Genomic DNA, 144,179 nt, shown 5'->3' on the forward strand with positions numbered 1-144,179 from the left:
GCACACTCATTTACTGTGCACCTTCACTAATGTCTTTATTTCACAGCAAAATTAGCTTTGCCTTCATGTAGAACATGTGTGTGTGTGTAGATAGATAGACAGATAGGCAAGAGGTTGTAGCCAGCCAATTAGTTCATTTATCATCCATTTATCATTGTATTATGTGATGTTATGGTCAATTTACATGCTATCTATATATCCTAAATAGATTTAAATTGTAGGATTATAGAAGTATAGAATTAGTAAGTATTTAGGAGTGATGAGTTTATATTAGGTACATAAGTAAACCATGGCTGGAACGCGAAGCCTACAGAGTGAGACCTGTAAGACTTTAGATTAGCCATACCAGGCCACAGACATAAGAACGCTTGACATGAGTGGGTGACCTAGGAATAACCCTGTGCCAGCAAGGTCACAAAGTTACTGAAAAAGTATGCCAATAGGTGATTTTATGGAAAAATGGATTGCAACAGATCACAATATATTGTCCAAGACAGGAGACATCTGATTTTAATAGCTTTGAATGTCTGTCTTGACCACAGGTTACATGTTATGTATATATGCTAATGAAAATAAGAGGAACTACGAACAACCTATGAAAAATGGAGTACCCTGATATTCATAGGGTGTGGAAGTATAGATAATGAAAAGAAGGTTCCCTGGTTGGGTAAAAATGGGACGACCCAAGGAATGACCCCACAAGAAACCCCAACAGGAACCATCCCTCTAATGATGATCATCTATTGAAAGGTCCATTGTACCCTAGAATATCTTTGAGGATGTGATTATGACTACAGTTATAATTATTGCATAGGGGTTTTGTAGGATTTCTGTATACATGGGTAATTGTAATTTTACGTATTGCTTTAATAAAACTTGTAGTGCACATAAGACTTTATACTTGTGATTTGTATCCGTGATCACTAGCCATAGGCTTTGTGTGTTCCTAAAGTCTCCAAATCTGAGAAAAGCATCAGAGGCAATTTCAGTCTCTTGGGCTTGGAAATCCACATTTGTTTATTACAAACTCACTAAATTCACTCTAACAAAAAAAAAGCCTATAAAGTACATTTTTTCCTAAGTATCAGAGGGGTAGCCATGTTAGTCTGGATCTGTAAAAGCAGCAAAGAATCCTGTGGCACCTTATATACTAACAGACGTTTTGGAGCATGAGCTTTCGTGGGATGCAAGATTTTTCCTAAGGTTCATGGGTGAGAGATTCCACATGTACCTTTACAAATTGTATGACACAAGTTTGGGATCCTTCACAGCCTTGAATCATTTGATATACAACTCATAAATCATACTGTACTTGCTCTCACACAATTTAAAAAATAGAATATTCAGCCTTCTTATGTATGCAAAAGGAGATGCAATAGAATATTGAAATCATCTGTTGAATAACATTTCTACTTATTTTACATGTACATGCCTGCAAAGTGCCATTATGACATTGATATTGGACAGCCCTGGACTGAATGTTGTCCATGCTTAACCGCAGGCAGGTGAAAATATTTGGGAGGGGGAAAATTTCATATTTGGGTGCAGGAGAAAACATTTATCTGATTTTTTTTTAAATTGCATCTGTTTGTAGCTGCTCAGAGGAGCAGAATAATAGATTACATCTTGGGAAGGTAGATTAATGGGTAGAAGGCAGGTGATAAATTCAAAGACAAGCATTAAATACATTTATCACCTGTCTTATTCAATGTATCACATATTTTATATATATAGTTGATCTCCATGAGATAAGTTGCACAGAGTATGTATGCATGTGTGTTTACAAACATGTATTACTCCCTATGTGTGTATATGGCTGTATTCCCACAGATAAACACACAAGTTCTATGACAGTAACTAAACATGACCTATAATGGAATTTAAATAAATGATATTTTTATATTTTATAGCCAAATAGCAGTAGTAAAAGCAATGATTATGATTTTCACAATTCATTTCACTTTTTTGCCCTGCAGACCTCGTAAAAGGAAAATGAGATCCAAAATGAAGTCTACAAAGTCACTGACTCTGAAAGACTTGGAGATCCATTGGTGTTTAATGATCCTCATTGGCTGGTATGATAGGAATTGGAATGTTCTTCTAAAGTAGATATGCAGTCCTTTAGAAATATATCCTTTTAAATTATATTCTATATTATTGTGTTAGCCATGTATTCTAATGTACAAGCTACTCTTAAACTGTTAACTTTTTAGAGAAGCAAAAAAATCACCTTGTAACAAAAAATCACTAAGATTTACATATCAAATCCTGAACATTTATTTTAATTTATTACAGTTTACTCAATCTCCTTCTCCACAAAACTCAGGTGCATAAACAATTCAATTATATAAACAAGTTCTTATAAAAGCAACACTGATACAATATCAGAACTAAAGGAGTCTCTGGCAGGCACAAGCTAAATCCTTCCCCATTTGTATAACACCCCCACATCCATACTAAAAACCTGGATAAATAAAACAGAATTTGCAACATGTTTGGAAGGTCAACAAATATGGGGTCTGGTGGACCACTCGGAAATCCATTACCCTACCTATAAGAGAAACACTAACTGGTGTTTTCTGGCTGATTTCAGCTACTTGCATAAAGCAAGAAGAGAAAGACAGTCTCTAATGGTAGGTCTACATGGCAAAAAATAAACATGGCAGTGAGTGTCAGAACTTGGGTCAACAGATTGGGGCTCATGCTACAGTGCTAAAAATAGCTATTGAGCCTACAGGTTCAGGCTGGAGCTCAGGCACAGAGGGCCCAAATCATAAAGGGCTTTTTCTCTTTCTTAGTCAATGATATTATTTCAGGTCCTCTGAGTGCCAAGGAGGTTGCAACTAATTAGTTATTGTGGAGGATTATATATCCTCCACAATAACTAAGTGTGGGATATATAGATTCATATATGGCATTTATCTCTGGAAACAAACTCCTTAGGATAAAACAAGGATTAACACTACATTTTTACCAAAAGCTAGAGTCAAACCCCTGTAGAGATTAGTAAAGTTTGGAGATTATTTCTCATCATTGTTTCGTATTTTTTTGTCAAAATTCTGAAATTTCTGGATTCTGTCTTTGAGTGGAAGCCAGTACAAATACTATGAGATTTTTATGATATTTCTGACTTAACTGGAAACCTTCTGAACACTACTAGAGATTTAGCAAGACCTCTTCTTTTGAGAGTTATAGCTTTAATTTTCAGATCCAAGACTTTTGGAGTAGCTTTGGCTATTAATCCAATCTCTGTCCACCACTTGGACATTTATACTGAATTTATCTGCCTTTCTCCATTGAACAATTTAAAAATCTGTAATCCCAAAAATAGCACTAAGCACAGGAAATATTACATTAAATGTAGATCTTTGTGGACTTTTTATGCATTCAGGACCTTTCCCCCTTGTTTCCAACTCTGCTATTTTTGGGGGGATCCTAGAATCAGAGATGGAAAATTAAATTCCTTGTAGGAAAATGAAATTATGAAATCCATTATCAAATGTAAAGATTATCCTAACAAAAAAGTATAAGTGAAGTTCAGTCAGTTTCATTGTCTAAATATTATGCATAGCTGTCAAAGAATAACCAGAAAAAGCTATCAACTTTTTGTCACTTTCTGCATTGACTGACAGTCACAAAACACTTTGTGTATGATGGCTTTATTTTTCACACTCCAGTGTTTATCCAATTGTGAAGAGATCATCAAGCTTTAAACCCCTTCAGTTTCATAAGCAAAAAAATGCATGCATGTTCAGCCACTTAATATCAAATTCAAGGAATGTTGTAAGACTCTAGGGGAATGTCTTGATGGGCACAAAGGGTGTGTTTCTCAGACATGGTAACTTAATATGATTAAAGGTCTTTGGTTTCATCCTGGACAGCTAACATATCTTCAAATGTGTTAGCATGTATCTTAATGGGGCTTTTCAATCGTGCCACACCCTTCCCCCCCCACACACACCCTCCACAAGACAGGGCCTAGGAGTCATCAAGCAAGTCATTGTGATCATGTTTAGTCAGTTTTGTTTTGAAACATAACACCTGCTTTCAGACTGCTTGTAAACTCATCCCAATACTCATTAAATCCTGGAAAGCTCAAACCACTACTTTGTGGTTTTTAAAGTCATGTTAACTAGATATTACTGATCAATAACCTACCATTTGTTGTTATACCCATGTGCCCTGATACAGACATGGATATTTTCTCCTATCCACTCACCTTGTTTTCAGTATGTGTAGAACAGATAAAATGGGATGAGATCATCCTTTGTTTGCTATTTGTGACTTAATGAAATTGTATTTCAGTTAAACAGATTTGGCATTATTTCTTCGGACAACCATTAGTTATTTTATGCCCAGAAAAAATAGAAACAAACAAACAAACAAAAAGATTTCCAACAGAAATTTCTCTGAAGTGGGGTCAGTAGGAGTTGCTACTATCAAAAATTTGTCAGCAGTTTTTCAACAATTATGATTTTACAAGGCAATTCTTGGAACAAAAAATGCCATAATGAAGGCTAGCTTGCTGCTTTGAGGTGATACTATATACTATTATTATCTACCTGTTCTTTTTGTGAATGAAATAAGTTAATTTGATTTATTTATAAGATTATATATTTTAAGTTTTCTCAAAAAAGATTAGAAATCCTCCTTATTTGTTATTTTATCCATTTCTACATGTAATATTTCTAGAGTCAATTTATCCAAAAGTACAGTACTTCACAAAAGACAGTGTATAGGAATCACTTTCACAAACCACTAAAATACAACCACCTCAAGATGTAAAAATAGCAACAGTGCACCGTAAAAGTTCACAATAATCTCAAAGATTGACTACCTTATCCAAATTTAACCACTTAGAGTTTTTTTTTAGCTAGGAAGAACAACTAATTACCCAAATTAGAATTCAGCCAAGACACTGAAATTACCACTTCTATTGTTAAGAAAAATGTCAAGGAAATTTTCAAAAATGGAGAAGTCAGAACCTGAGTTTTACACCTTATATGAAGGCTGTCACTATTAGCAACAAGATGTCACACCCAACACCATGCTGGGACATTAGTTGAGCATTTTCTTTGACAGAATTGGGTCACCTGTCAAATCATCAAAGCTGTAGTAATTCAAAGCTGTAGTAGCTTCAGCCCAAATTCAAATTTTGAAGATTTGGTAAATTAAGTCTTTGGGTATGTCTACACAGCAATTAAGCACCCATGACTAGTCTGGGTCAGCTGACTCAGGCTTACAGGGCTCAAGGTATGGGGCTGTAAAATTGCAATGTGGACATTCAGGATCTGTCTGGAACCCAAGCTCTGGAACCTCAAGAGATTGCAGGGTTCCAGAGCCCAGGCTCCACTCCAAACCCAAACTGCTACTCCACAATTTTATAGCCCAAGTGCTGCAAGCTCAAGTGAACTGACATGGTTGATTAATTGCTGAAGAGGCATACCCTTTGTTCCTCTTCAGGACCTAATATATTGTTACATTTCTTCAATTACATTTTTAGTGTCTTTGTGTGAAATGGGAGTTTTGAACTAGACCGGGATATTAAGTATGCTAATTTGCAGGCTCATATACAGAATGTTTTCTCTCTCTCCCTATATTATATTACAAACAACAACGTGACATAAAAAGAACATTATTATGGTTGCCAAGTCAAGCACTCAAAAGGTACGAAATGCCAGAATTAAGGTTGCCATCCATCATGTGAATTGAATGAGGCAGAAGTTCTATGGAAAAAATAGTATATATAACCAGCTAATGAAGGACTTTATCCTAATTCATACACACAAGGTGGGGACGAGGAGGAATTAAGATTCACAGGCAACAGTAATTCTGACATTTCCTCATTTTTGAGTGTGTGATTTGGCAACCTTAATAATGTTCTTTTAACATCATTGTGCATGTGTGTAATTTCCTAGGTTGTTTTTTTTTAAAGTAAACTGAAAAAGACAGAAATTCCATAATGTGAAGTATATCAACATTTACATGGGGCATCGGCAGATCTCAAACATTTAAATCCACCACACAGATCTCTGCCACTTCAACTAATTGAGTAACTGATACCAGTAGTAGGTTGTCATACTCTTTATCAGTGATGGGCAACCTGCAGCCCACACGATGTCAGCGTAAACAAACTGTGTTGCAACCCCCTAGTGGATTACCCTAATGGACCACATGTGGCCCATGGGCTGCAGGTTGCCCACAGCTGCTCTATATGATCCAAAACTAGAGGGGAATGAGTAGAACACTTTGACCATGAGGAGTGGTTAGATTCAGGAATCTTGAATTCCATTCCAGGCTCTGGAGGGAAGTGTGCCTTAGTGAGCACAAACTTCTCTCCACACATCCCAAGCTTGAACCTTTCTGGCCTGTCCCTTCCAACCTGTTTCTGTTCCAGTTCTGTCTCTTCCCCACACCTGGCTCCTTGTCCAAATCTCAATTGCCTTATTTAGCCAGTCCTAGTCTCCATAGCTTCTCATCCCATCCCTTAGTCTTCTTGCCTAGCATATCCCAGTCACACCACCCGATTCCCAGTCTATGTCTCTCCACGCTCTCAGTCCCACTGTCCTTGTCTCATTCCACTCTCCTTGCCAAGCCATTCTCATTAATCCACAACTCATTAACTCTTTGCCCATTTATCTTTGTCCAGCCGGTGACAGTTCTACTGCATAATTGTGTTCCTCATCTGATCTCAGTCTCCCCTCCTGCTGGTTCCCAGTCCCCATCATTGCTTCATCAGCTTCCAGTCCCAGTATCCTTGACCATCCAGTCCCATACTCCCCTCCACAGTTCCCAGTCCCAGGACTCTTGTCCAGCCAATTCCACTCTCCCCCAACTCCTAGGAGATTTCTATGTCCATGCTGCCTGAGCCCAGCAAGGGATCCCTGAAACTAAAGGAGATCTCCTCACTCTCATCTGCAGTGTCTGGCCCTGATCTGGCCTGCAGTAGCTCAGAGCTGTAATTTCAGGGATAGTCTGCTCAGCCCTGGACTTCAGGATGACTGGTGAGGACGAAATCTTCAGGGAATTCAGCTGAGAAACTCTACCAAGTCTCCACCGATCACATGTGAACTGCAATTTGTGAAAGATTATAACTTGGCTAAATTTGGATGGATTTTCACAGGGATGATAAAAGGCAGATCTCTGACATAAAGACCAACCCGAATTTGCCAATTTCAAGACTATGCTCCAAAGCAAGGAGGGCACTAGAGCTTGTCAAAGGAAAAGGTTGCCATTTTTCTTTTTTTAATAGTAAAACAGCATATTGTTATGAATTGTGTGAAACCTTGTTATGGGATTGAGGTTGACTGGTGTAACTCACCCTTCAGTTAACATAAATGTACGCATAAGCCCCAGCTAAAACAAAAAGAATATGTGACCCTACCTAGGAGCTTTTGGCTGAATATTATTTTGGGTAGGTGTGTGAATGTGTGGAAGGCAGAACATAAAGAAACTGAGAACAGACAAGAAAGACAGAGAGAGAAAGCACGGAAGAGCAGCTGAAAGCATGGTGACCGAGTGTGGAAGAAACTTGAGTAGTTTTTGGGTCAGTGTGTAGACTGAAACTGCATCTGACGAAGTGGATATTCACCCACGAAAGTGCATACTCCAAAATGTCTGTTAGTCTATAAGGTGCCACAGGACTCTTTGCTGCTCTTACAGATCCAAACTAACATGGCTAGCCTTCTGATACTGAAGAGAGTGTTCTTGGTGCTGTGAGCAAAAGAAGCTGTTCCCTAGTATTTGATTCCTTCCGCATTCAGAAACACAGGGCTTGTAACTAAACAAAATTATTTCAAAGAAATACCTGACTACCACTAGTTTCTACTCCCAATTGCAACATCCACAGGACCCCAAACTTTGACTAGCTATTCATGTCAAAATGGACAACAATAGTTTACCCTAGCCTTAGGGCAGATGCCCCAGTGTGGACAATTTCAGCCCAAACAGCTAAAGTTTTGTAAAATTATAAGCAATTGAAGCCAGAGTCTAATAATGGAAAGTATTCAGCAACCTTAATCATACATGGTGCAACCAGCCCTGCTTTATATATACATACATAGAATCAATTAGTAAGAGTACATTACAGATCTGTGCCCAATCTTCAGAGGATTCATTGTTACAGTCTGTTGTGATAAATGGACATACAAATGTACCCTAATTGTGAACTCAACTGTAGAAAGATTATGAAATATCTCAATAACCTATAATAAAAATGTTGATGGGGAAAGGTATGAAAAGGAGACGATTAATACAAACAAAAAAGTCCAATGATATAATTCAAGGATTGTGTTAAGATCATGCTTGGTAAACAAATGTTGAACCAGAAATCAGTGAACCAAAATTAGTGTGTTAGAAACAAGGTCTAAGTGATGGACAAAATAATGAGGGGATGGGACATTCCACCCACCATCGCTTTGTGGGTCCTAAAAGAAAGAGACGGTGAAGGAGGGGAAAAATTAGGTATTGGAGTGAGCTTCACTATCATGGCTGCTATCCCCCCCCCCCATCTCCTGGGACCCCAGACCTTCTTCACTGAAATCCTGAAAGATGTCCTGACCAGACCAGAGAGAGGACCCAGATGGCAACATCTCTACGGGCTCCATCTGAATCCCAAACCACCTGGGATGAAATGAGCTCAAACTTTAACAGCAACAACAACCGCTCAAGCCCACCTCAGCTATCTTAACTTCTACCAAAAAAGACAGTTATTACTATCTGGAATACCATCTAAGAGATTGTCAAACACAAGGGAGTTTTTCCTTCAAAACTTATCTTCCTCTAAAGGGAAGAGAACAAAGGATAGCGCTAAAATGACAGTCTCATACAATACTTTACATTTCAAATGCTTTAACTGTTTTTCCTTCTTTTCTATATCTTTAATAAAAGGTTAAAATAACATTTAGTGGTGTTTGCCATGGTGCTAAGCAGGCTGAGATCTTTGTATATCAATCCAAGACCTTGTTTAACACTGTTTAATGTTGGACAGTGATGCTTTTAGCTCTGAAAGTTCTCAGTTCAAGACAGCGGCCATCAGATATACACAGACAGATACACACTGTCTGTATAAATCATAAACAACATTTAATATTATTAAACCCACCTTCATTTATTGAGCTTCATAAGTGTCTGTTCCACAGTTATGGAAATCCATTCCATGAGATTACAATGACCAGAAGCCTGTAGGTTAAAAAAATGCAAGCCTGCTGTGGCTGCCCGGTCATGCATGTGTCCCTCCATGCCTGCTCCCAGAGAGTCAGCCGCAGGGGTGATCCCAGCCACTGAGCTATGAGGGACCCTAACTGAGAAGCCCAAGCCACTGGACAAATTTCTGACCTGCACCAGCTCTCCCTTCAGAGATGGAATTTACAGAGCAGCTTCCTGCTCTGGCTGTGAGCTCCAGGTCCAGACATGGCCAGCAGGGGATGGGTAGGTGGGTGCTGTCTGCTGCAGGCAGTCCAGGGCTGGGTGGATACAGGGAGCACGGCAGCCCAGAGCATGCTCATCCCCCCAGACAGGGCGGGGAGTGCTCCAGCAGGGCCCAGTATTGCTGTCTCCCACTCACTTGGCCCCGGCCCTGCCCCTGCCAGGACCCAGGAACGAGGCAATCAGCACAGCAGTCTTTACATTTTTTAGCAAGATGGCACATGGACCGCACCTGTGTGTTGACTGGGCTGCAAGTGGCCTGCAAGCCTTGGGATGGGAACTACTGATATAGATAGATTTACTGTACTTTTATTCAACTAAATATTTAACTGTTTTGAAAACAGAATACTAAGTGTCATATTTTCAGCAGCAATAGTCTCTTTATTTTGGTGTGTGCAATTAGCTGCATGCACATTTTGTTACTCCATTTAATTCCAGGCACATCTTAACAATTAGATCGCTACACTTGAAAATTATTTTGCATTAAGATAGAGTGAGAATTTAAAATATTATGGTTATTCTGGAATACTTCTACATATGGGCATTCTTATTCCAGAATACCATTTTTTAAATCCATTTTCAATGGATTAGGCTAAATCAGAAAAAGGCTGTCCAGATGGGGATCTATTCTGAAATAGCTATTCTGGTTAATTTCCCTGTGTAGACAACCCCTTAAAGTGACTTCTTTACAGGTACACTTGGATACTTAGATACCTAAATAATATGACTGGCCCTTGTCACATAAAAAAAAAAGTTTGTATCAAGGCCTTTTTAAAAATCAAGCTTTGAGTATGAAAGAAAGGATCTATATACATTTTTTACTTACTCAACATAGTACCAGTCCTACTCACAGCTTTTGTATGCCACAATATTGTTCCAACAATGTTTGCTCTGGATACATGTTGATCCCTTCAACAACAATTGGAAACCTCTTTTTGAGACTGTCACCTTCTTTACAAAATGTATCGTCAGAATGTTCAATTAGCTGCTGGCAGCCTGAACAATATCCTTTGTCTGACCAGCTGCTAAAGCATCCAGTTGCTGGGTATACTTCATTCCTAAAGTACAGGACACATGCCAATAGCATCACAGTTTGTCTGCTGATGATGTGTTTCTATCACTGGCCAGCTGTTGCAACTATAGTTAGCAGTTTGCCAAAGCAAAGACTATAGATAACAGCAAATCAGAGTCTCAGCTGGTATAAACCGGGTGACTGAAATCAGTGAAGCTATCCTGGTTTATGCCAGCTGATGATCTGGTCTGACGGCTTGTCATTTTTGAAACACTTTCATCGTTTCTATACTTTATCAGTCATGTCACATGCCTCTGAACCATAGCCAGTCTATTTCAGAGCTCCAGCAAATTCTTCAGTTTTAATTTTACACACACATACATGCACACACACAATGGACTCCCTAATAAGCACATAACTGAAGCAATACATGTGCTTTTAGCTCTCGTCCATCAACTGTGATATTAGGTGAAACATAACTGATGCTTTTTTGTTATTAATTTGGTTTCTGGGTGTTCAGATACAGTCTGAAAAATATTATCATCTCTTTAAGATATCTGTAGGCCCTTTCTCTCCACTACAAACACACTTCACTTTACTTTTCAGTGTTAGACACTTGCACCTAATCTTTGTATTTCATTCTGAAACTCACCTACAGTTATCATCTCAGCAAAGAAGCATCAATGCACTCATAACAAGCTTGCTCTTTCTTATGCCAAAATTTGAAATCACACTAATGACTTGCTATTTTTCTTTTTTGGTTATTGAAGTTTCTGTCTAATTGAATTATATATCAGTCCAAGTCAACATTTCTTCTCATAACACGTAGTCAACCTTTCGATCTCTTTGCCAGACGATATTGTGAAGGCCAAGTCTATAACAGGGTTAAAAAAAGAACTAGATAAATTCATGGAGGATAAGTCCGTCAATGGCTATTAGCCAGGATGGGCTGGGATGGAGTCCTTAGCCTCTGGTTGCCAGAAGCTGGGAATGGGTGACAGGGGATGGATCACATGATGATCACCTGGTTCTGTTCATTCCCTTTGGGGCACCTGGCATTGGCCAATCTTTTAAGGGACTAGAGAAGATTTTTGGCACATCAAACTGTTAGCTAGTGGTGTGGGTGCCTTTCTTAAAGCATATGGGAAATTTGGCTACTAAGGGGGTATTTTGATAGTTATTCGTTGCAACTGTATGGCACCTGTCTAGTGTAGATGTATTTATACAGTGTGGGATTGGGTGGAGGGGGCAGTATTGAGACTGCCGTCCAGACAGCAACTGGCTGTGCCCTTGATGTGCATTACAGGGCAGGAGGAGGATTCTTTGCCTCATGGAGAAAGAAGCGCTCGACCTTTGAATCAACATACTTCACATGGCAAAAGGGTAAAGAGAGAACTATGAGTCCCTGTTTGGATTTCACAGGAGGGGGCTAGAGAGAAATCTCCTCTTCAGGATTGCTATGTTTGTAGTTATTTGCTTGAGAACTTCAGAGGACTTATCCTGCCAGATAGTGTGTGGGGGAGTAGTGTAGCTGGCTATTTTGTTATAGCTATCTGGACATAAAATACAGCTACAGATTAAGGCAGTAACATGAAAGCCTACAGGCCTCAAGCCTATAAAACTATAGCTTAGCCAAACTAACTAAGACATAAAAGATTTGACATAAGCAGCTAACCGGTAATTGACCTTGTAACACAAGATGTCACAAAGCAGACTGCTGTTATAAGCAAGTGCTGCTAAATTGCTGGTAGGTAACCACAAGATGCCAATTTATACCAGCTTTAGACATTTTAAGTTCGAAACATCAGCAGATGCCCAAACACAGAAATGCCATGTGATTAATTAATGTATGTGTTAATAAGCTTGAAGTAAAAGGCCTAGCAACCTTTGGGAGAAGGGCACCCCAAGATTAGTAGGGTGAGAAAAGGGCCAAGGAGCAATCTTGGTCCATCTTGTCTACTACAGGGCTCCCCAGCATAGGCTGATGTGATTATGCACATGTTTAACATTCTGCATTATCTATAGCTACCTTGTTTTATTGTAGTGTTTGTGATATAACTAATTCTGCTAATGAAACTATTAAAAATTCAGAAGATCTTTCCTAAGTGCGAGCGTCTCCCCAGGGGCCCTCACTCACAATAGATGCAATATATTGGCTGATCTAGAGGCAGCTGAACCATGCCAAACCACAGAATGTAAAATTGGGAGATCTAACTAACACCTAACCAATAGCTCAGGCATCAGCAAATGCCTGACTCTTCCTGCTATTACTGTGTTATGCCATAGTTAATAAAAGTTGTGGCCTTCACTTTAACCAAAACTGAGTGTGGTATCGCAGTCACTTTGGTATCTGGGCCAACTGCTGTCCAGCTTGCTCCCTCACTATGGTTTTAATTCTACTTTTCTGAAGCATCCACAATTAATTCACTACTTCCAACAATCTCAATCTCCCTCTCTATTGTATAATTTTCTCACATTCTGCAAAAATCTGCTCTCCAGCCTTCTGTCCCACTGTCATGACTCCTATCCCCAAAAAACTTGTTCTCACATGCACTTGGTCCTCTGTCTCCTCTCATCCAGTGCTGGCCCTGACTTATTGTTTCTGTCTTGTCATGAACTTTAGACAGGAAACAACAACACAGATGCCAGTATGTGTTACCTATTTTTTTTCAATATTTATTTTATGGTTCACTATTTAGAATGGAATATTGGTGTTTACTAGTTATAGAGTTCTCTCTTCAGTGACCAAAAACTTGATTTTTATTAGTTATAATTTTTAGGCCATGGATTAAATACTACAGGATATGAGTTTTTCATCTAAAAGGAGACTCGATATGATAGCTTTCTTAAAAAAAAAACAAAATGACCTAAACTAGAAAATGAATTGTAGGGAAGAATCCTGTCCTGGCAAATAGATCAGATCATAGAACAGCTTTTTCTTAGGTCTACACAGATTTTTATTTTGTCAAGTCTCATATGCCGCCTATTACTCAATGTAAAAGTAAACAAATAAAAATCTATGATACAGTTTACATTTCTCTTCTCTTACCTGCTGCCCACTACTGGTTTCACCAAAGTCGCTCCTGGTTTACACCTGTGTACATAACTGGAAAATACATTGTTTTTTATTAAAATGATGTGATTCCTAAAGATGGGTAAATAGGATTTTAAACTTTTTTATTCAGTTTCTGCTAACATGCATATCAGTGATTTTTTTTTTATCACAAGAATATTAATAGAAATCGGAACTCTCCCAAATACTTATGAGTCTGTGGTTGTGCTGCAAATGTTTATGAAGCCCTTATGAAATCTTGGTTTTCCTTCCTGTTTAGAAAGGTTTTGGTCATCCAAGCAGGAAGCAAGAATAATACCACTGGACTATCAAACAAAACAAATAATGAATAGTCTAAACCGCAGTCAAAATGAACAACTTGCAAGCAATCCAAAGGCTTAACTATGTTAAAATGTACCTCAAGCAAGTGAATAGGGAATAGATTTGTAAAAATCAAAATCTCTTTATAGATAGTTTAAAAAAACAAACCAGTTGTTGAATAATGTAATGTGTTTCAAATAGTTTATCCAGCTTTAATTATCATTAACAACCAAACATATGGCTCACAGCTGGCTGCCAATTGCATAAGTGGTCAGAGCAATAACTTGTACAGCATTTGCATGGTAATTGTAATGCACCTCAAAGTATAAAACTACCAAGTTTATACTAACAGTAGATACATTCCAATCAAGTTTACTGAAAAATTCTTTAAATGCATTTTTAGACATTATGTTCCTCCTAATTATCCTGCAGTTTGAATGGGAGGTAATGACCAATAGAATAGGGAATGCACAAATTAATACTGCAACATTTGTGAATTCCTGTGTTTTTTAGAGTTTGTTGTGTAACCAGTTCCCTAATGATTTCTCTATTCACAAATTGATTGTTTTCTAAATAAACATTTTTATAAAAATTCAAATGGCTTAATATTCCTAAAAGAGGCTCCCAATATACCTCAACTGTAGTTCTTCCATACAAACCACCGTTGTGGGGAAAGCCGAAACAATACTGCATGCCTTAGAGGTCAACAAAGTCAGGTTCTGTTGGGGAGAGTGTGTAATATATTTCAGAAGAGCAGACTCTTCACGGAAAGCAACTCGTCTCTTGTTTAAATGAGAAGGCTGTTTTCTTTAGTATGCATGCAGCTGCCATCACATCGTAGGAAGAGGGCGCACTGTTGAGGCCGTGAATCCTGCTTCTCATACTATTCTTCCCAATGCATTTGCTATTTTCAGGTCTCTAAGTAGGTTTTTCTTCATTCCTGTCATGTCACTGCAAGAAAAGAGATTTTTAGTTAGTTCCTTAACCATGGGGAGAACAGCAGCTAACCAGTTCCACTATTCTAATATCCACGTTTTCTCGGTAGATTACAGTAGTGTATTTTCCTTTCATATTCAGGCACTCCCTCTTCCCCCCTTCCCCCATCGCCAGGTTCATCTTCATTTTATCAGGCTTTTAATCTTCTCTTACGTTTATCTGTGATCTGTAACTTTTTCATATAGTTTCTTTATCCCAGACCTATCACTTCAATATTTATTATTTTCAGACACTATCAGTTACTGCACAGTAGACCCTCATTAGATTTTGTTTTTAATCTGAACAAGCTAATTACAATTCAGAATGCTTGTTAACTTTTTTAATAGTTTTTATTGATTCTTATCAAAGTCAATTTTCATATGCAGATTTAGTCTTCTGCTTGATATTTCACAGTCAGCGACAAAAAAAAATGACCATTAGAAGCTGATATTTCCTACTGAAATTTGCCCCTGGTAAAATGCTTGATTTACTGTAGATGACGATCAGAATGATTAGAATATTTTGAAGAATAAAATCTACCTTAAAGAGTTATGTTTTATAGCTTCACTTATCTTTAAACTTGCACACCCTGCACATTTTAAAGAGAATTGGCAGTTTTGATGCAGATGAGATATCATCAGACCTCTCCTTGCTACTCTGTTTCTTTCAAAGTGAATATTAATTACCAGCTTCAAGCCAAAACAGTTTTCACATTTATATGCCTGGTGTGTTTTGAATCACAAAACTTTTTTGGGGGGGCAGGGGTTAAAAATAGAACTCTTGGCTACAGTAACACACAGAAGAGTTGTAAATGTTCTAAAAAAAAAATCAGGAGCAACCTAAATCTAAAGCAGCCAAGCTTCAGTCTCAGCTCTGCTTTCTACTCTGTTGTATCTTTTGTGACATTTACAATTTCACTGCACAGAGAGAATGATTTATTCTTAATATTTAGTGATAATGATCATTGTGTTTTTCCAGACTTCTGTTAGGAAGGCAAAGTTAACAATATGATTTTTGTATAATACATAAGAAAACTATTTGGCTATTTTGATTCTGAAGAGGGGAGAGGAAAGGATTTTTTAGTATTTTTTAAATATTTTTTACAAGCAAATAAAAACAGAAAATCAGGCTCTAGACTAAAGCTAAATCTCTGATTATAATCTTCTGATTTTTTTTAATTCAATACTTTATTCTCTGGCCTCTTTCTCATTAAACGTAATATTCACTAATACAGCATACTAAAATTAACAGCGTTAGAAGGAAAATAGCTAAGAAAGGCAATTTGATCCACTGATCTTAGGACTGTAATTTACCTTCCAGTAAGAACCATACTAACCTTGTTTTAATTTAATCCCCAGACAGTGGTCCTTTTGAGACAGTGACAATGACAGACAGAAATCACATAGATAGATTAAAAAGAGATAATATTTTGGAAGTTTTCCATTGTTTATCCAGGATTATTATTATACTTTCCAACAAGCTCTTGGGAAGAGAATATCCACTGAAAAATATTCCTATCTATTTAAGTAAGAAGCAGCAGATGATGATGGCTATAATGTAGCTGTGTCATCACATAGCTTGGGCTTGCATCTTAAATGGTCCTTTACAAGTCTTCTTCCTTCGTCAACAGTTGGTATGGGAAGATTTAGTTTTTAAATCCCTCAAAATTGCAGTTTTTAAAATCATTTGTAGCCGACCTCATGCTCCCCTTCCTTCAACCTCAGCTCAGTAAATCTTCTGTAAATATGTTCCAAAAGTTGAGTAGATATCAGGGTGGATCAATTTAAATCAAAGCAATTTAAATCACTGATCTTAACCACGATTTAAAGTGCTTATCTAAGCAGTTTGTGGCTGTTTCTGTTCCTAAAGGAACATTGCAAATAAAAAATGATCATTAAAGCTGAAAGTTTGTCATGATTGTTTTTCCTAAACACCATTCATTTTTACATGCTCCTCCCCCAAGGCTAGAGATGTCTAATTGATGTAAAATATACCTAACATTAACTACTGCACTACAGGTATCCTTGCTGGGAATAAAAATGTTGATGTAAAATTCAGAGGCAGCAGTTGTGGACCTTAGAGTCAATGACTCGCAAGTTGTCAAAGCTGTTGCAATACCTATGATAAATAAACCTGTATATCCCATTAATACATTTCTGACCCTAAAAGGTGCTATCATTGAAGGGTGCACAGCAGTTATACTCTAATGGATACAGGTTTATAGCTATGATTCTTTATGTAAATTTAACTCCAAAACTCTTGGCTTTTAAACAATTCTGTTTTTTTTTAATAATCTTCTAATAATGCTTTAAAGAAATTGATATGTATTTTTTAGGCTTTATTCTATTTAACAATGTTCTTATCATGAAAATGTAATCATAAAGTGATGTTTCTCTATTAATTCCTATTTTTATTGCCTTCAATACAATATATACTTATCCATATTAGCATTCTGGTTGTGAGATTCATCCCATCATGTTGCAGTAATTGCTATTTTTGCATACTTTTCCTCCAGCATTATTAATTCAAATTCATCCTGTTTATTACTCATGCTGTTGGACAATAGCAAACTATAGGCAAAGAAAATCTGCTAAATCGGAGGATTTAGAGCCTACCAATGGACTTCCTGCAGATTTTGCTGTATTCACTAGACTCTAAACTTTCATTTAAAATATAAAAATCCCCAAACTTCATGTTTTAGAAAGAGCTTTCACAATACAAACTGATGTTCTGTCATCTCAGTGTGTGCAGAGTGAAACAATAGCTCTAATAGAAGTCTAAATGATTTGATTGTTAATGAAGAAGCTTAAATATAACAACTTAATTACTTACATTCTTAACCATTTCATTGCTGATTGTCACACCGGAACCAATCAGCTAAGGCATTTATCCACTGTGACTAATTATATCAGCCCCTTCTAATGTCCCATTCATTTGAAAATACATTTCATAGTAACAGAGCTGAAGTTTTGAATATACAAAGGATCCAATATTGTACTTTTGATTTGGAAAAACAAGATGTTTGCTATTTTGTTTACAAAATTACAGCAAGAGAGGAGTTCAGAGCGCAGTCTGATAAAAACTGTTGGTCTAACAGCAGAGACAGTAGTTCAGATTAGTCAGCAAATACACAGCTTGGATGAACCACCTTGTATCTCAATATGATCTGGTCTGGTAAAGAAATACAGGAATGAACTAAGGAAAATGAAATGAAAAATTCTCACAGAAATTCTAACTATTTTGGAGGAAAAGCTCTTCTAATTTTTCCAAAATTCACCCACCAAAGCACCTGGCATTTGTATGGAGGCACCAAAGGACTTTTACCCACTTCCACATTTGATCTCTATGCTCCAGACTTTCTCTACATGCTTCTCTTTTAAATGGTCAGAAATTGCGAGCAAAACTTAAAGCTCAATCTACAGCTGGCATGCAGTGGGGGTTTAGTGAGAGACAATGAAAGGGAGGGAAAGAAGATAATCTAGTCATGGCCCAATATCTAAACAAATACTTTGCCTCAGTCTTTAATGAGGCTAATGAGGAGTTTAGGGATAATGGTAGGATGACAAATAGGAATGAGGATATGGAGGTAGATATTACCATATCCGAGGTAGAAGCCAAACTCAAACAGCTTAATAGGACAAAATCAGAGGGCTCAGACAATCTTCATTCAAGAATATTAAAGGAATTGGCACATGAAATTGAAAGCCCATTAGCAAGAATTTTTAATGAATCAATAAACACAGGAGTTGTACTGTACAACTGCAGAATTGCTAACAAAGTTCCTATTTTTAAGAAAGGGAAAAAAAGGTGATCTGAGTAACTATAGGCCTGTTAGTTTGACATCTGTAGTATGCAAAGTCTTGGAAAAAAATTTGAAGGAGAAAGTAGTTAAGGACATTGAGGTCAATCGTAACTGGGACAAAATACAACATGGTTTTACAAAAGGTAGATCATGCCACACCAACCTGATCTCCTTCTTTGAGAAGGTAACAGATTTTTTTAGACAAAGGCATTTGACATGGTTCCACATGGGGAATTATTAGATAAATTGGAAAAGATGGGGATCAATATGAAAACTGAAAGGTGGATAAGGAACTGGTTAAAGGGGAGACTACAACGGGGTCATACTGAAAGGTGAACTGTCAGGCTGGAAGGAGGTTACTAGTGGAGTTCCTCAGGGATCGGTTTTGGGACCAATCTTATTTAATGTTTTTATTATTGACCTTGGCACAAAAAGCGGGAATGTGCCAATAAAGTTTGTGGATGACACAAAGCTAGGAGGTATTGCAAATACAGAGAAGGACTGGGATATCATACAGGAAGATATGGATGACCTTGTAAACTGGAGTAATAGTAATAGGATGAAATTTAATAGTGAAAAGTGCAAGGTCATGCATTTAGGGATTAATAACAAGAATTTTGGTTGTAAATTGGGGACGCATCAGTTGGAAGTAACAGAGGAGGAGTAGGACCTTGTAGTATTGGTTGATCACAGCATGACTACGAGCCACCAATGTGATATGGCCATTAAAAAAGCTAATGCAGTTTTAGGATGCATCAGGCGAGATATGTCCAGTAAAGATAAGGAGGTGTTAGTACTATTATGTAAGGCACTGGTGAGACCTCATCTGGAATCCTGTATGCAGTTCTGGTCTCCCACGTTTAAGAAGTATGAATTCAAACTGCAACAGGTACAGAGAAGGGCTACTAGGATGATCCGAGGAATGGAAAACCTGTCTTATGAAAGGAGACTCAAAGAGCTTGGCTTGTTTAGCCTAACCAAAAGAAGGCTTAAGGGAGATATGATTGCTCTTTATAAATATATCAGAGGGATAAATATTAGGGAGAGAGAGAAATTATTTAAGCTCAGTACCAATGTGGACACAAGAACAAATGGATATAAAATGGACACTAGGAAGTTTAGACTTGAAATTAGACGAAGGTTTCTAACCATTAGAGGAGTGAAGTTCTGGAACAGCCTTCCAAGGGGAGTAGTGGGGGCAAAAGACATATCTGGCTTCGAGACTAAGCTTGATAAGTTCATGGAGGGGATGGTATAATGGGATAGCCTAATTTTGGCAATTAATTGATCTTTGATTATTAGCAGGTAAATAGGGCCAATGGTCTGTGATGGGATGTTAGATGGGGTGGGAGCTGAGTTACTACAAATAATTTTTTCCTGGGTGCTGGCTGATGAGTCTTACCCACAAGCTCAGGGTTTAACTGATTGCCATATTTGGGGTCGGGAAGGAATTTTCTTCCAGGGCAGATTGGCAGAGGCCCTAGAGGTTTTTTGCCTTCCTCTGCAGCATGGGGCATGGGTCGCTTGCTGGAGGATTCTTTGCAACTTGAGGTCTTTAAACCACAATTTGAAGACTTCAATAACTCAGGCATAGGTTAGGGGTTTGTTACAGGAGTGGGTGGGTGAGATTCTGTAGCCTGCATTGTGCAGGAGGTCAGACTAGATTACCATAATGGTCCCTTCTGATCTTAAGTCTATGAGTCTATAAGTGAAGATTCTGAAGTCTCCCTGAAATGACAAAGGCTCAACCTGCAGAGAGATTAAAGGAAGGAAGAGCTGCACCAAATTATTCTTCTTTCTGAGAAAATCTGTGAGCAGAATCTATTTATTGCCAGCTACAACCCTCCCACTTTACTCTTTCCTCATCTCCACGCCCACCACCACCAAAATCTAGTAGAACATGATTTCAGCATCTCCTCAGTGGAAATAATACACAAACCCAATCTCCCTTCACTACACCTAACACATTATTGTAATAGGATTTATCTAGAACAGGGATCTGCAAACTTTGGCACACAGGTTCAGCCTATCGTGGCTCCCATTGGCTGCAGTTCGCCACCCCAGGCCAATGGGGACTGCAGGAAGCAGCGGTCAGCACATCCCTCGGCCTGTGCCACTTCCCACAGCCCCCATTGGCTGCGATTGGCCGAATCTGTAGATGTAGCAGGTAAACAAACCAGCCCGGCCCGCAAGGGTGCTTTCCCTGGCGGGCCATGGGCCAAAGGTTGCTGATCCCTGATCTAGAAAGGGTGTCTTGTAAGGCAGCAAATGAAAGCTGGTAACACACTGGTCATTAATATAACTGTGAAATGTTTGTATTAACACTATGTGAAAAATTATGGAAACTTACTGATACCATGCTTTTAGTGTGTAATGAAACAAAGGCAGAAACGGGTTTTCTTCTAGATAGGAGGGAAGGTAGTTATCTGCCATTAGTGTAAATTAAACATTGTGAAATCAATACAAAAGGAAGGCAAGTCAACAGGAAAAGCCAGGTCTAGTGAGATATGTGAAATCAGCAACCCTTACTCAGAGACTAAAGCCTAAAGAGGTAGTTTTTTGTCTCCGAGATCAAACCAGTGAGTTTTGGGGCAGTACAAGGTGAGGCAAAAAGACAGTGTGTTATCTGTTTACTGGAGAGACCCCAGGCAGGTTATGGGGGGAAATCATAAATATCTGTTTTTGACTGAAAAATCAGCAAGCTCTATAGAAAATCTTTGAAGATACAATAATTGCTTTAGCCCAGGAGCTGTAGCTTGTTAAAGTTGTGTTTAGTCTCTTAGAAGCATGTTATAGTTTTGTTTAATTTGTAACCATTTCTGTTTCTGAAACCATTACTCAGTATCACTTGAATCTTATTCTTTGTTAATAAACTTCTCTTTGTTTTATCACAAGTAGATCTGGATGCTATAATATTGAGCAAAGTATGAATTCTTAGTTGAATCAAGCAAGCTGATGTATACACTGTCTTTTTGGAGGCAGTGAACTTGGTAATTACTGTGAGAGTGTTCAGTGATAGGTGATGGATACCACATAGGAATGCTCTTCAAGTCAGCTTAGGGACTGGGGTGTACTAAGTGTTACCTGCAAGGTAAAAAAAGGGACAGTTAGGGCATGTCTTGAGACCAGAGTGGCTGAACTAGAGGAGCTAAGGAAAACAGAGAGATATATAGATGAGACTTTCCAGGACACTGTGGAGTGGTCCCACTCCCAGTCTAACAGCCTCTGTCCTGTTGAGGAGAATGAAAGTCTCAGGGAAGGAGAACATCAAACTAGAGTGGAGGGAAACAATCCCACAGTTGGGACTCTCCTTCCAGATGATGTCATGGTATCCATTCATATTGAGGATACTTCCTGGGGAAGGAATCCCTGTCATTAGGGAGAAACTGGTAATAGTAATGGGGGAGTCAATAATTAGAAATATAGATAGTTGAGTTTCTGATGACTGGGAGAACCACATGGTGAATTGCTTGTTGGGTGTGAAGTTTGTAGATCTCGAGACATCTAGACAGCATTATGAGCAGTGCTGGGGAGAAGCCAGTGGTCATGGTACATGTAGGTACTAATGATATAGGAAAAAGTAGGAGAGAGGTTCTGGAGGAAAAGTTTAGGTTGGCAGGTAAGAGATTAAAGTCCAGGACATCCCAAGGTAGCATTTTCTGAAGTGCTTCCACTTCCATATGCAGGGCAAGTTAGACAGGTAGAACTGCAAGGTCTCAATGTGTGAATGAGGTAACGGTGTTTGGAAGAGGGATTTATGTTTATTGGGAACTGGGGAACCTCTTGAGAAAGAAGAATGGGCTGGATCTAAGCCAAAATGGAATAATATTGCTGCATGTAAAATTAAAAAGGTCATAGAGGAGTTTTTAAACTAAAGGCTAGGGGAAAGTTGGCAGGTGTGGAGTAGCATATAGTTTGGACAGACACATCTCTTAGGGGAGGATATATTAATGGAGATTCTCTATGTCCTAGTAAGGAAGAGAGGATGGAAAATGATGAAATACAGGTAGGAACTGTCAAATGAAAAAGAGTCCCTTTTAATTACATCATATGAAGGTGGACAACTAAAAAGGTACAATTTTTTTAAGTGCTTGTATACACATGCTGGAAGTCTAAATACTAAGATGGATGAACTAGAGTGCCTGGTATTAAATAAGGATATAGATATAATAGGCATCACAGAAACTTGGTGGAACAATGATAATCAATGTGACAGAGTAATACCAGGGTACAAAATATATAGGCATGACAGGGAGGTCATGCTAGCGGGATGAGTGGCACTATATGTGGAAGAAAGCATACACTCAAAATATAGTAAAAATCAAACTGTACCACAGAATCTCTATAGATAAAAATTCAGCGCTTGAATATTAATAGTATAGCAGTAGGAATATACTACCGACCATCTGACCAGGATGGCGGTGATGACTGTGAAATGCTCAGGGAAATGAGAGAGGCTATAAAACCAGAAAACACAGTAATAATGGGAGGTTTCAACTATCCCTATATTGATGGGGTACATGTCACTCAGGATGGGCTGTAGAGATAAAAGTTTTGTAGACACGGTTAATGACCGCTTCTTGGAGCAAATAGTCCTGGAGCTCACAAGGGGAGAGGCAATTCTTGATTTAGTCCTAAGTGGAGCACAGTATCTGGTTCAAGAGGTGAATATAACTGAACCATTTTAGTAACAGCAACTATAATATAATTAAATTTAACATCTTTGTGTGTGGGAGGGGGAGAGGGGAGAATACCAATGAAGCCCATTGCATTAATGTATTTCTTCAGAAAGAGGAACTACAGAAAAGTGAATAAACTAATTAAGCAGAAATTAAAAGGAATGGTCAGAAAAGCAAAATACCTGCAAGCTGCATGGGAACTTTAAAAACACTATAATAGAGGCTCACAGTAAATGTATACCCCAAATTTAAAAAAAAAAACAGTAAGAGAACCAAAAAAATGCCACCATCGCTAACCAGCAAAGTAGAAGCAAAAACACATCCTTTAAAAATTGGAAGTCAAATCCCAGTGAGGAGTGGAGAAAGGAACATAAATTCTGACAAGTCAAGTATAAAAAGGAGGACAGCCCAAGAAAGAATCTGAAAAGCAAGGAGCACATCAGAATCAGATACCCTGCCAAAAAGTCAGCTGGGCCACTGGATGATGGAAGTGCTAAATGAGCACTCAAGGAAGACATGGCTATTGCGGAAAAACTAAATGAATTCTTTCCATCAGTCTTCACTCTAGAGGATGTGAGGGAGATTCCCACAACTGAGCCATTCTTTTTTGGTGACAAATCTGAGGCACTGTCCCAGATTGAGGTGTCAACTGAGGAGGTTTGGGAAAAAAAATTGGTAAATTAAGGAGTAATAAGTCACTAGGACCAGATGGTATCAGCCAGTAGTTCTGAAGGAACTCAAGTATGAAATTGCAGAATTATTACCTTTGGTAAGTAGCCTTTCACTTAAATCAGCTTCTGTGCCAGATGACTGGAGAATAGCTAATGTGACACCAGTTTTTCAAAAGGTTCCAGACGTGATGCTCGCAATTACAGGCTGGTAAGCCAAACTTCAGTGCTGGGCAAATTAGTTGAAAGTATAGTAAAAAACAGAATGATCAGACACATGGATAAACATGATTTGTTGGTGACACGTCAAGACAGCTTTTGTAAAAGGACATCATGCCTCACCAATCTATTAGAATTCATTGAGGGGGCCAACAAACATGTGGACAAGGGTGATCCAGCATATACAGTGTAATTTGACTTTCAGCTCCCTCTTAGCTTGTTGTCTTCTGAGAATCCCTGTCTACACACAATTCATGGGGAGTCTGGGTGTCTAACTTGGGGCTGTGAATTCCACTGGAATTCCCAGTTGGGCTGAAGCCTGGGCTCAGAGACCCCTACATTTTCAGGGTTTCAGAGCCCAGGCTCCAGCCCAACTGGGAACATCTATATGGCTATTTTAGTCCCATAGTATGAAACCTCCCATTATTACAGGTTCTGAGTCAGACTGGGGCAGACAAATGGTCCATCTAGCCCATTGTCCTCTGCTCTGAGAGTAGCCAATGCCAGATGCTTCAAAGGAAATGAACAGAACAGCGTGATTATCAAGGGATCCAACTTCTGTCATCCATTCCCAGCATCTTCCTGTCAGAGGCTATGGACACCAAGAGTATGGGATTGCATCCCTGATCATCTTGGCTAATAGCCATTGTTGGACCTATCCTCCATTAACTTATGTAATTCTTTTTTGAATCCACTTATACTTTCGGACTTCACAACATTCCTTGGAAACAAATTCAACAGTTGACTGTGTGTTGTGTGAAAAGTACTTCCTTTTGTTTGTTTTAACTCTGCTGACTATTAATTTCATTGGGTGACCCCTGGTGCTTGTGTTATGTGGAGGGGTAAGTAACACTTCCTTCTTCACTTTCTCTACACCATTCATAATTTTACAGCCCTCTATCATACCCACTCTTTGTTGTCTCTTCTCTAAGATGAACAGTCCCAGTCTTTTAAATCTCTCCTCATATGGAACCTATTCTATAGCCTTAATCACTTTTATTGCCCCTCTATGTAGCTTTTCTATTTCTAATATATCGTTTTTGAGATTGGGTGACCAGAACTGCATGAAGTATTCAAAGTGTGGGAGTACCATGCATTTATTGTCTTATTATCTATTTCTTCCCAATGATTCCTAGCATTGTTAGCCTTTTTGACTGCTGCTGCACATTCAGCAGATGTTTTTAGAGAACAGTCCTCAATGACTCCAAGATCCCTTTCTCGTGTGGTAACAGCTAATTTAGAACCCATTATTTTGTATGTATAGTTGGGGTTATGTTTTCCAATATGCATTACTTTGCAATTATCAACATTGAATTGCATTGGCCATTTTGTTGCCCAGGCACCCAGTTTTTGTAAGATCCCTTTGTAACTCTTAGGCAGTCCTTTTTTTTTGTATTTAACTATCTTCAGTAATTTTGAATCATCTGCAAACTTTGCCACCTCACTGTTTACCTCCTTTTTTCCATATCATTTATAAATATATTGAATAGCACTGGTATCAGTACAGATCCCTGGGGCACCCTACTATTTACCTCTCAACATTTATTTCTACCCTTTGTGTCTTCTCTTTTATGTGAGATTTAAGATGAGACTTTCAGAAAGTCTTTGACAAGGTCCCTCACCAGCAGCTCTTAAGCAGGTGAGCAGGCATGGGATAAGAGGGAAAGTCCTCTCATGGATCAGATGATGTCACCTAGTTTATCATGAGCAAAGCTTTCTCTTGCTGAGATGGGGGGCTACAAGGTAAACAACAGTCCTGCGTACTCCTAGAAGATGTCAAGCGACCTTTATAATTGGAGGTTAGGCAGCTTCCTTCTGTTTGAACTCTCATTGGTTTCACCAGCAGTGCAAAGTCACTCTTAGCAATTATCTGCTGCATAGTCCTTCTCCTGTTCCAAAGAAGTTAATGGGGGGTTGCCATTTGACAGCAGGAACAATCTTTATAGGTTAGATTCACAAGCTGGACGTAGGCATTGCAATATCTAACTTCTAGGCACCCTGCCATCCAGAGGAATTCACAGTCCCAAATTAGGCACCTGGTTTCCCCCTGAACCATAGGGGGAGAGTTAGGGATTCTCAGAAGATCACAAGCTAAAGGAGGCCTATGGTAACCAGGAGTGATATGCAAAGGAAAGAGGTGGGACTTAAGGTCCAGATCACAGAGGTATTTATTCACCAAATCGATGGGCCAGAGGGAGGCATCTAGCTCCACTTGGGGATCTCGCTCCTGAAGTTAGGCACCAAAGCCAGATCCAGCCTGAGGGAAACAAAAATAGAAAGAGACTATATCCCAGTGATTAAGGAACTCATGTGGGAGAGTCAGGTTCAAATGCCTGCTCCAATAATCATTCATACAAAGTGGGACAGCTCCAATAGGATGGATTGGAAGAGACACGCCTCCCCACATACCAAATAGCCTGGTGATTAGGGCATTCATGGGAGACTTGCATCCAAGTTCCTGCTCCAAGTCAGGCAGAGCAGTGATTAGAAAACAGGTCTCCCACATCCAAGGTGAGTACCCTGGCTATTGCATATTGTGGACACATACACAAGTCAGGCAGCCCCCAAAATCCCTGACTTGCTCACGCCTGAGTATTTTTGGTGCGGGGATCTAGAGGCCTACGGGGAAGACATCAGCTCAGTGGTATTATTGTGAGTGGCAATGGTGCCTAAATGTTGGACTTGTGCACCTAAAGAGGTGAGTGGTCTAAATCCCTTTGTGAATCTAGTCCTGTATGTTTAGTTATTTCATCCGGTTAAGCCACCTTAAAATTTGGAGATTTTAAACTGACGTGCATACAACTTTCTGTTTTTACACACAAGCCATCACTCCATTGTTTATGTATTATTAATTGCTGTTATTCAGTGTAACAATGTGGGTAGCTAAGTGGAAAATACAGGCTTCCTGCTGAAACACTGAAATAGCATAAGTCTACTTTCAGCTGACGACATGCAGTTCATACAGGATCTCGTCTACCTGAAGTAATGTAGCAATGCAGAAGGTAGAAAATGGCATAAGTCTGAAAATGTATCCAGTTCACTAGTATATAAATTTTGAGCCCAGCAGTCAAATATCCTCTAGCTACAAATCAAGAAAAAGAGACTCTAAAATTGAATTATTTCAAAACATGAATATAAACATTCACATTTATCTTCTCAGTTTAATATTTATATGCACATTATTTAAAATAAATCAGTGATGTTAATTATTTATATGTGATTGCCCCTGGAGCAATGGTCACCAACTGGTCGATCACAATCGACTGATCAATCCTAGAGGACCTCCCAGTCTATCATGATCTCTGGCGGCTGAGGGTGGCTGCCATTAAGGCAGACTCTCTGCCTTCCCCGGCCCCACACCGCTTCCAGAAGTGGCTAGCACAGCCCCATGGCCGAGGGGACAGGGGTCTCCCTCCTTACGCTGCTCCTGCCTACAAGCACTGCCCCCACAGCTCCCATTGTCCAGGAGAGTTGTGGGGGTGATGCTTGCAGAGAGGGGCAGTTTGTGGAGCCACGTGCTCCCTCATCCCTCCCCATGGGCTGCAGGGCATGTTGGCCCCTTCCGGGAGCAATGTGGGGTCAGGGTATGCAGGGAGCCTGACTTAGCCTCACTGTGCCACTGATGGGGAGCCACCAGAGGTAAGTGCTGCCAGGCAGCAGGCCGCATCCCAACCCACATCCCTGAGCCAACACCCCAACCCCCCTCCTGCACCTCAATCCCCATTCCTGAGCCCCCTCCTGGAGCCAGCACCTCATACCCACTCCTGCTCCCTGAACCCCATCCTGAACCCCAAGCCCTGCCCCAGCTCTCACTGCCTCCCAAAGCCAGCACCCTGTACCCTCTCCTGCACCCCAACACTCTCCCCAGGATCAGCCCAGAGCCTCCTCCCACACTGTGAACCCTTCGGCTCCAGCCCAGAACCCGCACCCCCTCCCGAACCCCAACCCCCTGCCCCAGCCCAGTGAAAGTGAGTGAGGGTGTGGGAGAGTGAGCAACTTGGGGGAGGGACGGTAGGGGGCCAGTCTTTGGGGAAGGGCTTGGGCCTTGGTGAAGGGGCGGGATAGATCCTGGGTTGCCCTTATATTCAAAAAGTGACCTCGGCCAAAAAGGCGGCCAGGCTTAGGGTCCCATTGTGCTAGATGCCGTACAAACACATAAAAAGATGCTCCCTTCACAAAGAGTTTACAATCTAAGCATGAAATGAGATGAAGTAATCAGTGACAGAGACAAGGTACTAACAAAGTTCTATCTTACTGTTTCAAATTACCTAATTCCTGGGTCAGACCAATGGTCCACCTAGCTCATGTAGCATATATCTGACAGTGGCTAGTACCAGATGCTTAAGAGGGAATGAACAGAACAGGGCAATTTCATATGAACTATCCTCAGTCATCTAGTCCCAGCTTCTGGCAGTTGGAGGGTTAGGGACACCCAGAACACATGGGGCATCCCTGACCATGTTTGCTAATAGCCACTGAGGGACCTATCCTCCATGAACTGTTCTTTACTATTGATTTAACCAATTTGCCCAATACTGAGGCTTATCAGGATTGCATCTGGAGCCTTTTTTAAAAAATTGGTGTCAGATTAACTACTCTCCAGTCATCTGGTACAAAGGCTGATTTAAGTGATAGGTTATTTACCACAGTTAGTAGTTCTACAATTTCATAACTGAGTTCCTTCAGAACTCTTGGGTGAATACTATCTGGTCCTGGTGACTTATTACTTTTTAATTTAACAATTTGTTTCAATACCTCCTCTACTGACAGCTTGGTCTGGGACAATTCCTCAGATTTCTCACCTAAAAAAAATGGTTCAGATGTGGGGATCTCCTCCATATTCTCTGCAGTGAAGATCAATGCAAATAATTCATTTAGCTTTTCTTCCTTGAGTGCTCCTTTAGTATCTCAAGCATGCAGTGGCCACACTGACTGGTAGGTTTCCGGTTTCTGATGTACTTTTTTTTTTTTAAATGTTAGTTTTCATGTCTTTGGCTCATTGCTCTTCAAAATTCTTTCTTGACCTGCCGTATTATACTTTTACACTTGACTTGCAGAGTTTATGTTCCTTCCTCTTTTCCTCACGGGGATTTGACTTCCAGTTTTTAAAGGATGTGTTTTTGCAGTTAACTACTTTTACTTTGTTATTTAGCCATGGCGGCATTTTTTAAAATTTTTTCTCTTACTGTGTTTTTAATAGGGGGTATCTATTTAGTTTGAACCTCTACGATTGTGTTTTAAAATAGTCTCCATGCAGTTGGCAGGCTTTTCACCCTGGTGACTGTGCCTTTTAATTTCCATTTAACTAGCTTCCTCATTTTGATGTATTTCCCTTTTTGAAGATAAATGCTACTGTGATGGGTTTCTTTAGCATTTCCCCTCCTACAAGGATGTTAAATGTAATTATATTATGGTTGCTATTACTGAGCGGTTCAGTTATATTCACCTCTTGGACCACATCCTTAGTTCCATTTAGGACTAAATCAAGAGTTGCCTCTCCCCTTGTGGGTTCCACAACAAGCTGCTCCAAAAAACAGTCATTTATGATGTTTAGGAATTTTATTTCTGCATTCCCTCCTGAGGTGACACATATTCAGTCAATATAAGTATTGTTGAAATCCCTCATTATTATTTTTTCTGCCTTTGTATCCTCTCTAATCTCCCTAAGTTTTCACAGTGACCTGATAATTGATACAAAACCCAGTGTCTTAGAAGGTTATGCAGAATGTCGTGTAGTGTTTCACATATTGCTAAACTGTAGCATGTCTGATAAAAGTCTTTTAAGAGACAACAGCTATGTACCGGGGGGCCGGGGTGCTGGTGAGTGTTTGTTGAAGCTCCATCGCTTGAAAAGAATGAAAAGTTGGCATTTAGGTAATCAGAAAACTGTATTGAAGTGAGGCTTATTTCTCCAAGCTTCCTATACTTACAGGAATCTGCTTCGTATATATATCCCGATTTTACAGTGATCAGTATTGAAAAATGTTTATTCTCTTATAAAGTAGCGACATAAACTCTATTATGTTATAATAGTGATAAAACATGAGTCCCAGATTTGGATCTTAGCGTCCAAAATATGGGGGTTAGCATGAAAACCTCCAAGCTTAGTTACCAGCTTGGACCTGGTACTTGCTGCCACCACCCAAAAAATTAGAGTGTTTTGGGGCACTCTGGTCCCCCTGAAAAACCTTCCCTGGGGACCCCAAGACCCAAATCCCTTGAGTCTCACAACAAAGGGAAATAATCCTTTTTCCCTTCCCCCCTCCAGGTGCTCCTGGAGAGATACACAGACACAAGCTCTGTGAATCCAAACAGAGTGACTCCCCCTCTCCGTTCCCAGTCCTGGAAACAAAAGCACTTTCCTCTTCACCCAGAGGGAATGTAAAATCAGGCTAGCAAATCCAACACACACAGATCTCCCCCTGATTTCTTTCTCCCACCAGTTCCCTGGTGAGTGCAGACTCAATTTCCCTGAAGTAAAGAAAAACTCCACCAGGTCTTAAAAGGAAGCTTTATATAAAAAAGAAAGAAAAATACATACAAATGGTCTCTCTGTATTAAGGTGACAAAATACAGGGTTAATTGCTTAAAAGAAATATGAATAAACAGCCTTATTAAAAAAGAATACAAATCAAAGCACTCCAGCACTTATATTCATGCAAATCCCAAAGAAAAGAAACCATATAACTTAGTATCTGATCTCTTTGTCCTTACACTTAGAAACAGAAGATTAGAAAGCAGAAACTACTTCTCCAAAGCTCAGAGAGAGCAGGCAGACAGACAAAAGACCTCAGACACAAAATTCCCTCCACCCAAAGTTGAAAAAATCCGGTTTCCTGATTGGTCCTCTGGTCAGGTGCTTCAGGTGAAAGAGATATTAACCCTTAGCTATCTGTTTATGACACATGCATTCAGTCCTGATCAATAGTATAAGGTTTTACAGAGTATCCAAGTTCCCTCACTCAAATCTGCTTGGTCAAAAAGCAAATGAATTAATAAAACTGTATTTGTAGCTAAGGGCAGATACAGAAGAGCAGGAGGCAGCCTAGGAATTCAGTCATTGTATTCATGTGTTTTGCGTACAAAATTGCAAGCTTTTCATTTTGGACAATAGCAGAAGAGTAATCGTTCTAACATTCAGGAGAATGGAGTTCAATTCCTGACTCTGTGGCAATAAATTGTATAGTCATTTGCTTGACCACACTTTGGTTTGTTATGAAATATATTCAAGAGACCAAATAACCAATAGCAGTCAGGTTTATTTCTCTAAGCCAATAATAATATAGTTTAAGAAAAAGGTTCTGTACACTACCAGTCTCTGGGAAGCCATCCTGTGCAGTGTTACATTCACCTCACATAGAAACTGTGCTCTGAAAGCTACACCCTGAAGCTATCTTTTTACACCCTACCTGTTTACAAATAAAAAAATACTGTGTACATCATCTGAAACTAGATTTTTCTGGTACCATGGTGTTTCCCTTATCTCTTTGTTCTGAAAATCTGAACCCACGCATTCCAGTTACCAAGGCTCGTGATGGAACCTTAGATTTGTACCAGAGTAGAACATTCATATATCTTGTCCTTTTCCTTTGGGACATTGCAGTATTAACCTGAGAGTAACTCCCTACCCATCATAAAACACTCACACATTCTGATCCTGACAGTTTTCCCATGTACTTAAGTCAAAGCTTACTTCAGTTTAATGCAAGGTATTATGGGATACTTAACATGGGTAGTCAGAATTGTGGGGAGACTATAATGCATTCAGTTAATTTAACTTCCCAACACTTATATGTTAGGCATAGCTTTGATATAAGTATTGGCTAACACTCTGCAGTGAACCTGCTATAGACCTTGCATAAGTCACTTCCTCACTCTGTGCATCTATTGCACCTCCCATCTTTGTGGATCTTGTCTATTTAAATTGTACAATTCTTTGGAAAAGGACAGTCTCTTATTATGTGGATATTCACTGCATAGAAAAATGAGGTCCTTATTATGGTTTCAGGTCTCTGGTTGCTGGTGAAATACAAATCTTAATAATAACACCTTTTCTGTCTAAGCAATGAACAGCATGAGTCACATAGCATATGTTTTTACTAGTTTCAGTGAAAAACTCAATGCAACCCTTAACTAGGGAGCTTCTTGAGTGCCTTGTTAAACATACATTAAATCTACATATATATATTATTTTATATTTTTATTTGGTTTGGCATGATGCAATGGTCCTTTGCTTTTATTATGTTGTTTTACTTTTGGATACCTGTAAAAAGAATTTAACTTGCTGTGTATCTTTGTTCACTTTCCACTGCATTCTTCCTTCCGTTTTTGTTCTTCTCACATGATTATTTCTTTAGTGAATGCAATAAGTATTTGGATAATTCCAAATAGCTCGACACATCTTTAGTTTATTCATTATCCTCCTGTTTAGGATTTATGTTTGTTTTTAAGCACAATTAATTACCTTAGCCAGTCCAAAATATATGCACTGTTTAACTGCTCATAAGCACTCCAGTACAGTAAAATCAATAAATCGTGCTCTCATTGTACATTATGCTGGTACATAATATTTCATATTATTTAATAATCTTCACAAAGCCCTTTCACATTAGAAAGAAATGTATAAAACTGTTTAATCAATAATATATTTCTCATTTGATATAATCATAACTCCCCTACTTTTATCAGGTTTTGAAATGTTTATGGTTAAACAAAGTTCCCTGGGTTTTTGTCTCATTGATGAGCTTTGCACAGGTGAAACCGTTGATTTCAGTGGCATTATTCTAGATTGGCTCTGACCCAGCCAAGCACTTAAGCAGATGCTTAACATTAAATACACAAGTAATCCCCTTAAAGTCAGTGGCACTACTCACTTGCTTAACATTAAGCACATATTTTATTACTTGGCTGGATCAGAGCCTTACACCAGTGTATCTGAGGTCAGAGTGCTGCTCTGTCTCCTTCTGCTTTGCCTGTTCTTTACTAAAGAAATTAAAATACTCTTAATTGTCACATAGTATTAAATTCCACCCAGGGGTGCAAAAGTTGGCCAGTTCACAATGGGAACTTCACAGACACCTATAAACTTTATCTTTGGTTCACTACACACCAGCTTGTCACCATTTTTCAATAGCTACTTTACCTTGTAAATGACATGGTAAGCGAGGGCCTAAATCACCATCTCCCTGCTGATGAAGTAATCAACACACACCTGTTTTCTGCTGGGAACGCTGCAGCGGTTGATGGGGTGGCTTTTTAAACCAGCAAGATGGTGATAAACTAGCATGCTGTAATGATTTGAATTTGACAAACTTTCTCTCTTACTGTTTGCAAATTGAACATGAACAGCAGGCATATGTATCTCTTTGTGTGATGACTGATTATAATGCCACTGATAAAAAATTATAATCATGCATGGTAAAGACAGAGAAACCTAACTGTGAGCAAAGATTTCATTTAACTACAGATAATTTTTGAAGCTATCTCAAATGTTAAAGGAAATAATCAAAATATATATTTAACATTATGTTTTCCATTTTAGGAAGAATGAAACGAGGAGGGTAGAACGGACTTGGTAAGAATCTGGAAACAGGCTCCTTCTGTGTGCTCCTGCTTTTTCAACGAGAATTATTTTCAAATTTGAAACTTAAATTCTCTGGAGTGAGGACCCACTATTTTTTTCCAGGAGCACCCATGGAGTTGGCAGTTACGACAAAGGGTCATTTAATAGCTCCATCATTTAGCCTGAATGAAGGCTGTTTAGTACGTCCCTGGACTATACCCAAGTCTTTGACTGATGGTTGCCATTAACGCATTCCAGTATAACAATATTAAATAATTAAATGTTGTATTGCTCACTTGCAGTCTGATGTGGACTCCCTTCTGAAACTCTTACACATATAAGTGACTTGATGTATGAGAGTGGAGTTGCATTTAGTACATGTTTTTCATGTTTAAAGTTAAAGAGGGTACAAATGTTTCTAGATGGGAGCTGTGGAGACGGGCTCCCCCCCTGAGGGCTTGGCTACACTTGCAAGTTAGAGCACTTTAAAGCAGCCACAGGTGCCCTAACTCATGACCAGTCCACACTGGCAAGGCACTTAGAGTGCCTGGACTCTGCAGCTGGAACACTCCTGGAATCCACTTCCAGAAGCATAACATTTGCTGCATCTCGGCTGAAATGCCCCAGTGTCAGTGTGAATGAGATGTTGCATTACTGAACTTTGATTGGCTTCTGGAAATGTCCCATAATCCCCTTAAGTCAAGTGGCTGCTCTTGTCATGGTTTTGAACTCGGCTGTAGGAATGAGGATATGCCCTTTCAAAGCTCCATTTCTGACAGCCAGCACGCTTATCTGCTCCGGGACAAAGCAAGCCATTAGTGTGGAATGCTGCTGTTGTGACTGAGAGAGAGAGAGAAAGGTGAGGGGGAGGAAAGTCTGCTGCTGTCTGAACTTGCAAGACACCATGTTGACATGCTCTCAGCCCCCCAAAAGCCCCCCACATACACACAACACACTCCCTGTCACACTCCACCTCCCTCCCCATTTGAAAAGCACATTGCAGCCACTTGCATGCAAGAATAGCTACCACAATGCACTGATTTCTGTGGCATTGCAACAGCTGCTTATGCTTGAATCTGACAGTGTGAACACAGTGGATCGCTTTCCTTATTGTGCTCTCCGAGAGCTGGTTTAATTCACTGCGCTCTTCATCTGCAAGTGTAGCCATGCCCTGACATAGACTTCATGTACTACAGACGAAAATAAAGAAATCACTTGAAGCAAGTATCTATCATAGGGCTTGTCTTCATGTACGGCACTATAGAAGCTCAGCTGAACAGGTGCAGCTGTGCCACTGTAGCACTTTAGCAAAAATGCTCCTATGTGAACAGTAGAGCTTCTCCTGTTAGCGTAGTTAATCCACCTCCCCAAGAGGCAGCAGCTATGTCAGCAGGAGAAGTTCTCCTCTCAACATAGTGCTGTCTATGTGGGAGGTTAGGTCAGTTTAACTGTGTCACTCAGTGGGGTAGATTTTTCACACCTGTGAGTGATGTAGTTACTGATATAGGTCTGTAGGGTAGACCTGGCCTGTGTGTGTCCAGTCATTCCTGACTTAGGAAATAATATTAAAGTAAATAAAAACCCTGTATTAAAATAACAATATTAAGACTGAAAAATGAAACAATTAAAAGTTAGGAAATGCCAAAATTAAGGTTTCCTATGCAGCTTTACTTTTGCTCCCTGTGTGTATGCATTATGATATAGTCTTTAATTACATGATCACACACTATATTTTCCACAGGATCCTTCCCTCTTTCAGTGCACTGGATGGTGCTCATTTAAATGAGCAGTGGTTCAATAATTTGTTTTATCCTTGCTGTTCAATGTGTGGCCCCAGGTGTTCTCTACTCTACACTATTCAAACCCTGCTTTGAAGGCAGTATTCTTATTTTTTTCCATCGGCTTTTCTAGGATGATCATCCTTACAGCATCTGATTGATTCACAATTATTAATGACCTTATCTTCACAACACCCTTGTGAGATAGGGAGTGTTTATCTTTCTCACCTTACAGATGAGGAACTGAAGCAACATAGATCAAATAACAAAACATTCCCCTGATTCTGAGTGCCTGATGAGAGACACCTTGGACCTGATTTTTCAAAGTACTTAGCATCATAGAAAACTTTCTATGGTCAAAGCACAGCTCCCAATGACTTCAGTTGCAACTGTGAGTGCTCATCACTTCTGAAAATCAGAGCCCAGACACATCAGGCACCCGGAAAAAGAGAAACACACAATTGCTGATCACGTTGAAAAGTTTGGTTTAGTATTCCCACGCCAAAGGCAAGGATAGCATTACATTATCTAGGAAAACCATTCAACTGCTTTAACCATGAGACCATGCTTTTTCTTTCTCCGATCCCTTGCCTCATTCACTACATGCCTTCCAAGATTCCTTAGACACTGCTCAGTGTCTTCCTCTGGATCCCTATTTTTAACCTTTAACCTTCACTCACATCCCTGTATTTTCATGTGTTGTCTTCAGTACTCACTTATGATCTGGGTTCAGTGGCGCTTCACCCGTGGTACACGGGGGTGGGAATTTATCTTTGGGTGGGTCGAGACCTGCCTGTCTCAGTATCCACAGATAGCACTTACCTTCCGACTTCTATGACAAATGTGTGTCAGGAGTTGTACAGACAACAGGATCCTTCACTACACATTGGTGAGTCATCCCAGATCAGGTCCACCTAGACTCTGAAGGGGAGTGTGCTTTAATAAACATAGACTCTTCTGCCCATTCTCTCCAAGAATTACCCTTTCTTTCCCCACTCCCTCCAACTCTCCTTGTGCCAGTCGTATCTCTTCCCCATCCCAAATCCTCATACTAGTCTCATTTCCCTCAACCAGACAGTCCCAGTCTCCACTACTTAGGTTTCTTATCCCAGTCTCCTTGCCCAGTAATCCTAGTTTCATCCCTCTGGACTCCCCATCACAGTCTCCACCACCATTCCAAGTCTCAGTGTCTTTGTCCACCCAGGCTTTCTTCTCCACCTCAACTCTGAGACCTAGCTTCCCTTTTCTTCCCCCCAGCTTTCAGTCCAAATCCTCCCCTTACAGCTCCTTGTCCCAATCGACTCCCCTACCACCAGGTCCAGCTCTTGCCTCTCTGCAATGAAATCAGGCAGCTTCCTCATCCATGCAGCCTGGGTCTAGCAGGCATTCACTGGGAACACAGGCACTCTCATTTACGACTTACCTCTTCAGAGATGTGGTAGTTAAAGCAAACAGACGCAGGCTTTCTAAAGGATTTCTGAGAAAACATATTCTTTACTTAAAACAGCACAAGAAATATACAGGTCTATGCAAAATAAGAAACACCTAAATTCCATTCCCTGCCTCAATTTCCTCACCATTATTGAGCTTTCTTTGGAATTTAGAACAGTGTCTTTTCAGGAGTCTTGGATCCTTCCTCTCCTGAACATGGCTTCTTTTCTTAATCAAGCCGTTTCAGTGACCTCTGAAGTCAACTTTGTCCCCCTCTGGCTAGTCCATTAATTCCTGTCTCCTTCCGCAAGCTTCCTTTGCCAGTCTAACCTCTCCAGTCTCTGGTTTTGTAGGTATGTTCCCACACCTCATCTCTTTGTTCCCACTCCCATGGATATTCTACTCCTTTTCACCCTAGCCGTCTGCAGAGAAGTTGGAGACAACTGGATTTATCTAGGATGCAGTAACTCTAGGTTTGCCTCCTTTATACTTGCTGGTTACCAGAACCATGAGGCACCTCCCCTGATCAGCTTCTTCCCCAAGGCCTGCACCCTTCTCCGCCTCTCCACTGAAGGCTTCAACTCCATTGATCACTCCTTTCCCCCCCCCACATTGCTCACTCGGTCATCTCAAGGAACCTAGCTGCAGGTAGAAGGCAGCTCCGTCTGAGCAGGGCCTGGTGCGGATTAATGACCCGGCACTTCCCCCTGCCCCATGGTAACCACACTTTTGGTTCAGGTGCCATTTAGGGTTGCCAGGTCCCCCAAAACCAGGCAATCCTAAATGGTACCCAGACACAAAAACCAAAAAACAGACTGTCCAGTAAAACCTTTGTTCCATTCAGGCAAGGTCTTGACAGACTTCTGGACACCACTCCCTGCTCTTTAGGACAAGGAGTATGGCATAAAAGTACAGTGAAAGATGGTCACAAGACAAAAGGATACAGACAGTTCATTAGACTCAAACTGGAATTCATAAATCATCAGAGCAAGTAAACTAATTTACAGTGGTTTTTGACTCCCTTGGTCTCTCTATGATCATAAGTCCCAAAGCAGTGAAGGTACTGTTCAGCATTCTGGTACCACAACAGAATCATTGTCAGTGTTGATGCCAACCACTGTCAAAGACAGGACACTGGGTATGATCCAGTATGGCAATTCCTGTATTCCTGACAACTAGTATCAAGATGCTTTAGAGGAAGGTGTAAGAAACCTACAATAAGAGATTGCATGTGTGAATCAGCTTGCAAGATGGTCTAAATTTAAGTGTAACTCTAAAGGGGATAGCAGAAATTGAGGGTTAGAGGGATGGGAGAACAAGAGTTGAGATCATGAAATCATGGAGCGAACAACAGAATCAAGGTCTCCTAGCAGAAAACATTCTGCCATGATTTCTTTCCCATTAAAAGTAGAAGACATTAATTGGTTTGAGTGTCGCTGCCAACTGTTACACCAGTATTATTCAGGCAGAGAAGTGGTCTTTCAGTTAGCCAAGCTTTCATAACTTAAAACCAACCCTTTAAATGTCACCCAGAAACTATATGGAATCCCACACAAAATTCTGAACTACCTTAAGTTTCTGAGTGTCACTAAGGGGTAGAAGTGACAACAGTATAACTGAGCTGATAAAGGCATAGATAAGTAGCAAGGCCTGCAGCTGCAACTGCTACCCACTAGCCAGTAACTGCCAAGAATCTAGCACAATCCCCAAATAGTGAAATTGAGTAAAGAATGATGGGTACACTGGTACACTCCCCATGTCAAATAAGCTAATATTACATGTCGAATTTCTTCTGGTTGCTTTCCCCAACCTAAAAGCATTAGCGTTGTCTTATCCAGATCCATCATTAGCAATCTACTTCTTGTGCAAACCCCAGTCTTAAGAAGACTCTGAATAAACTGCACCAGTCAGAGGAAAGGAATGGAGAAATACTGCTGAGTACCATCAGAATCCTGGAGGATTTGTAGCCCACATGCCCCAATAATCCTCCCAATAACCTCACCCTGAACAGAAGGTTAAGATCTGATAGAACCTCATACATGGAAGAAATGCTTTACAGCTGGCTGGTTAGGGTATTAGCCTATACTGTAGGAGATCCTGGTTGAAGTCTCTACTCTGCTAAGTCTGCTCTGCACAAGACAGAGGAGAAACTTAAATCTGGGTCTCCCTCATTGTAAGCCAGCGTCCTAACCAGACAGACATTCAATCTTCTGTATGCCCTACAAATGTTTTTTCCTACCTACTTTTCCTCTGCTCACCATGAAAGACAATTCTGCAAATACATGTGCATTTAACTTGACTTCAGTGGAACTATTCACATAGTTAAGCATATGATTGGGGCCTTAATTAGTTATTTCCCATTTGCTCATCTTTACTTTGAATTTCACTATTATTATACAAATTTTGGAAATTATTTAGCATTGGCTGCTGCAAAGGATACATAATAAATGTTTCTGGGAAATTCTCAGTACAGATAAACTACCTAATGTAAGTAATCAAAATAATATTAAGTCTAGAGATATTCAAGGCCAAATGCTCTCCTCCACTGTGTGATGCATATGGATGTAAAGAAGAGAAAAAGGAACAAAAAAAATGCTAAAAACAACAGATTCATCAGGAAATAAAGCCTATAAAGTCCAATTACAACCTATCTGGAGCTCTTTTAGGAGACTGTTCCATCACCTGAAGACTAAGACAAAGGATAAAACAGAAGCTACCACTACTTACCAGTGGGCAAAGAATGCAGCCTGCAGTTAGATGCAAAATAGCCACCTGAAGGCTGTGGTTGGTTTTCTCTCCCAGATTTAAAGGGCCAGCTACAAATAATTCATTTGAGAAAGATTCCTGTAAGAGTAAGCCCACAGCGAGGAATTCAGAGTTGACCAGTCAATTGCAAAGGGTTTGATTTCACCACTCTTACGTCAGTTCTACTTTCTCTACTCTACTCCAGTCCCGGTCTCACCAGGTTCATTCCTTTTCCTCCCTTCTGGTCTGCATTTTCTCCCCTCATCATTTGAATCAGATGGTTTTCTCCTTCAGGCTGCCTGGATGCCAGACAGGAGATCACTGGGAGCAAAGAAGAAACAAGCTCTCAGTTTCAGTATCTGGCCCAGAGCACCCATTATAAGTAACTACAGCTATGTATATGTAGACTAGGCTGGAGGGAGCATGCTCAGTTGCTCTTTGGGTATGGTGCATGAATAGTCTTGTCAGCACTAGCTGCTGTGAATTGATGTTGCATACTCAGTAAGGATGTAATCTTTGAAGATTTTATTTGCTAAAATGAATTCTCTACTGAATATGTGTGAACAGGGATTTTTCGCACACTTATAACTTGATCATCTTGTAGCATATTTTCTTGGGGATGGCAAATGGCTCATTCCTGACAGAAAGGCCGCACTCTTCCAAACTCCAAGTCCCTGCTCCAAAGCATGGGGGCACTAGAACTGTGATGGATATATTTTCCTCATTTAAAAAACCCACTAAGACAAATGATGTATCTGATGTTGATTTTTCCCCAAATGATATGGAGAAACCCAGGTGAGAAACAACTGAAAGAGAATGTTCAGTCTTTTCAGTTTCTCTCTTTAGGCAGAGATGGACTGAATTTTTCCCTTTTCCCCCCACCAAATCCATGGAGAACCTACTCTGAAGCCATAGACACATAGACACAGCATTCAGGGGCAAGCGCTAGGAGTTAAGGACATGTTCTACACGTTTGTTCACTTGTGCCTCTTATCCAGCAATGACAACAGTGCACCTCACACAAACACCTTGATCCTGCTACTAGAGCATTGCCCCAGAGTTCATTGCCAGACTGAAAAAAGGCACATCATAAACCTAGTTTTGTTTACTGCCCTTCTCTCAGGTCTCAACTGCCAGCTAGTTTGGGGTGGAATCTCATAATGCTCCCCTCTCACTCAGACCAGGCCTTAGTTTGCAGTCCCTTGGTACTAATCATGATTGTGTCAGCAGGTCTGACTTAAGCTTAGACCCTGTGATTCTGTTCCCTCAAGAGCAATGAGAATGACAATCAGTGAGCAAACAGCCTTCTTAAAGCAAAGTATCATTTATTTAGAACAAAAATGTTTCAGGAAAACAGATCTTAAAAACACCATACCAGCCTCTAAACATGCCTGCTTATCAGGTGTCTAACCATCTGCCACATGGGGACCCTGGAAGGATTAATTCCTCATTGAGGCTTACACAGAGCCTGTCTCCATCTCTGTCCTGGTCTGAGCTCACTGGCAACACCCTGGCAACCCCACCCCCTTTCTTTTCTTCAGGAGGTTTTTTAACTCTTTGTATCATCTTTATTTAAATATTCTCTAATAAACTTCTAATTCTTTTGATTGCTAGCCTCCCAGCCTGCCAAAACAGCAGTGTCACTAGGAATGAGTGCCTGGAAGCATGCCATTGTTTTGTAATTGGACCCAATGTTTGCTGGGAGGTTGCTTATCTGGGACCATTGTGACACCTTCCTGTTTATTCTTTCCACAGCCCCCTATTAAGTTAGATCAGTGCATTCATACAGAAAAGTCTTATAACCCCAGTAACTTTCCCTCGCTGATCACTATACATAAAGTATTAATAAAAGTTACATCCCAGTACTCATTACATTGCTACATATCAGCTCCATGTCTGCCACAATGAGCATACCTGTATTTGCAGGAGGGTAAGGAAGGAATGGAATTTAGCTCAGATGCCTATTGAGTTTGTGGGATTTCCAACTCCTCTGCTTTGTTAATTCATTTGAGGCTGATCTAACCATTTATCTCTAGCTGCCCTAAATTGTCTTTGATTTAATGTGACCAAAAAAGCCCTGGCTCTCAATATGTAAAAAATAATAAATCCCCAAAATTCTCAGTCAGAGGTATCAAATAAAGGTTTAGATCTAGGATAGATGGACAATCAATTGCTGCTTAATTAGGTTTATAATTGCTAGTTGACTGTCTCATTATAAATGGCAGATGGTATTGTTGTGCCACTTGAACTTATCTCTGTAGCATGAGTGTGCAATAGTAAACATCAGCAATACAAGCTCTACAACAGTGTGAATGCTGTTTGCTTAGACCCAGAAAGTGACTCAAAAAGGTATTATTGAACAAACTTTGGATTAACCAAAGCAGCACCATTACACTACCATTCAGGGAGCTAACATCAAACTCCTAGATTTTAAGTCTAGAAGAAACTCTTACATTTCTAGTCTAACCTGAATATCACAGACCATTCAATTTCACCCAGTCACTCTTGCCAAATAACTTGGGTTTTACTAAATCAAAAGTTGTGTTCAGAAAAGCATCTTTCAGAAAGGCATCTGGTCTTTATCTAAAGACATTAATAGATGGAAAATCTACCACTGAATCAATTCTGTTCCCAGCAAGTCACCCACTTAGTGTTCCACATAAAATCTGATCACTCTGACTTTGTACAGGAGAGTGAATTTCCTCCTTAATGATTAATATAAATTAAAAGACTCCTTAAGTGAACTTTAGCATGCTAAATGGTAATGGCTTTACAAAAGACATTAAAGCTATTATGTTATGATTTATATGGCCTGCTATGATCATGTTATCTTGTCTGCAGATAATGCAAAAAAATGTATCAAAAGGATCCCAGAACCTATCCTTGGCTTTAAAACAATTCAGCTTTCAAAATGTCTTCATATATGTTCCCCTATTTTAAAAAAATATTTTTAATGAGAAAGTAGAAATTGATCTAAATTCTCAATTTAATTATGTTAACTTTTAAAATAAAGCACAGTGTGAGTGGTAGCACTGTAAAGCCCAGTGGGCAGTATATAGCTCTAAGAAAGTATCAGAGGGGTAGCCGTGTTAGTCTGGATCTGTAAAAGCAGCAAAGAATCCTGTGGCACCTTATAGACTAACAGACGTTTTGGAGCATGAGCTTTCGTGGGTGAATACCCACTTCCTCAGATGCATCTTCCTCATGCTCCAAAACGTCTGTTAGTCTATAAGGTGCCACAGGATTCTTTGCTGCTTTTACAGCTCTAAGAAAGTCTCTGCATGATTTCATATAACATCTTGCTGCCTTAGTGCACATAAAGAGATTGCAATCATCATCTATTTATAATAAAAAAATTGTCTGGTCAGATCCTGGACTCCAGTGTGGCAGCTTTTCATTGGCGCAAATCTGGTTGAACTGGCTATTGGGTACTCCCTTGTATGGGGAATCCGTAGGTGGATTTGAGCCAGCATAGCAGCTCCTATGTTGCCCATCCTGCGGATGCTCTAAATTGTCTCTCAGGACTGAAACTACATATGGCATTCTGAGGATTGGGGTTGTGTGTTAAGGTTGCTTACAGTCAACTTTGCGTTCTCTGAGTGTTGTTTGGACAGTTTTGATCTACCACATGGGACCTTTCCATTGTGACCCAAAAGAGTTACCAGAAAAGCCTGATTAAAAAATGGGATATAATTTCAAAGCATTTTCACGAATGCAACATAGCACCTTGAAGTCAAACCAGTAACAATACAAACATATCTTCTAAGGCTAAAAACTAGCTTGCTTGCTAACAAAAAAACCCAACAACTTGTGAATAGAGAGAGGGACATTTTTTCCATGTACCTGGTTCATCCACTGGAACAATGGGGAGAGGCTTGCAGGCATTAAATGCAGAGCAACTAAAAACTTTCCAACAAGAGAATCCTCATATCAGGATTGAGTGCAATTGGAAAATAAAGTGGCAAACTTGACCACCCTGAAGCATATTGTCTCTCATAACACCACAGTTAACAGCTTTTTAGTCACAGTGGGAAAACTTGGAGTTTAAAAATGAAATATTGCATAAGAGATGGGAGAAACCAGCTCATTGAACTGAGTGCATTGAAAAAGGAGGTTCTGAGGCTAGGCCATGATCTTAAAATTGCTGGACACTTTGGGGTTACAAAACCTTAGACAAGCTATGGGAGAATTTGAGTAAAATGCAGGCAGGATGTAGGAAATTGATGCAGGAAATGTGTTGTGTTGCAAAGATGGCCCCTCACCCTAAAACTGGGAGAGCCCCTTTGCAGCAGTATCTCATGGGTACGGTTAAGACTGTGTCATGGATATTGTTAGAGGGCTTTCTCTTCACCCCCTCCACTGGTTCTTGTCATGCAGGAAGAAAGCAGAAGATCGGAAGTCTGAAGTGCAGTCAATGCAATGTTTATTGGGGTTAGTTTCAAGTAAGCATATCCATAGCTCTACACACTGGCAGAGTCTGGCTGCCTCAGTGTCCCATTTTCAGCTTTGATGCCTGGGTCCCCGTGTCATAAACAGATAGCTAAGGGTTAATGTCTCTTACACCTGGAAACAAGTACCTGAAACACCTGACCAGAGGACCAATCAGGAAACCAGACTTTTTCAGATCTGGGTGGAGGGAAGTTTGTGTGTGAGTCCTTTGTTCTTGGGTCTTCTGCCTGTCCCTCTCGGCTATGGGAAGGATTTTTCTATTTCCTGCTTTCTAATCTTCTGTTTCCAAGCTGTGAGTACAAAGATAGGTTTGGTTTTTTGTATTTACATGTATGTAGTTGCTGGAGTGTTTTGAATTGTATTCTTTTTGAATAAGGCTGTTTATTCATATTTCTTTTAAGCAATTGACCCTGTATTTGTCACCTTGATACAGAGACCATTTTTATGTCTTTTTCTTTCTTTTTACATAAAGCTTTCTTTTTAAGACCTGTTGGAGTTTTCTTTAGTGGGGAACTCCAGGGAATTGGGTCTGTGCTCACCAGGGAATTGGTGGGAGGAAGTCAGGGGGAAATCTGTGTGTGTTAGATTTACTAGCCTGACTTTGCATTCCCTCTGGGTGAGGAGGGAAGAGAGATTAGCTCTCGGTACTTCTGTTTTCCAAGGCTGGAAACAGGGGAGGGTGGAATCCCTCTGTTTAGATTCACGTGTCTCTCTCCAGGAACACCTGGAGGGGGGAAGGGAAAAGATTTATTTCCCTTTGTTGTGAGACTCAAGGGATTTGGGTCTTGAGGTCCCCAGGGAAGGTTTGGGGGGACCAGAGTGCCCCAAAACACTCTAATTTTTTGGGTGGTGGCAGCTTTACCACGTCCAAGCTGGTAACTAAGCTTGGAGGTTTTCATGCTAACCCCCATATTTTGGACACTAAGGTCCAAATCTGGGACTAGGTTTATGATACCCCGTCTTTGCCTGGGTCCCTGTTCCCCATTCCCACTTCCTCCTTCTTAGCAGGGCCAAATGTACTAGCAGTGCATGCCCCTAGTCCCACCCCTTACAACTTATAGTCATGTTCTGTTTTGGGGGAGTCGTGAGCCTGGGGTCTTGGTCCCACCTCTTTTCTATCTCATGAGAGGGTAGGCAGTAAGGTGGTCTACTGGCAACAGCCAGGCTTTTCTTTGACTTTTAGTGTTTCTTATGCCTTCCTCCCCATCCCTTCTTGCCCCTCCCAACTAGTTGCTTCACTGACCTTGCCTTGAGACAGCCTTCCAGTTTATGCTCATATATTACACTTCCACCATACCCTGTAACACTTAATTCCATCTCTTATCTTTTCTCATTGTACCAAAAGCCCCATCTAGTTGTGGGAAATGCAACACAGAGTCTCTTTGTTCATTGTTCTTCACACATATTAATAAGGATATAAGAGTATCAAAAGTCAAACGCAAAATTCTATCACAGTCTAACAAACAGGCCTATATATTAACAGATATAGTTAGTAAAAGTCATGGACAAGTCATGGCCAACAAAGAAAAATTCGCAGAAGCCGGTGACTTGTCTGACTTTTATTAAAAATATACATGACAAAATGGAAAGCTCAGATGCAGGGTCTTCATACTGCCCCCAGCTGCAGGGCCCACTCTGAGCTCTGGGGACCCCCGCAACCGGTGGGGGCTCGAAGCTTCAGGATTCCATGGTGGCCAGGAGCTCTGGGGTCTCCATGCCGCCCATTGTGGCCAGGAGTTCCAGGGGGTCCATGCTGCCTGCAGTGACTGGGAACTCTGGGATACCCCCTACCGGGTGGTAGGGGTACCCTACAGGTTTCAGACGCCATGGGCAGCGGAGAACCCTGCAGCTCCTGGCCGCTGGGGCTGAAGTCACAAAGGTTGCTGGAAATCACAGATTCTTTGACTTCCGTGACTTGAATAAATCATAGCCATAGTCATGGGGAACCTATGAAATGCATTTCCACTGATGTTCTTGGGCCCTTGCCTGATGCAGAGGCTTGCCATAAATATTTGCTGGTAGCTATGAACTACTTCACAAAATGGCCTGAGGTTTATCCAATAAGAGAGCAAGAGGCTGTGACTGTAGTAGGGGTCGTAGTCAATTAATTCTTCACTAGATCTGTGGTCCTGGATGAGAACACATAGCTCGAGGGAGAAACTTTGCATCCAAAGTGGTTCGATAGGTTTATGAGATTACAGGGATCCACAAAACTTGGATCACCATATCACACCCACCATAGCAATCTGATGGGATAGTGGAAAGGTTCAATGGGACTCTGGGGATTCAGTTCACTGCCTCTGTAGAGCAGGATCAAAGGGTCTGGGACCAGTTCCTTTTGATGGCTTATAGAACAGCAGTCAATGAGAGCACAGAGTGTACCCCAGCACTCATGTTTGGGCATGAGCTAAGGACTCCCAAAAAAACCTCTTGGATAGAGTTCCTGAAGAGGAATAATGGGACATGAACCTTCTGGCCTGTGTAGATAGTCTATAATCCAAAATTGAAAACGTTCACACTTTTGCTAGGGAAAATGTTAGGATAGCCTCTGATCAAATGAAAAAGGGTCTATGATGATGTAATGTCACTTGGGGAAACGTAAAAGAGGTCCCGGTCTGGTTCCATAGTCCTAGAAGAAAGGAAGGCAGGAGCTCTAAGCTGGATAAACCTGGGGAGAAACCCTATAGTGCAGGCCCATATAAATGAAGTAGTGAACAGGTCCCAGAACTAACCCCAGAATTATCCATAAGGACCATTTGAGAAGGTACCGGGAGACAGAATTTCAGCTTGGTTGCCCCGAGTCTGAAAATGTAGTTGTGGAGTTGAGAATGGAAAAGTTGTTACAGAGGTGAATTCCCAATTAAGATAAAATGGGCAGGGTATTCCTCAGCCAGCAAATTCCACAAAAACAACACGCATGTCTCAGGGGCTGATTGAAAGGAAACCCAGGGAGATAAAAATCCCAAAGAGATTTGGATAGGAATAACATGTTGGGGTTGATGATGTGAACACATCTTGACAGAAGGATACTATACATATGTGAATAATTAACCATGTATCATTTTAAATGTTACATTTTTTTTTTCTTTTCTTTGGGGTGGGTTGTTGAGTGTCTGTTTTCGTCCTTATCAGGGCAAGAGGTGAAGCTGAGGTGGAGAGTGCTATGAGCTGGGTGAAACCTTGTTACAAGATCAAGACTGATGGGTGTGAATTCACCCTTTAATTAACATAACTGGAAGCATAAGCCCCACCTAAGACAAAAGAAGTGTGTGAACACACCCAAGAGGTTCTGGCTGAGTTGTTTATGGATGGGGGAATGGGAGAGTGACAGAGAGAGACAGCATGAAGAAGCAGTTGAAAGCATGGTAGCTGACCCTGGGAGAGATCTGGGGAGATCTTTTTGGGTCTGGGTGCAGGCTAAAAAGAGTTTTCTTGGTGCTGTGAGAAAAATAAACAGTTCTCTGCTATTTGATTCCTCCTGAGTTCAGAAACACAGGACTTTTAAAATAAATGTCGCAGACATACCTAACTACCACCAATTTCCACTCCCAACTGGAACACCCACAGACCCAAACTTTGACTAGCCACTGAGGTCAAAAGAGGAAATAATTTAGCTTTTAAAATAGAAGAATGTATTCCCTTTCTCTGGAACAAGTCTGCTTCATCAAATTGTATATAATTTTAAACTATTAAACCCTTTTACTTGCTCTTCCATTTAAAGGTGCAATTTGAATACCCAGGAAATCAATATCTGCTTTGCTATGTGATTACAACCAAATAATTGAAATATCAGAAGGGCAGCGAGCCACAGAGCCTTTGTATTTAAGCAATAAGGCATAACGACAGTGCTTTCAGCACAAAAGTAGTTCTAAATGTAATTGAATGAAACTTTTAAATGTAACTGTTTTTAGCAAATCCACAGAGATCTTTAAAGTAGAAAAAAAATCTTCAAAATATCAAGACTATTTTGTGTCATCAGTTTTTAAGGAGAGTTCCCCATTGAGGTCAGTAGGGAGCTTTGATAAAAAAAGAGTTGGCATTTCATAGCCTTACTGTCGTGATGCTGTACTAATATGGTAAATATAATTCATAGCAACACCACACAGAGAAGAACTTTATGCAAATACTTCATACTTAAGGATAAAGTGACCAGACAGATTATGGACAGGTCTGAATGATGGAAATAAGCTATTTCATCTCACGTGGTCGTACTGGAATACATGCTTTATGGAAATACTAGCTTATATGAAAAAAAAAAAGAAAAGTGTCTGTACAAGGGATATGCTAAATTCATATTACATTTCCAAGGGAAAAAAAAGATCTTCCTTTAAAATATAAAATCAGGAGAATTTGTAGATGAAGAGCAAGTCAAGGTGAATATAAATTAGGCATTGGCTATTTAGGGGCAAAGCAGAGCAAAGAAAAACACAACCCCTTATCAAAGAATGACTGCAATACTATTTCAAAGGTATTCAGCATGATTGTGGGTTAAGAGTTTTAGAACAGAAGTAAACATGAAGGTTGGGTAGCTTACTTAATGAAGAACTAGCCTTTCAGCTCTGGGACTCTAATTTAAATCCATCTTTCACACCCAAGTGAAATGAGAGGCTTCATTCTAGTCCCTGGTGGACAGTAAATAACTACATGTAATTTGACAAATTTTAACACAACCAACAACCTTTTCATTGGTAAAACACCAGACTTTCGCTAGTACAAAGACTGAATTATCTCTCCCTTCCTTTGAGAGGAGTACTTTTCAGAAGTTCTCTTTGTTTTAAGCAAGACTTTTTTGTAGGAGTTCATGCTATAACTAACTGCTCTGTATTATTCCTTTAAACTCCAAACTTTCAATTTTCAGAATTTCACATAATATTCTATATCAAATGTGAGGGAAGAGGAAACTTAAAAATGTTTGGGTTGTTAAAGATGTGATTCTGCACTCTACTTCCTCCCACTTTCTCCATTTTTTTGTTCCTGTACAAATTCCAAAGAGTCATCTCTTCTTCTCAGTGCTTCCATCTCTGTTTGTTTTTTATTTGGTTCCAGAGTCATACTGATTCATAGGGCTCTTTTTCTTTTCTCTCATTGTTTCTAGAAAGTCTTCTATCTCTCTTGTTTCCAAAGACCCACCTTTTTAACCATATACTCCTACACTCCTTCCTCTGCTCCCAGAACATTCTTTTTCTTTCAGGTTCCACAGCATCTCACTCAGGTCCAATACTGCTATATCCAGCCCAGCATTCTGCTCAGAAGGGATGCAGAATTATCTTATCAGACGCCAAGTTCTATCCCTCAGTTACCAACTATAACTTATCTCACTCTTTACTCCATGCCCATGATCACCTATAGCTTAATATAATCACTTGAAATTATAGACCAGACAGTAAACACTACATGGATATGACCATTCTATAGTAATGTATAGGAGTTTTCAGGGGACCACACTACAATTCATATAACAGCACAACTAATTTCCATCACTTATTCACTTTTTTAATGTTTTCTTAGACTGAAATGTCCAAACTGGTTTACAACCCTAAAGTGTAGAGTTATTGCTTTAAATCTGAAAGTTTGGTGAAGTTCTCTCAGCTGTTTTTCAATTACCTCAGCAGAAAAAATACATGCTTGTTGCTGTCTAAAAATGTAAGACGCATTTGTGTAGTAACAATTTAAGTTGCTGAACTTTAAAATCTCAGGCTTTACATGCTGCTAGAGATCAGTGTGACAATAAGAAACATGTTTTCCATATTGTTGTTATATTTTAAATGTGTATCTACTCTAAAATGCAACACTATAAAATTGCATTTTAGGATACCATGACTAAATCTGCTAAGTTTACAAGTTAAAACATGTATTTTATTTACCCTAACAGTCAGCTCTGCAAACTCAGTCTGGACCTTAGAAGTCAACCTGAGTTCTTTTCTCTTGTGCATTGTTGCCAGTAATGAGGGTTCAGAAGGCCGAAGCAGGTTTTCGGATATACCTGTGAAACCAGGTTATTTTCCTTGGAACTAAACAAACATTGTGAATACATATTTAGCAAACAGTTCTACTAGCAGTTTGTAAAATGGAACAAACTCCTGCTTGTTCAGTGTGAACTAATTGGTTCCCCAGTGCTAAGATGCATACAGAGCAGCAAAAACTAGTTTGAGGATAACATTTTCAGTCATCCTTAAGACTATGTATACACAGATTGTGGAAGTGAGCTTCCCAGACTAGGTCAACAGACTTGGGTTGTGCTAGCACTCTAAAATTAGCCATGTAGACTGCGCTTCAAAATTGTGGCTTGGGTTTGAGCTCAGGCTCTGAAGCCCATCCTTTCCTTAAGCTTCAGAGCCCGAGTTCAGACTTCAACACAGTTCTTTATAGAATGCCAACACGAGCCCTGCAAACCCAAGCTTGTCGACCCAGGCTGAGAGGCTCACCTCCAAGGTCTGTGTAGAATAGCTCCTAAATCACTTAGGGTATAAGTCACATTTTCAAAAGTGGTATAGACACCTATCTGGACCTAACTGCCTCTTTAGCTATTTAAGTCACACATTTAGGATACACTTATATCCACAAAACCAGTGCTCAGTTGTCACCTAGCCCTGTAGGCAGCAGCTGCCTAAAATTCTCAGGTTGCCAAAGTTTCTGCCAGAAGACACATGCAAAACCAGCTACATCTTGAGGCTACCCCACAGACAACAAATTACTCAGGGTCCTAGTGCAAGCCAAAGCCCTTGTGGGATTTCCAAACTGGACATTCCCTGGCCTTTCTCGCCTGCAGAGCCAAGTCCTTTAGGTGAGCTCAGAGTATGCCTACAAATGAGGCCCTGCACAAAAGACAGCCAGTCAATTCTGGGGCTGATTGTCTTGCGTGCATTCCCCCAAAATACGAATAGTCAAGTGATTAAGGCACTCACTTGGGACAAGGAAGATCCAAATCTCTGCCTCACTTGACTTGAACCTGGCTCACCAGGGGACACTGGTGCAGTCCTGAATGGGCAACTATTGGAACACCCCTGCCAGCCTGACCGTGCACACATGCTCTGCAGAGGATGCCATTTAGCTCCATGTGATGTGACTAATGCTGCTCAGAGGATGCAATTTTGTTCTCAGAGTGGTTAATTTTAGAATATATGGAAGTTGCCCCAAAGTAGTGCCATATGGCTCCAACTAATGCTTACTTTTTTTTTTACTTTTGTTCTTTTATTCTTCTTTTCCACGTTTGTATTTTTTTAATTAGAATATAAAATTAAATACAAAAGAGAATGAATTGTTAAAGTTACTAATTTAGCCCTGCTCCCATGTGGGATTATGGAATAAATACAAAAAAAGTCAGGAAATGACAAAGTTGGTGTTCTCATAGAAATACTAATTGACCTTCATTGCTGAATACTGAATATAGCATTTTAAATTACTAGTTACTGGATACTCTTAAATGTATACCCTATTACACCCACAGTACACCCTGAATCATGCCAACTGCAACCCTATTGACTTGGATAAGGATGTGCAATATGCATAATATTGCATATGAGAATCTTAACTTCTTAATTTCCAGACTTTTTTTGTGTGGAAGAGCACATTCTGATCCCATTAATGACTTCAATTGGCTCAAGATAGTGGGGTCCCTCAGGGCTTGGTTCTTGGCTCTATATAACATTTTTACCAATGAGCTGGAAGAAAACATAAAAATCATCACTGATACATTTTGCACATGACACAAAAACTGGGGGAGCAGTCTATAATGAAGATGATAGGTCACGGATTCAGAGCAATCTGGATCACTTGATAAACTGGGCACAAGTAAACAAGATTTATTTTAATATGACTAAATGTGCACATCTAGTAACAAAGAATCTAGGCCATATTTACAGGATGAGAGGCCCTATCTTAGGAAGCAGTGATCGTGAAAAATACTTGCGGGTGGATAATCAGCTGAATATGAACTCTCAGTGTGACACTATGGCCAAAAAAGCTGATGCTTTCCTGGGATGCATAAACGCAGGAATCCTAAATAGGAGTAGAGAGATTATTTAATTTTTGTATTTGGTACTGGTACGACCAGTGCTGGAACACTGTCCTGTGCCTACAATTCAAAAAGAATGTTGATGAATTGGAGAGGGTTCAGAAAAGAGCCATGAAAATGATTAAAGGTTAGAAAACATGCCTTATGGCAATTGAGCTCTTTGAGTTTATCTATTTAGCTTACCAAAGAGAAGATTAAGTGGAGACTTGATTACAGTCTCTAAGAATCTATATGGGGAACAAATATCTTCAATCTAGCAGAAAAAAAGAGATAACATGATCCAATGGCTGAACGTCGAAGCTAGACGCATTCAGGCATATATTTTTTAATGGTGAGAGTAATTAACCATTGGAATAATTTACCAAGAGTCATGGTAGATTCTCCATCAGTGGCAATTTTTAAATCAAGACAAGGTGTTTTTCTAAAAGTTCTGCTCTAGGAATTATTTTGAGTAAGTTCTATGGCCTGTGTTATACAGCAGGTCAGATGATCACAGTTGTCCCTTCTGGACTTGGAACATATGAACCTAAAAAGCAACAAAGAGTCCTGTGGCACCTTACAGACTAACAGACGTATTGGAGTATAAGCTTTCATGGGTGAATACCCACTTCGTCAGACGCATGTGGTGGTCTTGTAATGTAATGTAATGACTTTACATTTGCAACTATACAACTAACCGCATCTGTACAGCCCTTTGCATGAAATACAGTATGCGCCACACTTTCAGACATGCTGAACACTTACAGATCTTAACCGTTGATTTCAGTGGGGATTGTGAATGTGCTCAGCAATACCCTAATGAAAATGGCTGCAACACCACTGAAATAAGGACTGCAGGACTGTGCCCTTATATTAGTAACAACTTTATTTATATTTTTTCCCACACATAGCAATATGTAACATTAACCAGATTAGCCAGATCTGAATGTATTTAAAAAAGCCTTTAACCTCTTTAAAGATTTCCATTTATTTTAATTTAAAGAAAAATATTCCAATTTTTGGTTTCATAGAAAGTTCTTTGCAATACTATAATTTTGCTGACTCCTGGATAGGTAACACTGTGTTTGATGTGAAAGCACGACCAAAAGGTAATTTAACCATCTTTGTGAAAATGAGAGGTAGTGGTACGGTACTGAAAACAAGAAAGTACTTTTTTCTCCTGCTCATGCACAGTACAGTGCATTTATTTGATTTATAATTGAAAAATATCACTAAAAGTAAATCATTAAACTGCAAAAGGAGAATATTCTTCTTTTCCTCTCTAGAATTATAGTCTATCCATCTCTTGTGCTCATAAACTGAAGATTTTCCATTAACCAATAGGATGTAAGTCTTTTTGTCTCATGTCAATCTACTTTAGCTGCTGTTATTTTCAAATATCCAATGAGTTTTGAAGGAAAATAAACAAACAAATAAATGAGAGTTGAAACATTACTGCCTGTTTATGGCATGAATGTTTCATAACCCAGATCATCGAAGTAGGGCTTCAAGATTTATCCTTTCCAACTTGATTTATATATATATTTGAAAATCATAGACTCATAGACTCATAGGTCAGAAGGGACCAATCTGATCATCTAGTCTGACCTCCTGCACAAGGCAGGCCACAGAACCCCACCCATCCAATTTTATAACAACCCCTATCCCAGGACCGAGTTATTGAAATCCTCAAAATTGGTTTGAAGACCTCAAGCTGCAGAGAAACCATCACCATGTTATAAATGCAGAGTCATCATTTCTAGCACACAACCCACATCTAATATTTGAAATATTTTTAAGAACTTGGAAATGATTACTTCTGTTAAAATTATTCACATTTATTTAAGCCAACATTTTATAGAATGGCTCTTATTTATTCACATCTGTACACAGAAGTTCTCCATTTAAAATAAATAAATAACACCACACCACTACTGTGTTCTACTTACAGCAAAATTGCAAGGAGTTATTTCTTTAAAAAAATAAAAAATAATAATAAAAAAATTAAAAGCCCAAGAATCAGATTGTGACTTGATATGGCACTTAAATTCACCCTTATAAAAACCTAAAATATCACATCAAGGAAAATTTCAAAGGCATCCCCTTTACCATGTCCGTACAGAAGACTCTTCCTCATTCTTAAAAGCTCTTCAAGGCCACAATATGAACAATATCTTGTCTGCAGAATTCCTTTAAAATCCTGTGCTGAAGAACTCAGCTTACTCTTCCATGTCTCATGAGTGAAATTCAGATATTTACTGGTTTAGGTCACATTTAATTATTAAACATCTTATTTGATCCTGACTATATATCATGGATGAGTTCTGACAGAGAAAAACCTATTTAAATCCACTGATTAGCAGTTTAATATTTGTCTTGTTTGATAAATGGCCGAACTTCACTGTTTATTACCATGGAATCAGGATTTTTTTCTAAAAAGACACACTACTCAGTAAACCTCAAGGAAAATATTCTAGGGCTGCCACTACTTGTTATCTATTTGTCTGGAGTGTACTTATCTGTAACAGTATTACCAAAGGAAAATCAACATGATAGTACCAAATTAAAAATGGCACCTACCTCATCATCATCATGAAGGAAAAACAGAAGAGGCCAAGGAAGCAAGTATCTCATTATCATGTGTGACAAAGCTTTAATTAGAGTAATTTTTCAAGTATGTATGCCTGTTGGGCTGCAGCTATCACATATCACTGCTTCCTCAAATATTTAAGATCAATTTAGCTCCTTTCCTATTGACAAGGCATATCTACTCAAAATGAGTAATAGATTCAGCAAAGTTCTTACTGAACCCTTCAGGGATGCACAACAAAAATGTGGTAAGGAAATAGTGCAAGCTCTCTGAGGGAAAAGGCAGTATTTCATTCTGTTTGTACACTTGCTAGCACAATGGGGCCCTGGACCACAACTGGGGCTTCTAGGCACTAACACAAAACCAAAAAGATGAGCAATGAGAAAGAGAAGTGGTCCTGGAACCTTCACCTGAATATTCTCTTTGGCACATTCCTGGCCATTAGATTTTCAACAATTGCAGTTGTGGTTTCTGTTAAATGCCATATAGGAGAAACCTGACATTAGTACAGGAAATATGACAAATTGATAACACTCTGCTGCTGAAGTTGTCCACTGTAGTACTTGACTGGTTCAGGTGCCACATGCAAGCATATTTTATCAAGCTGCATATTGCCAAATAAAACCTCCAACATCCCCATCCCAGCACACCTCTTTACTGATATAGGTATACAAGGAGTATCAGGGATTCCTGTCACATCCACCAGGACTGATGTTATGAACAGGCCCCAAACCTGCATGGAAATCCACAAGTAAGCATATCCTCACCCACGCGGAATCCCACAGACTGCAGGAAGAGTCCCCATGAGGCCCACGTAATGCTTTTCACTAGCTGCCCCCTTTCAAGAATGGATGTACAATGAAGGGGAATTCTTGACTAGATACAATGCCCTCAATTAAAAACATTTTTTTAAAGTCTTGTTGTTTCTCAGTCTATAAGTACAAGATTAGTTTCCTGGCTTCTGGAAAACAAGCAGGGCCTCTGACACCTGTCACGTAGATTTTACTCAACCCTTTAATAATTGAATCTGCTTTAAGGTAAATTTATTCAACTATTTCTTACCATACTGTTTCTAGAGAAGCAAAAAATCTCGTCTTGATTTAATATCAGTGCTAGAACATTCCATTTTGTCACTTGCAGAAAGCTGTCCAAATCCCTGGTGTCCTTCCTATGTCTAGGAATTTAGAAACTAGTGCAGATAAAATAAGAAACAACTTGAGCTTTTGTCCAAATCTCAAAGACCTGTTCTGACCATTGAACTGTGAGCAAATTAATGAAATTGGTTCAGAGAAGGCCAGAAAGGACCCTTTCTAAAAGTACTTTGTGATGATAGTAGATTTTGTTGTGACAGGGAAATTGGGCCCAGATTTCAGTCATTGAACCAGGATACCCTTAGCATGGAACTGATGGCTTGAATCAAAGGGATGAGTTCTCCACCCAGTTAAGGCCTCCTCTATTACTTTTGCAGCACACCAGTATTAAACTAGAAATTCACAGGAGAAGGATCTCTGCTGGTATAGAGCTGGTGGGATATACTATCTTCTATGTCATTTCTCCACCCCAGTGCAGAAGAGGAGGAGGAAGGTGATTGTCAGGGATTCAAGGGGATGTCTTAGAGCTCAGATCCACAATGCCTGACCCTCAGTTGGCATAAGTACCTTATGTCAGAACAATAAATTCAAGCAGCAACCCTCTTGCTCCAATTTATGGTAGCACTAGACAACGCTGAATCGGGGAGCTCCAATTGAATCCCTGTAGCTGCCCCTCTCCATTACATCCAGGGAGTGCTGGGAAATCAGGGCTAGAAAATACAGGAAATCTTGGAGACAAAGAAACTATTCTTTTGAGATGAAATTTCTAGCCTAAGAGGCCAAAAAAGCCACAGTTGCACAGTCAAAAAAATACATTTGGCTCAGAGCCCATCCTGTTCAGTGGCAAAGGGAGTCACAAATTAGAAATAAAAAAGTAACATATAAATGTAACCCTTCTGCCCCTCTGAGTTGGCAGCAACAAGGGCCGGGTTCAGTATCCAGGGGTTCCATTTCAATAACACAATGCATAACCGGCTCGAGCCCCCACTCAGTGACCTGGTACACTTACATACCACCACCACCCCCCGGGTGCCTCTAGGAGGCAAGACTTCCCCTCTCGCAAGCACAGAGTCTGAGTGTAGCAAAATCCTTTTAATAAAGGAGGGAAACAATGCAGCATCACATTGGAGAAACACCACAATCAGGATTATAACACAAACCATAAGCAAAAACCCACCTCCAAGTACGTTTGGCCATGTCCTTTTCCCCTTAGGGTTTTAAGTCCAATCACCCCAAAGTCCAACAACCCGAAAGTCTCTGGTCAGTGCCACCTCAGAGTTCAAAAGTTTATCTGCAGAGTTTTACCCCCCCAGCCTAGGTGGAAATGGGGGGGGCACACATGGGGGCACACAGGGCCATGGCCAACTGCTCTGCCTCTCCATGGAGTTCTGCTGCAGCCTTCACCATGTCCAGCTCCACTACACCAGCTGTGCCGCTCCTCCAGCTGACCCATGAGCCACACCAGCCATCCCCGCAAATCGCTCCACTCCGCTCACTGTTCTATGGGCTGCTCCAACATGCTGCAAACTGCTCTGCTCTGCCAGCTGCTTAGCGATAGGTCTTCAGGCTCCCCCACTAGTTAACACAGCACTCAGTGATCTCAGTTCAGCTCTTTTAGTGATTTCAGCTCTTAGTGCTTTCAGCTTGTAGGAGGGGAGCCCTGGTGCTGGTGCACCATTGGCCCTATGTGAATTCAGCTTAGCTGCCTCTAGCTGGACTCCTAATGGAATCAAAATTATCTCTACTCTTTAACGGTGGAAGGAGGAGGATGTGCAATTGGTGTTCCAGGCCCTCAAAAGGGACCCATACCATCAGGTACACACTCCAGTCCCCAAACTCTCTCCATTCACTGGGTTTTGGAACCCATGTCCCTTGTCTAGCAAGTACTACTTAATTGAGGTTGAGTAAACTCTGTCATAAAGCAGTCTCGTAGTTCCTCATTCACATAATCAGGATGACAACACTTTATTCATCCTGCCCCAACAACAAAGAAATTGGGGATCCCAGAGCTGTCAAAATAACCATCCCAGGCTGCCGTGGGCTATGCTTGGTGGGGTGGGTGTGCCAATGCAAATACCTGAAATTCCTTTCCACACTCCCTGAAATTCTTTCCACATTCCCCATAATTCACCACCAGATGTCAGAATAGAGCTCATCCTGACTCTGCTTACATAAAAATTGAAAAAGGGGAAATAGCAATCAACATAAATTAGAAGTTATAAAGTGTAGAAAATTGCTAAGGGCAGTTAAATTACTCAAGACTATAACAAGGTTCAAAAAGAGCTACATAAATTCATGGAGGATAGGTCCAACAAAGGCTATTAGCCAGTATGGGCAGGGATGGTGTCCCTAGCCTCTGTTTGCCAGAAGCTGGGAATAGGCAACAGGGGAATTGGCCAATTGATGATTACCTGTTCTGTTCATCCCCTCTGAGGCACCTGTCATTGGACACTGTCAGAAGACAGGATACTGGGCTAGATGGACCTTTTGATTTGACCTAGTATGGCTGTTCTTATGTTCTTAAAGATATAAGGGAAAAATCCATGGCTGAAAAGGCTAAGGAATAAGAAGAATGAGGGTTTTTAAAAACCTGCTAAGAACAAAAGAAACTCTAGCAATGGTATAGGTCCATTTCTAGATGGAGATGGTAAAATTGTTAGTAATTATGCAGAAAAGGCAGAAATGTTCACTAAATAATTATCTTCTGTATTTGGAAAGAAGTACAATGAAGTTTTCATATTATATGAGTGCTGAAGTGTTTTGTAGTCCATTAGCAAATTGGGAAGGTGTTAGACAACATCTGCTAGGTATAAATGTTTTTGAAACAGCAAGTCTGGATAACCTGGAAACAAGAGTCCTAAGAGAGTTGACGGAGGAGATCTCTAGTGCACTGAGGTTAATGATCCCATCTCACATTAAACTCTATTAATCTAATATCTAGACCAAAGAATTTAGAAAATTTCAGTCAAGCACATGGATATCTGGGCTCTTTAAACTGAACTTTTGAGGTTTGTCCATCACTATGACAATGTCATAAGCAATTCTTGCCATACAGTAATGTTTGATGATTAAACACATACAAAAAAACCACTTATAAGAGTGATTTTATTCCTGAATTTTTGCTTCTGCACTCACTATGGATGTGCTGAATGACTGAAAAAGGAGACTAAAACCATATATAATAATATTTACCTAAAAACTAAACCTATTGAAAATGGTGTGTACTGGGAAGAAATACAAAGCTGTTTACTGCAATTATAGTTTTCAGTACACCACAATTATTAATTATGTGTGCTATCTGAGTGAGGAGACATGATATTGGAACAGCAAGAGTACATAAAACATTAAGCGTCTCTTCTTCACACCAGGATCTTTCTCCACAATAACACCCGGAGTGGAAAGCCACTTACCAGAATGCTTGAATGACACATTGTTAAATAGGCCTGCAATCATATCCTGTATATTCTGTGTTCAACATCTTCTTAGAAATGCTGGGTCATCATTCAAGCTATATATTTGAAAATCGTGTTATAAATGGAGAGTCACCATTTCTAGCACACAACCCACATCTAATATTTGAAATATTTTTTAAGAACTTGGAAATGATTCAAGCTATAAGGGTTGTGACCTAGGAACCCCCACTATACTCACATCCTACGTACAGCTGCAATAATATGTGTAGAAAATATGCTTTGTGAGGTATCATATAAAAACGAACAACATGCTGGTCATTAATATCATTGTAAAATGCATGTGTTACCCTTCTATGTGAAGTTATGAATTCCCTTGTTATAACGTTACTAAGACACATTTAAGACAAATTTCAAAGCCTAAGTAAAGGTAATAAAGAGGTTTGTTCTAGATAAAGGAATGCGGGTTTACCTCAATTTACATGTTAGCAATAAACAAAACTATCAGGCAAAACCAGCAGAAGTTCGTTCATTTGCTATGTGTCTTCAGTTGCCTATACAATGATAAGCAGATTAAAATAATGTTTTGAAAAAGATGATAATCAAATGTGTTACAATAAATACTCAATATTAAACTCTCCATAGACAGGACTACACAAAGAAGGCCTAGTTGAAGGAATCCAATGTAGTCTGGCTAGAGCAGTCCTACTTGAGTGGTCAGTAAGGGAGAGTGGGGATAATACGCCATCTTTTGATTGGATGGGATCTAGAAGAGGACCTGGCTCTAGACGACATTGTCTGGAGTTTACTTTGTGTTGCAAAGCAGCTGGATAAAAGGAGAGTTAACCACAGGTCCTCCTTGATTAAGTTTTGTAACACAGGCTCTGTGTGGTCAAAGGCTAATGGGGAAACTTAAGGCATTTCCCAGGTGAAAAGTAAAGGACACAGTCAGCGTGCTAATAAAGCAAAAAGAGAGACTTCAAGAGTGACAGGGAAGGCAGTTATTTATTGGCTGCAATGCTTGACCCAATGGCATCAACTGTGGGATTTCTGCAAATGGAGTTACCCAGGAGTTGTTTTGGTGATCTTTGTTCAAAGTAAACAGAACTTGTGAATGTTTTATGAATAAATTACTCTAGAAAGGACCCTGTGATAAAAAGTTGCTGTCACTATTTCTTTTTTGTTCCCCCACAATGGGAAATTGAGTTAAAGCACCCCCTCACCCCGACCCCCACCCCCGTTGCCAAGCCCCCATATCGCTTGCAGCTCAGCAAAGTGGCAAAAATAACAACAACATGGAGACTGATAGTCCCAATGCTCTGACCTTTAGTATAAATATCAACCATTCTTAATGTGGGAGGAAGAAATTGCCTAATTATGTGTCAAAAGGATACTGCTCTGTGTCAAAGTAATAAATACAAAATAAGATGCAAACCCCATATGATGTAAATACACTTTAATATAACATGCAAACTGATTATTAAGGTATCTCTTTCAATGTGGGTTTTGGAAAGTTTAAAGATCAATAGGTTACTACTATATTCCAGCAGTTAGCTGTGTCAATTACTTCAAATAAATGACATTGCTTAACCCTATGCTTAGTAAATTATGTAACCATATCAGCCAGTTACACACAAAATCAACTAAAATATATCCAGCACGATCTATAAAGAACTAAATAGCTGAAATATTTTTCTCAAAACAGCACAAATCAAGTATATAGCATGATCAATGACTAACTAGCTAGATCAGTAACAGATAGGGATGGCCTCCGCTGCTTCAAACTGATTTAGTTCAGTTCAATCTATATCCAAGCTTTATGATTCAAGGCTATTGTTAGTAGTGCTATTATTTAAAAACTACCTCTCCTTAATGCAAAGTTTCTCTAGGCACTGCATCAGCACATTCAGAATAAATCACACCAGACCAAAAGAGAAGGAAAACTTTCTCAGTGGTTAATAGTTCACAATTATAAGATGCAATGAAACCAGCCTCACCTTTCTTGGTATTGTCCATTGTCAGTAATCAACTGAGATAGTCACAACAGCGCGAAATAGTCTGGGTGAATCACACTGTATACCATCTGATGGTCACTACCATCTGACAGGCCAGATAAATACTATGGCCAAGGAGCAGTATACTCTTTTTGCTTTAGGTCATAAGAACAGCCATACTGGGTCAGCCCAGTGGCCCATCTAACGCACTATCCTATCTCACGACAGTGGCCAATGCCAGATACTTCTGAGGGAATGAACAGAACAGGGATATTATCAAGTGATTCATCCCCTGCCCTGTCCCAGCTTCTGGCAGTCAGAGGCTTAGGGACACCCAGAGCATGGGATTGCATCCCTGACCATCTTGGCTAATAGCTATTGAGGGACTTACCCTCCAGGAATTTATCTAATTCTTTTATGGACCTAGTTATACTTTTGGCCTTCAGAACATCACCTGGCAATGAGTCCCACAGGTTGATTATGAGTTGTATGAAGAAGTACATCTTTACGTTTATTTTAAACCAGCTGCCTATTAATTGCATTGTGCAACTCCTGGTTCTTGTGGCATATCTCTTCAGTGTGCCAACATATATTCCTGGCTCACATGATTGGACTCCAGGCAGCTCACCTGGCAACATATCTGCTAGCTAGTCTAGAATCCAGTTGCTTTGTTAAAGTATGGTACAGTGTATGAAAATGAATAGCTAAAACTCCAGAATGAAAAGTCTTGCAGGTTGATCCATGTGAGTTAAATAGAATCAGCAAAGTATTGTAGGTTGATTGATACATATGCAGTACAGAGCAACGCTATTTGTGTGCCCATTTGAGTGTAATATAACCAGTACTGTCCACAAAGTGCTTGGTAAATGAAAAAAATCAAGGCCCAATTTACCAATATGCTCGAGATGTTGTGTGTTGCTCTGGCAATGCAGAACATCCATAAAACTAGTTTAACTGTCCAAGTGAATCTGGCTTGGGTCACCTGAAAGATTTTTGTTAAGTACTGCAGGTGGCAAACACTTGTTCATTGTACAGGTCATGAGACATAAAACTATTATATGAGTTCAAGTCCTGTCTGTGTCTTGAGTGGCACCATCTCAGCTACAACATGCTCTCCCTCAGTTCTGAAAGCTATATCAATGAAACTACCCATAGCATGTGCTATATTTCTGGTGTGTTCCCTTTTGCATAGCAAGCAGCAACAATAGTGCTTAGTAGCAATGTCCCCAAAGTATTCCGGTGAAATCCTGGCCCTAATAAAGTCAACGGCAGGACTCCCATTAACTTCAGCAGAGACTGATTTTACCCTGTGTGTATAGTCTAATGTGGGAAATAACCCACAAATGTTGATGTGATATATCTTGACTTTAGCAAAGCCTTTGATACAGTCTCCCACCATATTCTTTCCAGCAAGTTAAAAAAGTTTATATTGGATAAATGGATTATAAGGTGCATTGAAAGCTGGCTAGATTGTGGTGCTCAGCCAGTTGTGATCAATGGCCCGATATCGAGTTAGTATTCGGTATCAAACAGAGTCCTCCAGGGACTGGTCCTGGGCCTGGTTTTGTTCAACATCTTTATTAATGACCTGAAGGATGGGATAGATTGCACCCTCAGCAAATTCGCAGATGACACTAGGCTAGGGGGAGAGGTAGCTGTGTGGGAGGGTAGGGTTAGGGTCCAGAGTGACCTAGATAAATTGGAGGATTGGGCCAAAAGAAATCTGATGAGGTTCAACAAAGACAAGTGCAGAGTCCCATGCACTGCTACAGGCTGGGGACCGAATGGCTAAGCAGCAGTTCTGCAGAAAAGGACTTGAGGATTAGGGTGGATGAGAAGCTGGATATGAGTCAATAGTGTGCCCTTGTTGCCAAGAAGGCTAATGGCATATTGGGCTGCATTAGTAGGAGCATTGCCAGCAGATCGAGGAAAGTGATTATACCCCTCTATTCAGCACTGGTGAGCCCTCATCTGGAGTATTGTGTCCAATTTTGCCCCCTGCCCCCCGCATTACAGAAAGGATGTGGACAAATTGGAGACAGTCCAGCAGAGGGCAACAAAAATGATTAGGGGGCAGGTAAGTTGAATATGTGTGGCCTGCAATTGATTTTTTTCAGCGTGTCAATGGCCCCTGACACAAAAAAAAGTTCCCCACCCCTGCATTAGATGATCACAGTCGTCCTTTTGGGCTTTAAGTCCCAGAATCTTTGAAACATCAAATGGAGCACCAGAATTCTGAAGTGATGCACACAGAGTAATACAGAATTTCCATTTGGAAGCTTATTTTGTAAATGACACAATTTTTTTTCCAAAAGATCTAATTGAAAACAATCTAGCTGCGTTCTTTTTAAATTTGATGCACCAGACTATAAACAGCTGGAGCTATGCAAAATGTTTTCCATTTCACATTCAATCCAGCACAGTTTTGCTTTGTGCCAGTAATACAGATGAGGAAAAATTCCCCTCCCCTTCCAAAAATCTTGCAGCATTTGACTGGATACAAATAAAACATTTGCATCGATTAATGCACTGAAGACATTTTTTTCCCCTCAGAATTAGTGCCTAAAGTTAGGTACCTTGACCAACATTTTCAAAAGAAAGAAGAGTCTAAAGTTAGGCACCTAAATAAGAATCTGGGTTGTAATCATGGACCCACTGGAATCAGTGGCAAAACGTATATTGACTTCATTGGGCCAAGAATTTCATCACTGGTTTCTGAGAGATGACCACCTAGCAATGATATAAGTGGGAGCTAACTTGAGGCATGCTCCTCTGATCTTTGAAAATCTTGATCCTAATCCAACAATTGTAGGCACTTACATTTGAAATATTAGCCAACATTTAGAATGTGGGACAGGGGGCATTCTGCAGTATATTTAAGATGCCTCTATTTTTGAAAGCTTTCCTAATGATGCATTCAGATTAAAGTGGAATGAAAAGGAATTAAAATTTCTTTCAAGGTAAAGGTACTTTTCTTTTTCTAGCAACAGCATTTCTCTTGAATAATGTTTTTTTGTGAACTACTTTTTTCTTAGATTCTGGATGCTGTGGTGTCAGGAATTAGTCTGGATTGAATTACCCATCTAGAATCTGTTATGTATAAAACAGTCTCTGCTCTACACATAGTGGATTTTACACATGTACTTCCCATTAGCACTACGGTGGTAAACATATACCTCACCATTGCAGCAAATTGATAATATATTGTTTCCCAGTATCTGACAATTTATCCTGGCACATCCGTTATCCTATAAGATTTTGGCATCTTGTTTTGATAGTAGACTACTAGGGGAGGTTACTTCTTAGAATGGAGGGGAAAACATATTGCTGCAGTACCTGTGAGCAGGCTGATGGTTCCTTATGTTCAGAAATGCCATAGACAAAATTAATTTCTAACAAAGCTCTTGCCATATTTTCAGATTAAATCTAAAGCTTAAATGGAGATTTATCTGTTTGAAAGTGCTCTGTTTGTGTGGCCTTGTAATGCTGATTATATTTTTCTTCTAAGGCTGAAAATGATAAAGGAGAGAAATAACCTCTGTGTGAAAAGACACGCATTCTGCAGAAGGAGGAATCTGTTCTCTGGGTGAGAGCCACCCACATTCTATGCACACAATATTGTTGCCCAACATTTTCAAACCTGACTTTTTAGACTTGAATCAGGAAACAAATAACTATCTCGGTGGAGCCAAATCCTAGTAAAGAATGCTAAGAAAAAGATTCCAGGGAACATTTTAGATATTACTTTAATCTGGAAAAAGATATTTGCTTGATTGAAAATCTCTCTTTAGGGAAAATTACATCTTAATTGCCTATATTCTGATTGCAAGTTTAAGCTGTAACCATATAGAGCAGTGGAGTCACGGTAATCCACTGGTGGACCATGAGACAGATTGTATACACTGACCGTCTTCAGGCACAGCCGCCCGCAGCTCTCAGTGACCAAATATCACCCACTTGTGACGTTGCACCGCATAATGCTTTATGGGAATATGCTTATGAATGTATATATGACATAATTGGAATATGTTTAATGCTGCATATGCCATGTAACATATCTCTGTAAAAGTTAAGTTATGATCTACTGAATATATTCATCATGTTTGCATGCATGTATCATTTTTGTACTTGAAGTACATGTATGCTTGTTTAATTTTAAATAGCCTCAATGAAGCAGTTGGTCAGCTTCCTGAGAAAAGACTATTCTTGGTAAGTTCCCAATCAAGAAGCCCTTAAGCCAACAATTAACTTGGAGATGCCAATCCACATTTGAGCTTTCCCAGGAATGTGGCTTGGCTGGTAAGGAACTCAGTCATGCATGGACATGTCACTTGCCCATGTGACTCCAAAACTCCATCTTGGAGCTGCATTCTACACAGGGGGAGGGAGAGATGTCCACCCACAAGGGAAAGTCTATTTAAACCCCTGGGAGACCCCTCCATTTTGTCTTCAGCTGGTTCAAGAGATAGCAGCTCCACCCCCAAAGGATACCTGAAAGAAACTAGAACAAAGAACAGTAACTTCAGGGGGTGTGAGTGATTATTGGACCCGGACTAGAAGGAGACTAGTCTGTAAAAGGAAGCTTACTGGAACACCTCTGAGGGTGAGATTTTATCTGTATTCAGTTTTCTTACTGTATTAGACATAGACTTGCATGTTCTATTTTATTTTGCTTGGTAATTCACTTTGTTTTGTTGGTTACTATTTGGAACCACTTAAATCCTACTTTCTGTATTTCATAAAATCACTTTTTACTTATTTTCTAACCCAGAGTATGTATTAACACCTGGGAGGGACAAACAGCTGTGCATATCTCTCTATCAGTGTTATAGAGGGTGAACAATTTATGAGTTTACTCTGTATAAACTTTATACTGGGTAAAACGGATTTATTTGGGGTTTGGATCCCATTGGGAGTTGGCCATCTGAGTGTTAGAGACAGGAACATTTCTTAAGCTGCTTTCAGTTAAGCCTGCACTTTGTAGGACACGATTCAGACCTGAGTCTGTATTTGTAGCCAGCAAGTGTGTCTGGCACAACCAGGCAAGGTTTTGGAGTCCCAAACTGGCAGGGAAAGCAGGGGCAGAATTAGACTTGGCACCCAAGGGGGTTTCTGTTATCTAACCCATCACACCATCTTTCCCCCATTGCACTGTTACAAACACACTTGCAAGTGGTAACATAAACCTGCACATGTAAATCTAGATGGAAAAAAAAAGTAGAGAAATTTGTTTAATAACACCTGTCAAAGTTAGACTCAGGACTCAACAGTTTGTCAGACCACTCTGTTTTATTAGCGCAGTGCTCCGCCAATAGCACCGAGATAATGTGAGTGGCCATGCAAGACCCAAATAGTCTTATTTATACAGATAAAAGAGCGGGAATTAGACAAAGGGACAAAGAAAGCAAAACTGTAATATTCACCTGGGGCACAGCATGCATATCCTACTTCCTTACTAACTCTTATCCATCTAAGGCTAATACTTCACCAATTGCCCTTAAACGGTGCAATTGTTCTATGTTAATGTCTGTATTCCTGACACCTGGATTGCAGCATTCCAACAATTTTTCTTAAAGGTACAGACAGCATTTCTTTAATCCTTTCTATTTTCACAATATAATTCATTCTACTTTCACACACCCAGCCTGCCTTATTAGATTACAACTATATCAGAAATTACAAATGTGAGGCCCCAACCCTGCAAACACTTAGAAGTGTGCATAACTTTACACACAAATAAAATTATGGAAAAAAACCTTATGTGTGTGCAGGATTTGGGACTAGGATTGCAATCCAAAACCCATTAAAATCAGTATCTCCATTGAGATTTGGATCATGTGTTAAATGTATGGCAGCACCAATAGTTATTTTATAGCATATTCTGACATGAAAATATATAGAGCAGGGGTTCTCAAACCTTTTATTTTTGCTGCCCCCCCCTTTTAGTACTCATGGGGCACTAAATGAAGAATGTAATCAATATCCCTGCAGTCAAAGGCATTGAAGCCTTTCAAAAAGTGTAAAGTAGGGTGACCATATTTCAGGTTCCTAAATTGAGGACACTGCTTGCGGGAGGAGGCATTGGAGGAGGGGTGAAGTAATACCATACCATGCCACTCTTACTTCTGCACTGCTGTGGAGGTGGTGCTGCCTTCAGGGCTGGGTGCCTGGACAGCAGCCACCACGCTCCGGCTGCCCAGCTCTGAAGGCAGTGCCTCCACCAGCAGCAGCTCAGAAGTAATCATAGCAATACCATACCATCTAGCACCCTTCCCTACGATAGTCTTGAGACCCCTTTTTTGGGTCAGGACCCCCAATCTGAGAAACACTAATATAGAGTATATATAATATTTATAATATATTCAGAGGTGAAATCCCATATCAGAAAAATAATACGAATGTTTCAAAATGATTCCTACCCACTACCAGTATAAGCCAATTACTTTCTTTTTATAGTTTCTCTGATAGGTTTTCTGACATGGCAACAATCCAGTATCTGTTTGTTTTTCATTGTCTCCCTCTATCCCTCCCCTGCCCCCTTCCCCGCCCCCCCCTTCCAAGCCATGGAAATTCAGCATCACATCTAGAATCACCACATTTAAAACTGCAGGAATATGACATTAGCAGTTAAAAAATATAGGAGAATTACCAAAAAAACCCCAATGTGTAAGGTGGGAAGGATATAAAGGTTGGCATCCCCCAGTAACAGTGGAGAAAGTAACAGTGTTACTTGAAATTGCACTCCCATCTCCCATAGGTAGTGGGTTGTGAAGCAATCGGGATGCAGAGCAGAGATGTAATTCACTCCCACAAAGTCAGCATAAAGGCCAGCAAAGGGGACCCGAGAGAAAATCAATCCCCTTCTTGAGAGGCAGAAGGGAGGGGTGCAAGAGCTGTAAATCTTCACTCTTTTTTTTTTAAATGGTCAGGACTTTGGAGCAGAGTGGAAACCAGTGAGATAGTCTCTCTTTTATGCACCCTGTGGTGAAGGGAATGGTGAGAGTCCCTACACAGGAAGAACACTAAGCAGAGGAAAAGGAAAGGGCTACTAGGGGAAGACAGATATTAAATGAGAGAGAAAGAGAGAGATTTGGGATGGGACTGACTAGAGGCATGGGCGGCGGGTAGAGGATGGCCCCTGGCTAGCCCCTTCTGCCCGTGCCCTCCCCATGGCCAGAGCCCCATGACCCCCTGCCATTCCCCACGGCTGGAGTCACAACCCTTCCCTGCCCGAGCCAGACAAAGCCCCAAATCCTCCTTCCGGCTGCCTGGAGGAGCCCCAGGCCCACTGAAGCCCAGAGTAACCCCCCCATTCCTCCGCACTGGAGGAGCCTGGGGCTGGCCACAGCTGCACCATGCCTCCCCTCCCTGGACCCAACCCACTCAGGGAAGCATCTGTTAGAGGATGCGTTTGATGTGCCCCATTCAAGTTCCTGGGTGGCAGAGGAGGCAGTTTGTGCCTCCTCTACCTCCCAGAAACCTGCATGGGGGATAAGAAAGCAAAAACTTCCCTGCCAAACCCCACAACTGGGGGTCCAGTGGCTGCAGCAGCACTGGGGAAGGCAAAGCCTCCCCTGGCCTATTTTACCCACTACCCATGACTAGAGGAATGGGCTGTTGTAGCTGAGTTGGTCCCAGGATATTAGAGAGACAAGGAGGGTGAGATAACATTTTTTATTTGACCATCTTTTGTTGGTGAGAGAGAGAGAAAGAAGCTGTCAAGCTTACACAGAACTCTTTGTCCGTGTCTGGGACCATTACTCAGACTGTCACCGCTAATTACAAGGTGGAACAGATTATTTAGGACAAGTAGTTAACACATATTTCAAGGAACCATTCAAGGTGAAGTGACCTGTTAATACCCCTCCAATAACAGGGAGGAAAGGAAGGTGAGGGGGACATAGATGCTGGAACAAGGCGTGCAGGGGGGTGCTGCCATGCCCCCTGGCTTGAAGTCATTTCCATTATATGCAGGGTTTACAGTTTGGTCAGTGGTTCTCAGCACCCCCACTATAAAATTGTTTCAGCACCCGTGGATGGGGAAGCAACTGGGGAGGGGGGTTGTTAGTGGGTTACAGATTGTTGTAATAAGCCATAAATCCAGTGTATCTATTAAGTCCATGATTTTTAGTGTCCAGCAAAATTGTGAATTTAGTTTCCCAGGCACATCTTTTGAAAATGTTGTGCAGGTTTCCTTTGAGTTTGAATTCTGATAGGTCAGATATAGAGTGATTGCTTTGTGAAAAGTGTTAGTCCACAGAAGATTTATCATTTCCCTGTGTAAGCTCATTCAAAAACAGTGATTATCTGCTTTCACCACATAGTTGCTATTGGGGCATTTAGTGCACTGGATGAGGTACACATTTTGTAGCACAATACATATATTATGGTCTTTCACAGTGAATAATGCACATGGTAAAATCATCTGCACTTTTTACTTAAACCAACCTATACTATACACAAACCCAAACTATAACAGACAGTCTCTTATTCTCTTAGCTGGGCGCTGACATAGCTTAGACATTGTTTCCTTTCACCTGACCAATGGCTTAGTGGAATTTACTCAGTCAATGACAGTGACTCCCAGTTCTATGTAAAACTGTATCCTCCAGTAATCCAATCATTCTACTGACCTTTTTTTAGAATATTCTCTTTAAAAAAGAAGAAGAAAAAGTACATGCTTTGGAGGCAGGAGGAAGGGAAGGTGGAGAAATCCTTGCTATTGATTTAGTCCCTGATCCTGTAAACATTTATGTATATGCCAAGGTTGAGGGCATACATAACTGTTTCCAAGATCGTATCCATATATTACTTCTAGAATTTTTTTTCCAGATTGATGAGTATAATATTCACAAGGGAAATATGCTTATCTGCAACTCTTTGATAGTAAAATTACCCCAACACACATTTTTAATTGTAAAAAAAGTCTGTAATCCATTACACACTAATAAAATATTGATTTTACAAATGCAACAGATTTTAAAAATATGCAACAGCTTTTTTTAAAACAAATTTTGTCATGCTGAATTGCTATTAAAATAAAATGTTCTGCTATGCATCATCATTTTTCAGGAACCAGACAGATATTCAAACAATTATGCTTAATGAACAAATCTGTAAAAATCAAAGTCTGTTCATGAACAATTGGAAAACACAAAAGGGGGGAAATTCAATAAGTAGATGATTTGCAATGAATAGTTCAACCAGATCTGTTCACAGGCATGACAGTCTATTCATAAAGGCCTTTGTGATTTTTTTATCATCTTACCAAAGCAAATAATATAACACTACAAAGACATGTCCAGTACTTCTAATGTTTAGACAATGGCTGCATTACCTGTTTTGACTTCCTAAACTATTAAAGAAATCATATATGGTGCAAGACTGACACGAAGAGGGAGAAAGTGAAAGAAGCAAGTCACCTGCAAACAAACAAACAAACAAACAAAAATAAAATAAGCAGTTCTAGTCCATAACAGTGCTTCAGTGATTGAAGCCTGTTAAATCAAGATCAGTATTGTGAAAAACAGACATACAAATTACACGTGGCAGGCACATTTTGATCAGTTTTTATCAGGAGATATGACATCTTCTTTGGGTGAATCAGCTGAAAGCTCAAGAGTATTAAATCCAGCTCCCTTGTGTCAGAATTGTTACACTCTGGATAAATTTTCCTTATGTCAGCTGATGATACCATGTCAGTTTCGGTAATTAATTATTACATTTTCATGTATACATTAGAACTCCATCAATGCTAAAGCAGATTGAAAATTGGTTGCCAGTCTCTTTGGGCTCAATCGGGCAGTCTTCAGGGAATGCTCATAGTGTCACAGCAGGAGTTCAACTCCCACGGAAGTTAGGAGCAGGCACTAACATTAGCTTTGATTATAGAAGAGCAGTATCTCTGCGGTAGCTACGGCTGAGCATTGCTTACTATATTACTTACAGTGCTCTAAAAACCACAGGCTTGCTCTTGATGACAAAACCATTCCTAGATAGTCTTCCCTACCATGCAGCTTCTCCCTCTCCTTCACAAGTCTTGGGACATCCCTTCTTACCTCATATCTTTTGGGGGTCTGAAAAACTTGTTTGTCAGGTAAGGGGTGGCAACTGAGCTAGTGGGGTCCAGGCTTAAGTTTTGTCCTGGTTTAAGAACCAATATTTTAAAAAGTGCTCGAAGGTAAAATCAGAGAGTGCATATGGTATTGTGAAAGACTTTCACAATAATTAAATAGAGGAAAGATGAAATGGTCAGGATAATATTCCTCAGCCTTCAGTTAAGAGTATCTTAAAACTGTAGCTCCTGGTTTTCAGAAGTGTAAAAGTTTGTGCTACCTTAACTCTTCATTTTCTGATTTTCAGAAGTTTTAGTATAGCTGATCTCTACATTCCAGAGGAGCGCAAGGCACCCTGGCAACCTTAACTCTGCATTAATGACGTTTTGGGTCAGTTAATAGTTAACTAATAATAGTTAATAGTATCAACCAGTAGCTAATGCTGCAGTGATACTATTTCCATAACTATATTGAAAGTTCTACTTGCAATACCAAGAAGCTAGATGTCATTAGTAAATGTTAGAAGACCTCCCTTTGTCTGGTTTTATAGTTATGACTAGCAATGCTGACGCTTTTGGAAGAAATAATCCCTGTGCTAAATTAGAATTTGATGGAGTTGACTAATTTGGTGTTCAACAGTCATGTTAACATACCATTCCAAAAGAGAAGACTATGTTTGCTTAGTTTTGCATAGAATATATAGGCCACTTAAACAGTTGACTTTAAAATATATGGGATGGAATCTGCTAACAAAAATGCTTTGTTATTCACTTGTAACTGGTATTTATTTATGTAAGCCTGGTTTAAGTTTAAGTTTAAGATTCAAATCTGCTAAAGAAATAAATAAGTTATTGTACCAAATTAGTATAGTAAGTGTCTTTCCTCTGAAGTAAATGGAAGTTACTTACAAGTAACTGAAAGTTCTTTGAGATGTGTGGTCCCTATCTGTATTCCACCCATGGGATACGCAAACAGACTATGTGACTGAGTCTAGAATTTCTTGTAAGCAGTGTTCATTGGCCCACAGTGCATTGTTGGGCCATACTCTCAAAAGAAGGGCATAAAGGAGAGTGTAGGCCAACACCTTTCCCATTTTCCATTCTTACCACCACTGTAACCGATATGCAACAGAGGGGCTGGAGGGCGGGTAGTGGAATCCAAATAGGGACAACACAACTCAGAGAACCTCCAGATAAAGATAAGTAACCTCCATTTCTTCTTTGAGTAATGTATTCCACACATGGGAGATTAACAAGCAGTAGTCAAAGAGGTGGTGGGTGCGAGGACTTAGAAGTGATAGCTGATTGTAGTACTGCTGTCCCCACAGCTGTCTTCAGAGCTGACAACTGCACCAGGGCATAATGCCTCGTGAAGTTATGCAAAGAGCTCCAAGTAGATGCCCCACATATCTCTAGTATGGGTATGTCTCTCAGGCCATGTCTACATCTAAAATTTTGCAGCGCTGGTTGTTACAGCTGTATTAGTACAGCTGTATAGGGCCAGCGCTGCAGAGTGGCCACACTTACAGCAACCAGCGCTGCAAGTGGTGTTAGATGTGGCCACACTGCAGCGCTGTTGGGCGGCTTCAAGGGGGGTTCCGGGACGAGAGAGCAAACCGGGAAAGGAAACCAGCTTCGCCGCGGTTTGCTCTCTCGGTCCCGGAGCCACCCAGCAAACCGCAGGGAAGGAGACCTGCTTGCTCGGGGTTCCGGGACCGAGAGAGCAAACCGGGAACGCCGCGGTTTGCTCTCTCGGTCCCGGAGCCACCCAGCAAACCGCAGGGAAGGAGACCTGCTTGCTCGGGGTTCCGGGACCGAGAGAGCAAACCGGGAACGCCGCGGTTTGCTCTCTCGGTCCCGGAGCCAGCCAGCAAACCGCAGGGAAGGAGACCTGCTTGCTCGGGGTTCCGGGACCAAGAGAGCAAACCGGGAAAGGAAACCAGCTTCGCCGCGGTTTGCTCTCTCGGTCCCGGAACCCCGAGCAAGCAGGTCTCCTTCCCTGCGGTTTGCTGGGTGGCTCCGGGACCGAGAGAGCAAACCGCGGCGTTCCCGGTTTGCTCTCTCGGTCCCGGAACCCCGAGCAAGCAGGTCTCCTTCCCTGCGGTTTGCTGGGTGGCTCCGGGAATGCGAGAGCAAACCGCGGCGAAGCTGGTCTCCTTTCCCGGTTTGCTCTCTCGGTCCCGGAACCCCGAGCAAGCAGGTCTCCTTCCCTGCGGTTTGCTGGGTGGCTCCGGGACCGAGAGAGCAAACCGGGAAAGGAAACCAGCTTGATTACCAGAGGCTTCCTCCTTCCACGGAGGTCAAGAAAGGCGCTGGTAACTGTCTACATTGGATTACCAGCGCTGGATCACCAGCGCTGGATCCTCTACACCCGAGACAAAACGGGAGTACGGCCAGCGCTGCAAACAGGGAGTTGCAGCGCTGGTGGTGCCCTGCAGATGTGTACACCTTCAAAGTTGCAGCGCTGTAACTCCCTCACCAGCGCTGCAACTTTCTGATGTAGACAAGCCCTCAGAGATGCAGTTGAAGTAGCTGATCCATTGGTAAAATGAGCCTTTACCCCTTTAGGGGAGGGCGGGGATGCCAATTAGCTGGAAACAAAGGGTAACCTGAGATCTATTTTGGAAGTCTCTGCACCAATATAAAGTTGATGCCTTGATTGCTCTGCTTAGGAAAACAAATAGTTTAGATCTCTTTCTAACTTCCTTTGTTCTTTGCAGATAAAAGGCCAAAGCCCTCCGGATGTCCAGAGAATGCAATCCTCTCTTCTCTTCCAAGGCATGTGGTTTAGGAAAAAATACAGATAAGTGGATGACCTGACAAGACACTCAGAAACTCGCTTGGATGAAGCTGGGGTGGGGGCATATCAACACCTTTTCTTTACAAAAGGTAGCATAGAGTGGGCCCACCATAAATGCTATCAGTACACCAACTCTTCTGGCTGACACTATAGCTATCAGAAAGGCCACTTTCATGGACAGATGCATCATAGAGCATGTGCCAAGCAGCTCAAAGAGAGTCTTAGTGAGAAACAATTGAACAAAATTGAGGTCCCACTGAGGTATGAGCTCTACTGCCAGTGGAAAAGAACCCCCTTCGGAAATCTAGTTGAGACAGGGGATGTAAAGATTGTATGGTTATCCACTGGAGGATGGAAAGCACAGATTGCTGCTAAATACTTCCATAAGCAACTGAATACAAGAACCCAAGACTTAAGGGTAAGTTGATACTCTAAGATATGAGGGATTCCAGCAGAGTCCAAGCTGAAAAATGCTTACATTTAGCTGAGTAATAGCTTCTTGTAGAATCTTTTCTACTTTGGTTAAGGACAGCTTGCTTTCTTCTGGAACAGCAGATAGTACTGGATAGTACAGATAGAGCAGATAGTAGTGGTGAAGAGTAAAGATGTCCTCTGGGGAGATGTATGTCGCAGATTGTCCTGGAGCACAAGGAGAGCCTATTGGCAGAGCCAGAACTTCTTTGGTCACTGTGTGGTCAGCTCCTTCCAGAGTTACATTGCTATCGGTACCACCTCAGTTCCTGAAGTGGATGGAAGTAACCAGGAGCTGTCTATTCCATGTTTTTATCACTGGACCTGGTTTCATAACCATCAGATCCATATCCTTGTACACCTCCTTCTCTTGTTAAGATTTAGTCAGGCCTAAGATCTGAACACCCATGCATGCTGGCTCTCCTGATTTTGATGGGGTCAAGGAGGGATCCTTTCTCTTCAGGACAGTCTTAGACATCGATGACTTGTCCTTATGTCTATGACCATGCCCCTTACTCTCCTGTGAAGCCTTCTCTTTAGGCTTAACAGACATAGCATCCAATCTGGAACATGTGCTCAGATAGGTGTTGCCTGCTTGTTGAGACTGATGTACGAGGGGGTCCCTGGCCCATATCTGATTGGGGCTACATTGCCTTCTCCATGAGGTGTTTTTTGAGACTGAGTTCCCAATCATCGTGAGTTGTGGGGGGGGAAAGAGTGGCAGATGTTGCACTTGGTAAAAATGTGAGCCTCTACCAAGCAATAGAGGCTGTGTTGATGTTTGTCACTCATAAAAAAGGAACAAGGACAGGAAACAAACATTCTGAACCCTGGGCATAATCCCAAACTTATCAGGGGAAAAGTCCCTGGGCAGGGAATAAAAATACTATCTATGCTGTATTATACTATAAAAACTACTAACATAGAACTATAGACAATTCTTACAGGAATAAGTAAAAAGTAGCTGAGGACATCAAAGTTTTTGACTCTGACCATGCAGTGGTAAGAAGGAACTGGAGAGGTTTTGGTCCACAACACCTTTTATGTTCTCAGCTGGGAGCCTGAGGAGATGCACAATGCATGTGTGGGCCAGTAGACACAACTTGCAAGAAATTCCAGACTTAGGAGCGTGGTCCACATGCATATCCAATGTGTGGAATACACATAGGAACCCTCACTCAAAGAAGAATCTACTGCTACAGTAAAAAATAATATACTGAAAGTAATCTGTTTTCTTTTATCCATTATCCTCCTTTCTACTATTTATTTTGTATAGACAGGTTTGCTGCAATGGCTCATTAGTTCATTTCTAAGATGTTTAATTTGTATACTTTTTTCATAATATGTCTGATGAAGGAAATAGTTGAGTTTCCCTTCCCTTTTCCCACTTACTCTTATAGCATAAGCTGAAAGAAATATTGCAAGGTAAATTTAAATAAATCACTGCATTTAATTGCTGTGGAGATGTCTATGCACCTTTCATCTTTTAAGAAATAAATAATGCTTGAAGTTTGGAGTACATCATTGTGTTATATCTAATACAGTCAATGAGAATATTTAGCATGTTAATATTCCATAATGCTGTCAATTATTCAGGATCAGACTAGTAGTTGTCCAGTGAAATAGGCAATATGTTTTGACCAGACAGAATATAAGTAATTTGCATAGGGGAAAGTTAGATCTTTAGGGGAGTCCAGAGGTATCTTGAAAATTGAAATACAAATCGATGCTAATTGGTGCTATCTGTTGCAGTCAGAAAACAAACAACCCCTCTGCTCTTCAAAAGTATGTCTGTTACCCAGGGTTAATAGTCATTCCTGACAGAGAAGATGAGCTACTTACGGAGGAGGACAAACTGCACCAACACAAAGAAATTAAATTATTCATATAGGGTCCTCCACTGCATTAGCCATTCACTTTCCAAAACACTCATTACTTGACTATGGGAGGGTGAGAATGCACTAATGCTCATCCTAAGAAATCATGGGATGGAGGACTATTGAGTGAGAGAGGAAATTTGTGAAGAGGGGGTGGAAAAGAAATATGAGAGAGCAAGCTTGGAATATGAAGGAGAGAAAAAACACAAAGGGTAAAACTGATAAGGGATTGAGACTAAAGCTAAAAACAATTTTGCAAGGTTTGGATAGAAAATGGATAGGTAATAAACATCCATTGTTAACGAGTACTTCCATGTTCAGCAGTACCTGAACTTTTCAGATTGGTTCATCTTCTAGCTAATATAGATTATCACACAGTGAAACAAAAGCATCAATCAAGACTGAAAAAAAAAAACTTTTGTTCATAATTGATTGAAATTTAATCGCTGATAAAAAGGTTTTGTGACTTTTAAAAGTGGTTCCCCTTTACCTCTGAGACAGTCCAATGATAAGCTTATGAACTGTTATTCAGGTTTATTAAGGGCATTGACAAAAGATAGACTTTTCACTTACAACTACAGATTTATCTACAGCGCTTTAAAAAAATATATCTATATGTTGCCCCCACAGAGATAGGATCATCACTATTTAATAAAGGTTGAACTATAATTTGTTTTACTTTCTTTGAAAATACCCTAGGCATGATCAAACAATAAAATAATGCTGCCAACTAGTAACAGATGACATATAACACCTTGGATACACAGTACCTGACAGAATTTACAGGAGGACAGCCCTCCAAGTAAATAAATACTAAATAATACATTAAATAGACATTTATTCTCTGCTTAACAGCTATACTCTTTCTAATCAATTGTAAAATGTTCACTCCTACACAAACTGTGAAGTATTTTTAAGCATAACATTTGTGCATTTGCAGGGTGTAACAGTTTGTGAATTTTAATGAAATGACATTTTAAAATATCAAATATAGTTTTTTTTCCTCCCAGTTTGTGTATCACTTGATGATAAACACAACAAAACAAAGCTAGGCACCGAGGATCATGTTCTTTGACTCAAACAAAAGTGACTCCTCCATAAAACTCATAAAGATCTCTCTCTTACTAAAAATCCCACTGTATTTAATATAGTTGATTGGTAGGTACATGTAGTGGTTTCCCATATACAACACACAAACGTATTTATGATTAATGGAAAACCAACCACCAGGTATCTATGGGAGAGAAAATACAGTGACTCACTCTAACATTCTGCATTGAACTGATCAACAAAATGGCAGGGGTGTCATGGTATCCTTCCCCAATCTGAACCTTAGAGTTCAAAAGTTGGGGTACCAGCATGAATTCCCCTAAGCTTAATTACCAGCTTAGAACTGATAGCTCCCACCAATCAGGACTTGGAGTGCCTGATACACTCTGGTCCCCCCAAAACCTTCCCTGGGGACCCCCAAGACCCAGACCCCCTGGATCTTAACACAAGGAAAGTAAACTCTTTCCCTCACCAGTGCCTCTCCTAGGCTTTCCCTCCCTGGGTTACCCTGGAAGATTACTGTGATTCAAACTCCTTGAATCACAACACAGAGAAATCAGGTTTGTTCCCCCTCCTTCTCTTCCCCTCCAGGTGTTCCCTCCCTGGGCTCCTGGAGAGATAGACAGATTCAAGCTCCATGAATCTAAAACAAAGGGATTCCACCCTTCTCTCCTCCCTTCTCCTTCCCTGTTAAGTACAGACTCAATTCCCTTGAGCCTCAACAAGGGGGGAAAAATCAGACAGATCTTAAAAGCAAAACTTTTAATAAAAAGAAAGAAAAAGTAAAAGGTGTCTCTGTAATTTAGATGGTAAAAGTTACAGGGTCTGTCAGCTTATAGACACTAGAAAGAAAAGCCTCCTCCAGCAAAAATACAATTTAAAATACTTCCAGCCAAATACACATTAGAACTCTACCAGCCAGATACACATTTGCAAATAAAGAAAACCAATTAAAAAGACTAAACCACCTTTCTACTTGCACTTACTACTTGAATAGAAAATTAGAGCCTATAGTACATCCGGTCACTCTCAGATCCCAGAGAGAGCACAGACAAAGAACAAAGAACGCACACACAAGCTTCCCTCCACCCAGAGTTGAAAGTATCTTGTCTGCTGATTGGTCCTCTGGTCAGGTGTTGTTTGTTAACCCTTTACAGGTGAAAGAGACATTAACCCTTAGCTATCTGTTTATGACAAGGGGATATTTTGATATTTAAAGGTGGAGTGCACAGAAAACACAATTAATCTTCATGTAGCACACTAAGCACAAAAATGCTCTTCCCCTCTGAAGGAGTGCTGGAGGAGTGGAGAGATGTACCAAAGCTGACTGAATTGTTCAGGTACACCAGAGCTGTAATACTGTAATACTAATAATCTCTAGTAAATGTAGGTAATGTCATCAAGGGATGTCATACAGAGTAAACTAGTTAATATTGGAAAGCATAATCCCAACTATACATATAAAATGATGGGGTCTAAATTAGCTATTACCACTCCAGAAAGAGATCTTGGAGTCATAATGGATAGGTCTCTGAAAACATCCACTCAATGTGCAGTGGCAGTCAAAAAAGCGAACAGAATGCTGGAAATAATTAAAAAAGAGCTAGCTAATAGGACAGAAAATATCATGTTGCTTCTATATAAATTTATGGTATGCCCACATCTTGAATACTGTGTGCAGATGTGGTCGCCCCATCTCAGAAAAGATATATTGGAATTGGAAACGGTTCAGAAAAGGACAACAAAAATGATTAAGGGTATGGAACGGCTTCCATATGAGAAGAGATTAATAAGACTGGGACTGTTCAGCTTGGAAAAGAGATGGCTAATGGGAGATATGATTGACATCTATAAAATCATAACTGTTGTAGAGAAAGTAGATAAGGAAGAGTTGTTTTCTACTTCTACACAAGAATTAGGGGTCACCAAATGATATTAATAGGCAGCAGGTTTAAAACATATAAAAGGAAGTATTTCTTCACACAACACACAATTAACCTGTGGAACTCCTTGCCAGAGGATGTTGTGAAGGCCAAGACCATAACAGGGTTCAAAAAAGAACTAGATAAATTCTTGGAGGATAGGTCCATCAATGGCTATTAGCCAGGATGAGCAGGAATGGTGTCCCTAGCCTCTGTTTGCCAGTAGCTGGGAATGAGCGACAGGGGATTGATCCCTTGACGATTACCTGTTCTGTTCATCCCCTCTGGGGCACCTGGCACTGGCCACTGTTGGAAGACAGAGTATTGGACTAAATGGACCTTTGATATGACCCAGTGGGCCATTCTTATGTTCTTATGTTGTTATATTGTCCACACTAGACATTGGGTACCAAAACCTGTAACTTTTGCCCGGTCCCTAAGTAAATCTATTTCCATACAGAATTGAATGTTTTGACAGCATATGGCGCTGAACTTAATTACAGGGGAATGGACAAGGCTGTCAATTGTATTGCATATGTTTACTGAGAGACTTGGTTTTAGGGTGTAAAGCTACAATGAATAAAATTTTATATATGCTCCATAAAAGTTTTGGTGGTGTTCAGGACTCATTAATCTCAACTGGCAATGTTGAGGCAATTTTCAATAAAACCTAGTGCTTGGATATTGTTAGGCCCTGAGAATCTCTATGCAGTACTCTTCCCAAGGGACTTTTCATCTTTTTTTTAAATGTTTTTTTCTCAACAATAACTAGAGCTGAGAGAATAATTTGCAGCAAATAATTTAGTAAATTTCAGCTTCTGGGGTTTCTATGAGTAACCAGAGATTGGAAGTGGATACAGCTGCTGCAGAAAGCAGTTCAAGTAGGCACTTCTGCACTGGGGGGCAGGGAAGGGAGTATAATGGGGTCCAGCTGGGACCAACCTTCTCCCTTAGACCTAAAGCTAGGCAGAGTGAGACTTTATCTGGGGACACTAGGACTTATCAGACATTCTTCCTCCCAGCAACCATGTGGCTTTTGAGAAAGAAACTGCAGTGAGGAGCCAGTCAGACACTGAAGCCAGCACAGCAGCTGCAGAAAGCAATTCAAGCAGGGAGCCAATAACACTGATAATGTCAGATTGCTTTTTGCACTTTTCACTCTGTACATTCCCCAATCTCTTGTGCTAATTAGCTGTTTGCTCCACCACCCCCCTTCCACCTTCAACTCTTACAGTCTCCTATCTCCTCCCATGTTTCCTTTGTCTTTTTGTTTTACTAATCCCCTTTTAACAAAACCCCATGCAAAGGATTTAAATAAGATGAAGTCAAAAAAGTGGTAGAACTAACATGATGTTTGTCACCGCCACACTGTTCACTCTGCTTATATGCACTATCCCATTTTCCTACTCAATATTGGTCTTGTCTGTTTAGATTGTAATCTCTTTGGAGCAAGGACTGTCTCTTATTTTAAGTATGTGCAGGGCCTAGCACAATAGGGCCCTTTTCTCAGTTGGGTCTTAGGTACTACTATAAAAAACATGATAAATAAATTAAAAAAAAAAGAGTTAATCAGAATGTCCTGGAATGTGTTCATTATTTTCATTTAGTGGACAATTATATTTGGTGGGTTTTCTTCATTTTATCTCTGTAAATTGAGAGCACGTGGCTTACTGTGATCAGGGCCCAGGGTGGAAGTGATGAATCGCTCACTTCCAGGACTGACCCGTCCACTTCTGGGACTGACCACGCCAACCACTTGTGCCGGCCCACAGTGCCCCCCAAAGCACAGGGCCTGGAGCGGTCGCCCCAATTCCCCATACGCTAGGGAGGGCTCTGACTGTGAGTCTGTGATGGTTGTGATTCAACATTCAAACTGTGTTGGTGGTTGAGATTAGTTCACATGGTATTTTTTCCTCTTCCTTGAATGGATGAATGTGATTTCCATAACCAGGAGGTGGGATAGAAGAAGGAAGACATTGAGGACATGATTTAGCAGCTGCTTAATTATATATTTAATTTTAAGTACATGCTTAAATTTCACTGAGGTCCGCTAAAATTAAACACATACTTAAGTGCTTGCTTAATCAGGGCCTACATCTCTCATGGAGAAGTAGCTGTTTATAAACTTAGTAGAAATGCAGGGTAAGGACTTTTTAGAACATTTTAAACCTTTTCCTTCATGGGCCATCCCTGACTTGCCCCATGCATCTTTCCTAAAGAAGTCATGTAACTGAAATATTTATTATCTAGATGCAGGGTTTATAGATAAAATTTCCCCTGTTGCTTTCACATAAAGTAATGTCACATGCAGTCCTAGTTATGGTCTGCCTGGTTCTTTTAATGACTCTGTGGCAGGACTCTAGTTAGGGGTTCAGACCCTCTTGCTCCTATGCTGTGTTATGATGTCTCCTATGACATGTAACTCAAACATGGAATCTTAAAATTTGCACTTGTGACAATAAATCTCAGTAGCTTGAAAATTCGTAGAAAGTGATACCACAAGCAGCATAAGCACAGCTACAATTAATTCATTTATAAATATGAGCAAATACTTGGGGAATGTATGCACATTATTATATATAATTATATACCCTTGGAGATTTGAATTTAAAACATATTGCCATTTTTGATTTTTTGTCTCCAGTGCACGCACACATTTGGTTTCTTATTGTAGGGTTGCTCATTGACTGCTAGCTTTATGGCTGGTAAACCAGACTGCTGACTTGGATTAGATTTTATTTAGAAAAAAAATAAAAGCATTGGTTGTGAAGATGTTACCTCAGATAAAAATTGCATGCACTTTTAACCTGAGATTTAAAAAAATGGAGCAGGTCAAATTTTAGTCTTCTGTCTACAGACAGAACCAGGGGTGTGAGCAAAGGGAAATGAGATTAAAGTTGGCTTTGCCTTCCCCTTAGTTTGCAACTAGGGTTACTTAAATATACATCTGTCTGCTAAAGATCTAAAATGCCCTTCATGTGAGATGGGGATTGCATCTCCTTTTTCCTGCCAACACTCTACAACAATTGTATGGTACTGAAGGAATCCTCTCATCCATGAAGAATTCTGATGGATTTGCTGATGGAATTCTAGCTGCTTTGCATCATCAGAATGGAGTGAGCCTTGGAATCAGGTTATCTTCAAAAGTACCATTTTTGCAAAAGGAGAACAAAAGTCTGACCATATGTGGAGTTAAAAATGCATGATCTGTCCCTTCTCAGAGACAAAGAAGAAAACTTCAAACATTGCTTCCCTTTCTACAAGATATTGAGAAACCTCTGATACTATTTTCAAATCATGCTCTCATGGCAGTCGGAAGATTAACCTTTTGAGCCCGTCTCCTGCAAAAACTTTACAAGTGAGCAATACTATTGACTAAAATGGGGCTACTCACAGGATGCAAAATTAAGTGGATGTGTCAATCTTTGCCGGATCAGGGCCTTAGTGCTTAATCCAGGAAAACACTGAGCCTTGCATATGAATGCCTTCGGCTCCCATTGACTGATACTCATCACTTTCACAGACTCTAGCTGTACAGATTTTACCTCAGCATTGACTGAGGACTATGGGGCTTAAGCTGCTAGTCACTGTCAAAATTCCCATTGATTTTAAGGCCAGGATTTTCAATTGCTGGATAGGTCACTTGTGAAGTATTACCTGTGAGGGACAAAATTGTCAGTGTGATCAGAAGATGGAAAAACTGAAATTCTAAAAGGTTAAAATTGAAATTTGTATCTATATTCCACATAACCTGATTACAGGCAAAAACATTGTGGATATTAAAATCATCTCTATAAGTCGGCTTTAACTTTGATGGTCTATATATCTTGCGATGTTATAAACAAACACATTCAAATTGCTTGAGGATGCAAATGTATGTGTGTCTAAGAAAGCTGAAGAATGGCATGAATGGCCTTTTAAATAATTACTTGCTTTCTTTTTAGTAACTATATAAAACAGTACACATCCCTGAGCTGAAGTATTGTGTTCAATTTTAGTTGCCACATCTCAAAAAATATCTAATATCTGAGAAATTCTAGAGGAGGGCAATGAAAACAGTTGGTTAGCAATATGTCAGGACTCCGTATGATGAGAAATTGCAAAGCCTAACAATATTTACTGTACAATGGAATTGAGTTATGGAAGTATTGAAAATTCATAACTGAAAAGTCTTTTTTTATCCTGTGGCATAGTACCAATGACATGTTACCTAATGACTTCATTTTACAAGGAGTCATTTAATGTGGTTAAAAGGCAATAGAATGGAACACAATTAAAAGATATACATATTTTAGGGAGTGTATAGTCAGCCACAGAAGTTCACTGCCACAGAAAATCATTAAGACAAATGCTGTGACTGAAGTTTTAAAAGACCGAGGTAATTTTATAATCAGTTATATTTATAGCTAACAAGCTTAAAAGAGAGAGAAAAAGTGCATCTATGCTTCTGTGTGTAAGCTGATTGCCACCCCTACATACAGTAACACAACAAAACATGTAAGCAGATGTTTAAGTGCATTTGTATTCAGCAAAAAAACTTCTGTCAAAATCAAGGGCATCGAAGAACAGAGATGTTTTACTGAAGCAGGGTGTAGATTAACTGGGTAGGAGGAGTTGATTCATCTCTCTGGCCCTCTGTAGTAATTGACTACAGGCCGATGCAGAATACCAGACTAGATGGAAAATTGGGCAATATAACCTGACAAGTCCTATGTTCATAGTCAAACTTGCCCACATTTAATTTTCTACTCTTTCCCCTCACCCAGTTATCTGGTAAAGTGAAGCTTTACTCTGGGAATATTTTCTGAGCTCACTGAAGGGGCATTACTCTCTTTAGCATTAATCCGAGGTACATGCACATATTAAGAGGAGAACAGACTCTGCTATGAGAATAATATGCAGTTTTTATTTGTTTTTCCTTGTTCAGTGAAGGAGTACAATGAATGCTGATGATATATGCTGTTCACAATACTGCATATAAGCCTGTGATGTGCCTTATCACTTTGATAAGAATGTCCTAGTTTTAGTTATAATAAAATGGTAAACATTTTAAATACCAATAAAATGCCAGTCAACAAAAACTGAAAATAAAAACATAAGTCAATTATTTGTGAATAGGCCCCACAGTTTGCAAAACGGAAATCTGAATCTCTCTAAATTCTCATAGCATCCAAAAACACAGATGGACATAAAAAGACAATGACATTGTCTGAAGAATTTCTGGAGCTAGTACAAAAAAGCTAACACAGAAATCTTCATTGAAATGTTACAGTAGACCAGATCTAATCAACTTGAATTAACCAGGATGAATACACTGTTAAATTACCTAAAATATTATCATGGTCCTAAGCAGAGAAGTGTTTCCTTTAGATATGCAAATTTACAAAAATCAATGAAACAAGCTTGCAAAATGTGAATCAATAAAAACACAACAGGGTGAAATTATCATAATCACTGATACACACATGCCACAATGCAATGTCCTCAGACTTAAGGTGCAGTCATGATTGTTATGTTATGATAATCACATGGCTTTGAATTGTATTATAGGTTGTATAAAAGAATGTTTAGTGAAGGGGTGGGGGCAGAATGTAGTATTCTTGTTGGATGAAGATAAAGCTAGTAATTCTGAATATGAAAGAAACTTCCAGAAAAAGATCAGCTACAGTAAGTAGTATCAGCTAGATTAGTTTCCCCCTTTTAGAATGATTAATAAATAGAATGCCACATCAGGCCCAACCATATCAGACTGATGTGAGACTGGCTGAAAGAATACATTTCATAGACCAATATTCCCTAAAAATCCATTTTAGGGGAAATAGCAACCTATTCATTATACTTACAGATAAAATTTAGCTGATACTTCACATCTGGTACCTGAAGGTCTGGAGCATGCGTGGATAGTAGAAGTTGGCTACCCCTATCCTGACTCTTCCAAAACATTGCCGAGGGGCTGTTCTCAGCAGGAACTATAGGGAGCACATGTCCAAAAGGACAAGACTGTACATGTGTCTGCGCATGAATGCTCTTTGACACAGTAATGGCCACAATGCACATCCTCCTGTGTAAATTGCTCCTACTCTTTACTCCTACTGTCTGGAAGGCTTTGCTGGCATTGATCTTGACCATGGTCTTGGCACCCATTAAGACTGGTTTTGTAGTATAAGCATGTATCCATCAGGAATGGGTGGCAGGGCATCATACTCAGGTTCCTGCCAGAATCTGTCCTAGTATTTCCATAGCACTTCACATCCACAGAATATTTGTACAGATGGAGAAACTGAGGTGCAGAAAGGTAACCTTGAGTAAATCACTTAACTTAAAATGTCAGCTGCAGATTTGGGACTAGAAACCATGTCACCTATCAGATCAAGCTACCTAAAGCAAAACCAGAACATTTGAATAAACAGTGTCAATTCAGGTACTGAATACCCCCAAAGTTTGAGAAGTCATGTAAGCAATTCAGATGATCAGCAGGGAAGGGGTTTTTTTCAACAGTATGTGACATGTATGAACCAGATATTTTTCAGCAAAGCCCCAGAATGCCCTCGCTCCCTCTAAACCCAGCTGACCCATTGATAGAACTAAAAGGCAACAACCAGCCAATCAAAGCTTAGTATACACTATTAGGGCACTGAGATGGATTTCAGCAAGGGCAGGAAAATTTGGGGACAACTCGAATCCTTTCTAATCTAAGAACAAGTAGTTTGAGATTTTGCCTAAAATTTGAATTTGATTCCTTACCAATTCCTTGGTTACCAATTAAGCATGATAACTACCAACTCTAATTAGAAAATAGGTGCTATCTTGACATTACAAACTTGTATTAAATGAAATATACTAATAACATAGCTTCTGTTTTTTAAAGATGTGTCAAGGTTTTATTTGTTTTTAAAGTATGTTTTTGTGCCATATGTAAGAAATGTTGGAAATACAGGGGAGAATATTGAGAAATGCACAGCTTAATTCCTTTTCCTGAGGGACAAACTGCTTCTGAATTAGAGTTTATAGTGAACACACTACAGATGTGCAATAATTGGATTTCAGCATATAACGTCTTTCCCAAATTTGTATTCTTCCACATAAACATTTCTAAAAAGGTACATTATTCAAATAGTATGTTACTTAGAAGCTATCATGATGAAGGAAGGGTCTATTTATAGTGTCGGGAAAGGTCACCATGACACCGCTGAGTGGAAAATATGGATGTAGAAACTTGAAGATGGGTTGATTCATTTCACAAAGATAAATAGTCAGTGTTGCATAACAGTCTTCTTTTAATTAGCTTGTCAAAAGATTTTGACAAAGACCTCCAGTGGATTACTGAGTAAACCTGAACTGCAGATTACCTCTATTGAATCATTTATGTCTTTCAGAGCTTTTAATAGAATTGATCTAATCAACCCAGTTCTGTTTTCTCATCAAATTGTATGCTTCTCTTTTGTTTGCATTTGTTACTACAAGGTTTTCCAGAAACAATTTTGTTGCTTTCCTGTTTGTTATAATAGAATTGTAGTTGAACACATACTTTAGATCTTTCCTGATATCTTTATTTGGGCTTCTGTGCCTATCAATTTATCCATGAGCATAATGATTCCAGGTTTGTTATCTCTTTTCTTTTCTGCTTACAAATTTATGTTTCCCAGAGCAGATATCTTGAATTTAAGGTAGCAATGTAAGCCCAAATTACTTTTGGAAAAGGGGTTGTGTATTCAAAGAGGCCTAAGTATTACTAACTGCTTTTCCCACTTCCCTTAACTATTTTGCTTTTTCTTATAATTTCCCTAAACCCAGTTTAAGATTATTAAAGTAAATTGCAAGAATTATACTAATGAAATACAGATTGAAGTTTCTGGCCATGTGTAAGAAACTTACACATTCAGAAAAATAGGGATTATGAAATGTATTACTTAAAAAGAAAAATTAAATTAGGATGGGAAAAAGATAAAATGATGTCACAAACAAGATCTTTCTGCCCTATCCGTTAATAATCTAGCAATTAGTATCTATCTATCTATGATGAAAGATTCAGTTACAAAGGCTCCATCTTCTTTGGTGGTTAATAGACACCACAGGGCTGTTCTTAAACTGCTGGAATTTCCAGTAGCAGCCTATTATGAGCTAATGCCTTACTAATCCTAGGTCTGGTGAGGAAAGAAAAAGAAGACTTTGCCCTTTTCTGACATCCACACTCATAAGCAGGGTTTAAATTAATTAGCGGAGGCATCCAGAGCAGACCCACGGAAGCCCCGGTGCCTCCCCACAGTGCTAAAGCACCAAGCTGCAGCACCCCTGAAGCCCCAAGCTGTGGCACACCCCCCACTCCCACACAGGGCTGAAGCCCCAAGCAACAGTGCCCCCCCCCCAGCTAAAGCCCTGAGACACCCTCTGCCCCACAGCTGAAGCCTAGAGCTGCAAATCATGGCGGACACGGGTGGCTTGGGGAAATAATCTCTGAAAATTTAAGCCCTGTTCATGAATTCAAGAGTGAGAAAAGCATCCTGGCATTTGCTGGTTCTCTAAGCATCTCGAGGCAGAATAGTGCAGTAACTAGGAAAACTACTGGGGATTCCCCTAGTAATTACACGCTAAGGATTATCTTTTCGGCCCTGTTACTGCAATGAGCATTATGGGACTTTACTGCCTTGGATCTATATAGAACACACACCAGTGAGGGTGAGAGTTCTTTTCCCTGGTCATATTGATCTCTTATATATATATATAATTAAGAGGTTTGAAGTCCTTGACCTCTGTGTGCAGGGATGATGTTCTTTGCCTTTTGTGCTGAGCAAACCACCTCAGCCTTTTTTTTGCTGAGTATGGGGCTGCACTTCAAATGCATGGTAACAAACTCCAGACTTTGAGCTCAGTGGGTTGGAAATGTGATATAACTTTATCAGGCAACTTTAGTATTTTCAAGATCAGAATAGTCAGACTTATAAAACAGGATTCATAGATTCCAAAGCCAGAAGGGACCATTGTGAATATTCTAGTCTGACCTCCCATAAAACATTGATACAAGTTATAGAACTTCCCAAGAATAATTCCAGGAGCAGATCTTTTAGAAAAATGTCCAAGCTTGATTGAAAAATTGTGAGTGATGGAAAATACACCACAACCCTTGGTAAATTATTCCAGTGGTTAATTATCCTCAGTGTTAAAAATGTACTCCTTATTTCCAGTCTAAATTTGTCTAGCTTCAACTTCCAGCCATTGGATCATGTTATACGTTCTCTGATAGATTTGTTCCCCCATGTAAATAGTAATAGGCTATAATAAAGTCACCCCTTAACCTTCTCTTTGGTAAGCAAAAAATATTGAGCTCCTTGCATTTATTACTATAGGGCATATTTTTAATCCTTTATTCATTCTTGTGGCTCTTCTATGAACCCTCTCCAATTTATCAACATCTTTCTTAATCTGTGGGCATCAGAACTGGACACACTATTCCACCAGCAGTTGCACCAGTACCAAATACAGAAGTAAAATAACCTCTCTTTTTCTACTGGAGGTTCCCCTGTTTATGTATCCAAGGATCACATTAGCACTTTTGACCACTGCATTGCACTGGGAGCACTCATGTTCAACTGCTTATCTACCTCCTCCCCCCAAATCTCTATTAGAGTCACTGCTTCCCAGGATAGAGATGCCATCCTGTAAGTATGGCCTACATTTTTTGTACTAAGATGTATACATTTACATTTAGCAATATTAAAAAACACACATGGTTTGCTTGCACCCAACTTACAAAGTAATCCACATTGCTCTGTTCAGTGACCTGTCCTCTTCATTATTTGCCACTCTCCTAATTTTTGTGTGATCTGCAAACTCTGTCAGTGATGAATTATGATTTCTTCCAGGTCATGAGGATAAAATTAAATAGCACAGGGCCAAAAACTGATCCCTGTAGACTCATAGACTCATAGGTCAGAAGGGACCAATCCGATCATCCAGTCTGACCTCCTGCACAAGGCAGGCCACAGAACCCCACCCATCCAATTTTATAACAACCCCTAACCCAGGACAGAGTTATTGAGATCCTCAAAATTGGTTTGAAGACCTCAAGCTGCAGAGAAACCACCAGCAAGCGACCCGTGCCCCACGCTGTAGGGGAAGGCGAAAAACCTCCAGGGCCCCTGCCAATCCGCCCTGGAGGAAAATTCCTTCCCGACCCCAAATATGGCGATCAGCTAAACCCTGAGCATGTGGGCAAGAGTCACCAGCCAGCACCCAAGAAGGAATTCTCTGCAGTAACTCAGTTCCCATTCCATCCAACATCTCCCCGCAGACCATTGAGCAGACCTATCCGGTGGTAATCCAAGATCAATTGCCCAAATTAACAATCCTATCATAACATCCCCTCCATATACTTATCAAGCTTTGTCTTAAAGCCAGGAAAGTCTTTTGCCCCCACTACTTCCCTCGGAAGGCTGTTCCAGAACTTCACTCCCCTAATGGTTAGAAACCTTCGTCTAATTTCAAGTCTAAACTTCCTAATATCCAGTTTATACCCATTCGTCCTCGTGCCTACATTAGTACTAAACTTAAATAATTCCTCTCCCTCCCTAACGTTAACCCCCCTGATATATTTATATAGAGCAAGCATATCCCCCCGCAGCCTTCTTTTGGCCAGGCTAAACAAGCCAAGCTCTTTGAGTCTCCTTTCATAAGGCAGTTTTTCCATTCCTCGGATCATCCTTGTAGCCCGTCTCTGAACCTGCTCCAGTTTGAATTCATCCTTCTTGAACATGGGACACCAGAACTGCACACAGTATTCCAGATGGGGTCTCACCAACGCCTTGTATAACGGTACTAACACTTCCTTATCCTTGCAGGAAATACCCCGCCTGATGCATCCCAAAATCGCATTTGCTTTTTTAACAGCTGTATCACATTGGCGACTCATAGTCATCCTGCTATCAACCAGTACCCCAAGGTCCTTCTCCTCCTCCGTCGCTTCCAACTGATGCGCCCCCAACATATATCCAAAATTCTTATTATTAATTCCTAAATGCATAACCTTGCACTTTTCACTATTGTATTTCATCCTATTTCTATTACTCCAGTTTACAAGGTGGTTCAGATCTTCCTGAATAGTATCCCTGTCCTTCTCCGTGTTAGCAATACCCCCCAGCTTCGTATCATCCGCAAACTTTATTAGCACATTCCCGCTCTTTGTGCCAAGGTCAGTAATAAAAAGGTCAAATAAGATCGGTCCCAAAACCGATCCTTGAGGGACTCCACTAGTGACCTCCTTCCAGCCTGACAATTCACCTTTCAATACGACCCTCTGGAGTCTCCCCTTAACCAGTTCCTTATCCAACTTACAACTTTCAAATTCATTCCCATCTTTTCCAATTTGACTAACAGTTCCCTGTGCGGAACCGTGTCGAATGCCTTACTGAAATCTAGGTAAATTATATCTACCGCATTTCCTTTATCTAAGTAATCCGTCACCTTCTCAAAGAAGGAGATCAGATTGGTTTGACACGATCTACCTTTACTAAATCCGTGTTGCAATTCGTCCCAATTACCATTGACCTCTATGTCCTTAACTACTTTCTCCCTTAAAATTTTTTCCAAGACCTTGCATACTACAGACGTCAAGCTAACAGGCCTATAATTACCCGGATCACTTTTATTCCCTTTCTTAAAAATAGGAACTACATTAGCAATCCTCCAGTCATACGGCACAACCCCCGAGTTTATCGATTGCTTAAAAATTCTAGCTAACGGGCTCGCAATTTCACGTGCCAGTTCCTTTAATATCCTCGGATGGAGATTGTCCGGGCCCTCCGACTTTGTCCCATCGAGCTGTTCAAGTACGGCCTCTACCTCAGTTGCGGTAATATCCACTTCCATATCCACATTCCCGTTTATCATCATCGCAAGGTTCCTCACTAGTCTTATTAAAAACTGAAGCAAAGTACTTGTTTAGATGTTGGGCCATGCCTAGGTTATCCTTAACCTCCATTCCATCCTCAGTGTATAGCGGCCCCACTTCTTCTTTCTTTGTTTTCTTCTTATTTATGTGGCTGTAGAACCTTTTACTATTGGTTTTGATTCCCTTTGCAAGGTCCAGTTCAATGCGGCTTTTAGCCTTCCTCACTTTATCCCTACACGTTCTGACCTCACCAAGGTAGCTTTCCTTACTGATCCTGCCTTTCTTCCACTCCCTGTAAGCTTTCTGCTTTTGTCTAATCCCCTCTCTGAGTTGCTTGCTCATCCAGTTTGGCCTACAACTCCTGCCCATGGTTTTTTTCCCCTTTCTCGGGATGCAGGCTTCCGACAGTCTCCGCAGCTGCGACTTAAAGTAATTCCAGGCCTCTTCCGCATTTAAATCCACTAATTCCTCCATCCAATCCACTTCCCTAACTAATTTCCTTAACTCTTTAAAATTAGCCCTCGAGAAGTCAAAAACCCTAATCCCAGATCTACATTTGTTTATCCTTCCGTCTAGTTTGAACTGAATCAGCTCATGATCACTCGAACCAAGGTTGTCCCCTACCACCATTTCTTCTGTAGTACCTCATCAGAAACACATCTACTCTATGATTACTTCCCATTTACAATTACATTTTGAGATCTATCACATAGCCATCTGTTAATGCATTAAATGTGTGACATGTTAATTTTTATATCATTCTATTTTTTAATGAAAAGTGTATGGTGGTGACAAGGCAAATGCCTCACAAGTCCAAGAATATCACATCAACAATATTACCTTTATCAACCAAACTTGTAATCTCAACAAATAAAGAGATCAGGTTAGTCTGACAGGATCTGTTTTGCATAAACTAATGTTGATTGACATTAGTTATATTACCCTCTCTTAATTCTTTATTAATTGACTCCTGTAATAGCCACTCCATTATCTTGCCTATGATCGATATCAGACTGACAGGCCTATAGTCCCAGGTCATGTCTTTTACCCTTTTAAAAAAATTAGCACAGCATTCACTTTCTGGAACTTTCCCAGTGTTCCAAGACTTATTGAAATGCAGCATTAACAGTCCAGAAAGCTTGTCAGCTAGCAAGGGCCAAGGCAAAACAACTAGGGTGAAGACAGAACATGCTTCTTTATAGATCCATGTTTAATTATACATTGTAACTCACTGATAAATGTACATTACATCTCCCCACTTATGCGATGGCCGCCATCTTGGCTGATACCTTCACACACACACACACACACACACACACACACACACACACACACACACACACACACGAGTAAACTCCAGTTTCAATTCCAGTCTTTTTAGATCACCTCTCCAAAATAAATCATTTGCTGCTGATGTCAGAGAGTAGCAGGAAAGGTTCCAAGGTTCCAGAGGCATGTGTCTGGCATATGACAGAGGCTGGAATCTTTTGCTTACTGAGGCTTAGCCTCCACTTTCAGGAGGACTGGAGACTATAGGATTCCTGCATCTATTCAGCATCTGAAAAACTGACAAATATAATCACAGCTAACAAATGGCTGGCGAAAAATTGTTCATGAAGCATCTCATGGTGTTATTAAACTTTGAAACTGGCCTCCCAATGATACAGGCAGGCTGAATTAATGTATTCTGCATCAAATACATGTACTTCAATTAAAATGGGTTGAAAATATATTTCAACTAAATATTTTTGTCAAAAAAATGCCAATTTGTCGAAACTGAAACTGTTCACAGAGTAGGACTGGTTTTGATGAATCTCCTGATTCAACATTTTTTGGGGATAATGTTTTGAAATTGTCAAAATGGCCTATTTTGACATTTTTCAAACCAGAACATTTTGGATTTTTAAGTCAAAATGACTTTTCCTTTGGAAAAGTTAATAAATTTAGATTAAAAATGTTAAAAGAAAAAAAAGTTGAAATCAAAATGAAATGTATTGATTAACCCAAACATCTTTTTTTTTAAAAAATTAGTTTGTAAAAAATTGTTGCGATTGACTTTTCATCATGATTTGGGATGGTAAAAAAATTTCAGTATCTCAGAAATTTTTGTGCTGCAGGAAAACCTATTCCCACCCACCTCTAATTATGTAGGTCATACTTACAAGAGCTATCCTAGAAAACAGTAACTGAAAGAGATTTGGGCACTATGGTGTATAATCAGATGAACATGAGCTCCCAATGTGATTCAGGCCAAAAGAGCAAATGAGATCTTGGGATGCATAATGAGAGAGGAATCTCAGACTGGTGTAGAGAAGTCGTTTTACTTTGGTATTTGGCCCTGGTGCAACCATTGTGTCCAGTTCTGGTGCCCACAATTCAAGAAGCTTGTTGATAAATTGGAGAGGGTTCAGAGAAGAGCCGAAAGTATGATTAGAGGATTTGAAAACATGCTTTATATTGATAGACTCAAGAAACTTCAGTCTTCTTATCTTGACAAATAGAAGGCTAGGGGGTGACTCGCTTACAGTCTATTAGTATCTACATGGAGAAGAAGCATTTAATAATGGGCTCTGCATCTAGCAGAGAAAGATATAACATGATCCAACAGCTGGAAGTTAAAGCTAGACAAATTCAAACTGTAAATGAGTACATTTTTAAACACTGAGGGCAATTACATCTGCATCCTTAGAGGTTTTTAAGGCCCAGCTTAAGAAAGTCCCGGCTGGGATGATTTAATTGGTATTGGTCCTGCTTTTAGCAGGGGATTAGGCTAGATGACCTCCTGAGGTCTCTTCCAAGCCTAATAACCTATGATTCTATGAATTAACCACTGGAACAATTTAGCAAAGGTTGTGGGAATTCTCCATCACTGAAGTATTTTAAAATCAAGATTAGATGTTTTTCAAAGGAATATGCCCTTGGAATTATTTTCTGGATGTTTTTAGCTGTGTTATACAAGAGGTCATATTGGAATATTCACAATAGTCCCTTCTGGCCTTGGAATCCATTATTTTAATTCCAATCCAGTACATGTAGCAACACAAAATGTGTATCTGACTGAATCATTCTGTGCAGTTTGCAAACTTCACAAATCCACAATAATAAAGTATCTGAGTCAAAGCAAATCCCCGCTACTTCCAAAATATTCTCCCTGAGTGGAGTAGGAGCAGAGGAGAGTGCCAAGCCAGGTCAAGTGGCAAGAGCCTGTGCTGTTGAAGCAAAAGGCTGAGAGTACTCTCTGCTGTTGCTGTGAAGTCTTGGGTGACCACAATGTGCAGCATAGTGACAATCTGGAAGTTTCTAGGTGGCTAAAGATGTGTTGCATTTGTTATAAAATGATCAGTAATATCACAGAATTGTATTTTATATGTGTGTAAAAGAAAGTGTCCAATCCCTACCACCCCACAAGATTAAATAAATTGAGAATTTATAAATCATTAAAAATAGTTCAAGTAAAATAATTTCCATCATAACTTTAGCATAATCACGGGGAACCTCTTGAGGAAATAACTGCTAAAAGAATATTTTCCCAAATATATTCATTGTAATTCACTGAGAGTTATTTTAAATGCCTAATGCTGCACTACAAGCCAAAATATATACTGTATCTGTAGTACATAAAAATACTAAATTGTCAATAGTTTCTTAGTGCCAAATTATCTGACAAAGTTTTAAAAGATGTATAGCAGTGTCTGAGTGGTATGTTGGCAAGTTGCCTTTACTTGTTTCACCATTTCAGTACAGTTTTACTTAGTAAGGTTATACACATGATTACTCTTCCAGTTCTTGTCCATTTTGTCCTTCTCAAAAATGTATAGTCTCTCTTCAAAATATCTAGTTCCTTTATCAGCAGGCAAAATGTGGGATGGAGGAGTATATCACCCAACCCACATTCAGAACAAAGCAGTTAATTTGATGGGTTGAGACTTAAAAAAGGTAATGTCTGACAGACATCCAATGTGATACCAGCCAAAATGATGTAATGTATAACACCTTCCTTAAAAAAGAAAGCAAATCCGGCATCCCAAAGGTAAGTTCTTTGTATTCTCCCAAAGCATTTAGTATTAGTGACTCTTTGTTGTGTATTTCTGGCAGAGTATACTGAGCTTAAAATATGGTTGAGAGGAATTCACAAAGGGCCATTTGCAAATACCACAAAAGATGGTTGAGGAACCATGCAGAGGGTAAAGTCAGCTATGCTATTCATTCCCCAGCTACAATGTAGCTGCTGCAGAGACCTCTGCAGCAATGACATCATTTACCAGTCCAAGAACTATGAAAGCAAGGCAATGAATGGCTAAGGACATCATCTATCTGACATTGCTCACATAATAAACCAACACGTTATTCTTATCAAGTATAAAGAAACAATTATCTAATTACACAGCAACCTTACCTTCTGCCCATATATGGTTGCTTTTTAAATTATCAGTTAATATATGAATCAAGTTAATATGTTTTGGGGGAACATACTATAATTGCAGTTTATGGGAATGCTGCAGTTTAATAAGAAAAGTGTATAATGTTGTTCATTTAGGGTAAAATTCTGTATATGTAGGAATTATTTATGAACTGAAAATATGTTAAATTAATATGTACATAAATATACATTTTATGTTTATTATTTAAAATAATTTTGTGTGGTGCTTTTATTTTTATTTTACTGTTGAAAATAGCATTTATTTTGGGTCAGATTAAAGGCTGCTGTATTGTGATTAAACAAACATTTCCTCAGGGATGGTCTACACCAGGAATCAGCAACCTTTGTCACATGGCCTGCCAGGATAAGCACCCTAGAGGTCTCGGTCGGTTTATTTACCTGCCGTGTCCACAGGTTCAGCTGATCGCAGCTCCCACTGGCCACAGTCCGCCGCTCCAGGCCAATGGGGGCTGCGGGAAGAGACACGGGCTGAGGGATGTCCTGGCTGCTGTTTCCTGGCAGGCTTTGTACCTCAGAGACAACCCTCTACAGCAAAATTCCTTCCCCTGTTGTCCCTTCCTCTGTGGCAGGGGTTAAATTGTCATTGGTGTACAACAGCACTAATTTATAACCCATCTGTACTGATTGAGCTGACCAGTTGAATAAGGAACATAGCCAAGACTCCACCCATCCCCCGCCCCTCCGCACCTGCTCTCCATCCACCTGCTGTAGACAGGGAATTAACAAGAACATGGACCTCCTTATTCATGTATTCCCAAAGACAGAGGTGTCAGGGTGTTCTCATTCCTCCTTACTTGCATGGGTGCATAGTCCAAGCCACTTTCACTCCAGGCATGCTACTTCTGAGAACAATGTCATTCTGTGTAGAGACAAAGGTTGGGCAGGCAAATGAACCTTGCCTAATTGAAGACTTCTGAATAAATATTTAAACAATATGCATTATGCCATAGGATTAATTTTTTACACAAATTCAAGACTGGTATTAATAAGCATTGGGATTCACCATGATGATTTTGTTTGTGTTAAAAGCTGATGGAACATTTTGGATGGATGAGTACATTCCTATCCAGTCAAGTAACCAGAACATTATATATTCTGTGGGAAAGAGGCCCTTCACATTGTATGTATATTTAATCCTAATGTCAGCCATTTGCAGACTCTGCCTCACCATAAATAATTGTTTCTATAGGGTCAAGACCTGCAAGTTCAGCTGGTTGACAGTGTTCCAGCTGAATGGCATCTGTGCTTACATCCTGCTTCAAGGGAAATTGCAAACAATCCCACTTCCCGCTTCATAGACAAAATCTCAATATTTATGGTTAAATAGTTTTTGATCAAGAGCCAGTTACACTGAAGATGCCTCAATTCTCTCATGTTTTTCTTTCAGCAATACAAATCAAAGTGCTGGGTCTAAAAATACTTTTTTTTGTTCCTCTGAACCCCATAAAACTGTTTATATCGTTGAAATTGTTTCTCCTGTATAACCCTAATCAGCCACAATGGGATACCTGACTATTTCAGTACAAAGGAATAAGATGGTGGTATTTAACCACCTTACACACAAACACCTCCAACAGGGTGCTCTCAGGCAACTTCATGGATTCTGGTTTGTCCGGTATTCCACAATTTTTTATGTTGTGTCCAGTTTGCATATAAACTACAACCACAAATTCACAAATGATTTGCTTCATGGGAATGCACCGTTCTGTGTTCCCATGAGTGCAAACTCCTTTGGCTGTAGTTGCCGTTCATTGCAAACATGGACACACTGATATGAGTTCACAAAAGGTTCTTCCACTCAGATGTGGGTCAGTTCTGTGGAGCTACACTCTAGCCTCTGCATCTGAAAGACAACAGACCACATCACTCGTTTATCTTGGCTAGCACATGTACATTAAAGAGATATTTTGAGACGACATCTCCCTGAGGTTTGCAGGTGGAGCTGCATGGCAGAAAGATGGCTAAAGCACAGGAAGTTTTATGGCCCCGATTGATGGTCCCCTGAATCCAGCTATGAGTTAATAATGTTTCACTGTGTTCTTTTGAACATGAGACAACCCTGTTGCTGCTGCTGCTCTGATTGCTTCCAAGTCTGACCATATTTATACTGTGGGGAATCTCTGTTAATGAAACATGCATTAAATGAGATGAGGCCAATATACAAAATGAAGCAATACCCAGTCAATAACTGAGGGAATTCATTGTGTCAATCGCAGCAAACTGTCCTACTCAGTAAACACTTAAGCCCATGATTAAGCCCCTTTAAACAAATTAAACCCATGCTGAAGTGTTGATTAGGGATAGGCATGCATTTGATTCTGGACTAAAGGTTGTGCATTCTAGAAAGCCAGGGAAACGCGTGTTCATTTGTCCCAGAATAAACACAGTATATGCACAGTAAAGTGCAAAAAGAGATGTCCTGTATGGGGGAAGTTTTTCTTGTAAAATAAATTTCCCAATATATGAAATAAACACAAGACAGTAAACTAGGGAAATACAAAATAAACAAACTACAAGGCAGACAGACACATGGGCTATTCTATTCCATTTAAGCTCTTATGCTGTGACACTAATCAAGTTACCAGAATTCCTACCATAATATTTCTTTTTTCCTCGGTCTTTCAAGTTAGATCGGAAAGTGCAATTGAAGCATAGACCTACTCTGAAAACCTAAGTGAAATTCCCCACTGGACCAGCTCTCCTTGTCACAAAGGACAGGTTCAGACTATTAAGTAGTGAAGAGAAATACCTAACATGACTTGCTTTATATGAACTCCTAATGCATTGCATTCTGCAAAAAAGCTTATTCATAGCCAAACAGAGCAACAAACAAACAAAAACAACCAACCAACTGAAAAAAGAAAATCACAAAGACTTTTCTCTAGATAGTTTACAAGCACACAATACATTTCTGATGAACCCATCCTAGTTTGTAGAGGCAAATAAAACTTGGAGCAAGGATGAATTTAAGTACTATTTTTACTGTCTCAGCTGAACATGCTGCCTGGCTGTTATCTTCAAAGTTTGCCTCCTAGTTTATGAATAAAAAGTCCTCAAAGCAATGTTGTCAAAATAAGAAGGAAAGGAAATCCTGCTACCCACAATTATGATTTTTAAAGAAGACATTTCTAAGAAAGAGCAGAGGTTTTTAAAAGGAAATCACAAGACATAATCTACAAGCCCTGGTTCCAAAAACAATTGGAAGCTGAAAAATTTTAGCCCAATTACTGAAACAGTATAAATCCATCCCAATTAGAGGTGAGCATATACTGTAACACTGAATTCAGACACTCTCAAGTTTCAGGGGTGTTCAAAGCATGGACCGCACTTCCAATGTGCAGCTCAGGACCTTTTGTAATAGTAATATGAGGATTTCAAACCCTGTAGCTAAATCAGCTCTTGTTAGCTTTCTATTTCTTTTTCTCCTGGTATTTGGTTTGAACTCCGTATTACTTATTAACACATGCAATATTTGCATTTGCCTATTAATGCATATCTCTGGGCAATAATCATCATCTATAATTATTTTTTCACCTATAAAAACTGTTAAAGAAAAGGAAGGCTTGAAGTCAATAAATCTACCTTTTTATTTTCTAGTCTACATGGTAGTAAAGAAGATTACAATCTTTAAAAAACGTATATGTAATTAGAATTCAGAGCCAATAGTTGTTAAAAAATATATTTTACATTTCTTTGTGCTGTCCTGAGATCCATGGCTTCTAAGGGTACGTCCAGACTACCCGCCCTATCGGCGAGTAACGATCGATTTATCGGGGATCGATATATTGCATTTGATCTAGATGCGATATATCGATCCCCGAATGCGCTCCCCATCAACTCTGGAACTCCATAGGAGCGAGCGGCAGTAGCAGAGTCGAGGGGGAACCGTGGACATCGATCCTGCGCCGTGAGGACCCGAGGTAAATCGATCTAAAATACTTCGACTTCAGCTACACTATTCAGGTAGCTGAAGTCGAAGTATCTTAGATCGACATCCCCTATCCCCCGCCCAGTGTAGACTAGCCCTAAGGAACATATACAGTTTGGAAACAAAAATAGGTTCTGGGGGGGGGTTCACACAATTTTTGAAACAAGCATTTAAATTCTCATTAACAACAGTAGGTGTTTACTCTCAATTATACTCTGTTTTCTGTAACACCTAGGAAGCCCCCATTTCTAGTAATTAATATTGCTTTAAACAACACTATCCAACTCTAGATTTCTGGTACTATTTCTTCAGTGGCATCATTCCTGGCACAGAATGATGAAGTCCTTCTCGCCAGAAAGAGTTTCAGAGGAGACATGCCCATAAAGAATGAAAAGGAATCATTCAAAAAGATTTAATATTGTGTGAAAACCTGAACATAATGTGCAGTGTTTTACATTTTGTACCATTAAAAAAAAAACAATTCAAATTTTAAAGTAAACTTCAGACTCATGAAAGCTGCTGCAAGGGCAGTAGTGGAAATGTCTTTATCCAGAAAATATGTAGAGCATAAGCTACAGTAGTTCCTGATTCTTCGTTCTGCCTTTCCTCTAACCTGGAGAGATGCTAACTCTATAGGTGTGAGAGCATAGTTTAATATCTATGACTGTCCAGTCTTTGACCATATTGATCTCTAAATCCATATATTACTGGCCAATAGATTAGTGAAGATCCTATCACATGTATTAGAATGAGTATGTCTTTAAAGGGAACAGAGTAGCAGGTAGCTTATCTTCCTCTTTGAATGACTGATGTAGATGTAGAGCAACTATAATTTTACATTTAAATTGTTAAGCCAGTTAATTATAGGAGAAGTGGAGTGTGTTGCTGTGTAGCGTGTTAACATTAAGTGCAACATTTTACAAGGGGAGTTACAAGTCTAACTCCTATAGCTTCTCCTCAAAGCCTAGCCATAATTACTATGTCTGTAGATACAGATAAAACATTCTTAACACATTAGTTCTTCACTTTTTTCTTTCTTGGAACTGGAATATATTAGCCACCTTTCTCTGTCTTTTTGATTGCAGACATGTTGGTCCAACAATAAAATATATTCTGTACTTACCTGTGATACCTTTCAGAGATTCTGATGATCACATGATGGTTCAAGTGGTTCCAGAAGAGGTCCCTCTTGTCCTGCTTAGTGACTGCTACCATGAGTTTAGCTGGCGCGGGAAGATGGCATAGATAGTCCAAACTGAGGCTTCCTTTGGAATGATGTCAGTCAGATTCCACACTTCTTTGCTAATATATGGGGGGTTTCTTTTAGATACTCCTCCAGGCTCCACCCAATGCATGGGGTGGGTACACAAAAGAAAAATGAGTGAGCAACATCTCATGGCTCTTGATGCTTTTATTCTCATCAAATAGCCTGTTCACACTGATTTCTATTACATGGTCCAACAACTTGTGGCAGACCTTAAGTTAACCTTGAGATTGGCATGATAGAGGGAACAATTAATCTTGCATGGGCAGAAAAAACAGGGCAGGCAAGGAGGTTGCATAAACCAGACAGAATCAGAAAAATTGACGTATTAAACAATGCAATTTCACTACTGTCTAGCTAGTAAAATATATATGTACTATACAAGCCTATTTAATAACACTTCACTCAGCTCTTCTACAATACATTAGACAAATAATAGCCAAGTCAGACTGTCCAGGACGCCCTGGAAGGTGCTAATTGACAGATAACTCCACAGAGTCTGGAGCAGTAAATCTTAGGGTCAAAAAGGATAACATGTAGCCTATTGCTACAATGAAATTAAATTTAAAATTATGTTAAGTGCTTGTGTTAGGTCCATCAGGTGAATCCCCAATGGCTTGTCAAGTACTGAATAAAGCATTATGAAACCATACCATAACCTCCGTGTTAGCCTTAAATTACAGTAGGTGTAGGCATGGATATTGGCAATGCTAAAAGTTTGCTACTGTTTGCTGCCCTCAGCACTTAAACACAATGGAGAGACAAAAAGAGAAAAATGAATGACACAATATTTTTAGTTCTGTCTTCATTGCCCCAGTTCCTGAATTTAAGCTCTTAATATCTTATATTTTTATTCTATTGGTTGCTATATGATTAGGAAGGAGCCATTTAATAAGGTCTGTCATTTTATATTTGAAACATTAAGCTATACAAATGGGAAGCAAAATGTCTTTTTTTTTCTTTATTTTTAGTAATTGCTCAATTTAGTTTAATGTCAGCCACTTCTTAAAGCCAGAGTATGAATACACTCCTTTCTAAATATGGGCACTTATTTTGTTATACACATAACAGATAACCATATCCACAATCATTATTCTTTAGATAATGTTAAAACTTTCCACTTTAATACTGTCCCAAAGGTAGAGAGGACAGTGGATATTATTGGCATATGGGTAGAAAAGCTAGATTATTGCTTTTAGAAAGGCAGTAGAGAAATAATGAACTCTTGCCTTTTTCTATCTTACTATCCATTTAGGACTTTATGAGAATTAACAGATTTGCAACATGTAAGAAACAAAACAAAAACACCCCTGCAATTTGCAAAAAGAAAGTGTTCCTAAAGGTAGGTTAAATATGGTTTTTACTGGTAAATTTTTTTTCAAGTAAATGTAGTGTTTGTAAACCACACCAAATTAACAGCACTGGAGGGGGATGTCCACTGTTGATCATGGGGCATATGTAACATGGACAGTAGCAGCAGGAACTTCTCTAGTTCATCTCTGCAAAATGTACCTCAGCCCTGGCTAGGAGGGACCATCTGTGGCAGTGGGCTGACAGTCTCCTTGAGTGTCCTCCTACACAGAATGTTGTAAGTGTTGTAAAGGGAATTTTAGCTCAAAGTCCAAATGTTAAAAATTATGAGCAAATTTCCTACATAGTGCGAGAACAGACACAAGCACATTTAAATCTGTGCAGTTCCACCATCTTACACCAGAACTAATTTCAGCCCTTTTAATTTTAAGAACTACAGGCCTGATTGTACAGCTGCTTTGCACACAGAACTCCCATTGAATCCAAACTGTAGAGCACATGCAGAATCAAGTCCAAAATCTGCTTTCATATTTTTGTAATGTGACAGTGGCTATAATTTTCAAAGCTACTAATACACACCGCTACCTCAATATAATGCCACCCAATATAATACGAATTTGGATATAATGTGGTAAAGCAGTGCTCGGGCTGGGGAGTGCACTCCTGTGGATCAAAGCAAGTTCAGTATAACAGGGTTTCACCTATAATGCGGTAAGATTTTTTGGCTCCCAAGAACAGCGTTATATCAAGGTAGAGGTGTACCTAGGACCTAACTGGCCTCATAAGTGCCCAATCCAGAGCCTAACTTTCAGTTGGAATGTGCCTACCTAGGTATAGTAGACTTGGCCAATGGCTTAGCGGCTCAACTAAGATTTTCAGATTAGACATGGAGACATCTGGAAGTGAAGTTGTAGGTGACTGAAAAGGTATCTTCTCCCATAAGTGCTGCCAGACTTGGAGTGTACTTGATTTAGGGAGAAATTGAGTGTAACCAAAAGTGAAAAATCCAAGGCATTTGAGGAATGGCAAATGGATAAAACTGTCTTCAAGCACATACAAACTTGGCAAGTTTTTAGTAGCAGATGAGAAAAAGAATACATTAATTTAACAGCTGACCTTCTCTTCCCATCAGCCCACTTTCATTTGCTGTAGAGGTAAGGCAGAAGCCGCACAGTATTATGATTGCAACTGTGATCGCTGGGAGGTTCCTGCGCACATGCCCTTTTGGATATTTCACACCTACGTGCATGGATAAAATTCCTTTGGGCGTACATGCATACCGGACATGAGGACACAAAAGTTAAGCCAGAGATTTGTGCAAGATAGTAGTCTACTTTGTCTGTAAATAACTGTTAGAAAAAGCTGGGAGCCAAAGGGCTAGACACATATCTAAGAAAATACACAACCACTTAGATGGAATTTTGAAAACTACCTATGTTACTATTTTATTTTTCTGTATATACACAGATCTACAAATTTTTCATAATTCAAAACATATAGACTATTCCTATTATAGCAGAGTTTATTTGTTCTTATTACTGTATTGTAGAGCTAACATCTTGCCAGGCACTTGCAATATGAGATAACATTTTCAAAACCACCTAAGTGACTTAAGAACCTAAGGCTTGCTCTTAACTAACAACTTATGCTGGTATAACTGTGTTGCTCAGGAGTGTGGAAAATCCACGTCTCTAAGTGATGTAGTTATACAGACCTAACCCATCCACACCATGATAAAAGAGACAAATGAAATGTTCCTGGCCCTGGGCCTACTGCCATTTGAAATCCATAAGGAGTTTTGCTATGGATTTCAATAGGAATTGGGTGAGAGCATTGTGTTCAAAATTATTTTTGTGTACATCAAGATGCAGGACCAACTGCATTATACCTGTTCCCTGGTCTAAACCTATATTTTATGCAAGACAATAACTTTTGAGTACAGGTTGTTAAAATATCTTTTATTATAGACAGCATATTCAATATGGCACAGAAATATTTGTCTAAAGTCATTTTTTTAATGGGCTATATTGACTTTGCTGTTTTTAAACTAAATACCAACCATAAGGTAGGAGTGGGCTGGAACAGATGGAGAGTTCATTTCTCAACATGCATTGGAATCAAAATACATTCTTTAAAATTCATATCCAAATGTGGACTGGGTAAATTATAAATGATAACTTTGCACAATTATAGAGCTGCATCTGATATAGCAAAAGCTCTGATTGTGTAACACAGAAAATAAAGAAATAACTCCTGTATAATGGTGTTAGAACTGATTATTGTTTCTAGAAGCCACCTTAAAAAATGAAAGGTAATTTGTTTTAAAAAAGGAAGTTCATGGTGGATTAGTTTTATAGCTAGCAAGAATGATGAATTCTAGTTAGTGTAGTACATAGTAGAAATGCTCACACTGTATTATTACCATTATTTCTAGTACACCTATGGAGAAATTATGGTTAATCACTTTGTGTTGTGTATTGAACTTGTCAGAACTTTATATCAATTTACTTTATCAGTGAAGCTAGCATATTAAAACTATCCAATGTCTGAATATCAAGCTACTGATAGGATAGAGGGGGCTTGCATGAGTCCCTTGTTAACAAAGCCAGCTTTGGGGGTCATGAAGGAGAACCTCAGTTTTCACATAAACGGCTTTTTTCTTATGAACTGAACTTTGGGAACATTTACCTAATAGTAACTCATTTAAACAGATGGGTAGAATTGAAAGGCACAAACATCTAGACTTAGTTTCTGAAGCAGGAGGCTAGGAGAGGGGTGAGGATGGAGAACCTAAAGATCTCATACTCACATACAACAGTTGCATCTAAAATTAATCTCTTCAAATTTCCCCAAAAATAATCTAACAAACTTTCTCCAAATCCCATAGTCCAGTCCAGGGCATAGTGTTGTCCTTGCCGAATAACGTAGGAATTGGTTACTTAGGTCAAGAAATGGGATGGAGTTGTTTTGAAGGCTCATGCAAAATGCTGCAGTGCTGTCTGCTTGTGAACATTTTCAACATGCTCTAAAGCTGGGACTGAGCTATCTGTGGGTCACTCTGGCAGCTACTAAGCTATGTGCCTTCCCACTATTGCCACAGCAGTTGGTGTGTACCATATGTTCTTTGCCACCACCAACCTTACCCTGCTGGCCCTTACCCACCAGGACTCAAGGATGAGGAGCAGAGGAGCAAAAGCTAAGCTGCTACAGCATGGAATGTGGGTCCTGCACACTCAACAACTCACCTATCTCCCCGCTAGGACAGCTCCAAAGCCAGTACTGGCACATCTGAGGAACCAGAGGGAATCCAGACCACCACCAGCCTACTCACCCTGAGCAACCATTCTATACATGAAGCCACAGCACGACCCATTTATATCCATTGCTGCTGCTGCGAGAGACAGCTGCCAGGTAAGAAGATGAACTAAGAATCCTTTATGAGGGCAGTGGGGTGGAGTAAAGGACTGAAGAAGGAAAAAGAGAATGGAATTGGTGAGCATTTTGCTAGGGATAAACAGAAGAGAATGGAATTGATCTTGAGGGGCTAGTGTGAGTGTAAATTATGGATTGGCCCCCTCTGAAGCTGAGGTGAGGAGGCAGAGAAGTATTTAACCCAAGGAGCAGCATATTTATCACAGATTGAGGAGTTTTTGGCATCACACCTCTGCACTGAGTGCCATTCGTTGATTTTCTATTAAATGTAAGAGGAGAATGAATAAAGTGTACAGTTATTAAGGTTAAAGAGAAAACACTTTGCATGCTTATCTAACCTTTGGAAACAATAATTTGCATTGGCCATCCCATTAGCGATTTACTGCTCACAAATTTATAATCGTTAATTCATTCAGTGTCAAACTGTCCTCTACAATCCAAAAGATTCTGCATTTAATGAAAATATTTAAGTTCATTTTTTGTCAAGTAGCAAAATAATATATAGCGTTAAGTCTAATTTCCATGACTATTTGCATGTATGTATGGAGGTTTGGGTATGAACTATGGACCAGGCTCTCTTTTAACACTGAAGTGCTAATCTGGTAAATTAATTTTTCACTTTTAATTTTCAGTATGTTTTTATTGTATCCAGGGAACAAAAGAGGAACCCTACTGTAGTTAATTTAGCACCTGTTCTCAGAGAAGGTAATGAAACAGTGAGTAATTCAAACTTTATAAGGGAGCGAATTCTAATCGTGTTAAGGTTATTCTTAATTAAAATGTCTATTACCTTTTTTGCAGTCAGTACAATTACAGATTTATTCCTTCTTGCCATATTTATAAAAAAATTATGATCCAATACTGTTTAATTTTTTTTAAATTCCCACCTTAGTACAAGAATAGTTCATCAGTATAAAACAGCTCTAAACTAAGTGATCCACTTTAGGAAATGGATAAGCTATTTAAAATGTTCCAGTTAGGCAACATATATTTAAGCTAACTTTATCCCTACTTCTTGGGTTCATAAACCCACTCATGGAGCCAAGAACTGTAAGACATAAATCATCATCATTTTGTCTTATTTAGCTTAACTAGTCCATGTAAACAACAAACTTTTTTTTAATGTTTTGTTTTGTTTTTGCTTACACGGGATACATTTCTTATCATTTTTTTTAATTACTCAGGATATCCAGTCATACAATATACTGTAAGTGATTTATCAAATACATATAAATTGACCAGAGGCCCCTTTTAGCAAGTGCTTTTTGGCTCCCAAGCACAGCTATGACAGCCTGACTGATTTTAATGCAATCAATATGTTATCTGAACAATATAACCACTCTCACACCCACCTCTGAAATTTTAGCAGTTGAACAACTTGTAAAAACTCCTAGGACAACAGTGACTGACCTTTTAAATGTGTTTAGCACTGATTAACAGTCACCTGGGTTTCTCATAGTAAACCCCATTTACTACGTTTGGGGTAACTTCAAACAATCTAGCATTCTTAGGGAAGGCTCTATTGGCGTCAATGACCTTCCACTCCACCGTTCAGTCTACTCATTCATTTCATTTATTGCTTTACATTTCAGAATAATGTTTCTGTTCCTCAGGAACTGAGTGTGACGTTGCACTCCATATGTTTTCTGGAAATATGCTTATGAGTGTGATATGATGTAACTGGAATATCCTTTATGCAAAAGGTCTCTTGTAAGATATCATAACAAAGGTTATAACCTACTGAATATATTCCTCATATTTGTATGCATGTCTCATTTTTGTATCTATTTTTGTAACGTGGGACATTAATGGTGGTTTAGAATCTTGATGGCTCCCATTGTCCCAGACGATTGAAATGGTTTATTTACCCGCAAACCTTCCTGTGTATGTGTGGGCCAACCCAGGAAGAATGGAGACTAGGGGTCTAACAGTGACATGTGACATTATTCTGGAATCCATCTTAATCCTTGTACTTTTCCATTGATGATGTGGAGGTGGAGACAAGCACAGCGAAAAGATTCCCACCTGGTGCCAAAGCTATAAAGGGGAGCGGGGGAGGGAATGAGAGCAGGACAAAAGGAGCTGCCAGTCATCAGAAAACCCCTGCTTACCACCCGAGATGTCTGCTGGAACTCACAAGGACCGTGACAGGGGAAAGGATTGGTCTCAGACAAGGAAGAAGTCTAGTCTGTGAAAGCAGCTTATTGGAACATCTCAGAGATGAGAGATTACCTGTGATCAGTTTTTTAATGCAGTGTTTCCCAAACTTGGGATGCCACTTGTGTAGGGAAAGCCCTTGGTGGGCCGAGCCAGTTTGTTTACCTGCCTCGTCCGCAGGTCTGGCCGATTGTGGTTCCCACTGGCCGTGATTCACTGCTCTAGGCCAATGGGAGCTGCTGGATGCAGCGGCCAATATGTCTCTCAGCCCGCGCCGCTTCCAGTAGCTCTCATTGACCTGGAGCAGTGAATGGTGGCCAGTGGGAGCCGCAATCGGCCGGACCTGTTGACGTGGCAGGTAAATAAACCAGTTTGGCCCGCCAGGGGCTTTCCCTACACAAGTGGCATCCCAAGTTTGGGAAACACTTTCTTAATGTATTAGGCTTAGACTTGCTTATTTTTGCTTTATTTTGTTTGGTGACCTACTTAATAAAATCACTTTTCTTTATTAATAAACCCAGAGTAGGTGATTAATAACTGGGGAGCAAACAGCTGTGCATTTCTCTCTAACAATGTTACAGAGGGCAGACAATTTATGAGTTTACCCTATATAAGCTCTATACAGAGTAAAATCGATTTATTTGGGGTTTGGATATCATTGGGAACTGGGTGCCTGGGTGCTGGAGAGGCAACCTGCTGAGCTGTTTTTGGTTAAAATCTGTGGTTTGGGGCGTGGCCCAGACCCTGAGTCTGTGTTGCAGCAGGCTAGCATGTCTGGCTCTACAAGACAGGGTTCTGGAAGTCCCAAGCTGGCAGGAAAAATGGACTCAAAGGTAATTTCAACAAATCAGCTGATGGTCCCAAGGGGATCTCTGTGACCGAACCCATCACACTGAGCAACTGTTTTTTCCAGTTTTTAATACTGAGACATTCCTAACCAACCATCAAATCCTAAGCTCATAGTGATCTTATATGTGATTATGCAGAAAAATGACAGGAGTTTAAAGATGGAGCTTGTTGGAGACCCTTGGTATTAAAGTCCAGTGTTGGTTTTTTCAATTAGTCTCATAAAATATTAGGGTTGGAAGGGACCTCAGGAAGTCATCTAGTCCAACCCCCTGCTCAAAGCAGGACCAATTCCCAACTAAATCATCCCAGCCAGGGCTTTGTCAAGCCTGACCTTAAAAACTTCTAACAAAGGAGATTCCACCACCTCCCTGGGTAACCCATTCCAGTGCTTCACCACTCTTGAGTGAAAATTTTTTTCCTAATATCCAACCTAAACCTCCCCCACTGCAACTTGAGACCATTACTCCTTGTTCTGTCATCGAGTACCACTGAGAACAGTCTAGATCCATCCTCTTTGGAACCCCTTGTATGTATCCTATCCAGTCTGAACATTTCTGATAGCTTGTTCTGATGCCATAGAACTTTATAGACTACTGATTTCTGATTTCAGGGAGCAACGTATTTGTAGCTCTTTCCTTTTCCTGTTTTCAACAGGCGGTGAAATGACAGAATGTGTGTTCTCTTCGATTAGAGCAGAAGAAGCAGAGCTGGTGTGAGGGAATCAGATGGGGCTTTTAACAAGGCAGAATGACAGGATTTTGTTCCTCCTCACAAGGAGGAATAAAAGCTTCATTGCAACCCTAGAAATGGAATGAACTGTCCTGAAGTCCTGTAAATAGTAGGGGAGTGGAAACTGATAACTAAAGTGTGCTCTTGCCAGAAATTTGACCTTCCCTGAGCCAAAGAAACATCCTGTTGTCAGACACTGGACTAGGACTCTACTCTTAATGGATGAGTCACATATCACCACTTTCCCAAATTTCATTGGTTTGTATTATTAAAGTCAGTAAGAGTATATCCTCTGTAATGGAAAATGTGTCTTCATCTCTCAATCAAGTCAATAATTAAAAACAATATCAGATACCATTTCAAGCTCTGGCCTAGTGGGAAAGGAGTTATTTGTTCCCATCTGTTGGTGAACATGGGGAAGAACAATGACAGAGCTGCTTCATTGGCTTAAGCTATTTAACTAGACCTGGCAAGAAATTTTCGAGCAGAACATTTTTCTGTAGGAAAATGCCAATTCTACATTGCAATTTAGATGAAATGTCAATAGAAGCCAGACAGGGTTCTGCCAACTTGCCTTCCTGGCTCCTCAGCAGCTCACTTCACAGGCTGCTTGGGAGACCAGGCCCCCAAGCTTACAGCTCCTGGGCCACATGGGCTGTCAGGGTTTCCAGAGTTTCTGACCCTGGGGCATCCTAGAAGTCCCTCCAGCCCCAGCTCCGCAGTTGCTGGGGTTCCAGACAGTTCAGAGAAATATTTAGAAAAGACAAAATGACATTTAGATGGCATTTCATTTAGAATTATTTCAAAACAATGTCCTTTTTCATTTTGAAATGGAATGAAACATTTCTCATGGAATGGGATTTCCATTATCCATCTATCTGTACTGTTTACCCAGAATTCCAGATGGACAGAAGCTCCATAGGGAAACAAGTTCTCTGCTCTCATGTATTGATGGATAGGGAAGGACAACCAGTGGTACTGGAACTAGGAGTGCTGAGGGTGCAGGCTTGAAATAGTAGCAACAAACACCAAATACATGGTTTCTTTGGTTTTCATCATCAGCACTCCTGCTATAAAAAAATTGTTCCAGAACTACTAAGTATGGCTATGGAGAGAAATTCATTTGCATAAGCTTTCTACCCAAAATTCCTCCTATGATACTTTAAGAATATTTATAGCTGTACACAAATTCAGAATTGGTTGGGTAGTGCAACTGAACTGAACAAGGAAAGACCTATTTTGTGCCTAGGAGTACATGCCCAGTGGCTAGAATTCTGTTCAAGGATCTGTGCAAACTGACTCACCAGGTTGTGCGCTGCCTTGTGGCTAGGTGAAGCATTGCATTTTTTTTCTCTGTAGTCCTGCCAACTAGGTCCACGTAGTCTATGTGGCTTATGACTATGACCTCTTGCTGGGTCATCTTTGATCTGACCCCTTTTAGGATACACCAGGGTTTGGTGTAGGGTGTCTCATTACCTCAGACAAGGTTGACAGCCCTGGATCAGGCTAAGTGATCTTTCTGGCCCCTTATGTTTGGTGTCTTCCCACTAGACTTCCTGGTGAGGCTGTAGGGGAATCCAGTTTTCTTGTCCCAGTTCTCAAGGCAACAAAGGAAAGGAAACTAAATTTACAGAAATAAAGAGCAGCACCAGTTTCCTTCCAGTATTCTCCAGTCACCTGTTCTACAGCTCTGTGCTCACAGGCAACTGAAGAAAGTTTGCTGTCTACTGTGCTGCTTTGTGGAAGCTGCAGTTAAGAGGTGTGTCCACCTCTCCAGGCTCGGGCCTTTTGAACTGAACTTCTCCCTATTTATGGCTCCTCCTCAAGAACTGGAAGGACGTGTGACAGAGCAGGGCTGCCTGAGCCCAAAGCTTCTCTTTAACCCTTTCTTCCTCTAACCCTTCCTTCCTCTACACTGTTACACGGTTCTATATGCTATAGGCTTTCCTCACCAGAGGATCCTGTACCATTGGGAGGACACTTTGAAAGAAGACAAGGAAAGGAAGTGCCTTAACAAGATTCAACATAGAGAAGGCTTTTCACTGAAGCCTATTGGACAGTCATACTAGCAGGAGGGGAACTGAATTAACAGAATACTACCAAAGTCACAGTGGGGGTGTTTTACTGATCATTCAAATAGTTAGATGGTTGCTGTGTTCCATTTTCTCCTAGTGAAATTCTTCTTGTTTCATATGCAGATTTAGTGCTTGTGAGTGCAGAAGCATTGCCTATCAAGGGCACCCATGGAAATTGTTTAATTATCCCAGAGATTCTGGGTGAGGGCTTGAGTCAGTGATGTTTGTTAGTTTTAAGAGGCAACTTCTAGTTATTTGAATTTGTTGCTTTTTGCTGCCAGTAAGCACCTTACAAAAAAGGTTACAATGTTGATGTTTTTCTGGCATATAATGGACTATTTGTAACTCATTTTGAAGAGACAGTGCAATACAGGTCCATTAACTGCCAACAAAGCCTATGAGAAACTGGACTATTATCATTAAAACACTCTTCAAAGACACTTATTTTTAAATACTTGAAATTATTAAACAATTTGAATGGTGTGTTTAACAATAGACAGGCTATTTTAATCACACAGGAATAAATCAGAGTTCATAGTGATTCTACACATGGTGATTCTTAAACCTCTAGGATTCAGAGATTCAAAGCTACTTTTCCAGCTTCTAGTCATGACTTATTTAGATCTTTTTTCCTACCACTGCCTCAAGTAGAACCCCAGGTCCAGTCACAGAATGTAAATTCCCCGGCTTCACTTCACAGCGTTCACTCAAGGTAGGTACAAGAGGTGTAGCAGAATGAAGCCAATGCTGACACCAGTTGTCATGGTATAATTCCCCACTCTGAACCTTAGCGTGCAAAAGATGGGGTACCACCATGAATTCCTCTAAGCTCAATTACCAGCTTAGAACCCGTAGCGCTGCCACCAACCAGGAATTCCAGTGCCTGGTACACTCTGGTCCCCCAAAAAACCTTGCCCAGGGATCCCCAAGACCCAGACCCTCTGGATCTTAACACAAGGAAAGTAAACCCTTTCCCTCACTGTTGCCTCTCCCAGGCTTCTCCTCCCTGGGTTACCCTGGAAGATCACTGTGTGGTTCAAACTCCTTGAATCACAAAACAGAGAGGACAATTCACCTTCCTCCCTCCTTCTCTTTCCCCCTCCCAGACTCCTCCTGAGAGAAAGTAATCCTGGCACAGAGAGAAATCAGCCTCTCTCTCCCTCTTCCCTCCTTTCTCCCCACCAATTCCCTGGTGAATCCAGACCCAGTCCCCTGGGGTCTCACCAGAATAAAAAAAACAATTAGGTTCTTAAACAAGAAAAGTTTTTAATTAAAGAAAGAAAAAACAGTAAAAATTATCTTTGTAAATTTTTAAAAAATGGAATGGGTACAGGGTCTTTCAGCTATAGACACTGGGAACACCCTCCCAGCCTAAGTATACAAGTACAAATTAAAATCTTTTCAGCAAAATACCAATTTGAACTTCTTCCAACCAAATACACATTTGCAAATAAAGAAAACAAACATAAGCCTACTCGTTTTATCTACCTAGTACTTACTATTTGAATCTATAAGAACCTGTATCAGAGAGATTGGAGAGAAACCTGGTTGCACATCTGATCCCTCTGAGCCCCCAGAGTGAACAACAACCAAAACTAACAGCACAGCACAAAAACTTCTCTCCCTCAAGATTTGAAAGTATCCTGTCCTCTGATTGATCCTCTGGTCAGGTGACAGCCAGGCTTACTGAACTTGTTAACCCTTTACAGTCAAAGAGATATAAAGTACTTCTGTGCTATTAACTTTTCTTATCTGTTTATGGCACGCCCCTCAAATAGCTGACAGTGTGGAAGTACACTGGCAGTGATTTCTCCCTAGAACTTTAAAATAAACAGATCAATAAAAACATGCATCCTTACATATGCCACTAATTAAGTAAAACAACAAGATTTTTCACATTATAAGGACAATTTTTAACCAGCTGATTTTATGGAACTTTCACAGGAGAGTGCATCAACTTCTTGATCTGTTGCCACTGCAGACCTTTCCCGGTTGTGGAGAGGGTCACCTCTCCCACGCCACCGTTACTTTTCCCTTTATCGTAGACACCGTCAGGCCACTCAGCGTCATCTCCTCCCTGGGCTGTGAACTGACAAACCTGTAAGTCTCTGTAATAAAAGGGCTTGAGAGAATTAACGTGGTACACTCAGGGCTTTAGGGAGGAATTGGGAAATGCTATGAGGTAGTTAACAGCTCCTAGGCACTCTTGGACCATGAATGGCCCTTCCCATGATGCTTCCATTTTATGGGCCTGTTGCGCCTTCAAGACCTACCTTGAAGGAACTCTCTCTGGTATGTCTATCATACCAGGCCTTTTGCTCTTTTTGAGCATCCTTTAGGTTTTCTTTAGCAAGGGCTAAAGAGTGTCGGAGGGTGTTTTGTAGGTTGCTTACAAAATTCAAAATGTTAGTTCCTGGAGAGGGTGTAAACCCCTCCCATTGCTGCTTCACCAACTGTAATGGCCCTTTAACCTCGTGGCCATACACAAGCTCAAATGGTGAGAACCCTAAACTGGGATGTGGTACAGCCCTGTAAGCAAAGAGCAACTGCTGCAACACTAGATCCCAGTCATTGGAATGTTCATTCATGAATTTAAGTATCATGGCCCCCAAAGTTCCATTAAACCTTTCCACCAGGCCATTGGTTTGATGGTGGTAAGGGGTGGCAACTAAGTGATTCACCCCAAGAGTTTCCCATAGTTCTTTCATGGTCCCTGCCAGGAAATTTGTCCCTGAATCCATAAGGATATCGGAGGGCCAACCTACCCTGGCAAAAATGTCTATTAGAGCCTGGCACACAGTTTTAGCCCTAATGTTGCCTAGAGCTACTGCTTCCGGCCATCGGGTAGCAAAGTCCACGAACGTTAACATGTACTGCTTTCCTCGGGGTGTCTTTTTTGAGAAAGGACCCAGAATATCCACAGCTGCTCGCTGAAATGGGACCTCTATTAGGGGGAGTGGCTGAAAAGGGGCCTTGGCCTGGTCTTGGGGCTTTCCCACTTTTTGGCACACCTCACAAGACCGGACATACTTGGCAACATCCTTGCCCATCCCCTCCCAGTGGAAGGACTTCCCCAACTTGTCTTCTGTTCACCCCAGCATGGCCACTGGGATGATCATGGGCTAAGCTTAAGAGCTTTCCCCAGTACTTAGTTGGAACCACCAACTGTTTATGTGGATGCCAGTCTTCCCGGTGTCCACCAGAAAGAGTCTCCCTATATAAAAGTCCTTGTTCTATAACAAACCGAGATCTGTTAGAAGAACTGAGAGGCGGTGAGGTGCTCCATGCCGCCACCCAAGCTTTCTGAAGGCTGTCATCTGCTTCCTGCTCAGTCTGGAACTGTTTCCTGGAGGTTGGAGACACCAGTTCTTCCTTAGACTGTGGACTTGGGCTCGGTCCTTCGGGAAGCGATGTAGGTGATGAGGTTGTTTTCATGGCTGGTGAACTGCTCTCCGCTGGTGCACCAGGTGGTATTTCAGGCTCTGGCTGAGCCTCTTGGGTATGGTTGTCTACTATTTCTGCCAGTTCAGACTCACTGGTGCCCTCTGGCGTTGGGGTTGAAGATGCATTTGCAAGCGCTGGCATCAGTGCTGGCAATGGTTCTGGTGCTGGTTGCATTTCCAGGTCCGGGTCTGGGACTGGAAGTACCGTGGCTGTTGCAGTCATTGGCAGGGGATCCGGGTCCACTACCTCTGTCTGGGTCTCTGCTAACACAGACGGGGCCCCTGTGGATGGCTCAAGAACAGGGATGGGTCTGGAAGCTTGCCTGGCTTGGCTGCGTGTAACCATTCCCACCCTCTTGGCCCACTTTACCTGGTTGGCCAAGTCTTCCCCCAATAGCATGGGGATGTGATAATTGTCGTAGACTGCAAATGTCCACATTCCTGACCAGCCTTTGTACTGGACAGGCAGTTTAGCTGTAGGCAAGTTTACCGCTTGTGACATGAAGGGGAAAATTGTCACTTGAGCCTTTGGGTTGATGAATTTGGGGTCCACCAAGGATTGGTGGATAGCTGACACTTGTGCCCCCGTGTCTCTCCACGCGATAACCTTCTTTCCGCCCACTCTCAAAATTTCCCTTTGCTCCGAGGGTATTTGAGAGGCATCTGGGCCTGGGGATCTTTGGAGTGATGGAGATATAATGGGGTTCTTGGGGCAGGTGGCCTTTATATGTCCCAGTTCATTACACTTGAAGCATCACTCAGCTGACTGGTCACTGGGCCAAGGTGGGTTACTGGAGATTGGTGAGGTGAGAGAATAGGGAGTTGGCGGATTTCCTTGGGTTGTAGGTGGGGTCCTGGGTGGCCCTCAGTGATAGGGTTTATTGTTGGTGTGCCCCCTGGGGTAGTCGCTCCCCTTGATAGTAGCTCTTTTCTTTTCTGCCACTTCCACCCATCTGGCTCCAATCTCCCCCACCTCAGTTACCATTTTGGGCTTCCCATCTAGGATGTACCTTTCTATTTCTTCAGGAATACCCTCTAAGAACTGCTCCAATTGTATTAGGAGGTGCATGTCGTCCAGAGATTTAACATTGGCTCCTGATATCCAGGCACTATAATTCTTTCCAATGTCGTAGGCGTGTTGGGGGAATGACACATCTGGGTTCCATTTTAGGGTTCTGAACCGCCAACGGGCATGTTCAGGTGTTATCCCCATTCTGTATCTGGCCTTGGTTTGAAAAAGTTTATAATCATTCATGTTCTCCTTAGGCATTTCAGCCGCCACCTCTGCTAAGGGTCCACTGAGCAGTGGCCTCAGCTCTATCATGTACTGGTCCTCAGAGATGCTGTACCCATGGCAGGTCCTATCAAAATTTTCTAGGAAGGCCTCAGTATCATCATGCCTTGTAGGTGGGAAATTTCTTGGGATGTGGAACAATAACTAGCGAAGGGTTGCTAGGATCAGCTGCGTTCTTCTGCTTAGCCTGTTCTAATTCCAGGGCCTGCCGGTGGGCCTCCCTCAGGAGTTCCAACTCTCTCCTGTGGGCAACCTCTCTTTCTTTCTCTTTCTCTCAGCTCCATCTCTTGTAGTTTTTTTTCCATGTCTCGCCTGTGGTCTGCATCTTTGATTTGTTCCTCTGCCTCCAGTATGGCCCGTTCCTTGGAACTCATACTTCCGGCTTCCTTGTGCTGGGGCGCCTTCTGATGTTTACTGCTTGAAATGCTGCTTTTCTGTTGCCTTCTTCAGGTTGCTTAGCTACAGAGTCTTTTTTTTTTAACTCCTTCTACCTAGCTATTCCCGACAAAGTTAGAAAGAAAAAAAAACATTCATTTGCAAATGTGTTTTGCTGGTGTATGGTGACTCACAACTGGAGTGCCTTTGTTTAACAAAGATCCTTGTTAAACCCTAGTGCCTCTGCCTTCAGAGTACTCAGAAGGGAGAGACCAAAAAACCTGCAGTCCTTTGCTTTTAAAACAATCTCCTCTAGCCTGCTTTATACACAGCTAGCAGGGAAAGAGAAAGAAAAAATCCTACTGGCTTTTGCTTTTAAACCCAAACCTCTAAGTCTGCCTGCAGATAGCTAGCAGCGAGAGAAATAAAACCTCACTGGCTTTTGGATTCTATCTTATCTATTTATCTTTTCATCCCACATGCTGCACACCATGTCATGGTATAATTCCCCACTCTGAACCTTAGCGTCCGAAAGATGGGGTACCAGCATGAATTCCTCTAAGCTCAATTACCAGCTTAGAACCCGTAGCGCTGCCACCAACCGGGAATTCCAGTGCCTGGTACACTCTGGTCCCCCAAAAAACCTTGCCCGGGGACCCCCAAGACCCAGACCCTCTGGATCTTAACACAAGGAAAGTAAACCCTTTCCCTCACCATTGCCTCTCCCAGGCTTCTCCTCCCTGGGTTACCCTGGAAGATCACTGTGTGGTTCAAACTCCTTGAATCACAAAACAGAGAGGACAATTCACCTTCCTCCCTCTTTCTCTTTCCCCCTCCCAGACTCTTCCTGAGAGAAAGTAATCCTGGCACAGAGAGAAATCAGCCTCTCTCTCCCTCTTCCCTCCTTTCTCCCCACCAATTCCCTGGTGAATGCAGACCCAGTCCCCTGGGGTCTCACCAGAATAAAAAAACAATTAGGTTCTTAAACAAGAAAAGCTTTTAATTAAAGAAAGAAAAAACAGTAAAAATTATCTTTGTAAATTTTTAAAAAATGGAATGGGTACAGGATCTTTCAGCTATAGACACTGGGAATACCCTCCCAGCCTAAGTATACAAGTACAAATTAAAATCTTTTCAGCCAAATACACATTTGAACTTCTTCCAACCAAATACACATTTGCAAATAAAGAAAACAAACATAAGCCTACTTGCTTTATCTACCTAGTACTCACTATTTTGAATCTATAAGAACCTGTATCAGGGAGATTGGAGAGAAATCTGGTTGCACATCTGATCCCTCTGAGCCCCCAGAGTGAACAACAACCAAAACTAACAGCACAGCACAAAAACTTCCCTCCCTCAAGATTTGAAAGTATCCTGTCCTCTGATTGGTCCTCGGGTCAGGTGACAGCCAGGCTTACTGAACTTGTTAACCCTTTACAGTCAAAGAGATATAAAGTACTTCTGTGCTATTAACTTTTCTTATCTGTTTATGACACCTGTGCACTCAGGATTTTCGTTAAAGTAAAGGGTCAGAGAATCTAAATATTGGGAGAGAAGTGAAAAATATCAGGTATGGAAAGAATTGTCTCTTTGGAAAGAAAAGCTGTCAGTTTAGTCTATAGATATGGAAAACTAACTTCATGTGTGTATGACTTATGTATGCATATACTTATTCAGTGGAGGCATCTGAATATTTCATGTTTTGTCTGAAACATTGGAAGTTTTGTTTCTGGTTCAGATCAGTAAGGGAGCTCTTATGCATTTTACCTGAAGCAGTTTTCTCATCTTTCAGGTGACATGAGTTTCAGCCTGCAAGTACAAGAGCCAACACTTATTGAGTGTTCTAATACATTGTACATCAGATTACCTTGATTTTTTGTAAAAAACACTGTTCAGTACCTATCATTTAATGTACTGTATATATTGATCTTTTAAGACTGCTACATTTTACAAAATGAAATCTTAGATGCTAATAAAGGAAAAAAACAAGGTTATTGAGATATTCTTCAAAACCAAACACCTAATCTGGCTAGGTCTACTCTAAAAATAATAATGTTTCAAATTTTAAAAAATTGCTTAATTCCATTTACCACAGCCTACCATCACTTAGACTGAACCAAAATCTTATATTACATGACTATATAAAACTTCTGTGTTTATACTGCAAATCCCTCCCCAAAAGTAGTTTCAGCCTATTAGCCTACAGTGTGATGGGTCATTTTATTGAAGTTAAACAAAATCCATAAATATCCAGCTGACTGAATATTAAAGCTTGATTAAACTGGGGAAAACATGTAATCTGAAGATGAATGGGCGGCAATGCGCCACTACAGTGATCCCATTATTCTGTTTATCTTTGTTTGAAGCTAGCACTAAATCAAGGTAACAAGCAGACAATATAAAGGAAAATTAAACAAAAAGAAAGAAAAGGGACATTTAATCACTATATTAGTTTCAGATTAATATTGATTCCTGTTGTGCGCTGTCAGATAAATGGAAGTTGGAAGAGCAAACTTCTTTCTGTGAAATGTGTTAGATCAACATCTGGAATTCTGTTGGCCCCAAATAGCCTTGCCTGAACCAAAGGATAGTGGCAGAAGAAATCTGTAGAAAGGGAAGCAATGAAACTGAGCTGGAACAGTGCAGGGCCTTCCCTTTTTTTTGATACTATATGGTAAAGTGGCTGAATCTGGATTTGGAATCTCAATATAGCAGAATATGGTAGAGAAACAAAAAGTCCCTATCTTAGTTCAATCCCTCTGATGTAATATTCCTCCCATAGGCTTCTATAGTTGAGTGAACTGCATGTTTTTCTCTGGTGTACAAATTCTGAAGCTATCATAGGCATGGATGGAGACCGTACACATTTAAACTAAACATTCCAAGAATATTAAAAATAAAATATAGACTAAGAAACTTGGGCCTCTACAAGTAGAATAACACAGATTTACTGAGACAAGGTGGGTGACTATTCTATTGGTGACTTAAGAACAGCCATACTGGGTCAGACCAAAGGTCCGTCTAGCCCAGTATCCTGTCTTACGACAGTGGCCAATGCCAGGTGCCCCAGAGGGAATGAGCAGAACAGGTAATCATCAAGTGATCCATTCCCTGTTGCCCATTCCCAGCTTCTGATAAACAGTGGCTAGGGAACCATCCCTGCCCATCCTGGCTAATAGCCATTGATTGACCTATCCTCCATGAATTTATCTAGTTCTTTTTTGAACACGCTTTACTGAGAGAGACAACCTTTACTGATTTACTCATAATAATAAAACCAGGTGGATTACTTTGAATACAATTATTTAATTCAAAATGAAAATAGAGGATTTATACATCATACTGCTTTCAGTGACAGGATAGAAGCTTGCACAACCCTGGTATTTGCTTGGGGTGGAAGAACCTCAGATAAAGATAGTAACCTGAATACAAACTAAACTACTTTTGATGCTCAAAACTCTCTCAACCAGATCTATAACATCCAGATCTAATGTTGCAAACAAGTAGAAGAGAATGTGTAATGAGATCCCTCCTCAGATCTTCTTGTGAGAAGGATTTTTCCTTATGTGCATATAATCCATATGCATATTATTCTAGACAGAATAAAGAAAACAACAGATTCAAGGTTGCAACAAGAACAGGCAGGGTTCAGATAAGAAAATCATGCATAGATCAAATAGTAGCCTTACATATCATCATAAAAAACCTGTTGATTGAATGGCAGTTTGAAGTTTATAAATTCCCAAAACACCTTTGATACAATGGATGGAACAGTTTAATGGAAGTTGTTATACTACTATGTAATCCCCCAGAAATTTGTGACCATCATTCACAGCTTCTATAAAAATATAACATGCCAAGTAATACCTACTAACAAACCTACTAAGGCGTTCAAGACTACTCCAGACATCAGATGTAACCCATGATCTCTGTACTGGTAGTGGATTGGGTAATGATAAAGACCACAAAATCAAGGGGCATACAATGGACTTTCACACAAAAGTTAAAGGACTTTGACTTTGCATATAATATCAACTAGCTATCACAAAGAATAGAGTCATGCAAGTGAAAACAAATGATCTCCAGGCCTACGCACAAATCAATGGGGTTGAAAATCAACCCTGAGAAAACTAAAACCATGAGGCTCAACACACAAGAAGAAACACCAATAAACACTTTCTAGGACTGACATAGAAGAGGTCTTCTATTGTTGTATGCTGTGATGTTGGTTCTGGGATATTAGAGAGCCATGGTGGGTGGGGTAATATCTTTTATTGGATCAACTTCTGTTGGTGAAAGAGACACTTTTGAGCTCTTCTTCAGAATTTAGTTAATTCTTCTTCGGAAAGGAAAAATCTGTGAAAGCTCGATGTCTCTCTCACCAACAGAAGGTGGTCCAATAAAAGATATTACCTCACTGTTCTTGTCTCTCTAATAGAAAAGGCCTGATATTTCACATATCTTGGCAGCATAAGTACAACAGGTGGACCAAACAAAGATATTAAAGCCAAAATAACAAAAGCCAGACATGCCTTTGTAACTCTAAAGCCAATCCAGAGAAACAGAAATCTTGCTCTCTAAACTAAATTTTGAATATTTAACACCATTGTAAAATTGGTCTTACTACATGGCACTGAAACTGGGAACATAAACAGCTGCCTTAAACAGATCCACCGTAGCAGATGGACAGAAAAAAATCAATCACAAAAAGATAACTCTGGAGGAGGAGGAGGAGGAAACAGAAACTGATAGGACAAGAAATTGTGGAACAAAAATAGAGCTGGCTAGGACATATATGGAGAAAAGACTTGAATAACATATAAGTGTTGGACTGGAACCCCCAGAGCAAAAGATGACAAGCTTATACTAAGGATAACATGCAAATGCACAATGGAACCAGAATTGAAAGCTATCAGAATGATGTGGGAAAAAGCTAAGACTGCAGCAGGAGATCGGCAAAGATGGAAGGCAGTGATGTAGGCCCTGTGTTCCACATGTAATAGAGAAGAATGTGAGAGAGAACACAACTCCAATTAACATTAATGGGACCTGCACTGAGAAGAAAAAATAGAGCTCATAGTATTTGTGAAAAGCACAGAAGTTTATGGGCTAAATGTGCTAGCCAATGTACAAAAAACTAGTAGATCATCTGTAGGATGTTCTTTTTCTTTTATTTCATTTTTACAAACAATTGTAGAAAAGACAAAAGCCATTCTGTTCTGCTGTTAGGAAATACTACTTGAAAAATACCCAATTAAAATGTAGTGCCTTCTTCGGTGCACTTTATTTTCAAGTATATTGCACCCAGTATTTGCTTATTATTGCAACACATACATAGTCCACATATCCTTCAGCGGTAAACATTCTGTGTGTCCATTTCTCAGACTGCATTATTCAGCTGTACTGATTTCTTGCATTATAAACCAACACCTCCCTGGCAGAAAGATGGACCAGATGACTTAATGAGTCTTTTCCATCCCTAATTTCTATGGTCCAAGTTCTGCTCTCATTTTCAGCAGTGCAAATGTGGAGTAACTCCTTTTCTTTGGAGTTGCTACAGCTTTACATCAGTGTAAATAAGAGCAGAATTAGGCCTTATTATTCTATTATAATCCTTTATTTTTGAACATATAGGACCCAACAAACCTGTTCATGCTATATACTACATAGTAAACCATGTTAGTCTTTAGCTTATCCTTTCCCCATATACTATATTTCTTTTTGTATAAATGTATGCCCCTAATCCTAGTGAATATATTGTATGCCCATATAATTTAACTGGCAGTAGTTGAGACAAGATTAAAGAAAAACACCTCTTGAAATGCGGAAGAGTTAAAATGAAGATAATTAAATTGGGGGCAAATCCTGATCTCAGTTATATGAACTGAAATCAAGAGTTGAGCCTTTGTATGGGAGGGAAGACTATCGTACTACATCCTCAGTTATTAAGGGCCAGATTGTGCCCTATGTGAGAAAACCCAGGTTTCTATACAGTTTTTATGATTATATATTTTTTCATTTTCTTAATTTCTTACTGTCACAACTAATGTTAGTCAAAAATTTTTTCCTATGATAAATTTCAAATAAAAAAAATTCATTCAAAAACATTTTGGATAAAAAAATCCAATTTTCCCACATGACGTTTCTAACTGATTCTCCAAAACTTATTTCTGTATATATAGTGGTGGATTGAAAACTATTGAACTTGTAAGCTGTCACATTAAATAGTCAGGGGGTTTCCTGATTCTGTTTGCAGGCTTGGGGGCTCTGTAGGGAAATGTGTGATCTGAGTTTTGCAGCAGTAAAATGGCAGCCCATAGTAAGGTAGGGTGAGCGATGCCACTCTGGGTTTAGGACACAGCCTGCTTTAGCTCTCTGTGGGTCTGGGTTCTTCTGTGTTGTCGTTCTGAATTCTAAAAAATAAAAATTTGTTATGTTGCAGCCTTCCAGAAAGAGTATTTTATGTTTTCTTTAACTTTTTTGTGGGTACACCATGAATATAACATATCTGATCGTACCCCTTTTATTTCTGAAAGGAGTTCCTGGACATCCAATTTGCTGGCCAGTAATGACTCCCCCCCACCCCCCCGTCATTTCTGCTGCACCATTTTTGCCTTCTTTGGTGTAGGAAGGGGGCTATATAAGGAATCATCACCAATCTCAATTTCACCTTATTTTGTGCATGTGTTGAAGTGATTTAAATGACTCGGATCCTTTAAGAGTGTAATTCAGATTTTATTTTTTAAAAATGCAGATTTGGAGGTTTGGTGGGTGGATGATTTAATTGCTAAGCTCTGAGCATAAATACTCCTACTGGGTCAGTAATGGAATTTCCCCCACTTCATCATCTACTGTGGGATGTTTTAACACGCCACAGAATAGTGAATTGCAAAAGGATTGTGATAAAAAATGTTCAGGTGATTAAAATGTGCCTATTTGTCAAAATACTAAAAGTTTGAGGCAGAACTGATCAAATGCAGAAAATTTTTTACTAAGTGCTGAAACAGTTGGAAAAACTGTTTTTTTCCTCCCAACTCCTTCTTTTAACTTCCTTTGATACAAGGTGGCACAAAGTCAAGAGAGAACTTAAAACAAGCTTCACATTAATATTTGAAAAAGGGCACCCAAAACGTTTGATGTGGCGCCCTTCATGCAAATCATGTAGTCTGAGAGAAATCCCAGTAGGAAATATGCTTCTTTCTTCTTAGCGCTCGCTCTTTTTTTCCTGGCTGATAATAATGAACTTTTCACACTCTCTTTGAAAGCCCCCTGAGCTATACAGAAATAAAGTTATTACTCACTAGGTGCTGCCTATTTGGGGAGGGTTTGCTTTTTGTTTTGTTTCATTTTGTTGGTTGCTTGCTTTTTTATTGATTTTGTGTGTTAAAAGTGAAGGAAGTATAACCTTAGTTTAGTACAGATTTTGTACTTTTTTTCCCCCCACACATCAGCAAGATAGAAATTTGAGGGGAAAAAAACAAAATACATGTTTTATTCTAGGATTTTTAAACATAATGATAGCCAGCGTATCAATACAATATAACCAGGGGCATTGATTTAGTGGCTGTGAATGTAGTAGGGGATAGAAGGAGAAAATTTATTGCTGTAACTGCAGTTACTGTTCTAATATTCAGTTGTCTTACTGATACATGCAAGCAATCCCGTCAATAATTTCCCAGGCTTTATTAAACAAACTGAACTGGTCAAACTACTACCAATCCACTGAAAAAAACCAGTCTTCAATGGGAAGTAGTATTATATTGCACATCCTCCTGTTTTTCTTGTAGTCCATGCAGCATTGCTATGTATAGCCACTAATGAATCTCCTACATTACACTACCTACTCTGTTACCAACAAACATTCTGAAAATGGAGAAATCTTTCTCCACCATTAATTTTCATATTACATTTTGCAAAGGCTCCAGACATTGCTGAAAGTAGGTTTAGACAAACTGTTTGGCAAAATGGTTTCAGTTCCCCCACTAAAATACAAGAACATAAAATTCAGAAATTTTTCCCAGTGAAATAAAATTAAGCAAGAGAGAAGCAAGTGTTAGTTTAAAATAATAACAATAGTATAATACTGAGGTTCTGGCATTTGAAACATACAGGACATTTGGTCCTGGACGTGGTGCCAATGCATCAGCAAGGAGTTCCCTTCTGGCAGGAGAATTCTCTGCTGGATGTTTCTGAAAGGATTATGACTCCTTTGAACCAATAGCCAGAGAATCTAGCCCAAAGTTTTGAAGGGACTTGATTAACTTTATGATCTTTGCTTGACTTCCTGAACAATGAATTCCACATGCTGGTCTATAAACTGCTTCTGAATCTCCCTCTCACAAGCAAGATCCGACAGACACCAAATTGCCTCCAATGAGTAGACCTCTGTTGCCATCTGTGTTTGGCTTGCACTTCACTAAGACATAACTACAGCAGAATTTCATCTTTCCTTAAACAATGGTCTGCATTGTGCAGTGTTTCTCAAACTGGGGTTGCAGCTTGTGTAGGGAAAGCCCCTGGCGGTCTGGGCCGGTTTGTTTACCTGCCCTGTCCACAGGTCCGGCTGATCGCAGCTCCCACTGGCCATGGTTCACCGTCTTAGGCCAATGGGAGTTTCTGGAAGCTGCGGCCAGTAGGTCCCTTGGCCTGCGCCACTTCCAGTAGGTCCCATTGGCCCGGAGCAGCAAACCACGTAGTGGGAGCTACGATTGGCTGGACCTGAAGACGGGGCAGGTAAACAAACCGCCAGGGTCTTTCCCTACACAAGTGGTGACCCCAGTCTGAGAAACACTGGCATTGTGGGAAGGCCTTAGCCTAGTGTGGACAAAGCCCCAACTCCCTGTGTCTAGGCCGGAGGAGGATCAAAAGCTCAGCAGATTGATTAGAAAAGAGAAGTAACAGTCTGAGACAGGAGCAAGAGGTTAAGATACTTAGAAAGGAGGAAAAGATGATTAGGAAGAGAAAAGAGAGGGACACTGAAAAAAGAAAAGATTTAAATCAGTGCAAAGATAACACAAGGAAAGGAAAGGGATAAAGGGGAGGAACTGACAGAAAAGGAAATGGTAGATAATGGAATGAAAAAAATGGAATAAAGGGAGGAGGAACATCAAAAGCAAGTAGAACATAGTTAATTATATAAATCAGTAGAAAATGCCATGCTCAGCTAGAAGTTGTGCAGATACTATAGTGTTAAGGGTGTCATAAGAACTTATATAGAACAGAAAATAGGCCCAAATATGATAATTTAAGGGGAAACATGGAAAGAATAAGTGACCTTAGTTTACATATTCTCTATGAAGAGGTTAATTATATCTGAAAAGTGGTCTGGCCTGAGGATTAAATTAAGATTTAAGACCAAAGCTTTTGATATGGTCTCCCACAGTATTCTTGCTGGCAAGTTAAAGAAGTATGGGCTGGATGAATGGACTATAACCTGGATAGAAAGCTGGCTAGATTATTGGACTCAATGGGTAGTGATCAATGACTCCATGTCTAGTTGGCAGTCGGTTTCAAGAGGAGTGCCCCAAGGGTCGGTCCTGGGACTGGTTTTGTTCAATATCTTCATTAATGATCTGGAGGATGGCATGGACTGCACTCTCAGTAAGTTTGCAGATGACACTAACCTGGGAGAAGTGGTAGATACACTGGAGGGTAGGGACAGGATACAGAGGGTCCTAGACAAATTAGAGGATTGGGCCAAAAGAAACCTGATGAGGTTCAACAAGGACAAGTGCAGAGTCCTGCACTTAGGACGGAAGAATCCCATTCACTGTTACAGACTAGGGACCAAATGGCTAGGAAGCAGTTCTGCAGAACCTAGGTGTTACAAAGGACGAGAAGCTGGATATGAGTCAACAGTGTGCCCTTGTTGCCAAAAGGCTAACGGCATTTTGGGCTGTATAAGTAGGGGCATTGAGGGATGTGATCATTCCCCTCTATTCGACATTGGTGAGCCCTCATCTGGAGTATTGTGTCCAGTTTTGGGTCCAACACTACATGAACGATGTGGAAAAATTGGAAAGAGTCCAGCAGAGGACAACAAAAATTATTAGGGGGCTAGAGCACATGACTTACAAGGAGAGGCTGAGGGAACTGGGACTGTTTAGTCTACAGAAGAGAAGAATGAGGGGGGATTTGATAGCTGCTTTCAACTACCTGAAAGGGAGTTCCAAAGAGGATGGATCTAGACTGTTCTCAGTGGTACCAGATGACAGAAAAAGAAGCAATTTGGTCTCAAGTTGCAGTGGGGGAGGTTTAGGTTGGATATTAGGAAAAATTCTCTCACTAGGAGGTGGTGAAGCCCTGGATTGGGTTACCTAGAGAGGTGGTGGAATCTCCTTCCTTAGAGGTTTTTAAGGTCAGGCTTGACAAAGCCCTGGCTGGGATGATTTAGTTGGGAATTGGTCCTGCTTTGAGCAGGGGGTTGGACTAGATGACCTCCTGAGGTCCCTTTCAACTGATAATGATATTCTATGATTCTATGACCTAGTCCCACCCAATAGTCTCACTCCACAGGACACTTGCTCACCTCAACCCATCACTTCAATTTCTGCCTTTAGTGCCTGCCTTACTTCGCTAATAGTTAACTATTAAATAAGTTTTGAAAAATAAGCATTTGTAAGACAATATAAACACTAAGATAGTTTAAATATTACCTGAAATGGTGATATCTGGGAAGCTGGAAATGGCTTGACTGAAAAGTTATAATAGTAATTGGAGTAGAGCTAGTCAGTTGTGTTGTTTGTTTTTTTTTTACAAAAAAAAAAAAAAAAAAAAAAAGCTTCTTTTTTTAAATCTTCCAAATACATTTTTTGGGGTGCAAAATCATTGTTTTTAATAAAAATGGAGGGGGAAGTTTTTTTTTCCATTCTCCCTCCTCTCCTTTCTTGTTTCTATCTCTTGCTTTAGTAGAAAAATAGGGGCTGGGGAGGAGCAGAGAAAAAAGTGAAAAAAGAAAAAAACGAAAGGGATAGGAAGGGAGCAAAAGGGAGAAAAAAAACCCACACAAAATATAAGCCTTTAAGGGGGAAAAAAACAGTTCTAAAAAAATTATGACCATTCTAAAACATTTTCTTTTTGTCGTTTTTCAACAAGCTCATTTAAAGATTTTCAAATTACTAATGCTTAGGAAAACAAGTATATAGTGAACTTAATTGAATTTCTTATCTCAGTATTCAAATATTCAATTAGTTACATGGGGAAAGAGTGTTCATTTTATTTGGTATTGATATAAAATGTGTTGAAAGTGCCCATAACGAATATTATGAAGCTAACCAAAAGGTAAATGTCTTATTTCTGCATTTTGTTCCTGTAGAGCGGGAGCTGATAAAAGCCCCTGGGTATAGTGAGGTCCCAGCAATGGATTTGCTGGAGGGATCTGGATGGAAAAGAGAGGGAATTAGTGGATCCCCCCAGCTAATTACAGAATAAACAGGGGTTACCTTCACTGTACACGTATATCTGCTGGGTAATCCCAGACATCTAATAATAAAGTTGTGGCCCCATTAAATCCATGTAAAGTGTCTCCTGTCCTTCTTTCAATATAGCTGGACAATTGTTACATGGGGAAAAGAGCAGGGTTTCTCAAACAAGGGTCACCGCTTATGTAGGGAAAGCTCTTGGCGGGCTGGGCCGGTGTGTTTACCTGCCCCGTCCTCAGGTATGGCTGATTGCGGCTCCCACTAACCGCAATTCACTGCTCCGGGCCAATGGGAGCTGTGGGAAGTCGCGCGGGCTGAGGGACTTACTGGCTGCCACTTCCAGCAGCTCCCATTGGCTCGGAGTAGCAATCCACGGCCAGTGGGAGCCACGATCGGCCAGACCTGCATACGAGGCAGGTAAACACACCGACCCGGCCCACCAAGGGCTTTCCCTACACAAGCGGCAACCCCTGTTTGAGAAGACCTGGGAAAGAGTGCTTCTTTTATTTGGTATTGATATAAAACATGTTGAAAGTGCCCATAGTGAATATTATGAAGCTAACTAAAAGGTAATTTTCTGCATTTTGTTGCTTGAAACAGTATATGTGGAATTGAAATTTCATTCTGTCTGATGATGGTATCCATGAGATAAAAAAAATCATGAAAAGTGTCTTGGTTTTTGTTAGAAACCCAGGGCATAGCTCCTTTGACTTCAGTGGAGTCATGATTTTACCCCAAGTGCACCTTAATTTTTAGTTTCTGATAGGCTGCATACATGAAGTGTTTCTGAATGACCCAATTCAATGGCTTTTGGCTTTTTTTGCTAAAGTGTGGATACATGAGGCACATCAGTTTAACTGATATCAACTGAAAGGCTTGAACATTATGGGCTGAATCCTTCCCTCAGGGAGATTCGTGGGCTTGCTGGAGTGAAACAGCACAAAATTTGACCCAAGAGGATTGTTTGATGTTGAGACATTTTAGTTTTTTCTCTGTTCGTATTTTTCTAAGTATCTGATCTTGGTACTTTGGACAGAGGGCTGGACTGTTGGATTGCAACAGCTTGCCTCAAGGTGAAACAACACACCTGCTGTGCAAATTTGTAAGTGTAACTTAACTGAAACTTCTTTAAAGTACAGAAAACTAACCATTTGATTTTTGAAACCTGGTGATTTCAGCTCTCCACAGGAAGCCGCTAGTGGATTAAGAGTGAATAAAAAGAATACTTTGATCTGAAAGGGAAAGCCTACAACTGAAGGGAGGCTTTTTAAACAGAAAAGCAAAACAAAAAAAACAATCAAATATATTTATTACATTTGGTGCTAGATCACCAAAGAAGAGCCCTTTTAGAAAGCTGTTAAAAAAAGAAAATGTGTGTTGATTTCTCTCATATTGTTTCTCTTCCCTTATCGGATGTCTCATCTAACAAACCAGCACAGCAATAAGTGAATGTATTACAATCAAACAGACATTTTGAAATTTGCTTTTGGCACATTTTTAAGCTTAAAATTAGCTTCTCCCGCTTATTTGAATTAGTGAAGATAGTGTTTGCTTTCTGTCAACATCCACGTACTTAAAGAGGTCCCAATTATGACCGAATAGAAATTCTTTCATATTTTAATTAGTATTTGTGGAGATAGGTTTTCATTATTTGCTCAGCTCTAGTAAAAAATAAAATAAAATATTTGACAAAACCACCAAGGTAGGTTAAAGAATATGGGGTGGAAACTAGTTTTAAGGTGGTTCATTTGCACAGGCAGTTTATTATCTGATTCTTTTTGTTTTCCTTTCTAAGGGTCTGAACAGTAGTAGGGATGAAGGTTTGACCAAGGTTCCAAACAGCTTGTTCTTTACATTAATTCTACAACAGTTACCAAGGTAAGTTCCTGTTATAGGGTTTTTTCAGATTTTCTTGCAAGTGATAAAAACTTGTGTTGCCAGTTTTCCTTAGTTGTCCCTTGGACATTGAATGCATATGTCACAGTGGGATGTAGGCAAGAATGTGTGGTTTTCAGAGAAAGACAAAGACCCCAGCTGTCATAAACAGATAAGTAAGAGTTAATAGAACAGAAGTACTTCATATCTCTTTTGCCTGTGAAGGGTTAACAAAATCAGTGAGCCTGGCTGTCACCTGACCAAAGGACCAGTCAGGGGACAGGATACTTTCAAATCTTGAGGGAGGGAAATTTTGTGTATGCTGTTAGTTTTTGGTTGTTGTTCACTCTGGGGGCTCAGAGGGACCAGACATGCAACCAGGTTTCTCTCCAATCTCCCTGATATAGGTTCTTATAGATTCAAAATAGTAAGTACTAGATGATAAGGCGAGTTAGGCTTGTGTTTGTTTTATTTATTTGCAAATGTGTATTTGGCTGGAAGGAGTGCAAATGTGTATTTGGCTGAAAGGATTTTAATTTGTACTTGTATACTTAGGCTGGGAAGGTATTCCCAGTATCTATAGCTGAAAGATCCTGTAACATATTCCAGCTTAAATTTACAAAGATAATTTTTACTGTTTTTTCTTTCTTTAATTAAAAGCTTTTCTTGTTTAAGAACCTGACTGTTTTTTTATTCTGGTGAGACCCCAGGGGACTGGGTCTGGATCCACCAGGGAATTGGTGGGGAGAAAGGAGGGAAGGGGGAGAGAGAGGTTAATTTTCTCTCTGTGTTAGGATTACTTTCTCCCTCAGGGAGATTCGGGGAGTGGGAGAGAGAAGGAGGGGGGAAGGTGAATTTTCCTCTCTGTTTTAAAATTCAAGGAGTTTGAATCACAGTAATCTTCCAGGGTAACCCCGGGAGGGGAAGTCTGGGAGAGGCAACGGTGAGGAAAAGTGTTTACTTTCCTTGTGGTAAGATCCAGAGGGACTGGGTCTTGGGGGTCCCCAGGCAAGGTTTTTTGGGGGGGGCTAGAGTATATCAGGCACTGGAATTCCTGGTTGGTGGCAGCTCTACAAGTACTAAGCTGGTAATTGAGCTTAGAGGAATTCATGCTGGTACCCCATCTTTTGGACGCTAAGGTTCAGAGTGGGGATTATACCATGACACCAGCAAAAGACATTTCTTTGCCAATAGCACCATTTTAGAAATAAAATGGAAAAAAATCATGCTTAGAATTAAAAATGCACAAAGTGCATAAAAAAAAGCAATGCTTGTGCTTAGGGAACAAGGAAAAAAACATCAGACTAGATAGATTAAATTAATTTTAGATTACTGGAAACATGAAAGGGGATCTTTAATTGGTAGAGCCAGGCAAATACTCAGTTTGGAATTGCCAGCTTAGAACATTTTAACTAATGCAGATGATCTTTTATCTTCCATATATTTGCAGCTGAGTTGCATGACTCCAGTGGCACAGATTAGGCTCCATTTCAGCAAAGGATTTAAGTGTGTGCTTAAGTTGTTTGCTGAACAGGGAGAAATTGCTATTTCAGAGACTTAATGAATAGTCAGCACTGAAATACTTTAAGTTAACCCACCATGTCAGTAGCATTGTAAGTTTGGCTGGTTTTCTCCAATCTACATTACTTCATCAGCTGTCAAAGAAAAAAAGCTTTCTAAACACAAAGTACCTGCCCTGCCAACTCGTTGCCAGTGAGTTATCAGTGAATTTTAAGTAAAAAATGGATTTGTTTCACATTCAAATCCTGTGCACTTGCCTTTTCAGTATCCCAATTGCTGCTGCTGCTGCTGTCATCTTATTGATGATCCCCTCTCATAACTAAACAAAGGAAGGTTTACCTGTGAAAATGTTTAAAAAACACATTTTTAAAGTAACTTTGTCTCTGGAACTGTGGAAAATGGAAAAAAAAATGTAGTTTGATTTGGTTTTAACACTGGGCAATTGAAAAGAAGTTTCGAAAAGTTAAGCTTATTAACACTTGCTAAGAGCCACATCCTTTCCTCCTACAGAAAATCTGCAGGGGAGAAAAGACTACTTCTCTGAAATATCTCTATAGGACTGTGGACTTGCTGCTCTATTTTCTCCTCAAGAGTTTGCAGAGGAAGAAGCAGCCTGGCTTTGTATTGAGACAATGCCTGAAGAGGTCAGGGGAAATTTTATTTTGTTTTGTCCCTGCACATCTCAGAGAAACATTCTAGTTCCTACCTTCCCTTTACTCTTGACAGCACTACTCAACCTGGTGTCATGCTGCTGCTATTGTCTATTCTACCAAGATCGCATTCTTAACTACAGGTTAAGCTACTATACAAAGAGCACAATGGAAATCCACTAAGGTACTACAGAAATATTCTTTGTAGAGTAGCTGCTGTCCAATTCTACCCCACCTTAACCAGCCATTTTCCCAATGCCCACTGAGCCTCAGCCACATTGTTTTAATGTAAAGGAGTTTCCATGGGACTGAGAAAAACATGCTACAGAGTCGACACTCTGCTCCCCAGCTGGAAGAGTGGGTTCTTTGGTGCTTTTTCCCCTCGCTCATTTGGTCCGCCTCCATATTTTGCAATAAAGGGAAGCATCTGGCTCAGTATGGTATGCTGGGGAGTTTTGCCAACCTTGGCAGAAGGAAATGCACACTTCCAGCTGGTTGCAATGTTTTTTTGTCCATTAGACTTTGATTAGACAAAATAAAAGGGTTCAACTGTAAACCCCATTAAATTTAAAGAACAGTAAAGAAATGACTGACAATGAAACTGGCAGTGAATGTCTTTCTAAATGACAAATTCTAGTTCAGCCTGGTGTTATGAGCTTGATGCAGGAATCAGTTAGTGAAATTCTATGGTCTGTATTAATTAGCAGGTCAGACTAAATCATAATAGTTAATTTTGATTTTAAAATCTCTGAGCAAATCCTCAGCTGCTGTAAATTGTCCTAGTTACATTGAGGCTGAGGAAATGCACCTACAGAACTGGTGCCACATTAGTGCAAAACATCAGTCATCATAATTAGTGACAAGCAAAATTCAGAAGCTCAGTTCAATTAACAATCATTATTAAAGTCTTAGAAATTCTGCTTTATCAAGCCTCTTGCGCTTGCAAATTGAGATATACGTATGGGGGAGAACAGCCATTTCCCTAAGAGCTCCACTACCTTTTTAAAAAATGATAAGTTTAGGGCAGGTAATATATATTCATATATGTTTGGATGGATGCCAAGAACATTGTATGGTACCTGAATATAAATAGTGGTAAAGGTTTGACCTGGACTAGAACAGGTTTTTTTCTTATAGTATTTGGTCTTCCCATTCCTAAATAGAACCAGGAGAGTACAGAAGTGGAAAAAAACATGAAAATCAGAGGGGGATCAATGAACAGTTCTAAAACTTAGAAAAAAATTCTGGTTCAGCTTTATTTTTAATATTAGGGCAAAGGTTCAGGTCAGTTCTTATTTTATCCACACTAGTTTGGTCAACTCTAATTATAATCAGCCTCATTACATTAGTAATAGGTTGTTAGGGCATTGAGTCCTTATCTGAGATGATATAATTCAGAAGAATAATTTTTAAGTCCTCAAAATGCAGTAGCTAAAATTCACTTATAGTAAAAAGCGACAGAGTCCTGTGGCATCTTATAACTAACAAAAGTATTGGAGCATAAGCTTTCAAAGTGGGTATTCACCCATGAAAGCTTATGCTCCAATACTTCTGTTAGTCTATAACAAGGTTTCTCAAACAGGGGTCGCTGCTTGTGTAGGGAAAGCTCCTGGCTGTCTGGGCCGGTGTGTTTACCTGCCCCATCCATGTCTGGCTGATCGCGCTCCCACTGGCTGTGGATTGCTGCTCCGGGCCAATGGGAGCTGCTGGAAGTGGCATGGGCCGAGGGACTTACTGGCCGCCGCTTCCAGCAGCTCCCATTGGCCCGGAGCTGTGATCAGCTGGACCTGCGGAAGGGGCAGGTAAACACACTGGCTCAGACCACCAGGGGCTTTCCCTACACAAGCAGCAACACCTGTTTGAGAAACCCTGGTCTATAAGATGCTACAGGAGTCTTTGTTGCTTTTTACAGATCCAGACTAACATGGCTACCCCTCTGATACTTATCATAGTGTTATTCCACTGAGCAACTTGTGAACTGGGCCTCAGCGGGGCAGGGGCTGCTGAGCTCCATTGGAGTTGTCAGTGGGTGAAACTGATGGGAGGTGAAGGTGCTCAGTATTTCCCTGGAATCATTCAGCACCATGTAGGATTGTACTGTTACACTCAGGCTTTTGAGGCCGGGAACCTGTTATTTGTTTGGCACAGACCTCTCATTGTACAGCATTGAGCACACTTACAGCAAACTAGAAAAAAAAATCAATAATAATGTAATCATGTTACTTAGAGAACAATTTTTGTGCCTGAGCTTTTCCTTAACATATCACAATAAAAACAGTAGCGTGAGGGATCACAGAAACAATTACGTTAGTCAGAAAAAGTCACCAAGATATAACACTGCACTACCATGGCAAATGCAAAGTTCGGATACAGCAAAACATACTAAGGTGATGAGGATAAAAATATTGTAAAATATTCTATGTGGGAGTGGGTTAAATTGACATAATACTAGGTTGAAAAACCGATTTGTCACTTTGACTCTTAATTTAACTGAACTGTATTTTAGTGGCCTTTTCTGCTTTTACTCCATTTATAGTTTCAAAAGACCACAATTTCAAAAGCAGTTGTCTAAGCTGTGCATGCAAATTATGCATATGTATAGAAGCAATAACCTTTAGTGCAAAATATCCAGCTGCATTTACAAGCCAGCTGACTGCATGAACAAACAAAACATCAGTTTTCCTCATTCACTATAACTGTCATGCAAGCAATTTCCTCTTTGTGGCTTGTATTCAGGACCAGCCTTAGGATTTATGGTGCCCTAGGCAGGATTATTAAACTGGTCCCCCTGTGCCTGTCTTGCTCTTAGCAACACAAACATAAGCTTACACTATTGGAAAACTTGCCACATGCATGTTATTAAAACCAGTTTAAGTTAATGAAGCACACTGTAATGCTGATGGACTAGCACTAAAGAAGTAGCATTATAGAAAAAATTCTGATTTGACAGAATGATGCAAATCATATAATTTTTTTAATTTGTCAACATTTTATTGGAAATTTATATGAAGAGGTATTGAAACAAGGATTTGTTTTTAATTAAAAGCAATCTTTCTGGCTTTTTTGGCTGCAAAATCAGTAATAACGTCATCGTATGACAAAGTGATGTCTTGTTTGATTGCAAGAATAGCAAGACCAGTCAAGTGTTCCTGACTTCTTGTAGAGTGGAGATAGTTTTTAATGAGCTTTAGTTTTGAGAAACTCCGTTCTCCTGATGCTACTGTTACAGGAATTGTCAGTAGAATATGAGTAGTAATGTACACATTAGGATATATATATATATCCCCATCTCAAGAAGTTTGCTCGTATGACTAAATTGTACAACGTCCATCATCGATTTTGCATGTGACAACATTGATGACACAGTACTCAATTCTTCGTACAGTTCAAGTCTATTTAAATCAAAATGATCATCGTGCTTCAGGAGGCTCTCTAGGTCAGGGGTCTCCAACGCGGTGCCTGAGGATGCCATGGCGCTCACAGGGGCCTCTCAGTAGGCCTGCGTACTGGCCGGTGGACCAGCATCTGCCGAAATGCTGCTGAAATTCGGTGGCAATGCCTCTGGATGACACTGCTTGCCACTGACAAGCATCATCATCCAGAGGCGTCACCGCTGAAATGCCACCGAATTTCGGCAGCATTTCGGCGGATGCTCGTCCACCACCACAGTAAGGTTGGGGACCACTGCTCTAGGTTTTTGCACTTTGTCATTAGTTGATCTTGTTCTCCTATTTCATTGAATTTTGTCCTGCTCAGCCCGCTACCAGCTGAGTGAATGGAACCCCAGGCTGACAGTGGGTTGAGTGGCTCAATCAGAGTATCAGCCACCGGCCTGCTCGGCTCGCTGTCAGCTGCTCGGCTGCTTGGGGGGTCCCCAGGCCAGCAGTGGGAGCTGAGTGGGGCCGGCGGCTGGGACCTTGGGTGGTAATGGGGCAGCAGCCGGAACCCCAGAGCAGCGGCAGGCTGAGCCGCTCAGCCCAACGCCGCATGCCATCAAAAATCAGTTTGTGTGCCACCTTTGGCATGTGTGCCGTAGGTTGCCGACCCCTGCTCTGTACACTAGTAAGGAGATGAGCATATTACAGTTATTGGAGGGCTCTATTTAGCGGTAACAAGGCTATAGGAAAGTCAATCAACATTTTTTGTTTCTCTGATGAAAACTGGGCACTCCCTTCCCCATACCAAACTTGTCACAAATAATTGTCAACAACTTAATTTTCTGTTTTTGGCTAAGATATTGATTTTAAAAAAATATTGAAATTGAATTCAGGATTGTTAGCAAGCATTTTTGGTGAACAAATTTGTTAAATGACAGTCTAAATGGCAACATAGTACTGCTTTCATGCTTGGCTCACCCCCAGGCTGCTGGTCCAACAGCTGCAGTAGAGAAGGAGATAGGTGGAAAACTGCAGGACCCCAAAATCTACCTCTTGGGGTGCAGAGTGGCAACAGCAGCAGCAAACCCTCAGGTCTGATCACACGCCAATGGGCACCACAGCAAGCCCAACAGACCATGGTGAAGTTAGCACAGCATCTGATCTCAGGGACGGGGCACCCATGGAGCCACAGCACCTCATCCTGCCCTGTGAAGCTCCTCCCAGAAGAGATGGATCACTGCGAGCCCAGGGGAGAGACACACTCCCCAGCTAGGTGACCAGATCCAGATATCCTGATTTTATAGGGCCAGTCCTGATATTTGGGGCTTTGTTTTATATAGGCACCAATTACCCCCACCCCAGCGCTCCCCAGCTAGGGTGACCAGACAGCAAGTGTGAAAAATCAGGACGGGAGGTGGAGGGGAATAGGAGCCTATATAAGAAAAAGACCCAAAAATTGGGACTCTCCCTATAAAAGTGGGATATCTGATCACCCTACCCCAACCCCCGTCCTGATTTTTCACACATGCTATCTGGTTATCCCCAGCCCAGCCATGTGTGACCATTCCAATCCTGGCTGCCTGCGAGGAAGTGAGTTACTTTCACTGTCATTCCTCAGCAGGCAGGCAGGCAGCCAGCCTCCTCTCCCACCCAACCCAGCCCTGATGGAGGGAAGGGGGGAGAGAGGGGTGATCTGTGGGGGGGGAAGGAGAAAAGGGGGGTGCTCTGTGGGGCAGGGGTGAGAAGAATGGAAGTTATGGGGGACAACAAAGGATACTGCCAGAGCCGCCGAGCCTGCCTCACCTCACACCGGTTGAAAAAGAGTCACACTCTCACAGGTGAGTTCTTTCCCCCACCCCTTCCCAGATACCCCAGCAGCCAATCTCCTCCCTCAGACTGTGCTGCACTCAGCTCTCTCTGGGACCCAGCAGCCCTGCTCTTACATGCTCCACTGCTTCCTGTCTGTCAGGGCTCCCGGCAGAGTGGTGCCCCCAGACCTAGTGGTGCCCTAGGCAGCTGCCTGTTCTGCCTATGGCAAAGGACAACCCTGCTTGTATTTTATAAGTACAGCTTTGGATTTAGTCACAAAAATTTGACACTATATATTCACTGGACAGTAATTTTATTCGTGATATTTCAACCACATGAATGGATGTTTCCTGTGACAAACCACCAGTAACTTACCCATTTAGCTGTGTAGTAAATGGTTCTCTCTCTCTCTCTCTCACATATACGCACACAAACACACACTTGTTTTTCTGCAACAATTGATTGGGGAGGGGGGAATCTTTCAGAGGAAACCTAACAGTTAAAATACCAGCAGGCTTCCAAATTCTTTCAGGTACCTGCAGCAAATGATGTATTGATTTTGCTGTTAAACTGCACAGCTGTAACCAACACATTAGACATGGAAGATAAAAGCAATGACTAAGAGCAACTTATTTCATCTGTCACACCTGAGGCTCTGCCTTCTTCAGACCTTCAGTGTATTAGCACAGAAAATCAATTAGGTAAAGAACTAAACAAATGAAGGGAAAATAAAAAAGGCCTCATTCACAAAGTGGCAGGGATGTCAGCAAGCCCTGGAGATTTAAGTGAAGTGTGAGATATCTCCAGATAAACCATGACAACTTTTTCTGAACATTTTAAAATTTGTGATTATGTATCATGTGTATCTATAGCATTAAGCACCTGCTTGTGTGACCTCAATTATTAGGTATCAGGCTAATGACAAATTGCATTAGTTGTTGCAACATGTGCGTATAGAAGTTCTTGCTACCTGGTGGTGTGGTGATGAGAAGTACTTTGTCAGTTGGTCCATAAGGATAGTCTCTATGAGTGGACTGGAGAGAACATAAGATCTGCCATACAAAGTCACACCAATGGTCCATCTATCCCAGTATCCTGTCTTTGACAGTGGCCCATACTAGAGCTTCAGGAGGAGAGTGCAGAACAGGGAAATTTTGGAGAGATCCACCCCTGTCTTCACCTCCTGTCCTCTGGCTGATAGAGGTTTAGGGTTATTCCAAGCATGGGGTTTATATCCTTTCCTGTCTTGGCTAACAGCCATTGATAGACCTATCCTCTATGAATTTATCTAGTTCCTTTTTGAATCCAGACAGAGGATGGTCTTGAGGTTAAGGTACTGGACTGAAACTTTGAAGATCTGGATTCAATTTCTGGCTCTGTCATAAAGTTGCTGTGAGAAAGACATTACATCTCTCTGTGATAGAGTTCCCATGTATAAAAAGGGGGTAGTAATGCTTCCATTCTCCCATCCTTTGTCTGTCCTGTCTATTTAGACTGTATGCTCTTTGAGGCAGGGGCTGTTTTTCTACATGTCTTTGTTCAGTGTCAGCACAACAAGATTGTGATCTCAGCTGAGGATCAACAGGTGCTACTGTAATATAAATACTATAACAGAATTCTCACCTTGACGCTTAGATATTTATAGCTACCTGTCCTTCAAAATGAGAATCTATCTTTTCATTTTTACTTTTATTACCTCAGATGCTTCCCTGACAAACAGTTACTGTGTCCCCAACTTTAACCTTTTATAGGTGTGTGTGTGTATTTTCAGTAGTGATATAACATTTGCAAAAATATTTTACTTTTCCTTTCATGAAGATTCTTAAATAAATAAATAAATCAGCACTACCATCTAGTGGAGCACCATCATCCTCACAAAAGGGACCTGGGGTCCTTGTAGCTGCCTCTATTAATACCAGAAAATATTCAGCTCCTTCACTTCTTGTGGTTTTGTAATGTGGCTTTCAACGCTGGAGCTGCTTGTATTACATTCCTCCAGATGGTTGCCAGGTTCTGTACAGCAAAAAGTAGAATGCAGGCCTCTCCACCTGGAGTCTAAAGGACTCTGCTTTCTAGAAAGATGAAAAGAAACCTATTTGTCATGCTTTGTCAATGATTTTCAAAAAGACAAGATAGATATTTCTCAAGCCTGAAACAGATGTGGGATGTGTCAACAAGTACTACAGATCCCAAATCCTAGGAAGTCTTGGAGACACATTGTCCCTGAAGACTTTTTAAAATATCATTAGTATGGCAAATAGAAGAAAGAAAAGTCTTGATTCTGAAAATAAGCACGATACAAGGAAACAGCATCAGTTTAAAAATGATATTGCACATCCAGCTAGTTCCATAGGTTTCTCTTAAGCACTAACTGAATTTGTTATAAACAGGCTGTCTGAAAAAAACAGATTAAGAAGGTACAGTGTAATTTTCAAACAGGAAATTTAGGAACAAAGCAGCTCACGTGTCATTGTTGAAAAACACAATTGTGTGACAGAAGAGGTAACAAACACTACTTAGAAGCTGAAGCATGTTACTTTTTAAAACACTCAATAGCATAAAACTGTCTCTCAATGAACCATGAACCTGGGCATGTCAGATATTATGTTCTAATGTGCAGCAGCTGGTGGCTAACATCTATCAGTTAAGAATATGATTACCCTTATAGAGATAGCTCCCTATCATAATTCTGTTCTGAATACAAAACTAGTGATACAAGTTGCTTCCATTACCTGTTTCAGAAGAAAATCATGCAGTTCTTTAATTAAAAGTAGATGGTCTTCTATCTGTGTGATTTATGGAATTAAAGTACCTGGGCTGAAATCATGGTCCCATTAAAATCAATGGAGGTTTTACCACTGAAGCCAGAATTTCACCCCTGGAACTCTTGAAAAGATTTTCCTGATGCTTCAGTGCTAACTATAATTGTTAATAGTTGCCAGTCAAATGCTGCTCAAAAACATGTTCAAATAGCAAAGGAAGAAATTCTCCGAACAATTGCGTGAATAAGACAATGAAGTTAAGTAGTTAGAAGGAATAAGGACAGCTCTCTTTTACAGAGGCACTTTGGCTTTTATTGTTAGCAGCAGGTGGCTTTAGTTCTAAAGTAATTTTCTCCACCCTTGCATCACCTAAGGTGTTCATGGTGTGCTTGCCCGTATTACTGAAGGACTGAGCTCTTTTGGAGGGTAAGAATGAAATACCTGAAGGGAATCAGGATCCAGATGAGAAGCACCTTAGCTGTACTCTTTCCTGTAGCACACAGTGGTACAAAGTAATGAGGCTGCTGTTATGTAGATTTCACATCATTCACTGACCAGAACACCCAGCTGTGATAATAGCTGAGGGATGGTGGGTGGACAATCATTACTATTTTCCCCTTAGTCCAACCTTGCTATTTGAATTATTAGCTAAATTGCAATCTTCAGGCCTTTGTAGTTTTGGCCTGCAGTCAATGATTTTATTTTATAGTTTTCTTTCCTCTGTTTGATTTTAAGTTTTAATTACCTGAGGTTATCAACCAATTTGGCTTTCATCAGAAAATAAGGGGTATTTTTACATTTCTTTAGATGTCTGAATATAATGTGCATGGATGATCTGCATTTTCATGGAATGTGTTATTTCAAAAATGTTGCAAAAGGGCTTCCCCTGTGTTGTGAACAGAGTTCTATTTTTTATCTCCTGAAAAAGCATTGTGACAAGGCTGTTAACTCAAGAGATGAAGAGGGCCACCCCAAAAGGACCAGTTATTTAATATATATAAGAATGGGTTTTTCTTAAACAAATCATTGAGAAGTATATTTCCTTTTTCACTTTGAAATAGGAGTTTTCTATTTTGTTGTTGTTGTTATTATTCCTCTTCATTATTTAAAGAGGTCATTACAACTCAGACATACACCATAGCACTTGGCACATATACATGTATATTGTAATAACTAACCTGATTTTTATTGATTTTATTTTTCTCTTTGTTACCCTGCTATATCACACAGCTTCCATGATATTCTATTCTAGTAATAAGCCTTATTTTTGGCCGATCATACACTACTATGTCTAGTAGTTGAAACCATGCCTGCAAATTCACACATTCACAGCATGTAACCCTAAAGAAAAGACATAATTAATACCTGAAGGCACCAGCCATCCCCATTGGTTTATCCCTCTGAACTTGAGGTGTGCCAACATAAAGCAAGTAGGATTTCAATAGCCATCTGTTGACAGGTTCTTTTTTGTCCATGAATAATGGGTCAGGATCAAAACTGAGCAATTTACTCTGTTATCACTTTCAAGGAGTGAGATTAATTTTTGAGGAGTGCCAATGAGGTCTACTCAACCATCTGATAGAGATCACAAGAGGGCAGAGAACATCTGTATAAGTCTGATCAAACACTGCAGGAGTAGCTTGCAAGCTGAATACCCTTAAGTTTATTATGAACACCACTCTAAATAATGAACATTTCCATTGTGGGAGTCAGATTGATTGCCATAGTGAGATGGCATAGACTAGAACACTGTGAGGCTTTTTAAATCTATGCTGGGGTGAGAACAGAGATGGCATAAAGAGGCTGTGTCCCAGCAAGAGATTGCTAAGGCCTAGTGCTCTGCAGCCATCTCCTCTTCCTACCCACTCCCATGCTGAAGGAATACTAACCTGGGGAGAGCTGGTGGTTATGTGGCCCCATTGTGCTGTCTAAGCACTGTCATGTGGCCAAACTGAGGTAAAGAAATTTGAACCTAGGCCTTTATCTTTCATCAGGTTAGATATGTTCATGGAGGATAGGGTCCATCAATGGTTATTAGCCAGGATGGTATGGGGTACAACCCATGCTCTGGGTAGACCTCGCCTCTGACCGCCAGATGCTAGAACTGAATGACAGGGAATGGATCACTCAATAATTGTCGTTCGGTTTCATTCCTTCTGAAGCATCTGGTGTTAGCCACTGTTGGAAGACAGGATGCTGGGCTGGGCTGGACCATTGGCCTGACCCAGTATGGCTGTTCTTATGACAGGTTGTGGTCCTTGGTAAACAAAAAGGAGCCAAAAGCTGGAATTCAGAGCTGTATGGAAGTCTGTGGTTGTAATTGTTCCCTTTAGTAATGGCCTCTTATTTAAGATGCACCATGGTTCCATACACCATGACAGTGGGAGTCTTTTTTTTTTTTAAGTATAAAAAGAGTTCTAGTTCATGATTCACTTTCTCATGTTAAAAACATATAGAAGTAAATTAAAACAAATTGTAAATTTTGGCCTAAAATGGATGCCCAATATCTTTTTAAAACAAATGTTACCCATACATTTTAGAATTCAAACCAGATAGAAGTTTTGATTGAGTTTTGGGTGATGCTTTGATATATATATATAAGAAGTGGTTTTCATTTCTGTGATTTAAAGTTCAATTACTCCACTCAGAAAACTATCCAGTAATGGTGATTTAAAAATGATAAGAAAACCTATAACAAAGCACATGGAGGGTGGGGGAATCTCAAGTCCAATATTACTTGTTCAGTTTGGCTAAATACAGCAACCAGATACTTGAAATGAATGCATAAAGTTTGCTCAAATCATGGAAAAACAACTTATTGAATAATGACAATTTAAAAACCATTATAAATTGCTCCTTCCAATTGGAATCCATCTCTGGTATGTACCCAGGAGGCCTTTTTTTTTTAAAAGGGGGGTTCTTCATAGAAGAAGTATGTAGCACCAGCACTACTGTTAATATAAAAAAATTATTTCAGCGAGTCACTTGGAGCACCGACCTACACAGAAACACATTACAATAAAATTAAGGTAAAATAAATGTCATCATTTATCTTTGGTTAATCTGTAACCACACGTGATCAAAATAATTTGAACTACCAACATCCATTCACACCCATCTCTGTCACCTTATCTTTCCATTCCTCTCCTCTAAATTTAATCTTTGTCCACCTTTTGTGTACTGCTTAAATCCTAGATTATGAGCTCTCTGGGGCAGAGACTGTCATTGTGTTTGTTTATATACTGCCTATCATAATGGGATCCTAACCCATTTTATCACTAAAGAAATTATTCTAAATAATAACCTACTTATTTCTACTTTGCATATGCAGCCATTAAAACTGATGTGTGTTCTAGACTTATTCTATCCACATCATCATGGCTGAAAGATGAAGCTAGTTAAATTCAGACTAGAAATAAGGCATATTGCTTTTTTAAAACAGTGAGGGTAATTAACCATTAGAATAAAAAAAAAACGGGTTGTAGTGAATTCTCCATCACTGGCATTTTTAAACCAATATGGATTTTTAAAAAAAAATGTATGCTCTAGGAATTATTCTGAGGAAGTTCTATGGCTTGTGTTACACAGCAGGTCACACCACATGATCACAATGGCCTTTTGGCCTTGTAACCTATGAATCTATAAATCATGTTTTCATCCAAGGATGATGCTGGCCAATATTTGTGAAAAAAAATTCCCTCAATCTTTTTGATAATTTACTTTACACATTTGACTCCTCAGAATTATATTTTCCATGAATTTCTAAGATCAAACCATTCCAATGTTTTTATTTTATATGTTCATATTTCTTTGCGAAGCAGCTTGCAAAATTTGTTTCTATTTTGAATTTTGTCCATTTTGTAATTTAGCTCACTCAGAATTTCGTATACAAAAACCATCTTGTCAATGTTAGTGAACATGAGTGCACAATATATTTTCCATCATTTATGTTATTAACATTCACAGATTAGACAGGTGTCAGATGGAGATGAGGGTGTCCCAGAGACATTGTCATTCTCTTATCACCTCTCCGTGTAGCACAGGGGATCCATATCGCTACTTGCACAAACCACTCACGGAGGACTAGAACTGGGAGCAATAGATGCAAGCTGGATGCATAGGGCATGCTGGTCATTGTTTTTGGTTTCTTATATCACGGCAGGCCAGAGTATCACTGATCTTATGACATGTATATTATGACTAAAAGGG

Source organism: Gopherus evgoodei, chromosome 3, assembly GCF_007399415.2.
Source record: "Gopherus evgoodei ecotype Sinaloan lineage chromosome 3, rGopEvg1_v1.p, whole genome shotgun sequence".
Lineage (NCBI taxonomy): Eukaryota > Metazoa > Chordata > Testudines > Testudinidae > Gopherus > Gopherus evgoodei.